General features: G+C 32.9%; 23 protein-coding genes and 1 long non-coding RNA gene across 42 annotated transcripts in view; 11 read left to right on the forward strand and 13 right to left on the reverse strand.

Annotated features, from left to right (window-relative positions):
* The window catches only part of LOC123197925 (chaperone protein ClpB3, chloroplastic), a 6,515-nt gene extending 4,917 nt beyond the window's left edge, over positions 1-1,598 (forward strand). The window contains exons 9-10 of the mRNA XM_044612443.1: positions 117-1,043; positions 1,117-1,598. Of these exons, the coding sequence (XP_044468378.1) occupies positions 117-1,043; positions 1,117-1,446 (1,257 nt within the window). The 3' untranslated portion in view covers positions 1,447-1,598. The remainder of the gene's footprint in view (positions 1-116; positions 1,044-1,116) is intronic.
* Positions 1,599-1,846: 248 nt separating this feature from the next.
* LOC123197926 (pentatricopeptide repeat-containing protein At3g29290) lies at positions 1,847-5,859 on the reverse strand. 6 transcript variants are annotated; one of them, XR_006497942.1, is made up of 5 exons: positions 5,352-5,519; positions 3,149-4,740; positions 2,494-2,611; positions 2,294-2,406; positions 1,847-2,151 (listed from the first exon to the last, which is right to left on the reverse strand). XR_006497942.1 is itself a non-coding variant. In XM_044612448.1 (4 exons), the coding sequence occupies exons 3-4, from the start codon at positions 4,733-4,735 to the stop codon at positions 2,450-2,452; spliced, it is 1,749 nt and encodes a 582-aa protein (XP_044468383.1). In that variant the 5' UTR covers positions 4,736-4,740; positions 5,527-5,633; positions 5,721-5,859; the 3' UTR covers positions 2,225-2,449. The 6 variants fall into 6 exon arrangements, 4 of the variants coding, with proteins under 4 accessions (XP_044468383.1, XP_044468380.1, XP_044468379.1 ...); XR_006497941.1 differs by having other exon boundaries at positions 2,294-2,611; XM_044612448.1 differs by lacking the exons at positions 1,847-2,151; positions 5,352-5,519 and adding exons at positions 5,527-5,633; positions 5,721-5,859 and having other exon boundaries at positions 2,225-2,611.
* LOC123197928 lies at positions 5,684-8,270 on the forward strand. The gene is made up of 6 exons (XM_044612452.1): positions 5,684-5,808; positions 5,907-6,050; positions 6,617-6,690; positions 6,845-6,924; positions 7,515-7,666; positions 8,017-8,270. The coding sequence occupies exons 1-6, from the start codon at positions 5,805-5,807 to the stop codon at positions 8,076-8,078; spliced, it is 516 nt and encodes a 171-aa protein (XP_044468387.1). The 5' UTR covers positions 5,684-5,804; the 3' UTR covers positions 8,079-8,270.
* A 1,463-nt stretch (positions 8,271-9,733) lies between these two features.
* Positions 9,734-12,477, reverse strand: LOC123197927 (EID1-like F-box protein 2). Of its 3 annotated transcripts, none has more exons than XM_044612450.1 (4): positions 12,319-12,477; positions 12,166-12,220; positions 10,285-11,066; positions 9,734-10,011 (listed from the first exon to the last, which is right to left on the reverse strand). In XM_044612450.1, the coding sequence occupies exon 3, from the start codon at positions 11,048-11,050 to the stop codon at positions 10,304-10,306; it is 747 nt and encodes a 248-aa protein (XP_044468385.1). In that variant the 5' UTR covers positions 11,051-11,066; positions 12,166-12,220; positions 12,319-12,477; the 3' UTR covers positions 9,734-10,011; positions 10,285-10,303. The 3 variants fall into 3 exon arrangements, with proteins under 3 accessions (XP_044468385.1, XP_044468386.1, XP_044468384.1); XM_044612451.1 differs by having other exon boundaries at positions 9,734-10,072; XM_044612449.1 differs by having other exon boundaries at positions 9,734-11,066.
* A 2,314-nt stretch (positions 12,478-14,791) lies between these two features.
* Positions 14,792-18,765, reverse strand: LOC123197918 (putative uncharacterized protein ENSP00000383309). Of its 2 annotated transcripts, XM_044612433.1 has the most exons (3): positions 18,495-18,764; positions 17,340-17,396; positions 14,792-17,179 (listed from the first exon to the last, which is right to left on the reverse strand). In XM_044612433.1, exon 3 carries the CDS (start codon positions 17,174-17,176, stop codon positions 15,113-15,115), a length of 2,064 nt encoding a protein of 687 aa, XP_044468368.1. In that variant the 5' UTR covers positions 17,177-17,179; positions 17,340-17,396; positions 18,495-18,764; the 3' UTR covers positions 14,792-15,112. The 2 variants fall into 2 exon arrangements, with proteins under 2 accessions (XP_044468368.1, XP_044468369.1); XM_044612434.1 differs by lacking the exon at positions 17,340-17,396 and having other exon boundaries at positions 18,495-18,765.
* Positions 18,766-24,132: 5,367 nt separating this feature from the next.
* On the reverse strand, positions 24,133-27,773 carry LOC123197219. The gene is made up of 6 exons (XM_044611405.1): positions 27,312-27,773; positions 26,013-26,162; positions 25,281-25,539; positions 24,974-25,192; positions 24,691-24,833; positions 24,133-24,625 (listed from the first exon to the last, which is right to left on the reverse strand). Exons 1-6 carry the CDS (start codon positions 27,591-27,593, stop codon positions 24,326-24,328), a joined length of 1,353 nt encoding a protein of 450 aa, XP_044467340.1. The 5' UTR covers positions 27,594-27,773; the 3' UTR covers positions 24,133-24,325.
* Positions 27,774-28,866: 1,093 nt separating this feature from the next.
* On the reverse strand, positions 28,867-31,497 carry LOC123198093. Its single transcript, XM_044612677.1, has 2 exons — positions 31,330-31,497; positions 28,867-30,233 (listed from the first exon to the last, which is right to left on the reverse strand). The coding sequence occupies exon 2, from the start codon at positions 30,078-30,080 to the stop codon at positions 29,274-29,276; it is 807 nt and encodes a 268-aa protein (XP_044468612.1). The 5' UTR covers positions 30,081-30,233; positions 31,330-31,497; the 3' UTR covers positions 28,867-29,273.
* A 2,692-nt stretch (positions 31,498-34,189) lies between these two features.
* LOC123197621 (cyclic nucleotide-gated ion channel 2-like) lies at positions 34,190-38,720 on the reverse strand. Its single transcript, XM_044611948.1, has 7 exons — positions 37,953-38,720; positions 36,575-36,790; positions 36,218-36,495; positions 35,500-35,611; positions 35,174-35,407; positions 34,816-34,902; positions 34,190-34,724 (listed from the first exon to the last, which is right to left on the reverse strand). The coding sequence occupies exons 1-7, from the start codon at positions 38,559-38,561 to the stop codon at positions 34,233-34,235; spliced, it is 2,028 nt and encodes a 675-aa protein (XP_044467883.1). The 5' UTR covers positions 38,562-38,720; the 3' UTR covers positions 34,190-34,232.
* A 7,535-nt stretch (positions 38,721-46,255) lies between these two features.
* Positions 46,256-47,410, forward strand: LOC123198160. Its single transcript, XR_006497979.1, has 2 exons — positions 46,256-46,586; positions 46,754-47,410. It is a non-coding gene; the product is annotated as an uncharacterized LOC123198160 (long non-coding RNA).
* Positions 47,411-48,791: 1,381 nt separating this feature from the next.
* Positions 48,792-52,499, forward strand: LOC123198156 (phosphatidylinositol 3,4,5-trisphosphate 3-phosphatase and protein-tyrosine-phosphatase PTEN1). The gene is made up of 8 exons (XM_044612790.1): positions 48,792-49,066; positions 49,153-49,494; positions 50,500-50,676; positions 50,748-50,861; positions 51,064-51,252; positions 51,333-51,569; positions 51,704-51,805; positions 51,912-52,499. Exons 2-8 carry the CDS (start codon positions 49,195-49,197, stop codon positions 52,077-52,079), a joined length of 1,287 nt encoding a protein of 428 aa, XP_044468725.1. The 5' UTR covers positions 48,792-49,066; positions 49,153-49,194; the 3' UTR covers positions 52,080-52,499.
* Positions 52,500-53,471: 972 nt separating this feature from the next.
* Positions 53,472-58,037, reverse strand: LOC123198157 (tRNA (guanosine(18)-2'-O)-methyltransferase). The gene is made up of 6 exons (XM_044612791.1): positions 57,875-58,037; positions 57,273-57,777; positions 55,453-55,591; positions 55,253-55,314; positions 54,624-54,762; positions 53,472-53,900 (listed from the first exon to the last, which is right to left on the reverse strand). The coding sequence occupies exons 1-6, from the start codon at positions 57,987-57,989 to the stop codon at positions 53,763-53,765; spliced, it is 1,098 nt and encodes a 365-aa protein (XP_044468726.1). The 5' UTR covers positions 57,990-58,037; the 3' UTR covers positions 53,472-53,762.
* A 1,716-nt stretch (positions 58,038-59,753) lies between these two features.
* On the reverse strand, positions 59,754-62,105 carry LOC123198418 (probable mitochondrial saccharopine dehydrogenase-like oxidoreductase At5g39410). Its single transcript, XM_044613124.1, has 3 exons — positions 61,652-62,105; positions 61,042-61,366; positions 59,754-60,687 (listed from the first exon to the last, which is right to left on the reverse strand). The coding sequence occupies exons 1-3, from the start codon at positions 61,990-61,992 to the stop codon at positions 59,998-60,000; spliced, it is 1,356 nt and encodes a 451-aa protein (XP_044469059.1). The 5' UTR covers positions 61,993-62,105; the 3' UTR covers positions 59,754-59,997.
* Positions 62,106-63,736: 1,631 nt separating this feature from the next.
* Positions 63,737-69,595, reverse strand: LOC123197978. Of its 3 annotated transcripts, XR_006497949.1 has the most exons (7): positions 69,128-69,595; positions 68,924-69,043; positions 68,382-68,435; positions 67,914-68,143; positions 66,959-67,781; positions 63,914-66,270; positions 63,737-63,822 (listed from the first exon to the last, which is right to left on the reverse strand). XR_006497949.1 is itself a non-coding variant. In XM_044612526.1 (6 exons), the coding sequence occupies exons 3-6, from the start codon at positions 68,383-68,385 to the stop codon at positions 64,052-64,054; spliced, it is 3,276 nt and encodes a 1,091-aa protein (XP_044468461.1). In that variant the 5' UTR covers positions 68,386-68,435; positions 68,924-69,043; positions 69,128-69,595; the 3' UTR covers positions 63,737-64,051. The 3 variants fall into 3 exon arrangements, 2 of the variants coding, with proteins under 2 accessions (XP_044468461.1, XP_044468463.1); XM_044612526.1 differs by having other exon boundaries at positions 63,737-66,270; XM_044612528.1 differs by lacking the exon at positions 68,382-68,435 and having other exon boundaries at positions 63,737-66,270; positions 69,128-69,594.
* Positions 69,596-75,711: 6,116 nt separating this feature from the next.
* On the reverse strand, positions 75,712-76,945 carry LOC123197272 (UPF0301 protein TC_0483). Its single transcript, XM_044611492.1, has 2 exons — positions 76,678-76,945; positions 75,712-76,573 (listed from the first exon to the last, which is right to left on the reverse strand). Exons 1-2 carry the CDS (start codon positions 76,820-76,822, stop codon positions 75,801-75,803), a joined length of 918 nt encoding a protein of 305 aa, XP_044467427.1. The 5' UTR covers positions 76,823-76,945; the 3' UTR covers positions 75,712-75,800.
* Positions 76,946-80,138: 3,193 nt separating this feature from the next.
* Positions 80,139-83,598, reverse strand: LOC123197332 (pentatricopeptide repeat-containing protein At3g29230). Its single transcript, XM_044611582.1, has one exon. The coding sequence runs from the start codon at positions 83,452-83,454 to the stop codon at positions 81,610-81,612; it is 1,845 nt and encodes a 614-aa protein (XP_044467517.1). The 5' UTR covers positions 83,455-83,598; the 3' UTR covers positions 80,139-81,609.
* Positions 83,599-86,724: 3,126 nt separating this feature from the next.
* LOC123198262 (chorismate mutase 1, chloroplastic) lies at positions 86,725-90,656 on the forward strand. The gene is made up of 6 exons (XM_044612939.1): positions 86,725-87,092; positions 88,272-88,497; positions 88,657-88,743; positions 88,880-89,023; positions 89,728-89,820; positions 89,947-90,656. Exons 1-6 carry the CDS (start codon positions 86,905-86,907, stop codon positions 90,181-90,183), a joined length of 975 nt encoding a protein of 324 aa, XP_044468874.1. The 5' UTR covers positions 86,725-86,904; the 3' UTR covers positions 90,184-90,656.
* Positions 90,657-93,203: 2,547 nt separating this feature from the next.
* On the forward strand, positions 93,204-94,961 carry LOC123197405 (lamin-like protein). The gene is made up of 2 exons (XM_044611702.1): positions 93,204-93,437; positions 94,426-94,961. Exons 1-2 carry the CDS (start codon positions 93,257-93,259, stop codon positions 94,755-94,757), a joined length of 513 nt encoding a protein of 170 aa, XP_044467637.1. The 5' UTR covers positions 93,204-93,256; the 3' UTR covers positions 94,758-94,961.
* Positions 94,962-96,462: 1,501 nt separating this feature from the next.
* Positions 96,463-98,100, forward strand: LOC123198230 (lamin-like protein). Its single transcript, XM_044612898.1, has 2 exons — positions 96,463-96,733; positions 97,655-98,100. Exons 1-2 carry the CDS (start codon positions 96,538-96,540, stop codon positions 97,966-97,968), a joined length of 510 nt encoding a protein of 169 aa, XP_044468833.1. The 5' UTR covers positions 96,463-96,537; the 3' UTR covers positions 97,969-98,100.
* Positions 98,101-101,980: 3,880 nt separating this feature from the next.
* LOC123197929 (probable WRKY transcription factor 4) lies at positions 101,981-106,249 on the forward strand. Its single transcript, XM_044612453.1, has 4 exons — positions 101,981-102,567; positions 103,832-104,526; positions 104,615-104,770; positions 105,502-106,249. The coding sequence occupies exons 1-4, from the start codon at positions 102,163-102,165 to the stop codon at positions 105,779-105,781; spliced, it is 1,536 nt and encodes a 511-aa protein (XP_044468388.1). The 5' UTR covers positions 101,981-102,162; the 3' UTR covers positions 105,782-106,249.
* A 2,342-nt stretch (positions 106,250-108,591) lies between these two features.
* Positions 108,592-112,413, forward strand: LOC123197439 (protein IMPAIRED IN BABA-INDUCED STERILITY 1). Of its 2 annotated transcripts, XM_044611752.1 has the most exons (9): positions 108,592-109,274; positions 109,544-109,825; positions 109,910-110,227; positions 110,321-110,548; positions 110,653-110,747; positions 110,926-111,034; positions 111,111-111,620; positions 111,723-111,843; positions 111,990-112,413. In XM_044611752.1, exons 1-9 carry the CDS (start codon positions 108,888-108,890, stop codon positions 111,995-111,997), a joined length of 2,058 nt encoding a protein of 685 aa, XP_044467687.1. In that variant the 5' UTR covers positions 108,592-108,887; the 3' UTR covers positions 111,998-112,413. The 2 variants fall into 2 exon arrangements, with proteins under 2 accessions (XP_044467687.1, XP_044467686.1); XM_044611751.1 differs by having other exon boundaries at positions 109,544-110,227.
* A 2,868-nt stretch (positions 112,414-115,281) lies between these two features.
* Positions 115,282-118,736, reverse strand: LOC123198203. The gene is made up of 10 exons (XM_044612863.1): positions 118,524-118,736; positions 117,571-117,875; positions 117,367-117,450; positions 116,818-117,231; positions 116,580-116,715; positions 116,323-116,485; positions 116,111-116,239; positions 115,814-116,008; positions 115,606-115,728; positions 115,282-115,525 (listed from the first exon to the last, which is right to left on the reverse strand). The coding sequence occupies exons 2-10, from the start codon at positions 117,851-117,853 to the stop codon at positions 115,406-115,408; spliced, it is 1,647 nt and encodes a 548-aa protein (XP_044468798.1). The 5' UTR covers positions 117,854-117,875; positions 118,524-118,736; the 3' UTR covers positions 115,282-115,405.
* A 6,099-nt stretch (positions 118,737-124,835) lies between these two features.
* On the reverse strand, positions 124,836-125,189 carry LOC123197533. The gene has a single exon (XM_044611851.1). The coding sequence runs from the start codon at positions 125,187-125,189 to the stop codon at positions 124,836-124,838; it is 354 nt and encodes a 117-aa protein (XP_044467786.1).
* A 4,892-nt stretch (positions 125,190-130,081) lies between these two features.
* LOC123198112 (transmembrane protein 230) lies at positions 130,082-133,153 on the forward strand. 2 transcript variants are annotated; one of them, XM_044612719.1, is made up of 4 exons: positions 130,082-130,169; positions 130,255-130,301; positions 132,226-132,564; positions 132,815-133,153. In XM_044612719.1, the coding sequence occupies exons 3-4, from the start codon at positions 132,285-132,287 to the stop codon at positions 132,892-132,894; spliced, it is 360 nt and encodes a 119-aa protein (XP_044468654.1). In that variant the 5' UTR covers positions 130,082-130,169; positions 130,255-130,301; positions 132,226-132,284; the 3' UTR covers positions 132,895-133,153. The 2 variants fall into 2 exon arrangements, with proteins under 2 accessions (XP_044468654.1, XP_044468653.1); XM_044612718.1 differs by having other exon boundaries at positions 130,085-130,301.
* A 3,633-nt stretch (positions 133,154-136,786) lies between these two features.
* Positions 136,787-137,411, forward strand: part of LOC123198113 (SNF1-related protein kinase catalytic subunit alpha KIN10) — a 5,237-nt gene continuing 4,612 nt past the window's right edge. For 4 of the 7 annotated variants that reach the window (XM_044612721.1, XM_044612723.1, XR_006497957.1 and 1 more), the window contains exon 1: positions 136,788-136,953. The gene's annotated coding sequence lies outside the window, so the exon portion shown is untranslated. Of the gene's footprint in view, positions 137,033-137,411 lie in introns of all 7 variants that reach the window. The other 3 variants (XM_044612720.1, XR_006497956.1, XM_044612722.1) reach the window with 2 other exon arrangements.

Here is a 137,411-nt window from a genome sequence, read left to right on the forward strand (position 1 = left end):
AAAGTTATTTATGGCCTTCAGGTTTAAATTAATTGGATTAGTTGGTTACTTGTGGAAAATTAGTGCCCATGAAGTTTAATTCAGAAATCAACTGATCTTTTAGTTATTTTATGCAGATTGACAGGGTAAATCTTGAGATTCAGCAAGCTGAACGGGAGTATGATCTTAATCGTGCAGCTGAATTGAAGTATGGAAGCCTGAACTCTTTGCAGCGCCAACTTGATGCTGCTGAAAAAGAGTTAAATGAGTATCTAAGTTCTGGAAAATCAATGTTGAGAGAAGAAGTTACAGGAAATGATATTGCTGAAATTGTCAGTAAATGGACGGGTATTCCTGTTTCTAAGCTTCAACAATCAGAGAGGGAGAAGCTTTTACATTTGGAAGAAGTGCTACATGAACGTGTTGTTGGTCAAGATCCTGCTGTGAAAGCAGTAGCTGAGGCTATTCAGCGATCTCGGGCAGGCCTCTCTGATCCTCACCGACCAATAGCTAGTTTCATGTTCATGGGTCCTACTGGTGTTGGAAAGACTGAATTGGCTAAGGCACTTGCTTCGTACCTATTCAACACAGAAGAGGCTCTTGTACGAATCGACATGAGTGAGTATATGGAGAAGCATGCGGTTTCAAGGTTGATTGGAGCTCCACCTGGTTATATTGGATACGAGGAAGGAGGACAGTTGACCGAGACCGTACGGCGCAGGCCATATGCAGTAATTCTATTCGATGAGATAGAGAAGGCCCATTCTGATGTATTTAATGTGTTCCTTCAAATTCTAGATGACGGAAGAGTGACCGATTCACAAGGCCGCACTGTGAGTTTCACCAATACTGTTATCATTATGACTTCAAATGTAGGGTCACAGTACATACTCAACACAGATGATGAAACCTTACCGAAGGAGGTAGCTTACGAAACTATCAAACAGCGGGTAATGGATGCTGCAAGATCTATATTCCGCCCGGAGTTTATGAACCGAGTAGATGAGTATATTGTCTTCCAGCCTCTGGACCGCGAACAGATAACCAGGATTGTGAAGTTACAGGTAAGTTTTTCCAGATTGACTCATGGTTTAGTCTGTTTCTTTAGGCATTCTAATTGTGAGGGAATTGTTTCAGTTGGAACGCGTGCAGAAGAGGATTGCAGATCGGAAGATGAAAATCAAGGTGACCGAGGCTGCTGTTCAACTCCTTGGAAGTCTTGGATATGACCCTAACTATGGTGCAAGGCCGGTCAAGCGAGTGATTCAGCAGAATGTTGAAAACGAGCTTGCAAAGGGTATCTTAAGAGGAGATTTCAAGGATGAGGACACTGTTTTGATTGACACAGAAGTTACAGCATTCTCCAATGGCCAACTTCCCCAGCAAAAGCTAGTCTTCAGGCGACTTGATATCAATTCAGATGCTTCAGCTGCAGAAAACCAAGAAGCTGTCTCACAGAGTTTCTAAATATCTGTATAAACCTAACTAGTTTTTATCGAACCACAAGTTTAAAAATTTTGCTTCAGTGAATTTTCTTTGCTTATACATGCTAGATGAACTTATCATCTTGTATAGGATATGTTTCTTATAGAAATTACAAGGCTTGATGTTTCTTACTAGATGCTTTCATGAGATTCTTACACTAATAATTTTATGATACATCACCTTAAGTGATGGCAGACATGATTCGAGGCAAACTGGTTCAGCCTGAATGAGCTCGAGCATTACATGTTTTTATCGAGTTTGAGCTCAAGATTGTCTTGAAAAATTAAAGAGCTTGAGCTTTGAGAAGGCAGAAACAAGCTGCTTACAAGTAGCTCATTTCTGCATAATAAATAGAAAAGAAGAAAACGGAAGAAGGAAGAACTAAACTGCAAGATCAAACTCGAGTCGTCTACTTATTAGCTGAGCTACATTTGAGTTTATCTCATTTCGAATTCAGCCCTAATGAGAGAACTAGTTGGTAACTCTTCAAACTATCAGGAACCTTTTGTGTTGATGGAACAATGATGAAAAACGATGCCCTCTTATCAATGTATTATTTTGGTCGAGTCTTTGGAGAATTGGCTCTTCCATGTGCATCAATATTTGAAGAATCAAATGCCACTTAACATAATTGGGATTTTGGGTGTAAAATCCCAAGCTTGCTTTGGAGGACAAAATCTGCTATTTCTGAAAACAGAATTTTATATCGTACATAAAAAAATTTCAGTTAAATTTTCTTCTAACTAATGGCAAACAAAAATGTAGTCTCCCCAGGAAATGGGAGAAGTCGTGTATTTATTTACTGTGTAGAACATGTTAATTTACAAACCTGTGGTATACAACAGTGTCGATACTCGATAAGTTGAAATCTGTAACTCCACCATCAGTGCACTCTTGTGTATGCATGCATTTAGGTCTTCTTTCTGTGTTGTTCTTCCTTCACTATTAGGACAAGAATGAGAAAAATATTACTTGCACGATAAGTTCACTGTTTCCCTAAGTTTTGCAGCATCAGCGCTCGTGTTTTACCATCAGGTTTAAGGCCACTCTTGCACATTCTCTCGTACATCTTCTTTGCTGAGTCAAACTTGCGTCGTAAGCACATACCCTGAATAGCAGCATTGTAGATAGAAACATCTGGGTTAACCTGCCATGGATGAAATGAAAATTGCCAGGTCAAATTTCATTATGTATGAGCTAAGCCACAGAGGCCAAAGCAAAGCTTATATACAACAATAGCAAAACTATCCAAAGATATATCCAGAATAAAACATGAAGTTCATTGTAATGATATGAATTATGTATCTAAACTGAATCCACGTGCTTCGATAGGAAAGGCTGTTGAGAAAGAGTTTGCCATCTGAAACCTTTAAAAATAGATCCTTGATTTAGTGGGTGATTTCAAAGATTCATTATGACATAATACATTGTGAAAGTAGTGCTTACTTTCTTCTCCAGAAAGGACTAAAATGCCATGTATTTGCTAAATTCCAACCAAGCTTTTTATTCACAAGAAATTTTGCTAAAGGAGGTCCATTCTTTGGGATTATTTTTCCTAACATCATATACACATCACACAAAATTTCAACAAATTTCGAGAGTCTGGATAACTAAGTTATTTTGAGAAAAACTACAAAGTCCTTTCATAACTTGATGGCATATAAAGTCAGAAAGGTAAACTTACATCTAGAATTTGTTCCACTTCAGTCCAAAGAGACCCCCAAATGCAACTTCTTATCAACGACAAGTATGTAAATGTGTCTGGAGTGCACTTTTGGTGAATCATGTGCTTGTAAACTTGCAATGCCACTTTTGGTTTCCTTGCACTCTCACAAGCCCCAATTACAAGATTATAGGAAGAAGTCGAAACTGAATCTCCAGAAGCCTCCATCTGCCATAGCAGTTGCAGAGCCTTTTCCCATAAACCCAACTTCTGGCATGACATTAAAGCAGTATTATATAAATGTTCATTCAATTCACAGCTCTGTTCTCTTTTCACGCTTTCAAAAAGTTGAAGAACATCAGCATGTTGATTTGCCTTATACAAAGCACTAAGCAGTGCTTTCCATGTGTACACATCTGGTGAATGACCCAAGAGTTTCATCATACCATGGACCTTAAATGCCAGCTTTACCTTTCCAGCTTTTGCAAGTGAGATAATCAATGCATTGCAAGTTATTAGATTTGGCTGCAGTCCACTATTCAACATATCTTGAAAGTGATTTAATGCCAAATCCCATTTTCCCTCCTTTGCGCATGAACCAATTACTGCCTGCATTACATCATCCCCTGGCGTGAATCTATGTAGGATCATCTCATTGTAAGCATCAAGAGCCAGATCATTCTGACCACAACGAACAAAAATGCAAACCAATAGAGAATAAGTAACTTGTGTTCCAATAAGGTCATTTTCCCTCATACTTATCCATAACTTCTCCGTCTCAATCCAATTATTCACTCTACCACATATTGATATCATTGTGTTATAAACAATTACATCAAAAACCTTCATCTCTCTAGTATACCCTCCAAATTCGATAAACATGTTAACGGCAAAATCAGAACCCCGTGCATTGGCAATTGCTTTAAGTATTAAACTATAACTATGACCTGTAGTAATCTCATTTATCCTCATGAACTCAAAGACTCTCAAGGCATTATCCAGCAGTTCATTCCTCAAGAGGCATGAAAGAAGAGAATTACAGGCATGTACACTTGGTCGTAAATCTGCCAATTTCATGGACTCAAACAGCTCCAATGCGCTTCTCACCTTGTTGGATCTACTAAGCATCAAAACCCTTCTTGACAACACCTCTTCATTTCTTTCCTCCAACATATACACCCTAATTTCACGTCCAATGACTGCTTTTTGTGGAGCTTTCAAAGCTTGTCCACAACTTTTACATTCCAAATCTGAAACTTGCTGAACCTCAACATTTCCCCAAGGAGGCAAATTCTGTCCTAAAGAAACCAAATCAAAATCTTCCTTTCCTTGTTCAGTCAATTGGTCATCTTCCTCATTCTCATAGTCCAACTCAGGTTCCATACTTTCAACCATGTTTGCTGCAATAATCGAACCGGTTTGCGGACTCTTAATTCGCATACAACCAAACCAAACATGCCCTCCTTTTGACCTTACAGCTGAACTTTGAAATATACAAAAGTCATAGTTTCTACTGCAGAATCCATAATCAAAAGAACTAGGTCTACCATCAAAGCTACTCAGGCAAGCAAACCCGTTTGATATCATCATAACAGAACCTGAATTCATCAACACTTCACCCATAGCCAAAAAAGACAGAACGAAAAATAATCAAATAACTTAGAGATTATGTAGCACGGAATCAGAAACGCTGAAATGGAAATACATTTTCTCAAAAATATGTAAAATGGAAACGTGGGAAACATATAAATATGAAAAATATAGTTTTTTTTTTCATATTTATCAAATTTTTATAACAAAAATACAGCAACCTGTATTTTGTTTTTCTTCCAAATCTTGAAGAGTTGCAGCAGCAGTAGCTTTCTATTAGGCATAAAGACAGATTAAAAGTAAGGGCTATTGAATAACATAGCCAATCATACTAAAAATAGTAGCGACAACAACTATAATAATATAAAAATAACTAATAAAAAAAGAATGGAGAGGAAGAACTTGATAAAATGGAATCATTGAACACTGCACATTTTTCTTGCATATGCAGATGTAGATATTAAAGAAGAAAGCAATAACACACGCCAATCTATATGACACGCCGGAGAGGAAATAAGTAACAAGCCGGAGAGCAGAGAAGAGAAGATGAATTCAGTCTAAAATTTAGCGACAGAGTTAGAAAACGTAAAAGCTATGTGAACAATAGAACCCCATGTACCATAAAGCTACTTACTCGTTACTGAACTGAAACAAAAGTACTTCCATGAAAGAACATAAGTTCTTGAATTCATAAAGTATCACAAGTGAATTTTGAGAATCATAAAACTGCATATGGATTCAGCCAATATCACAAATAAAACCCTTTTAACATCAGAGAAAGAAAACTCTAAAAGATGAGTCTTTGTTACCTGAAACCAGGATATTTGTTTTTTTACATGGAGACTAGAAAGGGCGACAAAACAGAGCGGTTTCGCAAAATACAGTCACGGTTCAGTAAATGCGGCGTCGTTTTGACCTTGAAAACCAACTAAAAATAAGTTTTTTTTTTAACAATATAGCCAAATTCAACATCTATGGACAATGATACCCTATAATAGTGTACCTTTTCCAAACGGTGTGTTGCCATCTTTCCCTTCCAAAACGGTGAAAGATTCTGCTCACAAGAGACGGAACAGCTTTCGAAGTAATGGGTAAGTTCTTTTTTTTCCAATTTAATTTAATTTTTGTTTTTTAGTCAATGAATAGTGAGAGTGTTTTGTAATAATTTTCATGTGAAAAATGGTGGCAGATGAAAGAACAGAAGTTGATGGAACAGAGAAAGTGGGAGAAGTGAAGGAAGGAGTAGCGTCAATAGCATTATTGCCAAGTGGGTCCATCTCTGGTCACTTCATTCATCTTCCTCAGTCCATCTGCTATGGCCTTCACGGCACTGGTACATTTTATTTTTTTGCCTCTCTATTAATACATGCTTCGTTTTTTTTTTTTTTTTTTAACATTTTGTTGGTTCTAGCTTGAAATTTTAATAATTGGGCTGAAAATTTTAGTTTATCGATTGGGCATGAACACTCTAGAGATTTCCTTGTTGACAGTAATAGAAATTTATGGAATGTTAATTTCTAGTTGTAAATTGCGTTCTCATATTGTTTCAGTCAAGTCATTGTAGGTATTTGACGGGCTCTCATTAAACTGAACCCAAGTTCGGCTTGACTTGAGGGGAGCCGAACTTGTGCTTGTACTTAGGCATATACATGCATCAAAATGGCTTGTTTTGGTCGCTTCAAATCAGGCTTCCCTAGGTTTGCGACCCAGACGAGTCAAACATCACTCAAGTTTGAACTCACCTAAGAGTAACTCATTTTGAATTTGATTAAGTTGAGCTAACAATCGAGCTCCTGAAAGATGGGCTCAAATCCAACCCTAATTGCAGGTAGCTTTCCTTAAATATGATTTTTTTTGTTCCATTTTTAATGTTGCTGTCATCCTCTTTCATGTTTTTAGAGTTATCTTGTGAAAGGGAATGCAGCAAGGGGGAGGATTATCGGTTGATCAAGCTCACAATCATAGATTACAATGTACAAGCTATTCCTCCTTTTCTTTTGTTTGCCTCATCATTTCTTAAATTTAAATTTTATTTTATGATTATGTTATGAGCTTCTCTGAGTATTAAATCGTACTTTCACCATTATTCTTTCTCTTTTTTCTAATGAGTTTTTTAATGCATAAAAGAGAAAGAAAGAACAAGCTGTTGTGGTGGAGTGCAGAGGCCATGATGCTGCCCGGTTCCACACTGTTGATCATGCTCATGGGTAAGCCATCTTGGATTGAATTTGCTAGTTCTCATGGCATGTGATGCTCTTTGGAAGTTCTGTTTAATGTCCTGTTGCCATCATTTACCTTTAGTTTTCAAAATTACCTATCCATTAAGTATCTGAGAGGATTTTGTAATCAGATCATTTTGTAAAGAAGTAGCAATTATAGCTTTTTATGGTACATTGATTGAACTAATCTGCATAATGTGATAAAATTTTATTTATTCAATAACTTCTGATTGATTTAAGTTAAATTGCATCTTATGGTTATGGTGAGACAGAGCTTTATTGGTGAAACTCATTTCAGCTTCTTCCATAATCATACATTGAGAATAAACATACCTATGAAACCCCTCTCATAATCTTACATAAAATTTTTAATTTATAAAATGCCTGATTCCATTAGTAAAAGAGAAAGAATTTATATGGGGAAACTTATTTGAGCTTTTTCCATGATCAATCTTGGACAATAAACATATATTTAATTGTCTAACGTTTGCTTCTGTTGAATTTATATGTTTATGGCAGAGCTATTCGCATGTAATCCATTTAAGTTTTTCCCCTACTGTTGATCCATTTGTTGACAGTTGGGAGAAGGATGTTGTAGGTATGGTTGAACAAAAGCATGGGAAGAACAAGATTCTGCTTTCTTTTGAATGTGAGACACTAAAAGCCGATAAAGCAGCTGAAGATCATATCAAACAGTTCATGCCCAAACTAGCTGGGATGGATGCAGTTGGTATGTGATCAGTCTTTCATTTTCCCCTTTTATAACTCAGATGATAAAGTTTTGTTGAATATCCAATTGGGTACACAGTTTTATTGGTGTAGCTTATTCTATAACATATGCTGTATTTGAATTTGTATTTTCTAAATACCCTTCTCACATGCTTTGCCATTTCCCCTTTATCTTGTTTCTTCAAGTTTAGCAAAGAACTGTAGCTTCAATAAAGTATAATATAATCCTATGCTGCGAGTGATCATGAAGCTTCACTGGAATAACCACCATTTTCTGGTTTTCTTTGCTCAGTCAATACACGCAGCTTGAAATGGTTGTTCACTGCCTGACCAAAGTTTTGAAATGTGCAGTTAATATTGGAAGGATGCGAATATCAGGATTGGACTTTGAAGCAGAGGAGGAGGACGTTTAGGCAGAGATGTGATTAAGTGAATATATAGTTGTTCTTATGGCATATATTGCACAGACCTGTTCTACAAGATGAAATGAACCCTTTTCATGCAGTTTATGGTACGACCCGGTGTGCTTTTTCTTATTTATTTATATGTAATTGTTCTCAAGTCACTTTACCACGACATAGGGATATATTCAATCTGAGTTTAACTATACTTGGAGTCGGTTTAAACTAGAATTAAATCTATAATATTTAATTCAAACTTGTTTGAACTATTGTATAATATCATCAAAGTGATATCGACAAGATAAACAATGTTATAGTAGAGAGACTTGTGTTGTTGAGTCGATCTTAAGCCAAACTATTTAACTGGAGCTTTAGATTAAGATCAACTCGTTCAAACTGAATCATAAATTTAAACCAAACTAGCTTGGCTCGGATCATGATTATTAAATTAGCAAGATTTTGCAAAGTGGCATAGTGACTCATTGTCAAATGATTCATTTGGAAATAACTGGAATTTTCAGGAGCAAAAGTGCGGCATGGGTTTAGGCTCCTTTTAAGAGAATTCTTTTGTGCTTCAAATATGTGATATGGCAGCTTTTTGGTTCTATATTTCAGTATAGATATCAGGGCACTAGCCTAGACAGCATATATGCCAAATTACCCTTATCACGCTCAGGTTTTAAAATCATATAAATTTCAACAGAACATGCTTAAAGGATTTTTTTATCTTTTTTCTTGTATAACTACAAATCCTATACATATTTATTCACCAAAGTCTGAGTTGGGGTCACTTCCTAAACTTTTTGCATTTTCCCATATATCAACTGGCAAAGGAGATTTGAATCCTGACCTATTGTTTCAATTCACGAACTTATTCCTTCACAGGTGTTGCAATAACCAGAAAAGACCGTGTTTAACAGCAGTACATTTACCTGAAGGTGTGGAGGTGATCTGAGCCGAATCAAGCTCAAATCACTGTTTGACTCAAATTTATCAAAGTTTGAGCTAAAGAAAATTCACCTCACTAGTGTCACCATACTGGAGCTCAACTTGCCAACAATTTTTCTGTATTTGAACAATTCTTTTTCAACTATTATTCATCTTCTTATGATTTTTCTTCTCCAATATTACTATTCACCATTTCTAGAGTCAATCCACTCTCAAGCTGGCCTGCAACTTGTATCACATTCACCCCTATATACCCGGTAAAACAAGGATAACTACAAGGAAAGCTCTAAAGAGAACCGTAAGGAAAACTGCCTGAAACTGCAGGGTACAAAATGGGAGGGCCTGCTCAACCACTCCATGCACAAGTATTTTGCAGGAAATGAATGGTCAGATATATGAAAAATGCAACCCTTTCTTAGCAGGATGTGGTTACTTCTGAGCCTATCGAAGTAGACTGGAGATGGAGATGGTTAGTGCCCAATGACATTTCCAAAAAAGAAAATTTTAGCAGGATATTGGCGGCAAGGATAATACATTTTAATGGAGTGGGCTCAAACTCTCAGTAACCAATATGAGGTTGATGTTCAAGCCCTCCTAGATATGTCTGTATTTTGTCAAGCAATTCAAAATGGAGACAAAAATTAAATAAGATTAAAACAGAAAGTGTCACTTAAATCTGCAGACTTATCTTCATGGCAACTTGAAGCATGGGTTGCAAATGAAATTCACAAGGCAACTGATTTATCATTAACAAGAAATCTATATGAATTATCGCAGTGGCCAAACTTTCATCCGTTTAATGACCATATATAAATAAAGAGTATTACATGAAAACCCTGTTGAGTAACGGATGTTTTGAAAAGTAATGGTTACCAATAGATTCTAACCCTTCACAATAAAACGATATTACTGGGGCAAGCAAGTCTCTTGAGCACCTGAATCAGGGGTGATTTGAGCTTCTAGAAAATGAGGTTGGCTGATATGGACGTCTCACTTTCTAAAATTCATGTAAGAATCCATTAGCAGACACTATATCCATGCCTACAACACTAAACAAACTGTCCAACAAAAAATAACCTTGCAGGTAAGATAACAAACAAACTACCTCAGTTATATTTTCCACTTTATGCATGATGGTTAAGGAAAAAAAGGCATGAGAGTCTCAGCAATTTATCAAATAAGGAAACAGAGATCCTCCAAAACTCGCATTGTGATGAGTATGATTATTTAAAGCATCCTGATTCCTCACAAACAAGATATAGATGAGTACCTGGAATCTATTCCAACTACTAATCCCGCTCAGATGCCTCTTCTGAATCAGACAAAGGTAAGAGGGTGCAAATCCCAAGCATATGGCCATTGAGGCACACATAATACTCGATGCAATCCTCGTAAGCACCCAACCGGCAGGTGGCACTCTGTGGTATCATTTTGGCTTGCAGCATGCTCCACAATTTTGCCTTGCAATAAGGGCATACTTCTGTTGGATGAAGCTGGGCCTCCTTTTGAATCAACATTTTCCTAACCTTTGAAATAGAGAACGACTTAAAAACTCCACGGAAAAACCCTATATCACCATCCTCTCCATGGTCAAGATGTTCACATGGATCAGACACGTACAAGATATCTGTTCTGCACTGTGGTAAAAGAAAACTCTTTCCTGATGTCCGAGAGAAACGGGTCCTGTAAACAAAGTGACCAGGGATCTGAATGCTATTGAACAAGCCACCCTTGCTACATCCTGAACAATAAATAAGAAGCTTCCCCAGTGCCCTCCAATTTCCATCGACACTGTGACTGCCACTAGATTGCAGATCAAGCATCATCTTTGGGGCCCTTGTTCGGCAAAACTCCTTCCATAATACTCGTTTTGCAAGATCATCAAACCATTTGCATACACAGGACAGAGTGGCGATAAGATTAGGGTTCCAGTTCATGTGTTGAAATACTAAGAAAATCGCATCTTCACTGAGATGTCCTTTTGTGCATTGACAGCTTGCTGAGTGTATGCATCGATACTGTTTTGTTATAATCATTGTTTCTAAAATCCACCTACAGAGAACAATGAAAGAAAATAACTAAATTAGATAACTCACTACAAGATGCTCTAGTCTCATTTGCTTGTTTGCCTCAGCAATTTATATGAACCTCGTACAGTCATGTACAAGTCAAGCTATTTTAAGGGATGAAAGTAGCTAGAATAATAATCAAGAATCAATACTCTATATGACCACGCTTCAGCTTTTTTAGGCACATGAATATACAATAATCCATTACTAGCCAAGCTAGTCTTTACTTATAATGTGCTCCATTTAAAAAGAAAAGATAATAATTTCCTACTTAATATATGATTCTGTGCTGAGGGAAGCCTCAAGCTACTCTTTGGAAAATCATTCTTCCATTATTGTTATGTCATTTCTTTCCAGCAACTTTTTCACAGGATCCAGAAAAAAAAAAAACCCAATACCAGTAGAGAAGAAAGAAATGGTGAAATTACAATCTGAACATACATAAAAACCAGACCACAAGAATCAAAGCACAACAACAGTGACCTACATTACTAAGGAATCGCCTTTAGAAGAACATCAAAAAGCACCTAACCAGATGAGCTAAAACAAGGCCTAACCAAGAGGAGCAAGTTAGAGTTTTGACACACAAGAACTGTAGAGACTAGAGCTATTGTACACTTTATCTCAAACACACACTACAATACAATATCACAGCTTAGAAGCTTCAATCAATCCACGTCAAACTTCATAACATTCATTTATTTCAGTCCATTATCCACCTTTTTGAGAGCCTACACAAATATAATGAAGTGGGTATTTAGGCATTTCCATAGAAAAATCATCTTCTTCAACAAGAGAAAGCTATAAATCAATGCATATTACTCAAAGCCAAAATCTCAGATCCAGAAAAAACACTTTCAAAAAAAAAATCTACATCATTTTCAAAGAACCCATAATAAACTCAAGCAATCAACCAATCCAAAGAGAACCCACTTCACATCTTTCACGTAATACTAAATCAACATTAAAAACTAAAAATTGGAAACAAATTAACCCACATCAAAACCAGCTCAAAAAGAAGCATACAAGCTGAAACTGAGCTTGGTCGTAAATGAAAATGAAATCAAGATCTGAATTTTCACCTCAGCTCATGAAGTCCCTTGCATGCACAGCCTCAAAACCCTGGAAAAACCATCTCTGCACAAAAGCAAAAATATTAGGGCTCTGCATGTGCTAAGATATCAAACCTTTAAAAAAAAAAAAAACACTTTACAAAGCAACAATTCCCAACTTACAAACAACGACAAGCAGGTAATTTCCCACTCCCCACAGAGGCAAATTGGTCAATAAAAATTTATATTCACAAAGGAAGAAGGAAAAATGTAGGGAAATTGCAGTGATAGAGAAGCGTGAGAGAAAGAGATGGCTTTGGGTTTCCATACGGAAGAGAAAATGTTAAATATTAGACAAGATAAACTGACAGGTCAGTTTTTTAATCAAAAAAGCAACAAATGACGGGACGTCACGTGGACTATTGAGCCTGAAAAAGATTACGTGGCCGGATCATAGGGAAAAGTGGGAGCCACTTTGTCTTATCTGTCAGCACTATGATTGGCGGTGACTTTTGGTAAAGTAACGGTGACCAGTTTGACTGTAGACTACAGTTGTTACTGTTGCCGTGTCGGGACATGGGGAGGGGAAAATGCTTCCATAATCGTGTCTCCAGAGAAAGATTCTTAAACCTAAGATTTTCCACGTGTCAGCTGCATGGATTTTGGATTTTTTTAATTTAACTTCTACGTGGCATCTTATGATTGGTTAGTTTGAATTTTTTAATATGTACGCGAACTTTACATATTTTAATAAACATTAATATTTTACCTACGTATAAATTCTCTAATATCTTGATTTTGATTATTTATTATAATATTTTAAGTAATATTAAAATATTGCAGCTGAAAATCCATTTTATTAATAATAATAATAATAATGTATAATTAATGTTATGTTATTTGTAGACGGTGGTTTGACACATAACTTTTATAGATCAAATTTGAACTGAACTGAAATTATAATTTTAAATTTAATAAAAAAGATAAAATAAGGGTTTTCTCTGATATCTTGACAATTAGTGTTTTCATTTTCCTCACATAACAATATTAGAGTTTTTTAATATAAATTTTTTGTGTTTAATTACTGTTTAAAATTTAAGTTTTTTTTTTTTTTAACTTCATTTGTTAATTAATTTGTATAAGTTGTTATTGTTGTTTCACCAAGTGTTTGATGAATTGCTCGATCAATATATAAAGACAACATTCTTCTTAACTTGTTTAACTTCGTTTGATATGGATGTTTTGTAAGTATCGTTGTATTAATTCTCGCTTTGTTGATGATCTTTTTTTTTTTTTTATGACTTTTATTTTCCGACAACTCTTCTTTTTTTCTAGCATCATTAAGTGACCAATTCGAATGAATAGAGTTTGAACTTGAACTGATCATTCTAGAATCAAATAAAACTCGAATTGACCTCGTATTTTATATATTCATTCAAAGTCTTCTTTACTCCAAGAGCAGACAAAGAGGTTCATAAAAACGAAAAAGTTATCATGAATTCTTGAGGAAGATCTAGGGTTTCTTCTGTTGTTTTGTTTCAATTATCTGTAGAAGAAGTAGGGCAGGAGAAGTGGAGTTATCAAGCGGGCATGGAATGGTTGAATTTAGATGGAAGATAATATGACTAGAAAAAATGGCTGCATCTGGCCAGCCGAATTGGTGCTTCAATCTTAACAAAGCTAGGAGTTTAAAGATGCAAAGCGAAAGGCAAACTAGGTTTGTTAGGTGAGGACTAATCGGTTGAATCAGGTCCTGGGGGCAAAGCCCTATCTGGGGATTGCTATCGAATCAAGGTAAACTATGATCGAACCATCAAAAAACTCTGAGGTTACTCAAGTCAAACCAATACTTTGACATCAATAGCTTAAAAAGTTGGGAAAAATTTTGATACTGGTTGAGATTTGAATCCAAACACGTTTGATCACCACACTAAATTTGGTTGATTGTAATTCAGATTAAATATTTAATGATTAAATAAGTAAAACTTGTTCAGAGCATTACCAGTCCATCTGTTAGTAGACCCAAACCAACCGATCTGAAAACATTCGTCAAGTGCTCTTAGTCTTGACTGTTTGCTACAGTTTGAAACTGCAGCTTCCATCAAATCCTATAGTTTTATTGTCTTTATATTTGCCCACTTTTAAGAATTATTTGGATAATCAAATAATATATCATTATATGATTAATTATTATTCTATTTTTAATTTAAAATCGCACAATCAAATTACTATATATCATTTAAATATCCAATTAGGTACTAAAAAAATTTGTACATAGTTTTATTATTTTGAACAACTGTGAGACAATGGCTAAAACCCAAGTTCTAAATAGGAGCCCCTGCTGAACTTATATTTGGGAAACAAGATATAATGTCCTTTGGGCATAGAAGTGTCCATCAGAGGGCTGAAAACTCAGACCTTGTGGGAACAAACCACAAACCTGAGTGTCAGACTAATTGCTAATGGGTGGCTATATGATATTTTAAGTATGCATAACAAAGAATTGTAAATAACAAAAAGTATTATTCAATCAGGTACAAAAGAATAGCCAACAACATTGAATGAGAGAAAAATGTAAGAGAAAAAAACAAACTAACAAAGCACACAAGCCGGGCAATTTTACAGTCAAGAAACTTCTCTTTCCACACACAAAAGGTACATAGAAGTCATGCATATGTTTGTTTTATTAACACTATTGAAACAATCTCATTTGGTTTGGAATTCATACAGGAAATCAAGCATACAGCATACCCAGGGAGAAACTGTATATGAAGCAAGTCAATGTCAGTACACAAAGGACTCGGATGTTCAGCCCAGTATTTGGGTTCGCTTAAGCCAACAGAAGGAATCTGCTTTTAACACTTCCACAACTCCGTAAGCTTTTGAACTTCACTTCTTCACACATTCGCTTAGGTTTATTCACTACCATACTTTGAAAAAGAACAAAGAACTGTTAATAAATGCGAAGTATTCCAACTCAGGCAGTGTTTGCGGAAGGTTTGGTCTCTTGGAGGGAGATAACTGTTTCGAAAGCACCCACCAAGGCCTTAACCTTACTTTTCCGGGTTTCAGCAAGTTTACTTGCTGTTTGTTCAATGACATTATTGAACAGGATTTGGGAATCTTTTTTTCCCTGAACATCTTGATGTCTCAAAACAACCTTTTGTGAACTAGATTTACTGTCAATCGCCACACCATCAATTTCTTTCTTCTTAAGGATTCTTCTGTTATCACCCTTGAGATTTGGGTTCTCTCCAAGCACTCTTCCTCTCCTGAACTTAAGCCTTCTTGGACTGTTGTTGTCAGACTGGACATCAACGACCTTTCCCCTCCTAAAATGTAATTTTATTGCTTCGGAACTCTTTTCCTCAGAGTAAACGATCCCATCCTTTCTAGACCTCCCTGGCTGTTCATCCTCCATGGTTTCTTCTTCTTCCGTGCTGAAGGTTTCATCAGATTCAGAGAGAGGGGCATCTTCTGTTCCAGTCTCTGTATACTCTGATATCTCTTGCTGTTCTTCAGTGGGCAATGAAGATGATGATGAAGAAGCTGGAAGGGATTCGGTTAACGAGCATGACGGAGGCAGAGCTGGCTCAACAACACAGCTTTCATTTTGATCAGATTCCAAAGATCTGTGCTTAGTTTCCATTTGGATAACGTACAGGGTTTTTTCCTGGACCAAATCATCATTAGTGTGCTTAAGATCAATCTTGGACTCCTTAGATTCATCTGTTCTAGTCTGGCCCTGATTCTTCACAGGAGATAAAACTTTCAAGCTCTTATGCTTTCTTGTATTTAGACTTGCAACTCTACTGAGAGCAGGTCTGGGAGAAAATGATGCCCTTGGGGAGGCCAAAGAAAATCTTGAGGAACCCAATACTTTCTTTGAAACTCTACTGATCGAAGGTTTAGTGTGGCCTTGATTCTTCATGGGAGACACAACTTTCAGGCTCTTAAGCTTTCTTGTATTTAGACTTGCAACTCTACTTAGAACAGGTCTGGGAGAAAATGATGCCCTTGGGGATGCCAGAGAAACTCTTGAGGAACCCAATACTTTCTTTGCAACTCTACTAATGGAAGGTTTAGGAGATAACGGTGCCCTTGGAGATGGCTGCGAAACTCTTGGGGAAGTCATTGCCTTCTTTGCAACTCTACTGATGGCAGGTTTAAGAGACAACGATGCCCTTGGAGATGGCTGCGAAACTATTGGGGAAGCCAATACTTTCTTTGCAACTCTACTCTTAGAAGATTTAGGAGACAATGATGCCCTTGGGGATGTGAATGAAAGTCTCGGGGAAGCTATCACTTTCTTAACAGATGCTTTAGGGGGGCCCGTCTTGATGTCACTGTTTCTTCCGCCACTTAAACCTCCTGAAAAATCTGGAGATGACAATGGCTTCTGCACCAGAGATTTCAGCTTCAAAGAAAAGGCATGCTTTGGAGACGCAATTTTTTCTTTCGAATTAGATTTAACTGGTTTAGAAGACGCCTCTGTCTTTGCTGAAGCCGATAGTTCCTGCGTATTGAATTTTTGGGATTCCGATAGACAGCTTTTAGAAGTGGGTGAAGGTCTGAGTTTGGATGCTGATATGTTCTTTATACCATGAAGAACTTCACCCTTAACTGGATTGTGGCTATCTGTCGATGTAGAAAGCAAATTCTGGCCAACCAGTGATCTTGTAGGTACTTCATGCTTGATGGTCTCGGGAGTGTCAGATGAATAGGATTTCAGAGTGGGAGACGATTTGGGCCTTGCCACCAATGTCTTTTTCTTCTCCAGAAAAATCATGCTTGCTGTGGGAATTTGGTTGTCAATTGATGGTTTTGTTATTCTTTTTGCCATGGGATGTCTTGCCTTAGCTTCAAATTCATGCTTCCTGCCATATTTACATAAGTCGTGACAAGAACCAGTAGAGGCTCTGAGATAACGAGAAAGGACTTTCTCTCCACTTTCAGAAGAACTTGCATTTCTCCTTGCAGCACCTCCATCAGATTGGGTCCCTTCTGGAGTTACTGGTAAATCAGCATTTTCCTCAGCCATCAACTACGTACAAGATAAAGAGAACAAAAAAATTCAGAATAGAAAACTTCAAAAATTAATTATAAATATCTATGATAGTGAAATTGACGGTAGATCGAGCAGACAACAATCTAGCAAGTATGAAAACTTAAATGTCAATGGCTGCAAAAGGAAGCCAACTCACCGCAAACTTAAAATAACCAAGAAAAAATTATAACCAGAATGAATTTAGAACTTCAACCTGAAACACAAAAACAATAAATAACATCACACATCCATCTTTAAATCAATAAAAACTGAATTCACAATCAACTTTCAGAAACAGCATATATCTTTAAAAAGCATTAACATTTAAAGAACAGAAACCTAAAATATAAATTAAAAGTATGTCTTAAACTCTTAGCTTCATCAAATTCGACACCGATGAGTGAGGAAACCAAATGAACTCCACAATAACAAATAGAGAAGCAGATATTTAACTAAAAGTAAAAAGGAAAAACATCCGAATCTATTTGATCAATTAATAACAGAATAAATTCTGCTCTTTTCTTATACAGGCTTGAAGCATTAACTCAACAAGGTAGACTGTTATGAACTCTACTTTTCCAGACAAGAAAAAACAGAACACACAACAAATCAATCTCTAAATCATAGAAAAAAAAAAAAAAACCCTTCATTAGTTATAACTTCTGAATCTATCATAAGCTTGAACTTCTGAAAACTTACCAGCTCCATGCATTCAGTAAAAAATATAATAGCGAAAATTTTTTGAAGTAAAAAAAATAATAATAATAAAAGAAGAAGAAGAAGAAACCAATTGCACCGATTGCCCCAATTGCAAGAAAGAAAGCAATAAAGAAGTGTGATCAGAACACAAGCAATCAAATCTTCAACTAACCAAACAGAAAACAAACCTAAAACCATTAGGAACAATCCAGAAACTAATGGAAATTAGTTAATAACAGACCTATAACGTCACAACTGTATTACACATCAAAATTATTGAAAGTACATATAATAAATGTCACAAGATATATTTATTAAAAAACATCTTGATTTCATCCAAACCAGACCATCTCCCAAAATTGCAAACAAATTATAAACAGGCGTGCAAGCTAAGCAACCCCGCGCTAAACAACAAACTTAAACTGGAAGAACCATAAATAAAGAACAGGTAGAGCTGAAAACACAAAAAAGGAAAAGATACACTGTCGTTCTTTAACCAAACCCAAAACAAAAAGTCCAAATTTGGAACCGACCCATTCGAGGAAACAAGGAGATAAACAAAACCCAAATAGCACTTGGAGGAAAAACGCAAAAGGGAATCAATAGAATATACCTTTGGTCGTAACTGCTGTGCTTAACCAGAAAGCCAAGGAAAAGAAAACGAATTGTTTCTTTTTTTTAATATTTTTGCGAATTTTAATACTGTTGGTGGTGTTGTTGATGTAATTTGGATTGATTTTGTTTGCTTGAGAGTTCGTGCAAGCAACTATTGGTGCTATTTGAAGTCTGGTTGTAGGGGACTTTTCTCTGCTCCACCGCGTTTCTTCAAGATTCCTCTGTGTTGAAAGAGAGAGAAGAAGAAGAAACGTTTCGGAAGGGGCACGTCGAGAGCTTTTATGGAAATTTATTTACTTGTTTTTAGAACAAATTCGGTAAATCTGACCCACTATTACAACTATATCAACTAAAAATATTACAGCGCGGTAATTTTGGGTGTAGTTAGGAACAAAGATAAATTCAAATCGAATCAATTTAAATTTATTTAGGTCAAATTTAAGTCGAGGTTAAGTTAAAGAGCTAACTTAGTTTTAAACCATGTTGAACTAAAATTAAAAAGAGTTTAATTTGGTCTGATTTGTGAGTTGAACGATGACTAGATTCAGTTTGAGTTTGGTTTACAATATGATTTGAATCATGTCAAGTAATTAACTAAAACAATGTTGTTTTATTCATGAGCTGCAAAATCAAACTATAAATTTAAATAATGAATTTGAATTGAGCTTTAAAAAAATTGAACTGAACTCAAATTGTACTATTTTTTATTTGAATAAAACTCAAACTAAAAAATGTTCAGACTTAGTTTGGTTCGTATCACCTCTAATACAATATTGAAACTTTTAAAATTTTAATTATATTATATCGATGTCATTAATTGACTTATAAATTAACTATTGAATCAAATCAATCTTTGATTCAACAAATCTAAAATGACTGGTTTGATAATGTTAAAATTTTGTCATATCTTAGGGTCATAACTATAGTTTTAAAAATCGAATTGGATCAATTTATCTAATTGGTTTGACTTAATAAAAACCGAATTTGATCCGATTAGCATTTTTAAATTTTGAACATAAAATCTTATCCACAACTTTTTCACATATTTATTATACCGAGTTTATTTTGATATTAAAATTAATTTTATTATATGGTTAATAATAATTTATATAAAATTAGTTTTAATATTATTTTTAAATAATTAATTTGTTCGACCGTTAAATTAAATTGTTTCTTTAATTGGGTTAATGTTCAATCCAATTTCAAAATATTGGCTTTAACAATTTAACAATGTAAAATTTATAAATCTTAATATATTCGATAATATTATGAAAAATAAGTTCTTTTGAGAAAATCAAATTTATAAATCATTTCGGTAATATTTATGAAAAATAATTTTAATAAAATTATTATAAATTTTGAGGAGAAATAAATATCAAAATTACAATATTTTATATTAATTTTGATATTTTATGTGAAAATATTGTTTTTAAAAAATAAGAATTTGTCATTATTTAGAAATAAGTAAAAAATTTTGCTAATTGTTGTTACAAACCTTATTAATATTGTATTTTGCCTAAAAACCCAAAACTAATTTGGGAAATAAAGAGGATTTTTTTTTATTATATTTTGAAAATGATTTTATTTATTGTCATTTTCATTGATTTATTTTAACAATTACATTAATTTTTATTTTAAAATAAATAATACTTGTCTTAGATGCCAAGGCAGCAAGTACAAGAGGAGGTATAATTTTTTTTAAAAATTAAATAACATAAAAAAAAAAAGTCAAAATCTGATTTTTATTTTTCTCATACAAATCTTGGAAAATGTGTATTCCAAAAAAAAAATTATTTTTTTGGGTTTTATTTTGGTAGGTATTTATTTATTAAATTTAAATAAATATTATAAAATATATATTTATTTGATCGAGATCTAGTAGTTATTTTGATTTGAGTCAATGTCTAACTGCATTTTAGCCACCTCGATTCAACTACAAGGGCAATTCGATCAAACATTATATCAATTATCAATATGATATCTTACAAAATTTTTCCAATTGTTCAAAGTTGAACCATTGGCACCATACTACATGGTAAAGTTTTGAAATTGTTAGGATTCAAATAGAGTATACATCACATACGAGGAGGCCATTGTTTCTATTTTTTATAAGTAATATCATATGTACGTATTTTTTAATACACAATTAATATATTATCAAGTAATTAAACGTTTTTTTTTAATTTAAAATCTCTTAATTACATAATAATATATTAAATATGTACTAAAAAATATATATACATAATTTTATTATTTATTTATTCAATCACTACTCTGATCATAAGTTGATTCGATTCGATCAAAACCCATACCAATCCTTTAAATAAGATAATGCTTGATCGAAATACGAATAGATAGATAGATATATATATATATATATCTCAATTTGTCAATTAGAATATGAGTGATAGCGCATGAAAAAATATATCTTGCACTCTAACTAGAGATTTTTACTCATTTACATCGTAATCTCTGTATAAACGTTATTAGTACGCTTCTTTTATAATTAAATAATATAACTATTTTATGTTTGTTTCCGAACAGTGAATTAAACTATATTAAAAAAAAAAAACCGTCATCTTTATGATTCTCCCTCGTTCTTATAAGATGGATGCAAGATTATTTAGCTATTTTTAATTGTTTATATTATAACTTATTTTGCGTAAAGTTCAAAATTATATATTTTCAATTAGTGATAAAAAATTACATCTATAGCTATCTATTTTTATTTATCATCGTTTACAATATGGAGTATTTGAATAGTTTAAATTATAGGATCCTGATTATACAACCCGACCCGACCCAATAAATGTAATCAACTCAAAAATGGTACAAGACATTGTTATTCTTTGTTGGTTGTGGTAAGTCAATGTAAAAGCACTTGCAGGCATGACATTGACACAAGGAACAAAGTGCTTTTCCAAGAAGCAAAAAAGCCTGAGCTTCCTTCTTGGCTTGTGCTTTTGAGGGAAAAGTTAAAACAAAAAAGAATTCAAAAAGGCAACACCTTGAAATAGAATCATTTCATTTAACAATAAAATTATATGTATATATTTTTAGTAAATAATTTAAATATATAAATGATATATTATTACGTGATTTAATTATTTTAATTAAAGATAAAGTAAAACTCAACTATATAATAATATATTATTTATGTATTCAAATTATATATTAAAAATGTATATATAATATTGCTCTTTATTTAATTTTTCAAAGAGTAATGCCACATGAGTTAATTGGATACTCAGATAACGTGTTATTAATTCAAAATTATTCAATCACATAATGATATATTATTTAAAACCGATTAAATATATAAAATCGGGAACATATACTTTTAATGATTTCTTAATCTAAAAAGTAAATAATGCCTACATTGTAAAAGCAAAACAATATTGCATTGGATTCTCTTTACTTCATGGTCCATCCATGCTTCAAGATCTAGTCCTTTTTTTTTTTTTAAATTGATGTAATATGACCACAAATAAATTAAAAAAAAATCAGTTAAATAAAATATAAAAAATGAATTTTACAAAGAAAGATTTTACTTTATTTTATTTTTTTGGTGTGTGAGAAAATGATAATTAGAACATGGTTGGTAGATTTGGTTGAGGAAGTTGACCAACCAGCTATAAAGCTTCCTTACCATTCTTAAATTAAAGAAAATTGCTTTTTTCCTTTTTATTTATTTATTTTTTATTATTTTCTATACCATTTGATTTTTTTGGTACAAAAGAATAGCCATCTTCGCTTTCGTCTCTGGACGAAGACGACTCATCTTTGTCAACGACGGTGCCCAAGACAACCGTCGAAAGGAGGCCGCGCCAGAGAGAAAGAAGCGTCGTTGGAGAGGAAGAAACGAGCCAGAAAACTAACCCCAAAAAATTGAAAACCCTAGGGGGGGAAATGTTGTTTTTAAAACTTGAGTTGGAGAAAATTGTTAGTTTTTAGAGTTTAAGAGAGAAAATAAAATAAAATTTATGTTTATTTTTAATAATACATACAAAATGACGATTTTACCTTTAAAACCGTTAATTTTAACTGATTATAGATGAGTAAATGAGATTTTTAAAGTTAACAAAAGAAAACTTGAGAAAACAACATACCTTGGATGGAAAATAGTCCTTTAGCCTAATTTAAACTTTAAACTTCCGAGTCACTTTTCTTTCAAATGGGTTATTTTAAAGGATAATGTTATAAACTCTTTTCACTTATACAAGTAGTGTTATAATTTAATTGAACCAAATATTATTTAACTTGATTGAATTTAATATAGACAAAGGTCACATTCGAGCTTAAGATAAAAATAGTTTACTTGTGCTTGACTAAGAAAAAAATTAGTTAAATTACGTAATCAATATATTTATCGATTATCTATCACATTTAAAGTTAAAGTGTAAGATTTTTTAAAGGATAAATACAAAATTTTAAAATAAACTTTTACGGGTTTATTAAATTTTACTCGAACTAAATTTTAAACTTATAAATTCAGTGAATGGATAAATAATATACTTGAACTTGATATAAAAATAATCTAATTAATCCCAAATCGTCAGGAGTCAAGCTTCGTGCAACTTGCCATTGATGATTAAGGTGCCATTGGAATCAAAGTTGTTTGATTGGTGATCAAGAAACCATTGATTGCCATTTCAAAATGATCATCACAGAAGACAAAACAAAAGTGAAAAAGAGAATTAAAGGGCTTTTCAGAGAGCTGTCTTGACTTTATAAAAGCAAATTTGAGACAGAAAAAGGCAAAAATTTGTGCAGAGATAGAAGGGATGCTCAATATTTTCAACTAAAGATCATCTTTTATGTGATTAATCATGATTAGGCTAATGACATTGAGTAACTAGGATGCATTTGAATAAAGATTAGGATAAAAATAAATAGTTCGAAATATTATCATGATTAGGCTAATAATAATGAGTAATTAGTAATTAAGATATATTTGATTCAGATAACCTTTTATTATAAAAAATAAATATTATAACTAAAATATATTACTTAAAAAATTATTAAATATAAATTATTAGTGTTTGATAAAATTGATATGTATAAATAATTATTGTTTGTTATTGATAATAATAAAAAAATACTCCAATATAATTTTATTGAATAAAAAAGTGGAAGCTAAATGAAAATTCCAATGTATGTGCGACAGTAGCTAGAATTGCTCCCTCACCCTCGATCTATGTTGTGGGGGCATAATTTGATAAGGGGTGGGTCGATCTCAACCCATCAATTTCGATCTTGTCTTATCTTGATTAGAAATGTTTAAATGGATTGATAGATGGTGGTGGATGATCGTTGGTGATGGTGTGGTTGAGTGGCTTATAATTTTTATTGAAAACACGGGTGTTTTTGTTCTCAAAATTAAATGATTATAGGTAAATTAGTTTCAATGGACTTATAGGTTTAGATGTTATTTTGATCGAACACAAACATTTTTGTTCTAAAAATTTAGTAAATAGTTGTCATGGGTTTATGGGTTTAGGTTTAATTGTTATAGGATAATCATTGATTATCTCGAACCAAACACTCCATATATAAACAAATGGTGGATATGATGACTCGAACTCATTTGCTAACCACATAATTTGTGACACTAAAAACTCAAAAAATGTAAATGCACTTTCTATTCCAAATGGTCTATGTTTTCATTTTCATTTGATTGAGATTTTAAGGCATGAAAACTAGTAGCATTACAACCATTTTTTTTCCTCTTCAAATGTAAATATACAGACCAAATTTGAAAGAGGCATCCTGCATCCACAGTAATCTGAAAATATAGAAGTGTTTGTAAAATTCTAAGGTGGTTTGCAGTCACCGTTTCCGGCCGGAGACGGTCTTCTTCACAACACCCACAGAGACTAAAAACTGATCAAGGGAAGATAAGGTTTTCATGTCATCTGGGGGGAAATAACTAGCAGCCTTTCCCATGAGTGATGAGAAGAGAAGAGCGAGTGAAGTTCGAGTAACATAACGCTCACCCAGAAGGTCATCAAGAAAGGCAAACGCAGCTAAGAAATCAGACCTGCTTGCGTTTATTGGAGCTGCAAAATGGGCAGGGATTATTCTCCTGAATCTCCAGTCCCGTGCAATACCATCAATCCAGTCCCGGACCTGAATGTTTAAGAAATTGAGGTTGTCATATTAAAACAATAAAGCAACAGAATGAATTCTTTTACCTTCTCTGGAACTTTGCTGAAAACGAGTGTCTTCACAATTGGTGAAACTATCAATTTCTGTGACATCTGAGCAAAGCTTGCATTTGGTTCCAACAGATTGGAAGGACCGAGGAACAGGATTTGGAGCACCATTCTTTCCCACCCTAAAGCAAGAAACTAGGCTCGTTCAGTTTCTATGTAAAATCAAAACATGTTCATCTTTAAGTCGCATCAATATCGAGGTCAAATCCAATCAGAAAATTAAAGTCGGAATTTTTGGATTGCAGTGGAATGTAGAACTAACCTTTCTGGCGATTCTTCTGGTTGTCAACTATGGGCTCCTGGGGGACTTCTTTGCCTTTACTAAGAAGTTTTACTGCCAAACCATTCTTTGCCGAGGCTAACAAGGAGTCTTTGCTGATACACTCCGGTGGCTTTCGTGGAACAAAAATCACAGCATCTGTAACCAGTAGCGTTCTGGAATGTTTATGATAAAAGGCAACCTCCACATATGGTCCGATCCCTGAAATAGTTCACAAGCGAATGAGCATGTACAATGTACTATGACATTTCTCATTGAAGTTTGAAGCAAGGATACTGCAGTTCATTACCAACTTCAGGTGAGCTTAAGACCTTTTGTTCAATCTCATCAGCCCATGGGGTCGACAAATCCTCGTCTTTCAAGGTTTTGGCGCGGAAAATCCCAAAAAATTCAAGAGGCAAATTCAAGGGCCAACTCCATTGCCTTGGTGCCACCCATATCTGAGCACGGGGAAACTTCCTTGAAAATGGACCAACAAAAATTTTATGCTCGTAAGCGAAAGTTGGCAGGACAATGTACTCGACTGGAGCTCCTAATTCCTTCACAAGCTGCCAAAATAGTGGGAAATTTTTAGTTAAATTAGACATCCGAAGCTTATTTAAGAACACAGCCAATTGAACTTGCCTAAGTCATGAGTTCAAATAATGTACAGCACATGACAAAAAAGAAGACTCCTCAAATGACAAAATATGGTGAATTTGGATATGTTTCTCCATGAAAAGCGTATAGCTTTGCTTCAGCAATTCAAATATATCTGGACATATAACAAGTTGTCACCATTATATCCCAAGTAAATGATACAGACAGATCCCAGATGAATGACTGTCTCACTTGTAGATGAAAGCACGATTGCTAAACCAATTTTTGTTTATCCCTTTGTATTGCTGTATTGACATAAACTAAAATCTAAAAAGCTGTCATCAACTAAACTCAGAAATGCCACGTGCCCTAAGCTTCCAATAGCAGCAAAATTGTGTGACTGGAATACTTATCTAAATAAGTAGTAGAAAAGAAGCAAAACCTGTATGCACTCCTTGGTTGGAGCAATCGGCGCATGGACCCATAATCCTCCGGATTTGAGCTTGATGACTGTCATCCGGATGTTTGTGGAAACACTGCTGAATCCTAGTGCTTGCTCTTGCTCAAATAACCATATGCAGCCTTTCACAGCCTAAATAGGAAAAATGAAAGAAGAGGAAAGTTGTAGAGCAGCAAAAGCAGAATTCTATACATGATTTATGATTAATTTCTGTCATAAAAAATTAAACAATTTTTGGGCACACTAAGATATACTTCTTTTATGCCATATAACATCTTCACTTTGCATTCAAACATATGCGGACATGAGTGAATGAAGAATTTTGATCACGCATTAATTCCTTTTAACATTCATTACTTTGGTACTTTGCACATTCATTCTGTGCATCTAAATCACAGATTCTCTACACTAACATTTCCATTTAGGAATGGATTCAAGTTGAGCATTCTGAGCATCTAAATTACAGATCCTCTACACTAACATTTCCATTTAGGGGAGGATTAAAGCCTAGCCAGCTCTGGCTAGAATTGATGTTCGGCTCATTTTCCCCTCCGAAAATACTGTTCATTCCGCCAGCAGCTGATGTTCTGGCTCAACTCGAATCCATCCCTATTTCCATTTAAAAAACTAGATTTTTGCAATACAAAAATGTATTTTTCTATCTGATGAATTGGTTTCTTTACTAGAGTCAACAATCCATGTTATTGAGCAATGAGCTGCCCTTGCTTCCTCATCAGAATAAGAAAACAGAAACGAAAAAGTCAAAAACCCATTAGAAACATACCTTTACCAACTATGGATCTCATTCTGGCATCATCTACCAAACAAACATTCATAAAAAAATTCAAGGTAAACGCCTAATAAACAAGCAATATTTTGAGTTAGAACAATGAAACAGCATCAAATTAAAGATCTACATCTGCAATTGGTCGTCTGAGTTCATGTGTAGGGCACCTCTCTTTGCTCCAAAAATCCTCAATTATTAAGAAAAATTTATAAACTCAAAGTAAGTCCAAATGAAGTGACATAATGAAAATTCTCAAATATCTTAATAAAGATTTGTATTGATACATCTCAAAAAACACAAACAAAATAGATATATCTGTCAAAGCTGGATACATGCAATCAACAAAAAACAAATTCTTTTTTAAGAACTTATTAGAGTGGATTTCTAAAGCTGAAAAGTTGAAAACTCTACCAAGAACATGAAATTTGACTTCAACTTATATAAATCACACATAAAAATTATTAAAAGATCACTAAAGTTTAAAAGAAGCTAACCTCGGTCCTGCTAGTGCGCCTATTGAGAAAAGGGCCAAGAGGAAATGGGAAGCCGGTAAAGTTTAGATAAAACCTGCCACTTTCACTGGTACTGCTTCTTGTTAAGCCACCAGCTGAAGCAACCACCAAAGTGGTGAAATTTCTAGTTTTGCTTCTGGGTTTCACTTGTAAAGACAGACCATTTAATGACCCACCAAAAAAACTGGAACTTGGGTCTCTAAGAGGAACTGGGTTGTGAAAAAGTTTCGATTTTGGAGAAGAAACAGCAATGGCTGCCACCATTGTTTGAAACTGAGAAAATTGTCTACAATTAACCAAAAAGAAGAGAGCTCAATAGTTGAAGAGCTGGGGACAGAATTTACAGGACCCAGAAATGGGAAATCCAGGCTATGTTTTGGCCACGTGGAGGCTTCTGTTAGATTTTCCTACATGGATTTTCTACGGAATTTCTAATAATTGTGGATGATGAGAATTGAGAAACAATAATAATTGAATCAATAAGTAAAAAACTTGAACCGATTTGCTCATCGTGATCTGCTATCCGAATTTACAATATTTACTTAGATATTTTAAATAATTTTATTATTATTTTATTTATAATTTAAAATTATTATATTTTATAATAATATATTATTGAAATATTTAATTAAATATTAAAAATTAAATACATATAATTTCATTTGTATAAATATTCTCTTCCTTTGATAGCTTGGGAACCGTCAATCCAATTGCATGCATAAGATTTGAATAAAACTATACAAATAAATTATACAAATTTATCTGTATAAATTGAATCGATAACTTGTTATTAGGTAATACGATTGTTTAAATAATAATATGAATACAAAATAATTATATAAATTTATTCATATAATTTGATGTAATAATATCTTATTGAATTATTTTAAAGTGAGAAAAAAATTAAACAATCACAAGTTGTCATATCAATTTCACAAATAAATTTTATTGTATGCATGAATTTATTTGTAATTGTTTACTTTTTTTGGTACTTCAAAATCACTCAACCATATACTATCACATTAATTTACGTAAATAAATTTAAATAAAGGTAATGCTATACGTACTTATTGTGGGTATACAAATGTATATATGTTTACATATGTTATTCTATAATTAAATGTTATTTCATCTTTAATCTAAAATTTATTATTAAATATATATATATGTTCAAAATAAATATACAATTTTATTGTTATTGAAAAAGGTTGAGTAACTTTTGGCTCCTCAATTCTTCAAATTTGTAAAATGGATTCTGTTGCGATCTCAACCTGCAGTAAAAGGATGAACAGAGAGGACTGAATCACCAGAAAACTTTTGACTGTTTTTGACATCAATGAGCATTTAAATGAAGAGACGTAGCACCAAAATAAAAAAAGAAGATTCATATTAAGCAATATTAATAATGAAAAAAATTAACACAAAGGGAGATCACCCAGCTCCAGAAGATATCAAACACTGCCTGCTGTCAGAGAACATACATTCCTATTTCAGTTAATCCATTCAAACTGACTTAGAAGAAAAGGAAAAGGAAACATAACAAGGACATAACCATTACAAAGCTTTAATTAACATCAATCTCATTACATAGGTTTTTTTTTGTTTTTGCCATACAACCATTTCAACTACATACTAGCAATAGCTTTGCAAATCCGCGGAGTAGACATTGCATTTTGTCAAAAGCTTTCATTACCAGCAACCTGCAGAATCCCTGGAACAAACCCCACAACTATCATACAATCCACATCCTAGTGGCACTGAAAAGGTTTTGATCATTACAGACTTTGAGAAACTAGCATCGAGTAGCTTTTGGTGGTGACAACTGGGGAAACCTTTACGAGATAAGAAGTCAACGAATTGCAGAGTTGAGGACACATGGATAAAGGAATATATATAGGTCCAAACTTCTATTCACAGTGCTTACAAATAAAATCCAGTAGCATCTCAAGTGAATATCTCCCTCACAAGCCAATCCAAACTAGGATAAGCGAAGCAAAGAATGAGAAATGATGGGAGAGCAAGCAAAATAGTGACAAGTATGTACAGGGCCAAGATGGCTGCACTGGCAGGTATTGCATACACGACAATCAGAAGAAATATGATAACCAGTGGGAACTTGGCTGTCAGATGAACAAAGAAAGCCAGAGACCTTCGGAGGGAGGATTGCATTCTCTCCACACTGAGGTAATTATTAACATGAAGAGGATCATGGTTTGATCCTACTGGCTCAGCATTATGATTATGTTGTGCCCTCCGGTAATTACCATGATTTACTTGATTTCCAAAACTTAAACTGTTGTTTGATGACCAGGATGGCAGATGATATTCACAAAAACCAGAATGAGGCTTTAATCTATCACCATTCATGCTTTCAACCATCCAAAGTAGAAAATAGTTCTTGCGAGGGAATTTGAGGTTTCCCTTGTAAACCAGACGGAAAGACAAGAGATTGCACCATGGACAGGAAATAAAAAGGGGAAGCTGGATCGGTAAAGTGGGAAATTTCACAACAGCCCACTTAAGTCCTAGGATGCAGTTTTTACAAAGAGTATGGCCACACCATAAAACATAGGGTACATTTTCCACAATATTGAAGGATTCCCAACAAATTGGGCACTCCAGACCCTCCTCTCTGCTAACGATGGAAGACACCTCATCATCTGAGCATTCTGAAGCAGCTTGAGTTAGCTTTTGAGAGTCCTTTTTCAACCCAACATTTCCAGCAATACAGTTGGATGCAAAGTTCCACATTTTGATAATTTGGACCAAATGACTATACCAGCAACATTATTTGCTACTATGGTAGAAATTGAAACTCACAATGGAAACCAGCATCCATCAACCAAAACCCTGAGAACATCCTTCAAGTTAAAACTGCATGCAATACCGCTCTTACAAGTGAACCTGGAAGGAAAAATGCACATAACTTGATGTACTTGAAGATAGGTGATATATCAAATCTTAAAATGTAAACAAATTAAAACCCAAGATCCTAAATTATTAAGATTCTTATTGAAAAGAATAAGTTTAATAAGGTGAATTCACCACAAGCTCCGTAACGGAAAAAACTCAAGATTCAACTATTTTAACTTTTTCATACTTTCAGTTTTCTCTCTCTATACCAGAACTTATAACAGTAGATCGTAAAAATTTTAGAGTTCAAGGTTCAAAGTCCCCACTTTCAACATGTTTCAAATCACTGCTTTAGGCTACAGCAATAAATAGTCCATATTCATTTCCTGCTTCATCAAATCTCAATCAATTAGAAGAACAAAAGCCTGAAAAGCCAACTTAATATTGCCTAACCATAGAAACGATTCAACCCAAATCAAATCATTTGTCGGTGCAAGTGTGCATCATTTTACATTTTATATACCCTAGATTAATGAAAATGATATCACAATCAATCAAACACCAAAACCAAAATAATTCAACTAAATTCAAGAACAAAAAAAAAAAAAAACCCCAAAAAGCTAAAAAATTGAAAAATAACTCCAACTCGATAAACCCAAATTATATCAGCATTAAAGAGATAAGACCCTGCGATCAGAGACGATCCCAGAAACAAAATCAATTAAAACCAAAAACCAATAAATCCTTTGTAGTAATTAACGTGGTGTTCGCATGGATTCAATCAATGAGAAGAACAAACAGCATAAAAAGCCAATTCAATATTGCCTAACTATTGGAAAGATTCAGCTTAAATCAAATTCATTTGTCGCTGCAAGTGTGCATCACAATCAACCAAACACCAAAACCAAAATCAAACAACTAAATAAAAAAAAAAACTCATATAAGCTAGAAATAAATTGAAAAAAAATACAACTCCAACTGATTAAATTACATAAGCATAAAAAAAAAAAAAAAGATCCAGCTATCGATTAAAGGCGATCCCAGAATCAAAATCCAGTAAAACCAACAACCCATAAATCTTTATCGTAAATAACGTGGGGTTCACGTGGGTCTCAAAAATTAATAGCCAATTAAGAGGCGATCTTACCGGTTGACAGATGAAGAGAGAGAAAAGAAGGAGAGGGTTTTGAGTGAAACCCTCGAGTTCGTCTCTCTCTCTCTCTCTCTCTCTCTCTCTCTGTATATATTGAAGAAGAAGAACTAAAATGAGAGTTTCGTATTTGTTTTTTCGTAGGGAATTTAGGATTTCATAGGCTGTGATGTGAATGAAGGAATTCTTCGGGTTCTTCAACAACCTGAGTGGCCATTAAAGAATTTGAAAACGACATCGTTTTTGTCGTTTTCTTCAAAACGGTGTGTTTTCTGAATATGATTGGCTTACCTTACTTTCCGGGTCACAAGGAAACAAAATAATTGGGGAGGGCATTTTCGTAAATCAATGTTGTAAAATTTGTAGTTAATTTATTAGATCTTACAAGATTTTGAAGGCAATTAAAATAGTAATTAAGTGTATAACCTAAAGTCCGTAACACGTTTAATTATTTTTCAAAATTAAAGCGTGATTTGCAATTTTGCACCCAAAAAATAATAATAATAATTCAAGAAGTTTGAATATTTCAACTCCTAATTCAAACAAAAAAAAAATGTAAGCTCACCAGAGTTCTTTTTTAACCGGCCGGAAGACTTATTCTCACTCAAGGTTTAATATATTTTCTAACTCTCATCTGTAAAATTTTATAAATTTAAAAATTTATCTATTTGTTATTAAAGTTAACAAAAATCATTAATTCTAAGAATAAAATTGTTATTTATTAGTGATACTAAAAAATAAAAAATTTATTCATTTTCTCCTTTAAATCCTAAAAATGAATAATTTTTTCTTAAAATTCGATTCAATCATGGTTTTTGAGGGTTAGTTTAATCACTGGGTTTTTAGGATTAAACTAACAATTCTCATCTTCATTGATTCGATTCAATTCGATCAATAAAAATGATTCTTGTCTTCGTTGATTCATCTTCATCTTCATCCAGATGAAAACTCATCTTCTTTAACGAAAACGAGTGCAAAAGAAAGGAGAGAGAGAGTTAGAGGGTGTCTACTATTAAAGAGGGAGAGGATTTGCCTTAATGTTGTAAGGGGTAAATGCAAATTTTCAAAATTTAATCTTGGGAAAAAATTATTACTTTCTAGGGTTTCGATAAAAAAATGAGATAAAATTTTATTTTTTTAATATTATTAGTAACATAATGATATTACATTTAGAACTAACGAATTTTGTTAACTTCAATAACCTATAGGTGGGTTTTTGGATTTTTAAAACTTTACGGATAGAAGTTTAAAAATACACTAAATCTTGAGCCTTTTTAATAATTTTTCATTTCTTTTAGTGGTTATTTTTCTCTTATAGTGTCATTGTTTATTTATCAATTGAGTCTTGAATTGGTATTTTTTTGAGTTTCATTCGATCGAATCCACCCTTATTATGACAATGCAAATTGATTTCCATGTTTGATTATAATATTTTTATAACTAAATTAAATTTTAAACCAATTAAAAATAAAAGCAATGCTATAGGTATATATTTTTTAGTATACAATTAGATACATAAATAATATATTATCATGTGATTAAGTGTTACTTCATATATATGTGTGTGTGTGCACGCACGCGTGTGTATACTTTTGCAGTAAGAATAAAAATATTTTGCAATAAGAATGAAAATAATAAAATTATATACACAAACAATGATATGTTACTATATAATTTAATGTTGTTTTATCTTTAATTTTCAACTAACTAATCACATAATGACACGTTATTATTTATACGCAAAAATTGTGTACATAACATTGCTCGAATGAAAATATTGATGTTAGACTAGAAAGAGACAAGAGGGTGAGATTGAGATATTGAGATTGCAACAATTTAGACTAAGGTTGAAAATGATTTAGGGTTAGTTTTATGCGCCTATGACATTTACATAAATTTTAAAATCTACCATCGGCGTTTTAGTTTTTTAAGGTTTAGGGTAACGAATATCTCTATCTTTGTCTTGCCCTTATTTGCGGAGATATTTTTCGTCTCTATTTATTTCAAATAACTCTCTCTTCGTATGAGGGTGGGGACGTGACATAGGGAAACAGATTGTCACCTCTAACTCAACATATCATTTTTGTTTTCTATTATCACGAAATCATATTCCATCTATATTAATTATTTTTATGGGATTACATAATTATATTATATTTCAACAAAATAATTTGATCAACAATTTTCATTTAGATGTCCAAATTCATTTTACTAAGATGTAAATAAATCCAAGACGTAGGGTTCCAAGTAGCAAACCACACTAATTTAAAAATATTTCGAATTACCCCTTAATTTTGTTGACTTCTTTTTGTAGTTTTTTTTTTTTTAATGAGAAATCTCATCCGAATTGAATCGGATCATTGGAACCGAACCAATCACACCAAATAGGATAAATTTAAACAAATTAATAGTTTGATCTTAATATGTCGCTAAAAAGATTTAAACTCATATTCTTTTATATATGAAGTTTACTCTTTTAACACTCAAACTAACTCATTTTTTGATAATTGAGAATCTTGCTCGTATTTATTATATGGATATATTCGAGACACAATAACCAGATCTACAGTCATTGTACTAAGTAAGTTAAGGTTTCATAAATATAATAGAGGCTTAAACCCAACTCTTTATTTTGAAAGTTTTAATATTTTATTAGGTTTGTTAACTCTGGAAGTCTAAACTCAAGCTAACTTTTGGGGGTCTCTTCGTAGAATTTTTGCCATAGACAAAAATACCAATAATTTTTTATAAATAAAACAGTGGTGTTGTGGTTTTTTTTTTTTTTTTTCTGAATCATATTTTTATTTTCTTTAGATTAAATTTTCCTTCTTCGTCGATGAACTTTGGAAATTGGAACTTGGAATTACAGAATCGGAAATATTTCTGCTCTGCAATTTTGTTTATTCAAGGTGGTCATGTGGTCTGACAGACATGAAAATGGCAGCATATTGTCTAAGCCTGCTCTCAGCATTGCCCCCAGTCGTGCCCCTTTCAGGATTCACAGGACCTCTCATCCTTATCCTGTATTTTCTCCATGCAAACTGAATCTTCACAGCTGCCCAGTTCCTCCAATTCGACGAGTAATATCTCGCCGTCCGCTTTAGCCTTTCGTTGGCGAACTTGTATCGAAAATGCTCTGTAATGTACCGAAGATGTTGCGAATCGATGGCGCATGCCTCTATCGATTCTGTAGTCGTAAATGTCGCTGAGGATGCCGGTAATCGCTCGGTAAAAGGACGACGAAGGCACCAGGACAGCAGCTCATCTCCTAAAAAGCCTCCGGGCTCTAGCACACTTGTGGCTACGGTGCCTTTGCTCAGGGTTTGGCTCCGTTTTATTCTGCCGCGGACGATGAACACCATCTTCGTCACAGGATCTCCTTCTCGGATTATCTGTTACAGCAGCATTTTATTTTCAGTCTAAGATGCATGCTCTTTCATACATGGCTTGGGACTGAAATGTAAAGTTGTAAAGCATTGGTACCGTTTCGTGTATAGAGTATATAACAGGCGTCACTTTGTCACATATATTGTCGAGGATAAGATCGTCCAAATCGTGGAATAATGGTACCTGCGATAGATGAATAATTCATATGATTGGTCAATTTTGACAAAATAATATATAAGTAATATTATATATATCAACGATAATTACTAATAAGATATAATCAAGTTAAGTTGCTAACGAGTTGCATGTGGTTTTGTTAATGTTGTGTTGGGCTCGACTCAATAATTATCAAGCCAAGCTCGAGTGACTTGAATTCAATTTTTCAATCAAACTCAATGGGCTCGTACTTTAAGCAGTATTAAAAATAGATTTTATTGAAACATTATCCAGTTACCTTTTTTATGAGGTCTAGGCAAAGATGACGTTTAATATCCCTCCGAAGGCCTTCAGGCAAGTCATCTATCCATTGCAATTCATCCTCTCCCATTGTTGCCCATCTCTGACGTTCAAAATGGCGCACTCGCCGTCTCAAACAAGACGGCAGCTGCCGCCTTCGCATCCACCATTCCATATCTCTACTTCTCAGTTGCATCTTCTTCTTTCTTACTGTAACCGCATTAAGAAACACCTTCAAGCAAATAAATAAATAAATCAGACTAGGAATATATATGTTCATTATCAGTCATAATGAGCGAAAAAAATAAAGCTTAATTGGATCACCTGGATATTCCCAACCAATAATGTGAAGAGGCATAGGCCACTGAGCACAATACATATACTGAACATCACTTCTAGCAGATCGCTTGTAGGCTCAAGTACATTGCCGAATGTACTGCAAATGTTGGCAGGATAAAAAAAAAAATCATAAACATGCTTATGTTTGGAGAATTCATAGCCTTATTATGAAAATTAGACCGGACTGACCAATCAGACTAGTTTAACCATGACTTGCTGGTCTGTCCAATCTAGTTGAGCAATGCTAGTCTTGTTGGAAAGGTTCAAACACGGTTGCAAATGAGTTGAATTCCTCACGAACAACTCATAACTCAGTTCATCTCAACCAAAGTCAAACTGAGTTCGAGTTCTAATTTGATATTGGATACCTTGATGAGTTCATGAGCTCTTGACTCTAGTAAAATATTAAAACTCTTAAAAGTTTCAAATTTTATACTTACACCCTTAAAATCATTTTTTTGCTTTCTTTTTAAGCGGTTAAAATATAATTATTCGAGTCAAGGGCAAATTTTAACTCAAATAAAGTATTACTCGATTTAACTCAACTCGTTTGCATCACTAATCATACTACAAATGTTACTAGTTTTGCTTCCCAATGTAAGTGTCGGGAGTCTAATCGCTGGATCAAACCTTTGATTAGGTTAAAACCCGATCTGATTATTGAAACATGGGAGAGCAATCTAATTTTTTGATAGGAAGTTACCTTAGGTTTAATAATCCCCAGAATATGGGATAAAGAATGGTATCGGCTAGAGAATTACTAGAAATGACAGGAAGGGCTGCAGCATAGATCCCATAATTGAACGGTCCATCGCTATCCAAGCACGGCGATTTCCTGATCGTCGTCGGCGACCGAGAAGCGACGCCGATTTTGGAGCAATACAGAGAAAGATCGCCGCAGTGTTTGCTCCTTTCACATTGTTGCTGGAGGCATGAAACTACGCGTTGTGTGGCTAAAGCGTACCAGCATCCGCCTGTAACCTGCAGAATCATTGAATCTGCTGCTCAATTCATGTTGCTGCTGCAAGATTCGAGGTTGACGGTGAGAATTTTCACTTACATGTGAGAAAATTAAGTAGGCGATTAGATTGATGGTGAAGCCCCACCAAATGGTGCCGAAAATGAAACCTGTAACTTTGGTCATTTTCCTCATGAGACGGAGGCTGTGGTAGACTTTTGGGAGAAATTGGAACATGATTATTAGCAGGAGAATCGACATTGTCAGCTTGATTTGTCCTTCTCGAATGAGCTTCGGAGCTAGTAACCATAACACAGCCTGCAAAACCAACAAACTTGAGATTAGCATTCCGATGGAGCTCAAGCTCACTGTAGGCTTTCAAGGGTTGGTTACTAATATTCCTGAATTCGAGTATTTTCTAACTCAAATGAAAATTGTATAATTTAATTCGATTTAAATTTATAATTTAAATTAGTAGTTCCAATTTACAATTTATAGACAAAACGATGTTATTTTATCTAATAATGAGTAAAATAACATCGTTTTACAAATGTATCACGAATTCGAATAACAAATTTAAGCTATAAATATGACTCATAAATTTAATCCATGAATTTGAGCTAAACTCAAGCCACAAATTTGAACTATAGATTTGAGTTCTGAATTTGAAGTGAATCGAGTTAAATATTTCTTGATTCAAGTTTGACTTAATTTAAAAAATAAACCAACTTTTTCAGCTCAAATTCAGTTTGAATTTAAACTAAACAAATTCAAATTGAATCGAACCTAATTGAGCAAACTTTTGAGACCTAACTAACTAAGTTTGAATCCAGTCCTAGTTCACTAAGTGAGCTCATGAACTCAAGGCTTGGCTAAATTAAAATATCAGTAAATCTCAAAAATCTAAAAAAGTTCTAAATCATTCACATAAAACCTTAATTTCTTATTTCTAAACTTCTAATATAAATAGTAATTGTTAAATATATATATATATAAATTATAAAGTTTAAATCTATTTTTAGAAAAATTAAATTATTAAAATATAATATTTTGAGCCGAGTTACTCATTTTTGTTTCGATCTCAACCTCTATATATATGTCATAACTCAGTTTAATTTGACAAATTTGTATCCCTAGTGATTCAATCAGGGAAATGGGTAAATGTTTGTAAAAATTCAGATTAAACTAAAAAATTAGATTATGTTATTTGAAAATAATAAAATTATATGTACCTATTTTAAATATATAAATAGATATATATTTATAAATATTATTAAATTATTAAATTATTTTAAATTAAAAATAAAATAATATTCAATCATATAATAATATATAAAAATTTATATTTATTTATAATTTTAAAATAAATATATATAAAATTATTCCAAAAATCCGACCAAATCATTAATAACCTTTATAAGAAATTTCGGAAACGTCGTTTTGTCCATTTTTTCAAATAAAAACGACTAAGCATGGGTACCTGTGGGATTGGTAGAATGACAAAGACATCAAGCCAGAAATCCGTGAGGGATCTAACATAATGATGAGCGATGGCACGTGCGTCCCACACGAGTTTCCCACATCCCACAACGAGTGACTCTCTTGACACGTAAGCCAACCTGAACTGAAGCCAAATATGAAACAAATGCACTGCATCTACGCTCGTGCGAACAACGCTCACGATCATCGCCAACTCAGCACCAAAGTGAACACACGGGGCCCCACTCTCGCCGATATTCAACGAGAACACGTAGAAAAACATAGGATCAACGGCCAATGCAATGCCACGTGCCACCAGAAAAATCCGATTCCACTTTCTCACAAACCCACTTCGTGGGTCCAAAACCGACCCAAACCGAAACAAGAAGCTCGTACCGGGATTCGACTCGACAAGAGAAGTAGACAGCAAGCCTGGTTGTTCTGGCTCTACCCGGATGGGGATAAGAGATGACCCGGCTAAAGCCTGCCATTTGGGGTGGTGGGCACTGTCGCAACTGGCAGTGGAGTGGAAAAAAGGGATGCCGAGATGAGTACTACAAGTGTAGCACTCAACAGAGAGAGAAATCTTGGCGGCTTCAGCTTCAACCATTGAAGCTTCCGCTTGAGCTTGAGAAAGTAGCAGTGAGTTTGGTTGTTAAGTTAGAAAACGAACACGGTGAAGGAGAGATGGTGAAGCTCATTGGAAGGAAAGGGGCATGGTGAAAGAAGAAGATAATGGAGAACTTACAAGGAAGAGAAAGATGATTTGGAAGTTTATTTGTAGTGAAAGTAGGAAGTGTCATGTAGTGCATGAAGCTGGTGTCTTGGCTGTAAAGAAGAGCCACCTTATGAGACTTGTGAAGCATGTGTTTCTGTGTGTTTTAGCATACCAACCCCACTTTTTTACTTTTTTTTGGCTCATTTCATTGACAAAGAAGATACTATAAATTTGACACTATTCTTCTCACCTGATAAGGTAAATTTAAAGGTCACGTAAAATATCACCCAATCATATAATAACATATTATTATTAATTAATATTTATAATATAATAAAATTATATATCTATTTTAAGTACATAAATAATTACATATTTGATATATGTTATTAAATGATTGAATAATGTTGAATTAAAAATAAAGTAATACTCAATTATATAATACCATATATAAATATATATTTATTTATATACTGGAAGTGGATACGCATAGTATTATTCTTTATCAATAAAACTATTTATTACTCAATAAAATATCTTTCGTTTATACTAAAAAATGTTAATCAAGGTAGTTCTGTAGTAGTAATAAGTATATAAATGAGTAGATAGATAATGTGTCAAATTGAGTAATTTTGAGTAAAAAATAACGTAAAATCTAATTACATAATAACATATTATTTATATATCAAATTATGCATACATAACATTGTTTTGACATTTTTAATATACTGTAAATGTAGCATGTGTCTTTTACAAAAATGCCCTTAATTTGGATTCATTCATTCTCCTTTTGTATCAAGGTTTCGAGACTCAAACCGAATATTAAACATGACGAAAGGTCAGTTTGCGGGTAGGTTGATCGATTGGAACAATAACATCAACATGAAAATATGATCAAAGTAGGTTTTTGGATTTTGTTTTGGTGATTTTAATTTGGAGAACAATTGAGAGACTATTTATTTTAAAGCTTTTGTTTTTTGGGTCCCTACGTCTTTGGAATGTTCTTCTTGAAAGTTTGCTTAAAATTTATAAATCAAGTCTTCTGCCCTAATAATTTAGGCAATAAATTAATTACAATATCTTCAATTATAAGTATGTGGTTGAATTTGATTTACAAGTTTCAAATTCGCTATCAAGTGCAATACCTACCTTTAGTCAGCTTCAATTTCAAATTTCTCAAGTGAAAAAAAAAAAAAACTTAAATGGTATTATTATATACAATAATTTTGGAATCGCACGAGACCTTGACCCAATTAGGGCTGGACTCGAGCTGAGCCAGCTCGAGTTCCGCTTGGTTCGAGCTCGAGCTCGGGCTCGGCTCGGCTCGGTTCGAGCCCGAAATGAGCCAGGCTCTGCTCGGCTCGATCGAACTTGAGTCGAGCTTGAGCTGGCTCAGGTTGACTCGGTAGATTTTTTTTTAAATTTTTTATATTAAATGATATCGTTTTGATCCATATATATACAAAATGATGTCGTTTTGATATGAAACCCGAGCTGGCTGCGAGCCGAGCTCGGCTCGGCTCGAATCCAACCCTAGACCCAATGAAGAGGGTGATCCGATCTAATTAATTATCAGACTATTTAACCGGTAGTCAAACCGGTCAATTATTAAAAAAAATATTCAAAATGATTTTATATAATTTATTTTAAATATACTACCTGAATTATTTTATTATCAAATTAAATTAAATTTAATAGTATACAAGCTCAAAATTGCTAGTTATAAATTTTCAAAATTTGATTTTTTACGCTAATAGGGTGAAATCTGATTTTTCCCCGATTCAATCTAATATAATCTAATTTATTTTTAAAAATAACTTTCAAATGAACCAAAACTATTTTTTATAGTGGGTAGTGGTTCAATTGGTTAGATCGATTCATCTGATCCGATTTTTAAAATCATCATTATATGAGGTCCAATTAGTAATGAGGATTTATGCACGGGCTTAAAATGAAGGTGCATATGTAACACATTATGCACATGTATATATAATTCAATACGCAATAAATTATGTACACGTCTACAAAATTCAACGCGTCTTGGCTGCCTTCGTTTATCTTAAATTTTACCAATTTAATTTGATATAAGTTTATATGCATCGTATCTCTTCATACACACGGAAGATTTACTCAGCCCTCTTTTGACTTAATTTATCTATAGGTTATATAATATTGGAGTAAAAATTTTAAGATTATAAAAAATATTTAGAATATTATATAATATAAATTCTTAATTAGAGCTCCTGAAATTAGGATTGGGTTTGAATCGAGCTGGCTTGGACTCAAAATCCAGCTTGGGTCGGTTTGAATTTTTTTAATTCAAATATGAATTGAGTTCGAGTTAAAAGTTTGATTCATTTTAAAATCGAATCAAACCCAAGTTATACAGAGTTCAACTCAGTTCGGCTCGTGACCTGAATAGATGACTCGATTTGATTCAAACTTAACCGTTACTCAATTCGAATTAAATTAAACAATTGTTAAATGATGTCGTTTTGTCAATGAATCACAAATTCAAATCACAAATCTAACCCACATATCTGAGCTAGGAATTTGAATAATAAATTCGAGTCAAACTTAAACAAAACCATTTTCATTCGAACTGAACTTAAACTCGGCTCGAACTTGAACCGAACTATTTTTCATTAGAGTCAAACTCAAACCAAATGGTGTTTAAGCTCAGTTCGATTCGTATCCACCCTTACCTGAAATTACATATATTGAAGTGATAAGTCTTTCTCTCTTGAAACTGTCCATGAATGAGAACTTTTAATAGGTAAAATTGTTCTATATAAGTTTCCAAAAAGAGAGTCTAACCAATATATAATAGGTTATAGGATATTATTACAGATCTAAAAAGTTAAAGATGTACACTAATATTGTTTACTCAGATCATAATGTTTAAGTGTCAAGTCTGATCACTTGATCAAATCAGTTGACCCGCGGATCAATTCTTTGACAGGATCAACGTCGGACATGGGTCTAAAAACCTTGCTTCACAAGAACAAATATGTACAATCGGTACAACTCCACTAGAGCCTCAAATTTTTGTCTACATGAATGAACAGGAATATATTCTTTCAATGGAGAAACCTTCTTCACTTTCTATATTTATATATAATAGTTTTCTTGCCAACATAGGAAAAAGATTTGGAATATTACAGAAGAAAGAACAAGTGAAAATTCTCAATGGAAAAAAAAAAAAATAGTACAAAAGATAAAACAAAATCTCAGTTATCATTTCTCATTTCTTCTCATTGCTTCAACCTCAATAAAAATCTTGAATCGCATTCATAAGTATGAAAGTGAAATATCATTTTCCAATGCTTATATTTCAAGAAAAATTGAAGAAACAGTTACAATGGATAGCTTGATCATGGTAAAGGTAAAGTAGGGCTGAACTCGAATCAAGCCTATTCGAGCTCGAGCTCAATTCGAATGAGCCAGCCCTATATGAGCTGGAGCTCGAGTTCGAGTTCGAGCTACTTGTCAAATTTTCTAATTAAAAATTTTAATATAAAACGACATCGTTTTGATTAATATGTTATTAAAACGTTGTTTTAATAACGAAAAACAAATCGAACTGAATTTGAGCTGAGTTCTAGCTTGACTTTCACGAGCTCAAACACAACTATATGTAAACCGAACCGAGCTCGAGCTCAACTTTGCTCGAATCCAGCCTGGAGGTAAAGACACCCAAACAACACAGAGAGCATAAGTTTAGAATTTGTTGGAAATATATATATTATGGTCAAACTTTTGACTAATATAGTGCGACACTAACCTTTGATTTTCCTATGCATGTAGGGGTAGATACGAATCGAATCAAGCGTGAACAACCCTACGCTTGAGTTTAGCTTGAATGAAAATTAATTCGGCTCAAATTCATCAAGCCAAAATTGAGGGTTGGTCTAGTTTGGCTCAAATGAAAATGGTTTAATTTGAGTTTATAGGTTAAATTTGTGAATCGGATTCATAGTTCAAATTCGTGACTCATAGACAAAACGATATTATTTTATATAATTATAGGCAAAATGATGTTATTTTAAAAATTGAGTCATCTACCAAGTTTGTGAGCCAAATTGAGTAAAACTGTCTCTAATTTAAGTTCAATTTATTTTAAAAAATATGTTGAACCTCTTGAATTAAACCCAGTTTGAATTCGAACTGAACGAACTTTTAAACTCAAGTTAACTTGTTTCAGGTTTGATCCTACCTATTTAATGTAGTCAGTTTAATCTTAATTAGATCGAAAAAAAAAAAATCCCAACTAGGTAGCAAAAAAGGTTGTCTCCGCTAAAAAAATTGACGAAACAGTAGGCATCGAAGTTTTTGAAAGCTTTGATGCATTGCATGGATGGTACCGTACGTCGTCGATGCTAGGAAAAAATTTAGCTCTAAGCCATATTATTATCATTGTTCAAAGTACACTTCTTTCTCTTTTAAATTTCTCTTCCTGGGATTCTGATCTCTGTCTTGTTGCTCATGAGTTTCCTTATTAGCATCATAGTTATTATTATGTCTCTATGATTACAGTATTTGTCCAAAACTTACAAAGAGCTTGCATTAAATCAGACCCACTTGAGTATCATACCTTTTGAGATGTGATTCTTTCAAAATTCATATGTTATATGATACGAGTATCATACCTTTTGCATTAATCCGAGCTTTGTTTAATGTTACAAATCCCTAACGTAAGGTATGAGATTTATGATGCAGGGTTTATACGATTTTGGGATTTCTAATCTTAACAGTTAATTTTTATGATGTAATTCTCATAATATTTGTTTCATTTAACATAAGAGCTATTATCATGTCTCCATGATTATAATATTCGTCTGAAACTAACATGGAGCTTGCGTTAAACTAGACACACATGAGCATTATACCTTTTACCTTTTGGGATGTGATTCTATCAAAGTTTGTATGTTATATGATTTGCTTTATTTGTTTTTTAATTAGAATATTGATATTGATTCTTCATAGGAAAACTCCTACCTCTAAATTAAATTCTCATGTTATCTCATAACTAAGGTTGCAAACGAGCATGAATCAGGCTTATGTCGATTGTTGTTGAGTTGAGCTCGAAATCGTTATTATAGGGCTCGATTTAAGTATAATATCAATAAACCCTTAAAAGTTTAGAATTTAACACTTATATCATTAAAATATAATCTCTTACTTTGAATATAGAAGATAAGTGATAAATATATAATTTATGAGATTTAATTGTAATTTCTCAAGCTCAAACTTAAACCTACAACTGTTGATCTCATTGATTTTGAATTGTGTATAAACCCAATCGAGTCGAGCTAGGGTCAAGCAATATGGATGGACTCGAATTGAATCAACTTGGTTCAAATTGATATTAGACTTGATTTGAACCGAATTCAAACTAAACTTTTAGTTCGATAGTTTGACTCGAGTTTAACTCATATCCTTCTTAAGAGATAATAATCATCTTGCCAACAATATTTATTTATTTTGTCAATTATACTGTTTGTCCTGCAAACGATTTTCCAATGATATCTATGGGCAGCTAAAATTCAGCTCAAATAAAACCCTACATGCAATACTCAGCTCGACTCGATTCTAACGTTAATCTTATCTCAGTTATTTATTAGATGATGAAACCAAGAAGTGAAAATTCCAAAATTACAAATCTTTCAATAGTAGTGTTTGTGCACAAATAATATACAGAACTTTATGTATAAACAATAATATATCATCATGTGATTGAGTAATTTTAAATTAGAGATAAAATAACATTCATTTACATAAAAATATATTATTATTTATACGTAAAATTATACATATAGTGTTATCGATCTTCCAAAACTAAAATCAAACCAACTTAGTCAAACTTAATACGACTTCCAGCCTTTCAAGAAATCCCCATCCTCTCAAATCAAATAAACAACTTCTCTCCGTCTCTTTTTCCTCTGCAGTACAAACCCTAAACATTTATAATTCTCAAAACCCTAATTTCATGCACAAAATTATATAAATCCGAGTACAAATCTAAATCAAATATATACAAGTTTTTTTTTTTTTTTCTTTCTTGCGTGCAAGTGGAAGGTTCCTAAATTGCATAAAAACATACCGTACTACAAATTTTCAGTCTCATGATGAACTAGAAGCCAAATTACAGTAACTTGTAGCCTTGGCCTTTAGACTGTATAAGAAAACTAAAATGAAAAAGAAAGAGACAAGCGGGGACCAACCATTTCATTCATGAAATCTCATCTTTGATTCTTGCTGTTCAATTTTTATAAAGAATATACATATATACACACACACACACACACCTGTTCTTGGTTAGCCTCTCGTGAATTTCAGAGATTTTGTTGGCTTCTTCCAGATCTTGACGTCCATATGAGCTTTAGATTCCTTTCTTTTTGGCTTGAATAAGGTTCTCACGGTATTTATACTACTGGAAACTGACAACGTTTGAAATTAGGTTTCATTTGTTCGGATAAGGTATTCATAATTTGACTCAAACTGTAAAATTAAATTAGACCGTTTAAAAATTATGGTTTAATTTGAGTTAGTTTGTATAATAATTTGATTTAAGTTGATAAATTTTTAAGAAATGGTTTTCAGTTTGGGTTATAATTTGGGTGATTTTTAAATCAAACCGTAAATTATATTTTTTTAAAATAAGCATATATATATATATATATATATATATATATATATATATATATATATATATATATATATATATAATAGAATTTTTTCATATTTATTTTGTTATTTTTTTAATATGTATATTATAAATATATTTCATATTTATTTTATATGTTTATATTTTATACTAAAAAATTATAATTTAATTAATTTTATTTAATAATATATATTTAAAAGTAAATATTTTTAATTATTTTAAACTATAATCAAAATTGAATCAAACTATATTTTTTAGTTTGGTTTGAAATTTAAAATATTTTGATTTCATTTAAACATTTTTTAAACTGTTTTTTTAGTCTGATCTAAAAAAACTCTTAACTGCATTAAACTAGACTGTACACGCCTCTACATTTGAAAGTTTTAGGATGGGTGGATTCGAGTTAGGATCATTATTGGGCTTGAAAACTGAACTTGAGTTGAGCCAATTTTAGCTCATCGAGCTTGGCTTACGATCAATGTCAAAGTTATAACTCTTGTTAGCGATTTTTTTCTCCTCGTGTTATTCTATTTTTGGTTGATTATTCTCCATCTCTAATGTCATTTTTCAGCTTTCTAGTGTTAATGTTTACCCGTTCTTGCTCACTGTTTTGGATTCAAATCGAAATCAAACTAGTCTTTATTTATATTTGACTCAAACTCACAACTAGTTTTAAGGTATGAATATTTTGAAATAGGATAAGATTTATTTAATTGAATTTAGGTTGGGCTTTGGGAAAGATTTGGGTTTTTGTGGGGTGAGTTTAAATTTTGGGTTTTGAGATTGTGTTTTATTTGAAATGGGTTTGGGTTGGAACTATGTAATTTGGGTCCTAAATCGGGTTGGGTTCTGTGTTGGGTGGAAATCGGATCGGTCTATTATTATCCATTTTTCTTCGCGTCTTCGTCTTCTTCTTCCTTGAAATAGTTAGCCTCCCACGCCATCACCGATTGTACCAGTCCACCAAAACCAATGGATTCCGACAATTGGATCTTGCTTGATTCTCCCAATTGACTACGAGAAGTTGACGATCTCTCCTTTTGGTCGTCTGAATTGGTTGTTTTCTAGTCGAAAATTCTCAACTCACCCGAATCAACTCTTTTACTCTCTGGTTTCTTGTCGCATACATTTCGGATGGTGTCCTTATCCGAATTGTCTTCCTCTACCATAAGAACCGCCCGGAACTGATGCAAATTCAACCACCCAAATGCTGGTGTTTCTTATTTTCTTATTGCCCTTTTGGCTGTCAGGTACCTTTGTTCCATAACTTGGATGATCTCCTTCTTGACGACATATGTGACAGGGTGAAGCCTCTAGCATTCTCCAGAGATGAAAAGGCGAAAATTTTCACAAACTTTATAACCATTTCAACTCACAATCTATGTGCTGAAATTCTCTATGTTAAATCGGTACACAGATAATTACAGAAGGAGATCCTGCGCCAGGGATGCTGTTCATGGTTCGCGGCCGCATCAAACGAAGCAAAGCATGAGAAAAGCCATGGTAGCCACAAGTGTGCTAGAACCAGGAGGGTTTCTGGGCAATGAGCTACTCTCCTGGCGCCTTCGCCGCCCTTTTATCTAACACCTTCCAGCCTCATCTGCAACATTTGTGTGTATGGAGACAAGAGAAGCATTTGATCTCGATGCAGACAGTCTCAAATACATCTCAGATAATTTTCGCTAAAAATTTGAGAGTGAGAAGCTCAGAAGAACGGCAAGATACTCCTCATCGTATTGAAGAACTTGGGCAGCGGTGAACATCCAATTTCGCTTGGCAAAAATACAGGATGAGGACTAGGAATCCTGTGATTCCTGTAATTGAAAATGGCAGAAGCAATGAGAACATGCTCCTCAAATATGCTGCTATGTTCATGTCGTTTAGACCACATGATCATCTCATCTTTAACTAAGAGCTAGTTAGCCTTGTATTTTTCAGTTCTTCATTCTCTGGTGGTCATCTTCATTGCTCAATAAAGCTCTGTCTCTCTAGGTTGGAAATTGGTCATGGAACTCTCAGAACTTTTGTATTAATTTTAGATGAAAGAATGAACAAAACAAAATTTTTGATTCTCTGGAAATTCTCATGATGAAGCGCAAGGCAATACTTTTAAGCAGTGTTTTTAAAATCGGATTGCATGGACTGATTTGATCAATTAAATTGTAAATTAGTTTATAATCTGATCTGATTTCACTATCTAATCTATTTTATATATAAATATTAATTTATTTAAAATTTGATCAAACTCAATAAATCTGTTAAATTAAAAAAATTATTTAAAATTAATGATTTATGATTGATTTTTTTATCTATATAATAAAATATCAATTATTTAATCAGCATATTTAAAATTATATTTTATATATTTCATATGTTTTAATTTAAAAAATACGATAAATGTTTGATACTATTTAAGAAATACATAATAATTTAATAATAAATTGAATTAATTGGTTATTCAATTAAACCAGTCGAACCGTAAATCAATAAGACGACCTCTTTGATCATCGGTCCGATTTTAAAAACAATATTTTTAAGAGTTTGTTTAAAAGGCTCTAGCTAGTAAAGAATAACCTTGAAAAAAAAGAGTTATTGATAATAAAGAGACTCAAGAGAGTGAAGAATATGGATTGTCGGAAAATAAAAAGAATCACTTGGAGGAAAAAAAAAAATGCTAGCAAGACGAGCTTCAACTCCTTTGAGTCAAATATCAAACTAAATTGATTCAATCTGAATCCATCTCTAATTCAAGTAAACGATACCAAACAAAGCCAAAGATTATCGTAAATGCACGCAAATTCAAAGCACTTCCAACTAGTAGCTAAACAAAAATTCCATCATTTGAAAAGCACTTGATAGTTATTATTTGTAATTTCAAAAGAATGTTCGGTAATGCATTTAACAATAAAACTATACGTACTGAACATTGGATAATTTATTGAGAATCAAGTTTTAAATAACTAATTGAGAACGTAAGTAATATGTTATTATATAATTAAATGATTTTAATTTTAAAATAAAATATATAATAATAGATCATCAAGGTATTTAATTAAACGTTTAAAATTAGGTGCAGATGGCACTGCTCTCCCCTTGAACTTGAATATGAGATTAAGAAAAACATTTGAAATATATGTTACAGAAAAATATTTGCGAAAAGGGTTTTTTTTTTCTTTATTGTTAATAAAGGATAATATTATGTATATAATTTTATGTAAAAATAATAATGTATTATTATGTGATTGAATAGTTAAAAATTAAAAATAAAATAATATTCGATCGCATTATAATACCGTATTAGTTATAAAACCTATAATAAATAGAAAGCGCTTTCAAATAAGCACTTCTCCAGAAAGCACTTTGTATGTATAAACAAACACAAACCTACATGACAAACTTGGGAAAAATCAGACACTCTTGCATCTTGTCATATCCAAACTGTAATTTGATTGACTTTTGTTTCAAGTCAGTCAATGACTCTCCTTATTTTCCTCTGCATTTGGGGTGGAGAAACAGCCCCAAAACTCCCCCCACAAATAGCAAAACCTGCCAACTCTAACAACAAATTTTCTCTTGAAACCCAATGGAGATCTCACCAGCATCGTCATCATCATCATCATCATCATCAGCTTCGCCTGCCCTCCTTGAAGCACTTTCCAGGGCCTCCAATTCTCTATTTTACCCTCCTGCATTTGCTCTCATATCTTTATGCTCAACTTCAGCCCTGCAGGTAGGTACATTCATCACATACCCACATCAACATCAAAAGTTTTTTACAATGGTGGATAATGATTTTGTTCATTTTCTTCATTGCAGGTTCCTTGTTGCTGGTTGATAGTTTATTTGTTCATCAGCTAAATGGGGTCCAAGTCTTCAAAGCATTCAACAGAAACCACCGGAGGAGGAGATACTAGCACAATTCTAACTCATTTCCATTTCCAAGTAATCTCCTTTCTCACTGGAAGTTCTTATATTCGGAACTTGGTCTCGAAGCAACGCAGGAGGATGCTGGTAGAAGGTTATGATCTTGACATGTCTTATATCACAGACCGTTTGTTAGCCATGTCTTTTCCTGCTGAACGAATGAGAGCTGTTTACAGAAACCCTCTTTGGCAAGTCAAATCTGTGCTAGACATGAGACACAATCAACATTATAAGGTGCACTAATCAAATCAACCTTTAGGTTTATGATTAAGTAGGATTAGTCTTTTTGGTTGATGTTTTAGACCAGAAGATAGATGGTATGGTGCTTCTCCACCAGTCATGGATTTCAAATCCGGATCGGACTAGTTGATTTGATCAGAATCTGTGGCCTTACCGACTTGAGTAAGGTCAATTTTTGTCCATGTGGTTGGACCGCTTCGACCTGCAGTCGAACCATATGATGATGCCATCATGATGTTAGTTTGAGTCCCAAGTAGGATAGATCATATTGCCGGATAGATTAGTCTTTTAGGGTGATGTTTTAGACAAGATAAATGGTATCGATGGTATGGTGCCCGTCCACCTGTAATGGATTTCAAACCCGGATTGGATGTGTGGCCTTACCTGATTTGAGAAAGGTTTCTGTACATGTGGTTGGATCTTTTAACCCGCAATCAAACCATATGATGATGTTAGCATATGACATCAGTTTGAGTCCAAAACAGGATAGATCATTTTGCTTGATAGATAAGTCTTTTAGGGTGATGTTTTAGACAAGAAGAAAGATGGTCTCATTGGTATGGTGCTTGTCCACCAAGCATGGATTTCAAGCCCACACTGGATCTGTAGTCTTACCCAATTTGAGTAAGGTCAACTTTTGTATATATGGTTAGACCATTTTGACTTGCAATCAAACCATACAATAATGTCATCATGACATCAGTTTGAGTCCCAAGTAGGGTAGATCATTTTGCCTGATAGATTAGTCTTTTAGGGTGGTGTTTTAGACAAGAAGATAGATGGTATCATTGGTATGGTGCTCATCCACCAGGCATGGATTTCAAACCTGGATGAGACTGGCTGGTTTGACCAGAACCCGTGGCCTTAACCAATCTAAACTAGCCTCTTCACTGGGTCCGAAAACATTGCCACCAGGGTTGGCGTTAACAATAAATAGGTCAGCTTTTAACTGTTAGGATATGTGCTGTCTAATGTGTTATTTCTAATGTTGTTTTGCAGGTATATAATTTATGTATAGAAGAATGTTATGATCCAGAACATTTTTATGGGCGTGTAGAGAGATACCCTTTTGATGACAACCATGTTCCACCTCTCGAAATGATCAAACTTTTCTGTGAGAGTGTGGATTCATGGCTGTCAACTGACCCTAAAAATATTGCAGTCATTCATTGCATGGTAAGAATGGCAGTGTTTTCTGCACTTGATTTTCAATTAATTTCATTATGATTCACTCACTTGATTTGCAGGCAGGCAAAGGTCGAACTGGGTTAATGGTATGCGCATATCTTGTTTACAGTGGCATGTCAGTTGAGGAGGCTCTGCAATTATATGCTCATAAACGAACTACTAACAATGAAGGAGTAAGCAAATAATATCTTAAAAGTGCATAACTGCAGACAGAACGTTCAATAATTCAATCAATTAGGCCTTAGGGAGGCCAGCATTATCCTATAAAACCTGTCCATAAATTGTCTTGGATTTGTTCTTGTTGCAAATTCCTGATATCTCTTTAATCAATTAGGCTGCAGCCCTTTTATACATTAGTTTGCTTGGGTTGAACAGGTCACTATACCAAGCCAGAGGCGTTATGTGGGATACTGGGGTAGCACACTTTCTTTTCCAAGGGGGCTTCATAATGGACCTCCAGATGTGAACTTGCCACAGAAATGTACCAGAGAGTTGCTGCGAGTTCGACTTTATGACACAGTCAACACCGACACAGTCTTCTTTGTGGTCTTACAGTTGCAGGAGGTGAGTCCATACCAATGAAACAAATTCTGTGTTAAACTTAAAATGAATATGTTGTCAATTTTAGTATCCGAATTCCACAGACTCCAGGTGAGCTCTACTGCCCTGCGATGGAAGTTTCCAGGAGTATTTGCAGAGAAGTAAGAAAAGGGTATGAGAGAAATACTGATCCGCAATATTTTGTCTCTTTTATTGATGATGAAGATGGAGAGGGAAACAAATCAGAATCAGAAGAACGGGTCGTTGTCCAAATGGATACAGAATCCCCCATAATCTACCAAAAGACTTGTCTCGATCATTATTTTGACAAACCTTTACAAGTAAGCTCAAGCAACACTTTCAGAATTCACTTTGCAGCACTTAGAGAAACTTAAGATTCCAGGAAATTTCCTGGTAAGTTTGTGCACATCTTCTTCCTGGTTTATAAGTTCTGATACAACATCTGATTGGATAGGTAACTGGTGATGTTCGCGTCATATTCTACCAGAAAATGATTGGATCACGCCTCTTCTACGCTTGTTTCAACACAGCATTCATCAAAAACAGCTTGCTTCAGGTACTTTCATGACTACTTCATGATTCTCCGAACTTCTATCATTTTTCTTGTGCAGGAAGTTTCACTTCTGTGCCCTTTGTTTTGCTGGTTTTTCTCAACTCTGCAGTTCACTATAAGGGATTTGGACAAAGTTGGGAGCAGAGGTCGATCAATTTGCGGCCCTGCATTTTGCCTGGAGTTGCTATTTGGACCTGCAAATCCAACGTCTTCAATGTCACAAACAACTGACGAAGACGATGAAAACGATGGTGATCTTAACACAAATTCATCCTGAAATCAATATCCAAACGAGGAGGGATGATGATGGTGATTATTTTAGTGTGAATTTGTTCTAAAATCTTTTACTGTAGATAATCTTTCAACAGGTACAAGTGTGTCAGACAGATCCAATGGCATGAAAATGGCTTGGCCCCTGGTTTTTACATGGAGGGGTTGAAGCACTAGGAACAGTAAGAGCAAAGAGCAAAGTCTGTACATTAGAATTTTGAGAGGAGCATTTGGTGGATGATGTTTCTGCCATTTGTCTCTGGTTTGTGAATGAAATTGAGTCAAAATGTCATCTTCATCACCATTATACATGGGACATTATTATTTCTCCTGTGTATTCATGCCCACATGTTGTTTTGCAGTACATTTTTGGGGTGTATTTGCAAACCTTGAGAATTGAGTACAAACATGAAAAAAAAATTTATAATATTTACCGGAGCAATTCTGTGTGCACTTAGTTTTATTGTATTTACTATAAACAATATTGGATTCTTATCGACCGGATTTCCAGTAGCTTCCCCGCCGACTTGTCTGATTGACCGACGCCACCAACTCAACCGCTGATTAACGATTCATCTACCTCAGATTGACTGCCGCCGAAATCCTCAGTAAAGGTAAAGACCTAAAGGTGTCTCGTGATTTAATGGAGAGGATTCTTATCGACCGGATTTCCGGTAGCTTCCCCGCTGCCGAACCGGCATTTACTTATTTGTTCAACTTGTATCGGCGCGCTCATGAGCAAGGTAAGAAGATAGCGAATATGAAGGATAAGAATGTACGGAGTGAGTTGGAGTCGGTGACTTATGTTATCGGTTTCTGGATTTTGTCCAATTCACATTGATTGCTGAAACAATTTTGATTCTTTTGCTTCTGCAGTATACTTTGATGAAGGATCACAGTAGACAGGCCGGTTATTCAAAGGCATCTTCTCAGTGACAGTGTATGCTTGCTTACCTCACTTCTTATCGTTGTGGAGTCTATAATTGAAAAAAAGGAGGAAATTATTCTTCGTTGTGGTAATTTGAATTAATTTGCAGACGGATCCATTCAATTGCTCCCATCTTACAGCAGACATGTTGATAGCAGACGAAGAATTGAAGGCAAGAATCGGAGAGTTCGTGAGATCCCAAGAAGTAAAACGGCATGGAGAAGGCTACAACATTCAGAGCATAGAGGACACAATACAGACAACCAATGGTGAGATGTTAATTGATTAGAACAAAAATTCTTTTATTTATGGATTTTGCGATGAATTGCATTCACAAAAGCAAAAAAAATTCAGGAGGATCATGTTAAATGTGCATTTGTAGGATTCTGATCCTGTAAATCTATACAACATTACATGCACCGTACAGATTTATTTCCCTCAATCATACATGTATGCATTATTGAAACAATCTTGACACCAGCAGAAATGCAATTTTTATTTAAGATTAGCCAGTAAAATAGAAGTTTTAGAATGTTTCTGAAAATAGAAAATTCAGGCTGAAGATCATAATTCCTTGTACAACGGCCATGGAAGCCGATTTGAGCTCGAGAATTGGGCTCTTTCTTTAGCTTTACTGAAACAGATTATATAACTCTCAATCTTGATCAAATGCTTCCATGGTTGTTTTGGCTTTCTTGGTTTATGCATTGTTGCAGTCATTTTCCAGAGGAATTTTGAGTCAAAATTTAGGAATGTTCCATGTCACATTCTTGGGAGGTGTAGATTTGCCGCCTTCTTGGCAAACTCATGCGCTATGCTTACAGAGCTCTTACTGTGACGCAGTAAGAACTCTGCCAGCAAGATTTGTTTTTCTTCCGATGTCAGATCGCCATGACAACCCTGTAAATGAAACAAACACCACAATGAGTAGAAAAGCTTCTGGCAAGCAACAATTTTGTTGTTTGTTTGTAACACCATATCCAATAACATGATGTGTTGTAGAGATCTTATCCATTTTAGATATACAACCTATCATCGTTTTGTTTTGAAATTTTACAATCTAAAATGCGTTTTCATGGCTTAGGAGCTATTTAACTAATCTTCAGTTACTATTTTCAAGCAATGTCGAATGTCTATACATATCAAACATTTCTTCTATTCTTGGATTTGCCTAAAAGTGGTTTTGATACCATTTATTTCATGATGTAACACTTGTAAGTAAATCTCATATCGAGGAAACATGAAAAAAATATTTGGTATATATAGATATCCTCATCATTTTAGAATTATAACAAAAGAGCACGTGAATTCCTAAACTGCCAAGATGTGTTTTGAGTTATAAAGTTCAAAAGTAAAATTGTGATAGACTGTATTCAAAATAGACAATATCTTTACAGTGGGTCGAACAATTGAACCAAAATGTTACCTTCTATGTTAAAAAGTTTAACCAACATCATTACAACCTGGATGAACATATATTATCTATTATCTAGTTCAAACAAATGGATAAATAACCTAATTAGAACCAATCAATACCTAATCATAGCTATTTCATGAAGGCTTCCCAGGAAAATTACAGTCTAATTTCTCTCACAGCCAGAGAATGGAAGAGCAAGTCATTACCAGGCGAGAAGCTCTGTCACAAACAGCATGATGCATGAGGATGCCTGCAGCAACTGACACGTTAAAAGAGTCCACCATGCCTTTCATTGGAATACTGCAGTGCAAATCTGACAGCTCCAGGGCCTCATCACTTATTCCCCTGCGTATCAGAATTCACCAACATTTTAAATTCCAGGAAAATTGTGAACATCACTATGGCTCCCAAGAACTCAAGCTACGGTTGTATTCGAATCAAGCCGGCTCAGTGTTTGGCTAAATTCAAGTTGAATTCAAATTGGAGCTTCAATTCAATAGTTTAGGTCAAATCTCCCTCTGATAATACTATTTATTCTATTGGTAATACCATTTATCTTGTCAATAACCCTACAACAACATCTCTAACTAACTCGAACAAGCTCGAACTTAAGTTGACTATTATGAATTTTAGTCAAACTTGAGCCAACCCATGTTTAGACTTAGATAGACTCAAATCCAACTCTAGCTCAAGCACATTAAATAATTGGCATTGTATATATCATAGTCTTGAAAATATGAGAAAGTAGTTGAATACTAACAGAAAAATGAGTCGAGACAAGAAGCTTCAGATCTTAGGAGTTAAAGGTAAAAGCCGAAAAAAAAAAGTCTATTACCTACTTTCGTTCCCCACTACTATTGCAGTCGGGTACGACCAATCCATGTCATGAATGGAAACCTGAGCATATCAGCAAGAAGAGAGTCATGCAGATTTCCAGATCGACAATGTATGGACACAAAATTACCAATGTGATATTACAGACTAAAATAGAAGGTGTAATTGTATTAAGAACAAGGTTGCACGTTTGACACATACCGCATCCATTCCAACATGCGTTGTGGCAATTCGATAACCACGAGATCTTAAGACTTCAAAACACTCTTTAGGAGAGTCCCAAAGTTCAATGTCCAACCATTTCTCTGCGCCCATACTAACATGGCGATTTTCTCTATATCTGCAAGAACGTGTTATTTTTTGAAAAGCAAAAAATTAGTTAAGGCTAAGAAGCAAAAAACTAATTTTTCTTTTTTCTCCATGAATAGCCCATAATCAAACATCACAACTGTTAAAGATGTCATTCATGGTAATGAATATAAAAATGCCCTCCTAAAAAAATTGTTGTTAGAGGTGGATTTGAACCAAGTTAAGGCTAATCAAGGGTCAACTCAAACTCAGCTCGAATCCATAATACCCTCAGGTCGCTCAAGCTGGCAATGAGTTCAGCCAGTTTGAGCTCAAGTCTGAGCCAAAATCTGTGTAAAAGGCTATGACATAAATAATAGTCTAGTTCTTATTACATGCCTAAATATGGAAATTAAATCCTTCATCGGAAATTAAATAATTATGTCAGGCTACACAAAATCATAAGTCATAACAAAACTAGAAACCAAACAGGGTGGAAATCTTATTTCCCTTTAAATCCCAAGCAAATTAAAAAGGTAGTCAAATAGCCCACACTCTATAAACAACAATCAATTAGAAAAACATACCAAAACAACCCAAAACAACCAGTAATCATTGAAGCTCTCTTCTCAAAAAAATCATATCACACAAAATATTTTACACACATGTAAAAGACAAAACATAGATAACAAAAGCTTCACTAAATTATAATATGAAATTAGATTTGATTAAAGTAACTTTCTCCCAATTATAATATGAGATTAGATTTGAAGATGTTATCAGTCACCTTAGTGGAACCAAATTGTTAAAAATATGAACAAGCTATAAAAATATCTAGAAACCGTAACCATTTAAACTCATTCATAAACCAAACATTTCCTATCCACACTTAGGGCTGGATTCGAGCCGAGCCAGCTCGAGCTCGGGCTCGGCTCGGCTCGGCTCGATCGAGCTCGAGCTGGCTCGGCTTGGCAGGACAGATTTTTTTAAAAATTTTTATACAAAACGACGTCGTTTTGATTCATATATATACACAAAACGATATCGTTTTGATATGAAAAACGAGCCGAGCCGAGCCAAAAACGAGCCGAACTCGAGCCGCCCCTAAATAAAGCGAGCCGAGCCCGAGCTCGGCTCGGCTCGAATCCAGCCCTATCCACACTCATAAAAAAAAACTCCACTTCACCTAAAACTTCCTTTCATCTTTACAAGTTGACACACAATACAACATGAACAGATTGCATTCCCAGAGAATAAGCTGACCAAAACGCATGCTAAAGTCATCTCAAATTATATACACTAGATTCCCCCCAATTATGTTCCCCCCAATCATGATAAGACTGGAATTACATGTCAATATGCTATCAATTAACTTAGTAGGAACTAAAAACCACAACAATGAATAGTTCAAACAATTACAGTCCAAATCCTTCAAAGAAACACCATTTGACCTCAAACTTCCTGGCACCTTTTCCAGCTATCACATGACACGACATGAACAGACTGCATCCCCAGAGAATCAGCTGACCAAAACGCATATAAAAGTCAAGCCATCTCAAATTATAACACACTAGATTTCGCCCAATTATGTTCCCCTCAATCATGATGAGGCTGGAATTACATATGTTATCAATTAGCTTAGCAGGAAGCAAAAACCAGAGCAATCAATAGTTCAAACAATTATAATCCAAATTCTTCAAAGAAACACCATGTCACCTCAAACTTCCTGGCACCTTTTCGAGCTGTCACATGACACGACATGAACAGACTGCACTCCCAGAGCATCAGCTGACCGAAACGCAGCCGAAACATTCCCAAAATCACTGAGCCCTTCTACCACCAAACACACAGAATAACTCCTATTCTTCACCACATTCACAAACCTGTCCTTCCTCTCCGCCATCAAGTACGGCCCCACAGCCTCCACAACCTCACTGCTATTCAACCACACCTCTCCACACTTAAACTTATCCAAGTACGGGAACCACCGCCTAGTCCCACCACCTCTTCCGCTCAAGGCCATCGGCCGCCGTTCCATTTTCATCAACTGTGTCAGGTCATCTTTGTTCGTAAGTAACTTCTCCACGGTGTCCTTAGATGATGACGAGTCAGTCTCGTCGTCATTGTGTTGTTCGGTCAGCGAAAAAGTGTTGGTAGTATTACTATCACTGGTTTCTACTGAAATCGCGGCTTGAACAGTACCATAATTTCTCGTACGCACGAACGGGTAACTGAGTCCTGCCAAATTATGAATAAAATAAGAATAATTGAACTTGATGGTGTTAAATGAAGTATTATAAATTAAAATAGAGAGCTTAAATGAGTGTATGTGTACCTTGTTTTGTGGGACGAAGCGAGAGGGAAGGTAAGAACTGAATTGCGGAAAATGAGTTGACTTTCGAGTCGACGGAGGAGAGGGATGTTCGGATTAGGGTTTTGCAGGAGCTCATTTCTGTGGTTTGGCGCCAAACTAGAGCGGATAGGGTTTTGGTTTGGGGTTTTTGTTTTGGAAGATGAAAATCGTTGAAACGACCACGTTTACTCAAATTTCCAAACGACGTCGTTGCATCCGTCCCTTCAGCTTCACGTGAACTTTTTTATTTTTTTCACAAATATTTTACTACAAATAGCTTCTCCACTTAATTTAAGGTCCTCTTGTGAGTAGTAAAGAGACATGCTAAATATATTAAATGATAAAATTAAATTTTTTTAAATTATCTTTAAAAAATATTTTTGACAAAAAATAGAGTAATTCTTACTCATGATATTTGTATAATGGGTTGATTTTTATAATTTCAAATCTTTTAAGTACGAGATAATACATTAGTTTGTATACTAGATTTTATATTCGATAAACATAATAATATTACTCGAGAGAATAGCTTCTATAGTTTGCCATATCTAATTTTGAAGGTTCCTAGTATATTGTCGCAAGCTTAGAGGTTGGCACAATCGCATGTCGTTTACACCCACACCCTCAAGGTTAGCCTTACATAAGGTCATTGGTTTTATTCCATCATGGAGTTATCGGAAAAAAAGTTTCAGGTCTTAACCAATTTGTATAAGCATGGTCTTATCCATCTTCAATGTCGCACCTAGCTCCATTGTCGCATGCCCTTTCCTGAAGCAACCCCCCACTCATGAACTCACCCATCAATAAATTTTGTAGCCAACCAATTTACAACTATGAAAATGGCAGATATACCTGTGAACTCCTCCTTCCTCACACATTGCTTTCCTTTCAGGCTCTGGAATGGGGCATCTCACACCCTTCTTTCGACTTGCTCATTCACTCACATCGAGCAACATAGTCAGGGAAAACTTCATCTTCCTGCACTTGACAATCTTTCTGCAAGCTCAGAAGATGACCCTTTTACCACCGTATGGACTTCTCTCCTCTTCTCAGTTCATTGTGTCCACCTCTCTCTGCACTTGTGTCTTTCCACACACAAGACGGTGCAAAGGCTAATGCAAACTCAAATGAGATGAATGGTATCAAAATTTCAACTCTAGAACCAATACCCAGACCACGGACGACCACCACTTTTACAGAAAACAAATAATATCTTGAAGACTTACAATATAGAGAATGGTAAAGCATGAAAAAGTCAAATGGATTAACAGAACAACTCAGAGATCTGGGAAATGAATTGGTGGGAAGTAACTATAGTCTTTTTTCGGTGGTTAAAGATAAGAAAGCCAATAGAATTGGTAGATGTCATGGGACATGAACTATTGGAGAGCATATTGCAACACCCATCAGTAGGTGGATTTTTGTCTCACTGCGGCTGGAATTCAGTGACTGGTGCTATGTCGCATCGTGTTAGCATATTAGCACGGCCGCAACATCGAAACCAGAAAATTAATGCAGATCTGCTGGAGAAGATTTAACAGAGGATATGGGAGAAAAGTTGGTGATGGGGATGTAGTGACGAGATAGCAGATTACCAAAAAAAATAGGGAGATGATGGGGAATGAGTTACTGAGATCACAAGCAATGCACATTAGAGAAGAAGCTAGGAAAGGAACAGAACCAGGTAGGAGTTCTAAGAAGGGCTTGACTGAACTATTCGAGATGTGGATGAGAGAGTGGAATTGCTGATGTTCTAATGAATATTTATTAACTTTGCAATTTATATGAAAGGGATCAAATCAAAGTTATTTTGGTGGAAAAGACAGCGTAGTACAACATTTTATAAGTAGGTGTAACAATATACACAAAAAAGGAACTCTTCGTCTACATCCAAAGTATGAAATTTAAATATGAAAACAGAACAAGATGCAAAGATGCGGTTACTTGACAAAAGCATATCCCTATATAAACTAATCAAAGCTATACCCGCTCTTAGCATGACAGAGAGTCAAAAGCAGGAAATTTACAAACTTGTCTATTATTCGCTGGAGTTCTATGACAAAAGTTCCAAGTTCTCTGTTTTCTCAAAAAGAAAAGCATACCAGTTAAGCCTTCAGTGCACTCTTTGAAACAACATCGAAAGATATTCCATTTTCCTGCAGTCGTTGTTGAAGATCTGTTGACCCAAAGACAATTCCAGGAGGAAAGACTCCTCCCTTGGGTAGATTATTACGTTGGCTCAAAAGAATAAGAGCACACTGTACTAATATTATAGGAGTGGTCACATAGCCAATTTCAGGTCCCATTACTCTAGTTATGATTTCCATGTCAGGTTTTACGTTCCCCTGTGAAGCAAGACTGCCATCACCGAAACCATGTCCAACAAACCACATCTTAAATGAAGCACTTTTCACCTCATCTTCAGTTGGGCCCTTCTTCTTGAACCATCCAAGGCTGAAAATTGAAGGAAATTTTAAGAGAAGCCACCTCCCAAAAGAAAAGCCACTGAAGAGGCCCATGAATATCCCAACTGTGATGATACGAAAGATACCAACCAAAGATTTAGTTCCTATCCTTACCCCAAAATGAGCCGGCTTCACGGTTGACCAAAATGCCTCCCTCTTTTCAATCTGTTCAGGACTCTCATTAACCCCAGGAAGACCATGGGGGTTCTCTGCCAAGATTGAAAGTGTTCTTCGGACAACTACAGAATCTGCCGAAGGTAACTTCACAGCCCAAAGACCAATCTTCTTCTGGTGTTGTAAGGTTGGCCCTTTTGGGGGTGGACCAGGAATCTGCAACCAATATAGGTTAATTTAGCATCAATGTTCAGCTTATTACCCAGATAGTGAGAACCAATTATTATAAGAGTTAATTAATAGTTACACGCACATTACAGATATGATTGTGTGACCACAGTTCCACATCAAAGCAAAGAGATAGTTGGAAAAATCATATGGTGATTCCTAATATGTAATGGAAATTCGACATAACAGGTGCTATTAAACTACAATTGATTCAGCATAATTTGACAAATTATAGGTGGGATAAGAAGACTGAGTAAGATTAGACAGAACAAACTAAGACAAAGAAAGGCCAAAAATAGTACTTAACCTATTCTATGAAAAAATAAAATAATGAGTTCTTACCATAGGCCTTGCTCTTTTTGGTCTTGATCGCCTAAGCTCCAGCAACTTTTTTGCATTGGCCACACCCAGAACAGCTGACTCATAAGTTCCAAAATTTCCAATAATTCTTTTCTCTGACTCCAAGCTCAAATAGGCCTCAACTTGGTTTGGCACAGCTGGAGCAATCCATTGCCTGGAATTGAACAGAAGTCCCAACTCAGCAGGAACTGAATCAAAACCACATGCAGAAATCACCAAAGAATCAGTCTCCTTCGCCTTTTCATGGTACTTCGCCTCCATTCTCTCCATGAACTCAGGCTCCCCACATATATCCAAGTAATCACACCTACAAAAATAAGTAAAACAAAAAAAGAATCACCAGATGAAACATCTTAATGTAAACTGAAATCCATACAATACAAAAGCAATTCGCTATCATAGCACTACTTATTTTCATCTCTAAACTCCATTAATAAACAATCTAAAACAGTCCCAAATGGCCAAAAACTTGAACAAACTATTCACACGCTTAAAAAGTTTACAACCAGCAAAAAGTTCGATCACATAAAAACCCATTCACGAAAAATCAAAATTTTGCTAATATCTATAACACGAAGTAGCAATTTCGAACCCTGAGTCGGCGCAAGCAGCAACCACAGGCTCCCCGAAGAGGCGAAATGGGCCGACACAGTTGAGAATGACCTTGGCTTGACCACAGAGGCGGTGCAGGGACGGCGGGTCAGTGGTGTCGGCGGTGATAATAGCAATGGAAGAAGGAGGAGAGCTGGGGTGGGCGGCCCATTGGAGGGTCTGGTTCAGCTTGGTGCGATTGCGGCCGGCTAAAGCTAGAGTCTTGAAAGGAGAAGAAGGAGAATTTAGAAACTTTAAGGCCTCTTTGACTACATATTTGCCTGTGAACCCGGAGGCTCCAAGGATTACTATGTCGAATTCAGAATTCTGGGTATCCTCCATTTTCGGTGCCTTTGTCTGGGTTGAAAGTGAAAATTCTTGAAGTTTAAGAGTAGGAAGTTCGTTGTAATTTCTTCTGGTTTCGTCTAGTGGCCTGTGCCAATTGCCAACTGCCAACTGTTTTTAATTCATGCTAAATTAATGTGTAGGTAGCGTTGCTGGTGTGCTACAGTGGATTGACATGACCTACAAAATTTAGACACAGCCCAAAGTTCGGTATGATCCAAAAGTTTACGAATCGGGTCAAAGCCCTCAAACAAAATGCGTTATATCAAAACCTCAAACAAAAACGTTATAAAAGTTCATATTTTTGTAAACTCACTTGCAAAAGGTATGTAAAAACACAATCATCTTGTAGGCTATGACATTTGGTGGTTCGATATAGCTCATTGTAGATCTTGGCTAGATAAACTAAATGACACTTCTAGCCTTGTCATTTTCGATCGTATATGACATAAGTTAACCTATGGACACCTTTACTTCATACCAAACTAACTTGTCAAATTTGATTATGCCCAATGGTTACTTTAAACAACATGTAAATTTTGTATGTATCCTAGTTATTGAAAGACTAAACCACAATTCTGTTTAATTTTATATTATTATAATTTTTATTTAATTTGTCGTAAAATTAATCAATCATTAAGTCATCATTCTCTTTTTAGAAAAAAAAATTATAGCTAGTAAACAAATCTATCTAATAAAAAATATAAACAACATATTATCAGATCATAATTTTATTTGATCTGTTAAAATCCAAACCAACTTTTTGATTAGGTCAATGTGTAGATACAATCATAAATCATATCATGTCAAATTCGATACAACCCATCATATCAACTTACAGCATGACAATATCATCTATAATAGTGGTTTTAATATCAAATTATATAAATTGTGTAAAAATTATATTTTAAAAATTAAATATTAAGATTAAAATGTTCAAAGTTATATAACAAACCCTACATCACAAACTCGTATTTTTCTATATAAAACCAAAGCTCTCAACAAATTTTCATACCTTGAGCCATATTAAGCTCTCTCTCTCTCTCTCTCTCTCTCTCTCTCTCTCTCTTTCATAATGGCTCTTACTTTGGCAACTTCATCCAGGTTCCCCTTCTACAAATAAATTTGACACCAAAGTATAAGCACTAGGATTCTCAGGGTCTAAATCCTAAGACCTATGATCTCTCTTATTTATAATAATTGAATTATGTATTATATCATATATTAAAAATCTATTTTTTTATATTGTATATCACATATTATATTGTATTACAGTATAAACTTTTTTTAAAAAATAATAATAATAATTATAATTATCGTATCATTATCTTAGAAAATATCATAAATATCCTATAAAAATTTTCAAATACACCTCTATCACATCATAACTTTTTTAAAAAAATATATCAATTTATATCAATAATATGTATTATATTGTATGATATATTCACTGTTTTGATAATTTTCAATACATCTTATGATATGTATTACTTTTTATCTATATAATATCGTATGATACATATCATATATCATAAAATACTGATAACTGTGCGTCCATCTCCCTACCTTGATGGCATACATTTAATCATGTTGAATGCTTCTTCAATCCTTCCTGTTCGGCTAAATAAATCTACAACAGCCGTAATTAAATTTGTTTTGGTATAAATTTTCGGTCCATCTTTTGGGATTTAAGGAGTCAATAAAATGGTGAATATACATAGTAGGTTGTTAAGATGGCCAGTAAACAAGCTAACAAAGCATATTAATGAAAATATTATGGGCAACTCCAGAATCGAAAGCTTGCTATATGCCAAACTTTCAGCACTCCTGCAATTATATTACATGAAGCCTGATAAGTTTTCTGTTTAAGCTCAGAGAAGAACAATGGAATTTATTTATGATGAAACACACAACTCACTCAAGGTACTGAGAAACCAAATTGAGGCTGAGGAAAACATGTACAAAGTGAATCTCCCTGGAAAGGAAAACCCACGGTCGGCACCATAGGTAAGAAAATTCTAATTCTCTGAAATCGAACATTTCTTTATCTTTCAAGTTATTTTATAGAGACGGGAGGACTACCAATTGGGTATCGTTGTCTTGGTGGACGTCTTGTCCTCTTCCCCCATCCTAATAGGCTTGCCTCCTCAAATGCTGCTTCTCTACATTTAGGTGGCTCAATCTGAAGTGGGCAGAGGGCAGGAACATTTGGAGGAGAACTGGGATCCCCTGATCGCCGCCTTCTCTTTCCCCCACCATTCTTAGCAGCATTTTTCAGTGCCAAACTTGACTGCCAGGTGCCACCAGTGGCTTTTACCAGCCCTTCGATTGTCAGAAGATCCTCAGTCACCTCATTCTTTAACAGTGAAGCAAGAGTGGGAAGTACATCCCTTTGAAAGTCCTTCCTTTGCCTCCCTCTCCTTGCCTGCCCTCTTCGTGGTCGCTTAGGCATTATGTTTTCAGTTTTTGGGTTTTCAAAAACCCGTGGCTCATAACAGCATTCTTCTACTTTAGTTTCTGTCAGTTTTAATGTCATAAGCTCAAAGTAATCCATCCCATTCAGAAAAGTACGTTCAGGATTAACACTTTCCTGATCAACTGATACTGATCCAACCTCATTGTGAACATCACCATTGTAAGTAGAAACAATATCTGCAAACCAATGAAGGGGGTCACTGGGAGAATCATCTGATTCGAGAGAACAGCCATCAAGCTGATGAGGCACACAAGATGATGAAATGGCTACTAAAGCCTCAGCTGCAACCTGTTTTAGTCCTTCATGCAGCTCTTTAGATACATCCTGAGGAAAGTTAGCAGGTTCTTTAACTTTGTTGTCAAACTGATCAAACCCAGGAGGTTTGCCATCAAGAACTTCAAAACCAGGAGGTTTGATGCTGTCAATATGTACTTTGCTGCTTTTATAATTTTCAAACCCTGGAGGTAAATCCATTTCTGTTTCAACTCCTGGTGCCTCCAAATCTATGTCAAGAGCAATCTTTTGACTGCTTCTTGAGGAAGAGAGGGTTGGTTGAGGCAGTTCTTCAACTTCTTCTTCAACAACACATAAATTCAAGTCAATATGGTGTTTTGAATCATCACTGTGATTAACTGATCCTTTCTCCATCAGACCCTCCACTTCATGCTGCTTTCCAAATTCGGGTGATGCTGGATCATTGGATGTGGTAGCATCAACAGTAGCAAGATAGTTTGGTTTTGAGGGGGGACTAGGAGTAGCAAGATCCTTAGATTTATAAGGCTTTTCAAATATAGAGAACCCAGGAATCTTCCTGTTGCTTGAACACTCACCAACTTCAGTTTTCCAGTGCTCAGCATCAAAGGCACATGTAGCCGACAAAGAATCCTGAACAAAGGTTTGTAAGGTGCTCTTTCGCATCATTTCAGTTTTATCAACAAATTGCTGAGAATAGTTTTGCAATGAATCTGCATTCATCTGAGAAGAGCCTTGCCTTTCTTCAGAAGAGTTTCCATTACATGAAGGAACTGCTTTAAGCCAAGGCAATCCTCCATGAAGGTTATGCTTCTTTGTCCCATTGATAGAAAAATGAGTAATTGACTCATTCTGATAACTATTTGGAGATGCTGCATCAGCTTTCTTCTCTTCTGTAAACTTTGCATCCATAATGGAGCCCAAATCCCTAAAATTGTTCCTAGGGCCACGTTGAGCATATTGTTCAGAAGCAGAACTACTGTCACTGATGCCATTCGGGTGACCAAAACCATTTGATGAGTGGCAAACCCACGACTCCTTGGATTCCAACTGAGAACCAAAGCACAATTCATTTTGGTATGATGCTTCAGCTCTAGTATTTGGGACAGATCTTGAACTGCTACTAAAAACCAATTTATCTCCAACAACATCAGGTCTGTGCATCAATGTCACTGAACTCTTATTTGATTGAGCAATGGTGCTAACTGAAGGGTGTCCTTGAATTGTTATCACATTATTGCTTGAGCCAGGATAAAACTTCTTCCAGGAAGAAGTGGAGGATATCTCAGAATTGGCTGCATTAGATTGAGGAACATGTGGGTGCTGAATAGGAGTACGAAAGGTCTCAATGGATGCGCCATTGTTATTTTCACATATTTCAACACCAAAAATTTTCTTCTTCTGATGTGATTCCATCTTTTGTTCAGACAAGATGGATTTTGAAAAGCCAGAGTTCCTAGGTTCAACTTGCTGTGACTTAAAAGTTGCAGGTAAATCGTCATGACAAAAGCTTGCATGATGTGGACCTCCATTGCTTCCAGTTTGGCCTATAGGGAGACAAATCAAACTATCAGTTTACAGTAACCAACTCTTAGATACTACTTAAACTGTATTTAAATAAAGCTAAATTAAAATATGAATAAAAGAGGCAAGCACAATGGCAGCTTTCAACATAGAACAAATAAAGCCATATGTGGATCATACTTGCACACAAAGAACACTTCATCGACTTTCAGTCAGGTAAAAAAATTGCAGAAACGAGAGTTTGGTTTTTACTTGAATCCAAAAGATCAATAATTGAATTTCCTTGAAACAGACAAGCCTTTCTCGGAGCCCTGGCAGATACATCATTAATTTCTATATGATAACTCTTTATCTTTATGAAAATATTCACTTCAGTCTGGAAGTAGATTTCCCTTAAAAGGTAAATGCATGTTGTAGAAATGGCATTCCGAAAATCATTCTCCTACTTCATTAGAATAGAGGTTGACATTTTTTAGGTTCAAGTATTGTACACTATGCCTCAGGTTGCCTTTTCTCAGCACTTCCATTAATATATAATTTCATTTAGATATAAATGGAAATGGAAAACCAATTGGTTCTTTGTCAGCCAATTTGTTATTTTAAAAGTGCTGCACTTGTGATTGAAACTTATAAAAAAAGCACTTATTTTTATGAACTCAAGTAAATTTAAAAGGCAATAAATTTAAACCAACTGTAAAATTACAGCCGTACCAGATTCAAGGCTATACCCTGACCACCCATTTTGTTGCCTTTCAGTGTCTAAATGCGAATTGCTAAAGCTGACTCCTCTTTCCTTTACTTTTTGGGGATATTGAGAAAATTTATTATCCGAGCAGTGAAAGAGAGAATGTGAATACAAAGACGGAAAGTGTCTTTCCATCTCCTCTTTGGGGCTGATAATATTTCCCAAAATATTGGAGGAAGTTAAGACAGATGCTTCTTTAACCTTCAAATGTTCATTTAAATTAATCAGTCCATGGGGTTTCCCCGTATACGAACTGGGAGTCAGCCCATCATTTTTGCAGCCAGAGAAGACGACACCAGGGGGAAAAGATGAACTTCCAACTCTCTCACGAGTCATCTCATGGTCCCTGCTAAGAAAATAACTGCCCACTGACACTCCAGAAACCCCTTGACCTTCTTTTTCATCATTAATGTATTCTTCAGCAGGAAGTTCAAGATCAATTAACCTTCTTTGCTGCTTCTTGCTTTCAGATTCAGCAGTCTCATGGTCCTTCGATCTTAATCCATTATGGTTAGGACAATAACTGGACTGCATGGCATTCTCCGTCCTGGATCCAAACTGACATTGGAAGCTGTCAGCACCAGACATAGACAGTCTACCATTATTTAAATCCACTGTGGACAAACTGGAAATATGCTGCCTTCCCTTGTCATCTGTGAATGAAATTCCAGATGAATAAAGACTTGACTGCAATAGTCCTTCCGGTATCAGATGTTTGTTCAATTCTTTGCTTCTCATTTGATTCATCATGTCCCTCTGTATGTTGTAAAGTCGATGAAGTTCATGGAGCTGAAAAAAAAACCACACACCAAAAAATTCAGCAGGCAACTTCAGCGCCTCAAGTACTAAGCTTTCGTGACAACGAGAGCCTTTAGGGGTTTATTGTACCATATTACAAAACTTCAGTCTTAATAAGCATACCTGATGCCTGAACATAGATTCGTGCTTCACTATCGTTTGCCTCAATTGTTGCTTGTCAGGTTCCTCATTAATATCTATTGCTTGCCTCGACATGAAGAAATCATGGTACTGACCAGCCATATTGCTTTGCTGACATACAGACCAGCTATCGCTACCAGTACTGCCATTTTTATCTCTCAAGGAATAGTAACCCGGTAGATACATATTAGACTGTACTTCAGTTCCCATTCCTGCAAATGACTCAAAACAAGCTCTAAATTAACCTAATGAGAAACATAGTCAATAACACTCCATGGAAATTAAAAGAACAAATTCTCAGCTCCGTGAACTTGACGCAGCTTTAAATATAAGAAAAGACCATAAAGCTGGACAAATATCTGCTAACTGATCAAAACTAGTCTCTAGAATCACTCAGAAGGAAACCTTTTAATGGACTCAGAAATATAACTAGAGACAGAGATGTGTTACTCATTTTGATGGAGAGATTCAAGATGACAAAAACGCTTAACCCAACATTTGCTTCTGCAAGTTAAACAATTAACAGAAAGGCGCAAATACAAACTGAAGCGTTAGTAATTCCCATTATGATCTCCACATCTTACAGTAGATCTTTCAAAATGGAACATATAATCAAGAATGAGAATGAGCTCAATATCCCTTAAGGATCAAATTTGGGAATCTTAAGCAATGCAATAAATGAAGTAGAAGATCACAGAGAAAATCTAGCTGCAAGTTAGCTAGGAGAAACGAAATGGGTATCGGCGAAATCACAATTTAACTTAATTCTCAAACCACATTGAGGTTCAAAATAAGAAATGAAAAATCTAGCTAAAAACTACTAATAGACACAAAAAAAACCCAACAAAAGAAACAATTAAACAAACACCATGGAACCCTTATTAACAACAAAATGCATAACACAAAATTACCGACATCATATTTTAGAGTAACACACCCATTGAACTATCATCAAACACAAAACGATAGACCCAAAAAAAATAAAATTTCACCTCATAACTATATTCTCCACCGCTCCTTTTCTTTTTTAATCAAAGCTCCCTCATAAACTCACCAAATCATCCTCTATGACAAATCATCATGGTCATGATGATGACCATGAACTATAACACCTGAAAAAGCCAAAGAAGAAGCTTAGATCATCAACACAATCATCGTCAACATCATCACCAAACTAAGATCTTCTGGGCCAGTACCTGATAACATGATAGAGAGATCCCACATACCCAGATGATAAAAATGAGATCTTTCTTCTCCACAAAAACAAAAAAGCAAAAGGAAAAAGAACCCCCCCTCAGCAAGAACCAAAACAAATCAGTTGAATGACTTAAATTTTGTCAACTTGCAGTCTCCCTCTCTCCCTTTCTATTATTCTATATACTTTGCTTCAGCTTTGGCTCAAGTTCAATGATATATTCAACAAAATAAAATGGATTGAACAATGAAGGGGGTGATTGAGGTTGTGGAAAATATGGGCAATTTTTTTCACATTTTCTAGATTCTCTCTACCTTCCATGCTTTTTGGGTACACATATTTTATGTACTTAAGAAATATGCAGACGCCAGAGTCTACTCTCAGACAACAACCCAACAGTTTCCTAAAGAAGCTGACCTCTCTTCAATGGGATGTTTCTAAGATTGCTTTTCCCACGCGCATCAACAGAGTTTGGATTCTCTTCTCTCTGTAACAACACAAGTACACTTCGACAGAATCTATTACCAGTGTTGTTGTTTATTGACTTCATCATAATACTCCATCTACCATCTTAGTCAGACTCCATGACTGTCTCTCAATTATTCAATTATGTCATTTGAGTGTTTTTTTTTCTTTTAAAATAATTTCTTTATCAACTAACATTGAACCAGAGATGGATACTAATTGAATCAGATACTAATATTTTCTTATTTGAGTTTAATTTAAATAAAAATAATTTAATCTAAATTTACACTAAGTAAATTCAATTTGAGTCAAATCAAGATAGATTAACTTCCAAAATCAAATCAGTTTGATTTGAATATAATATCTAATTTTATTTAATTAAATATTATTTTAATATTTATTAAATAGTCCGTCAATTCAATCACCAATCTAATTAATTAAAACCTAAACCAATCCTTTGACCAAATCAATATCCGAATAAGATATTAAAACATTGAGATCAATAGAGTTATTTTATTCTGAATTTTGAAACATAGTAATACGATTATATTTCACATAAAACAATCTTAATTATTTACTGCCATAAGTTTCTCAAAAATATTATTAACAAATCTTTATTACAAATTAGTCATTAGATTAAACTTATCTGTAATTAAATTAGATAAATTATATTAAATTGTAATCTAACTATTAAATTAATTCTATCGTACTGCTATATTAATGTTATATTAATTTAAATTTCAATTATATTATATTTTAATTATATTATATTGACGTCATCGATCCGTTTGATCAATTAACTCATACACTACCCGTTTGATCGTATCAATACCTTGTATATAATCATTGATATGAACAAACCCAGATGATCAAAACTAAAAAATATCATATATTATATGATATATTTTTGATGGGCATCCATGGTTGAACAGAAGTAGTGGGATTTGTGAAACACGAAACTCAAGGAGAGTGAGAGATATGACTTATGAGAAATTTGTATATTTTACTAAAAAATAAATAAATTAATGCAAGTAACAAGGGCTAGGTTAAGTTATTATTGTATTTTTATTTATTTATAGAAGGAGAATTGATAAATGGATTATTGTGTTTTTTGTATGTTTGTGTATGCCCCATTCCTTCTTTATTCCTCAATTTCTATTTATGGCGTTCAATTTCTTTTGTTATATATTTAAAGCCAATAATATCAACTTTCGAGAAAGCATCCGATAATGTTTTGTTTGAAAAATATTTTATTATCAAAATTAAAAATTATTATAATAATAAATTATTTCAAAAATTATTATATATAAATTATAATATATTAGATAAATTAATTTGTATAAATAATTATTATATTTAATATCTTTAATATGTTTAATTTAATATTTTTAAAATCAGATCGATGGTTAAACTAGTTATCTCACTATTTACGATTTAATCAATTTAATCGAGTAACTAACTGATTTAATCTATTATCAAATTATCATATATTTTTTAAATAATATCAAATATTTATCATATTTTTAAAATATAAAACATTTGAAATATATAAAATATAATTTTAAATATGTTAATTTCAATTTTATATTATATCAATCTAGTTTTATTGGTTTTAAATAGTTTTTTCCGTTCAAAGAATTAATCGAGTTTAATATAATTTTAAACAAGTCAATATTTTTATATAAACCAAATCAAATAGTGAAATTAGACGGGATTATAGACTGATTCACGGTTTAACTAATTGAACTAACTAGTCTGATCTGATTTTAAAATCATTGGTTACACTAAATTTATTAAATATATTTAATAATAATTTTTTAATATATAAAAAAAATGTGATAATCATATTAGAACTATTACTTTAGTTTAATAATAAAATATTATGATAATATTTTATCTAATATATCAAATAAAATAATATAAATAATAAAAAATAAATTATTAATATAACCTTTTATTCCTCCTAACCGAATGCAACCAAGGTGTCATATTAGGTTGATAGAGATTTTTTCTATTTTCCAAGTTTTTTAAATATTAAGTATTAATTTTATTTTTTATTTTTGGGCTTTGGAACTCAGACCAGACTTAGTCCAGAGAAGGGCAAATTAGTTTTTGTGGTTGACTTGCTATGACCCATGGGCAAACCAGCAGTTCAACAATAACACCACTAGATTCAAACCTATCAACCTACAATTGAAAATGGACATTTGAAATCATCCTATTAAATTTAATTTTTATTAAATATAATTTAAATTTTATATTTAATAATTAAATAAATAAAATTTTATTTAAAATTTTATTTATATAGTTAATTAGTTTAATAGTCAATTTTATCAGTTAAATTGAAAAAAACTTGGATCAATCAATCATTGGATCGATGTTCGATCTGAATTTAAAATCATTGTTTATAATGTGACAATATTTGGTGGGTAAAGAGCACTTCACATGTAATGTTTTAACACACATTTTATTTTTTATTTTTGAAAGTAATTTAATATAATATAATCTAACAAATTATTTTAGAATACTTTTAACAAATTCTCTTTCTTATAAAATAAAAAAAAATTGTGTATTTAAATTCTAAATTATATGGGAAGTCCATGTACCAACCCATCTTCCTTGGTAGGAATTTTTTTTGTCCTACCCAATCATCTTATCTAAGCTTACTCAATTTGAATTTGTAGTTCGTTTATCTATCTAATGACTTAATTCATCTTATTAATAATATTATTCATTCTTTTGACGATATCGTTCATCTCGTTTTGACAATTCTCAAATGATATTATACACTAATTAGAGTGAGTTTACATTTAATCTAAACTTAAATTGACTTCAAACTCAGTTCATATTGAATCTATCCTTATATATTATCATTCATTGGGTTTATCTGTAGGTGTTACAATTATATAATTATCTTCCGATCATAATACAATTAGTATTATATCTTACTTGTCATTAGATCATCCTATACATACATACATCTTTGTGTGTGTGTGTGTGTGTGTATATATATATATATATATATATATATATATATATATATATATATCTTTTTTAGAAATATTTTTTGAAATTCAAACTTTCACATATATTTACCCTAAGCTTTTTAAAATTCAAACATTCAATGATAACACCAAGATTAAGAAAAAGTAATTCTTATTATTAGACGTTAAAAATGTTCGTTGCTCTCTTTGACGATATCCAAGGGTTTGAGTTTGTGTTGAAAGCCATCCAAGTTTAGCTTTGAAACTTTGTTAAATCAATCAAAAATTAAGAAAAGTAGAAAAGCAAATAGCAAGCAAGGTAGCCAAAAGTGAAAAGAAACATTGGAATCAAATCCTCTTTTAGTTAAATCTAGTAATTAAGATCTCCCAATTCACTTTCTTTTTGGTTGAAGGGAGTGGGGGCAAGGGGGGGCCAATGAACTCTTGTTACTTCAATATAAATTAGAAAGATTTTGAATGCAATTAATGTAATGGCAAAAGCTGCTTTCAAAAGCCTGCCCAATTGAAGAAAATTGAATGACCTAAAACCCTAAAAGCTTTGCAAAGAATCCATTCAAATAAGTAGATTAGCTGTCACCATCATAAACCGATTTTAAATTAGAAATAAGATAACATTCAATCACTTAATAATATATTATTGTAAATATATATATCACAAATGGGTATTCATTCTTATTATACGTATTTCTCTTGTTTTATAACCAATATATAAAATCACGTAATTAAGACTAAGTCAATTAAACTTTAAGAAAGTTTAGGTTCGGAAAAATTCTCTTGTATTTTTTTTTTTTGAAAATATGAAACTATGATGGGTAATTAATAATAAAAAATAAAAACAAAATGTGCGATAACATTTATTGAACCTAGAAGAAAATTAAGATAAGGAGAAGTTCTTATGTTATTAAATTCGAATTAGCATAAAAAAATTCTGATTCAATAACACACAATATCTATTAGTATACGTGTGAGTTTAGATCAACAAAACCTCAAAAAAGTTAGTATTGAAAGAAGATTTCAAAGATGAATTGATACATTTTGATAGTATCATCGAACTCGTTAGTTAAAGTATAAAGATCATTTCTAAAATGGTATCACAAGTCTTTTTCGTCAATTTCAATTTTTTTCTCTTGTTAATATTTATTGAAATATTAGCGAAATAATAATATTTTATATACTAATAATGAGTATAAACACAATAACAAATGTGTTATTGTATGATTAAATAATTTTTAAATTATAAATAAAATAATATTTTATATTTATCGTTAATTTATATAATATTACTCTATGCCAAAATATAAATTTAATTTAAACAAACAAATGGAGAGAGATTGCTTGAGCTAGACCATAATAATAGAAATGACTTGTTAAAGTTAAGGTTTGGTGAGCAATCAAGAGCCTTAGCTATTTCAATTATGGTTGTAATAAATTATGTGAGAAGTCAATGTGATTTATAATTTTTTATTGTGATTATTCCATTTTTATTTTGTTTTTACAGAAAAAAGATATAAAATAAATTATACAATACAGTGATTTTAAATTAACGATAAAATAATATTTAATCACATAATAACGTATTATTGTAAGTACACAAAATATTTTTCTTTGTTGTTACACATAATATTATTTATTTTATTGAAATTGTTTTTTGAAACACCAAAATCTGAATAATATTATGCATACCCACTTTGTGTATATAAATAGGTACGTATTTATATGTGTTATAATATAATTATGTATTATTTTTATCTTTAATTTAAAATCATTCAATCATATAATGACACATATTATATACGTATTCAAAGTGTGTACGCATAGTTTTATTGTTAAAATATATAGACAACTTAATAATGAGAATAAAAGTAATACAAATCTTATTAAACTATTTATACAAGCTGATATGATAATATATGATTCAATAATTTTAAAATGAAAGAAAAAATAAATAATCAATTTACCAAATTACATATTATCACATCAATTTGTATAGATAAATTTACAAAATTTGTTTATATCTGTAATTTTTTTTATGTGAGAAGAATACTATTTATCAAGAAAGGTTTGTTCGGACAAGTTAAAAAGAAATATTTGTATATATAGTTTTATTTTTATTTATAAAAACATTTTACCTTGGAGTAAAACTGCGTATACAAACATTTGTTACTAAGTTATTCATATAAACTAGCATGAAATTGGTTAATTTTGAAATGAAAGAAAATAAATAATCATATATTATCATTTCAATTTGTATAAAAAAGTTAGTAATAATTATTTGTATACATAGTTTTATTATTTACTTTTTTACATCTTAGAATTCTCTGATTAAGTAATAATTGAGTAATATGTCATATGTAAAATTGTCGATACAAACGAGTAATAATTAATTGGCAATGATATGTCATTTTACGGTTAAATGATTTAAAATAAAAATAAAATAAATAATTAAATTATTTAATCGTACGATGACACATTATTCTATTAATATGTATGATTGATTTTACATTATTAACATAACATGAGTGATGACATTTTCAAATTTGGAAAGTAACAAGCATGACCCAAGTGCCCCACATTCAAGAATATTGCATCATTCTAAACCTTATTATACCAATTTATCTCATGATCCAATACTAGCAATTCCCCATGTTTATGAGCAACCTAACATAGGATCCTTGCAAGCTAATGTAGAGGGACTTTAAATAATATTACTTTGTATAATACAAGATAAACAAGATTTGAGTGATCATTTATAAATTGTCTTAAATGTTTAAAACAGGGTCATGTTTTGGTCCAATCTAACATATATTATATCATGATAATCTTCAGTTATATAGATATAAATAATTATAAATTTTATATAGGATAACGAAACATTTTACGGATTAATTGATAGATTAAACACTTATATGGGTTCATATTGTTTTTTGTTTTTTTGTCGTGAAGAGGAATGATTGTTTCTATAAATTGATGTTATATGATAACATTTTAAAGCGTTACATCACTCTAATAGTCAGCATGAGATTGGACGAGATCCCTAGAAAGAATGGATTGTGCATTCCCTGATTCAATTTAAGCTTTCAAGTGAGTTGATTTATATCATTTCAAGAGGTGCTGATGGGTTAAAAGTGAAATATCAAACATTAATCACTTGAGCCACAAAAGCAGAGACATTAACAATGGTAGAATATCATAATGTACATAACTTCACCAAACTTTTCTTGGGCCCATAAGCCCAAGGATCTCTTCCCAAAGCCCAACACTCCCTACACTATCTAGCCCAATTACACTTCGGCTGCAAGCGGCAACGGTCCAATAACCAACCCGAATTTCGTTGTTCAATTGCTCTTTCTCCCACCCACAACAGCCATCAAAAAACCTAAAATCTTCAGGCCCAAGTACATTTCTCTTCACCATTTCAGCTGCGCATCCCACACTCGCTTTAGTCCCAAAATACAATCCTTTCATTACCTCTTCAAAGACCCCACTCTTCCCCACCTCATCATCACCACCACCCACTTTTGGGCTCACCAAAAATAACCCTTCCTCCAAAGGCCCACCAAAGAACAACGGCCTATCTGAGCATGTGCCTGCTACGTCTAGGGTTGTCGATCTCATCTCCTTGATCGACATAAGTGACGGTCGGTTTAGTATGATCCCAGATGGGCCTATGGGCTCAGTCGATAAGAGTAGGATCACCGTCCGTTCAAAAATATGGACTCCATTGAGCTTTTCCGTGGCAATAAGCAGGCAACCTTTTTCGGGCTCATGAATTTTATGGGCCCATCTGTCTCCAATATGGATTTGTGGTGGTGGAGAACCCACAACAGTATCAGGATCAACAATTGTAGAAGGCTCTTGAACCTGGGTTCTTGATGCTTGCTCTGCAGCTACTAATCTTGCTCTAAATGATCTCCAATCACCATCAACAAAGCCTTTCTTTTCATCATCAGACGGCGAAGATGACTTCAAGTGGCAACCTAACAACAGTAGCTCAAATTAAATAACCCTAATCACAGTCAATCAAAAACCAAAATGAATGCACATTCTGAATCAAACCCAGATGAAAAAATTCACTGCTTACATGAAATAGATAAAGGGGCAGCAACCCTTTTGAGAACAAATTGATTAACAGATCTCTTGGGGTTGAAGAGAGTTCTGGCTTTGATTGATGGAGCAAATTCTGGGATTTTGGTAAAGGAATTTGATGTGAGACAGCAAGCTTCCATGCCTAATTCTGAAGTTTGAACTTCTTCTTCTGTCTAGCTGTGTAAATGAAATTGTGCAGGACAGGAGGCTTGCTAATAACTACAATACAAAAACTTACAAGAAACAAATGTGTGGCTAAATATGCACCACAAAGCAAGCATTTGGTTTCAATCCCATCCCATCATCCAAGTTGAGAGTTTTCTTCAGGCCAACTAACGAGGTCCCACCCAAGGTTTGATGAAACGACCTGCGAACCATTTAAGCTTGAAAAATATACTTTTTCATCCATTTGTTAAATTTATTAAAAAATGTGTTAAATTTTGTATAAAATTATGGAAAAGATTAAAAAACCTTCAAGTTTATAACATTTTCCCTCAAAATTTTATTAAACATATTTTTATTCTTAATTTATATTGATTTCAATTAAAAATTACAAAAAAATTAAGTTTTTGATTAAAATCTCACCAAATTGGGGTGATTCTTAATTAGAAAAGAAATTGTAAGGGTGAAATAAAAATGGGAAGGAAAATAAAAAAATAAAAGTATTTAAAATTAGAAAATAATTTATTTATATTAATAAAGATGTAAGCGATATTAACTCTATTATAATATTAGATAAAATGATATAAATACTTTCTAAAAAACTTATAAAAATAACTATTAATTTGATAATCGGACAAAAAAGTAGTTTTTTTTAACTTAAAGGGTTAAATGGTAAATGTATTTCATCAAACTTTGGGTGGGAAATAGTGATTTGGCGTTTTGTCAACTTTTTCAAAGTATGGGTGGGGGCAAGGGATAGTGGATAGGAATGACAGGTGGCACAAGAGTAGAAGGCTGGTGTGGCCATGTCGGTTTTAGATAAAGTGAACCTCTTTTCAGCCCTTTTTGGTGATATGGCATATTTCTGACCAGTTATTGGCTGTCTTTTTAGCACCACTTAATGTGGAAGGAAATGAAATTGGGGAAAGACCCGAAAATTTAATAGATAATTTTAATAATATATTATTATATGATTAAATTTATTTAAAAATTATATACGTTATTGAAAATATTTGAGATAGACAAATATAATTTTTATATACCGAAATATATTTATTTAATGAAAATCGACTTAATAATCTATCACTTAAAAAGGGAAAAATTTTAGATAAGTTTTTATAATAATATATTATTATAAAGCAAAGAATTATCTCTTTGTAAAGTTTGTCTGTGTTTAAGTTTCTCACGACAATTAAAAAAGAAAAAATCAAATCACATAATGCTATTGAGTTAAAATTACATTTGAAATGATCTGATATTATATTTGACATGGTATAATTTAGGTTAAAAGACTTGTTCTCACCCAAGGTTTAATGTAATCTCGAAGTTCCATATATCAACTTTTAAAAACTCAAATACCTATTTATAAATTAATTTATGTTAAAAATCTTAATTAGAATTATGAGTAAAATCATTATTTAATAAAAAATTTTATAAAATTAAAGTTTTATCACATTTTCTCTCATAGATTTAAAAATTTATCATTTTCCCTCTAGGGTTTGTAGTTTTGCTTGGTTGCTGCTCCTATAGTGACTAAAGCTAGCCAATCTCTATACTGACGCTCCTGCCTCTCTCGGAAGATGATGAATCCTTGGCCAACTGGAGGTGGGTTGACAATTCATCAATTGAAAGATAAAACAAATTTGTACATCGCACATATCTACTTCTTTCAAATGACCTATGCATAGATTGATCAAAACAATAAATAAAGTCTTCTTCTGATCAATTTGTGTATTGATCGTCTCACAGATCAGTCAAAAGAAATAAATTTATATGACACACAAATCTATTTCGTCATCATTTGGGGGAGGAAGAAGTGCTAGTATAGAGGTTGGCCAGTTTTGGTCATCGGAGGAGTAACAACAAGGCAAAACTACAAACCTTAGGGGGAAATGTTTTTTTTTTTTTCAAACCTTAGGTGAGGGGAAATGATAGATTTTTAAACTTAGGAGGGAAAATGTGATAAAACTTTAATTTTATAAAAATTTTTATTAAATGATAATTTTACTTTTAATTCTAACTGAGATTTTTAATAGAAATCAGTTCATAATTGAGTGTTTGGATTTTTTAAAGTTGGAGGGTGGAACTTTAGGATTACATCAAACCTTGGGTGAGAACAAGTCTTTTGGCCTACAATTTAATTATAATCACATATAAGATAATGTCATTTAATCGAAATCGCACTTTGATAGTGTGGTTTGACCTAAATTGCATCATCTCAAGTGATATTCCAATCAAATGATACCGTCATGTAGATAATGTAATCGAGATCACGCATAGCTAACAATATTCTAACTATTTGTAATAATATCGGAATTGAATTCATATTTTTTCAAGATAGAGGTCTAAGTGATTAATTCTTTAGTTAGTAGAAGAAACAATCTAATTATACTTCTAGGGTGTAAGTGCTATTAATCTTATAACAGATATACCCGATACTTTAATAACTTCTCTTGAATATCAATTTGAATAATAATGATGATATGTAATTATCTGATAAGATATCATTTTAATATTAATTCGAAATAACTCATATTACATAAAAATATATATACATTATTAATATTTAAATTGATATTTATTATAACTGTTCTTAGTTTTATTGCTAATAAAGGTACACTTTATCAAAATAATCCTTGGATGGAAAAATATCATTCTCATATTAAAAGTACTAAGTGTAAAAATGTATCAAAGGATTAGATAAATGTATAATAAGTAATACTATTCATACTCACTTTAAGGATACAAATAAGTATATACTTATGTGTGTCAATACGTAATTAGTGTTATTTTATCATTAATTTAAAATTACCCAATTGCATAATGACGTCCATAAATATGTGTCTATTTGTATATTCAAAATATATACACATAATTTTATTGATGTATAAATAAGTCATCAAATAGAAAGCTTTATGATCGTCAGTAATTTTTTTTTTAAAGTTGTATAAGATTATATTAATCATTACTCATTCATCATCAAACGAATCTATATTTTGCATAATCTTTTAATTTTAATAATAAAAAATTATCTAAACCAAATACGAAATATGCAAACCCATTCATATTTACTTTGAGTATACAAATAAATATATATTTATATGTATCATTACATGATTGATGTTATTTTATCATCAATTCAAAATCATCCAATCACATGATAACACGCATAAATAAATACCTATTTACATATTTAAAATAAATATGCATAATTTTATTATTGTATAAATGAGTCTTCTAATAAAAAGCTTTATGAGAATTAGAAATTTTTTTTTAAAGTTGTATAAGATTATATTAATAAATACTCATTTATTATCAAATAAATATATTTTTTATATAATTTTTAATTTTAATAATAAAATATTATCCAAGCTAGAGTACACAGACCCATATTACAAGTTTGCTGGAGAAAAGAAATAAGTGACAAACTAAAAAATAAATGTTCCACAAAAGAGTGGAATCCTCATAAGGAACAAAAAACACTTGAAATAAACATTGCCCAGAAACTCAAAATCTAAGACTACAACTGGGGGTTTTAATTCATCTTTGGTTAGAATGAATTAAACTCGAACCGATGCTTTGACTGTTTAAGGACTCATTAGCATCACTATACTAAAACTTTTCTTCTCAAACAACTCACTGGAGCTCTTATTCTCTTGCGACTCTTTCTTTTCCCCAACATTATTGTTTACCATTAAAGCTGGCTGTTTTATATTTGAGTTAGAGTCCAAGCTGGCCCTTATTCGGGCTCGGTTTGGCTTGAATCCAACTCTGCAGATAATAACACATATGCTTATGCCACTCAACTGAATAAGATGCATGCCATTGCTGTAGATGTTCCCTGATCAGTGGTCATCAACTTATCCTATCAGACAATTTTATCCCAAGCAGGAAAACGCATATTCAGCAGAGAGAAGCATTAGTAGCTACAGCCTAAAGGTCCTTGATTGTTAGATGTAATGAGGTGAAGAACCTCCTATTTTAGCTCCTAACGGCTCCACTGATTGGAACTTAGCTGTAAGGTATACGGCTGGATGGGCGTGAAAAACTCAATGATGAAGAACTTTCTTCATTTCAACATCAAATCTTTTTCTGTTGTATACTTCTCCTCATCCTCCGCACAAGACAACCATTAAAACGATCAGGGGTACTTGTATTGCACATATTATCATGCTCTGATGCTTCTCTCAATCACTTCTTTTAGAACCAAAAATATATTTCAAACTTTTCTGGGCTGAGTTTATGCCATATCTACCTGCTTCTGAGCCTTTCATTGTAATAGCTGTTGACAACGCTCTAATTCTGGCTTGGGCATGCCATGTATGCTTGCAACCAAACTCAATTCAAGCACCCAGAGATGTACAGATATTGCCTAGGACCATAAACTGAACCAACCACTAGCAAAAACTCCCATCAAAATGGTTCAAAAAGTTGCCTTAAACAAACTGCTATAAATATATTGGTATACAAAAAGAAAATTACGTCAGCTGTTCAGGGGCAATCCAAATCAGGGTAAAATCGCGAGGAACAACTTGCATACATTAACAACTGACTACTTTCCTTGGTTCTTTAAATAATTATGATAAACCATATGCCTTCCTTCAATAGTATTGTCAGTTAACAACTATACGTACAGCACAGATAAGCAATTCCTAGAAACTTCTTCCCCGGAGAATACCTTAGTACAAGGTTCTATATTCTTTGCCTTCCACTGCAAACAAGTACAAGCTAGCATCATAAGGAACAATTGAACCGCCCGTTCTATTTAAAAGGCCTGTTCACCAACATCTACTGGTACCTTTGGGACATACCTGGCCTCGTTAAGATCTTGACCCAATGTATCAATCATCTCGTATATCTTTTCCGATTTAGGGTGCAATCTATCATATACTGTAAATTCATGGACTTCGTTATCCACTTCAATAGAACTAGCCCCCGATGGCTTTTGAATTCCAGTACTTCTCATTCGTAGCCTTACATTGGCAACGTTGTCCCAGTCTCCTGCTGCAGCAAAAATATTTGACAACACAGAGTAATTCCCAGGATCAGATGGTTCCAATTTAACCAGGCGATCAAGTACCTCCTCAGCAAGTTCTACTGCATTATGTGTTCGACATGCTCCCAAAAGGGAACCCCAAATAATAGCATTCGGTTCAAATGGCATGCTGTGCACAAGTCTAAAAGCTTCCTTAAGATGTCCACCTCGACCCAACAGGTCAATCATGCAACCATAATGCTCAACTTGAGGAAGAATCCCATATTCTCTTTCCATTGAATAGAAATATTGTACACCCTCGTCATGGAAGCCTGCATGTGTGCAAGCACATAAGACACCAATGAAAGTAATCTTGTCCGGCTCAAACCCTTCTTGCTTCATCCTTGAGAAAAGCTCTAGTGCTTTCTTACCATGTCCATGCATTGCAAGTCCTTGTAGCATAGCATTCCAAGACACCACATCTTTCTTTGGCATCCAGTTAAAGACACTCATAGCCTTGTCCAAGCTACCACATTTTGCATACATATCAATTAATGCATTGGACACATTCGTACTATATTTAAACCTATTCCTCTCAATAGAAGCATGAACTTTCATCCCCAAACTAAGTAACCCAGACTCAGCACAAGCAGCCAATATACTAATAACAGCCCCCTCATCCTGCTTCAATCCAACCTCCTCCATTTCATCATACAATCTCATTGCCTCCTTCGCCATCCCCTTTTCAGCAAACCCAGATATTATTATAGTCCAAGGAACCAAATTCTTAACTGGCATCCTATCGAATAACAATTTTGCCATCTCCAAATCTCCATCTTTACTATACCCCCAAATCATTGTCGACCACGAAACGATATTCCTTTCTGGCATTTTTTCAAACAATTCAAACGCCAAGTTCATTTCTCCAGCCTTCGTGTACCCGTCTAATATTGTATTCCAACTAACCGTATCTCTATCAGGCATTTCATCAAATAGTCTTCGAGCTTCACTCAACTCTCCACGTTTCACCAACCCAGAAATCATTATATTCCATGTCACAGTATCTCTCTCACCCAGCAACATAAACAACTTCTTAGCTGCACTAACACCAACCACACCACACTTTAAGTAACTCTCAATTAACGCATTGGGCACAAAAATATCACCCAAAAACCCGCATTTCTGTATCTGGGTATGTATCATTTGTACAACTTTTAACCATCTTTGCCCACTACAACCCTTTAAAAGAAACGGGTACGTAAAATTATCAGCAAAAAGACCATCTTTTTGCATTTCAAAGAAAACCCCGAAAGCTTCAACATTCATGTTGTTCTGCACACAAGCCCTTATCAAAGTATTGTACAAATGAACACCAGGGTCTTGAATATAACTAAAAACCTTAATAGCCAACCCCATTTGACGGCAAAGGGACAACGAAGAAACGAGTTTCGGTGCTATATACAAATCATTGTGGAGGTCCTGTTTGATGATTTGAGCGTGAAGTTGTTTAATATGGTTAAGGTTAGCGCATTTGTGAAGGTTTTGAAGCTTTTCTTCCACGAGTCTTCGTGTAGAGACCCAGGTCGGAGCTCGAATTGGAACTGACATTTGAGGCTTAGCGGTGTATGGTGGCATTGAAGAAGCAGTTTTGCATTGTGCAATGAAAAATCGGAGATGGGTTTGAAGGAGTTTTGGCTCAAAGATTCAGAAGTTTCAACCTTCGGTGCCGGTTTAAGCTATTTAGATAAGGTATTCGATCTTGCTCTTCCAATTTCCTTATTAATAGTTTCAAAACTAAAATTACATCAATATTTAATAATTCTCTGACATCAGAAATTTTGGTCCTAAATTTATCAGAATTTCGGGCAAAGAATGAAATGAAATCCAATTAGACATCTCACTGGGGCCTAATCCATCCCACCACCCAATTCCTTCAATTTTGGCATAGCCGGTTAGTAGGGTTAAATTCAAATCGAATCTATTTAAATTCGATTCAAATAAACTCAATACGAGCCAATTCTATACAAGCTCGGTTGGGCTCAAGTTACTCACTAAATTTTTCAATTAAAAATTTTGATACAAAACGACGTTGTTTTAACCAATATATATTAAAATGACGTTGTTTTAATAACGAAAAACGAGTTAAGTGTAATTCGAATTGAGTTCAAACTTGACTTTCACGAGCTCAAACTCAAATTCGAGCTCAGCTATATGTAAACCGAACTGAGCTCGACTTAGCTCGAATCCAACCCTACCTATGAGGATACATCACAAAATTACAAATCATGTCAGACCTTGGGCTTTCCAAATTATGTCAAAAATCTTAAACATGTGTTTATTACCAAAATAAATAGATTATCCTAAAAATAAATTATTTAAAAATTTATTAGATATAGATTATTATTAAATTTGATAAAATTTAGTAAGTATAAATAATTATTGTGTTTGGTTAAAAATAATAAAATAATATTAATAAATCATTTTACTTAAATACCCTTGAATATAATTATTTTTAAATATTTTGTATATTATTTGTTATATTGATTAAAAATAAATTTATTTTTATCTCAAAAAATTAATAAATAATAATATAATTATAATAAAATCAAGATTATCTTGGTAATCTTTTAATTTCTAAGGTGAAGATAATAATCAGATTACTACCTATATTACCTCTCATGTTAATATTTGTAATATAAAATTACTGTAATCTTTTATGATTAATAAACAAAATAAGATAATGTAAGTAATAAAAAATAAATTACTAAATTAATTTTTAAATCCTTGAAAATAAACGAGCCCTAAGGGGATGTTCAGTTTGAGAAGTATTTTATTATCAAAATTAAATAATTATTTTTAAAATAGATTATCTTGAAGATTATTGAATATTAATTATTATTATACTTGCTAAAATTTAATAAAACTGGAAATGTATAAATAATTATTATGTTTAGTTAAAAGTAATAAAAGAATATTAATATATTATTTTACTTAAATAACTATAGGTATAATTATTTTAACATTTTTTTATATTATTTATTATATTAATTGAAAATGAGATTATTTTTACACTAAAAAAATTAATAAATAAATATATAGATATAATAAAATGAAGATCATCTTAGTAATTTTTAATATTTAAAATAAAGATAATAATCATATTACCTTTTATATTATCTGTCATATTATCATTGATAATAAAATATTACTAAAATTTTTTATTATTTATAAATCAAACAAAGTAATGTAAGTAATAAAAAATAAATTATCAGAGTAATTTTTAATGTCTACTAACTAAACACCCCCTAAGTTCTTGCATGTAGGGAAATAGCAAAAGAATAATAAAAAATAAAAATTTATATGATGGCAAGTCAATCTATTAAAGCATGTGGCTATGGGTTGTGCCCTAAACCTTGTCATGCCACAAATTGACGCAACTCACAAGGCCTATCATTTGGCATACCATAGCTCGACACGATCTATGGGAATTATAGGGTATGCCAAATATAGTTCGGCATGACCCACTATCAAGTCTCTTTTCAATTGTTAAAAAGAGGATTTTAATTTTATAAGTAATACTATACGTAAAATGATGAGTATTAATATATACAAACAAATTTATATATCATTACATAATTAATTGATCTAATTTTTTATAACAGTAAACTAGTTTCCGATGTATAATTAGAACGTTTCATGAATCTAAAACACATACAATCATCCAATAAAGAAGTGTGTATAACATACAATGATACGATACACTCTTAACTTCATTATATGATTATAAAATGAGAGTTTTAAGAGTCATTTCCTATATAAAAATACAGTTGAATTTGATCCAAATCGAACCCAAACAAAGTCCAATCTAATATTGATTCAAATTTAAAAGTGTTAGTTTGAGATTGATTCAAAATCGATGAATTAATGTTTAAACTAGACTAAAAAACAATTTAATTTTGGATTCATTGGAAATCTATTCAAACTCAATTCGTTTTATAAAATATGAGTCTAATATTTAACTTAAATTCGATACCCTCAATTTGAAGTCAAAGTTGAGTTTGAATTGGTCAAATCGAATTATTTAAATCCAACCCTAATTTATTTATTAGGCATATGCCAATGATAAGTTGATATAATATAAAGGGAGATTCCAAGGTTATTTTCTAGTATCTTTCAAAACCTACCTCAATTTAAAAAATAAATTGAGGGAGATGCCCTCAATTTGAACACGCCATTGGGCTTTTTGTTATGTTATCAACTACCCACCTTCCCTTGACTTTTATGTTGCTCACTTCCAAGAAGGGTAACGCTAAGATGACAATGACATGAATGAGAAATGACATATATTTTATAATGTATTAAAAATTAGGTTTTCGTTGCATGAATTCACTCCATGTGTCTAATCTTAGTATTACCTAAATATATTAATGAGTAAATTACTATGATCAGATATGAGAATTATAAGTTCACATCCTTTTAATGATTGAATTAAAAACTTAAGAAAGGAGGAAAAAATTTTATTGTACGGGCTTTTAAGAAGATCGGTTGAATGATTATGATTGTAAGGGTGGATAGAGAAAGTTGTCAGTGATGGAGGGTTGACCAGAGAGGACAGAAAAAAAAAATCTAGATATGAAAAAAAATAATCGTTTTTGAAAACTAAAAATATTTATATAAAAGTGAAGTTGTTGGTTTTTAAAATATAGGAAAAAAAATGAGATAAAAATTATAATTATTTTAATATTATTAATAAAATAATAATTTTATTTTTAACTCTAATAAAAAATTTAAAATTTTGGATTATAGGTGAGTGCTTATCTTTTTGAAAGTTTGGGGAGTATGAAGTGGTTTTTCACTATACCTTGGTGGGAATAAACTTTTGGCCTTGTTTATATTTATTTTCAACACGCTACCTACCACCATGTCTCCACCTTAACCTACCCTCTGCGTGGCCCTTCAACACCTCTACGCCACCTAACCCTCTCTCTTTTTCTATTCTTTACCGCCAATTAAGTTCTTCCAGCCCTTCTTTCTATCTCTGCTTTCTTTCTTGTTTGCTCTGTTTTTTATTTTTCCATTCCAACAATGGAGGCCAAGCTTCTTACAGCTTCCTCCTCTTCTTCAGTCATTCCTTCTCTTAATGTCCCCAAGCGCTCCCAACCCACCTGCCTTTTTTCTGTCAAGACCAGAAAAACCTCTACTTTAACGGTTTTCTGTTCCAGTTTGCAGGAGAAACGTGTGCCTCCTCTCAATGCTTCCTCCAGCTTAATTGGGTATGATTAAAGATACCCTTTTGGTTAATTTGATTGTTGTTTCAGTTTGGCTTTAATTTGTCCTGCTTTTTGGAGTTGGCTTTGTTGATTTTGATTTATTGTGTAAGTCTTTCAAAGTTATGATCTTTACTGTATTTCTACATGTAATGGATGGTTCAATTTAATTGGGCGTGCATAATCTTCAATGTTAAGATACCTTAGAGTTAAAATTCGATTATTGTTTCAGTTTGGCTTCAATTTGTCTTTGTTAATTTGGATTGATATATTGAGCAAGTCTTTCAAAGTTGTGATCTTTAGCATATTTTTTTTCAAGCAGTGGATGGTTCAATACAATTATCGGATGCATAATATTTAATTTTGATTGTTTCATTTGTTGATCCAAGGTGGGAGATATGAATAGATCCGTTCTAATATTATGTCATGATTTATTTCCTGTATTTATTTTGTGGGTGTGTATGGTTATGGCCAGGGGCTTGTTTGATTCTTTATGTCTTTTCAGGATGGTTTTTTTTTTTTTTTTTGGCTTAGTCTAGGCTCCATCCATGTACTTGGATCTTATAATTCATATGAATGTTTATGTGTCTTTGTGTTCTTGCATCTCTTAAGCACAAATTTCTGTGCTAGGTCATTTGCTGTGTTGTATTAACACATCTGTTTGGCCCGTTCAGCCAATTTTATGTGTAGAGTACATTGCCTTTGAAGAAAGGAAGCACGTGTTTAAATTGCTTGCCTTGGCACCACCCATATGCTTGGTTGTGAGAACACGTGTGAATATTTATGTGTCTTTGAGTTCTTGTATTATTTAAGTATCAATTTTGTGTAGGGTTATTTGCTTTGATGTGTTAATAGAACTGTTTTGCCACTGTGCCTAATATGTAGAGTACATTGCCCTTGAGAAAAAGGAATGCTTAACAGAGCATGTGTTTTCACATTATGAAGAATCACACTATGATAATGGTTACATACATAAGAATCCACGTAATTACTCACTTCATTTTCCTGTGCAAGAAATCCAAAATCATAGAATGGAATCAGATGTCTATAATTGGTCAATTTTCTTGAGGCTTACATGTTTCTTCCTCGTGAAAATCACATCTATAAGGCTGTTGGATGATTTTGAACACTGTAGCATTGAATGGCAGTAAACATGGTTTATAATCTGTCTTCCTTCCTGTGCAGGTCATCACGAAGACATAAAAGGGTTGATGAGAGTGAGAACTTGACACTAGAGGGCATAAGAAGTTTTTTAATCCGACAAGAGGACAGCATTATATTTAGTCTTTTAGAGAGAGCTCAATATTGTTATAATGCAGACACATATGACCCTAATTTTTTCAACATGGATGGTTTCGAAGGCTCTTTGGTGGAGTATATTCTCAAAGAAACTGAAAAGCTTCATGCCAAGGTTGATTAACTCTTTTCCAATTTACCTTATTTTTCTTCACTTGTCAGCGAATTAACGGTTTACTGAAGTGAAAAACAATGATTTAGAGGGAGGTGTAAATGGAAAGAGCGAATGAAAATTTATGTCATTACAGTTCTGAACAATTTGATTACATGTCAGTTGGGCAGATACAAGAGTCCAGATGAGCATCCTTTCTTTCCAGATGAACTGCCCGCCCCAGTCTTGCCACCTCTGCAATACCCTAAGGTAGGATGTAAGATATATTGGAAATATCATTTTATTGTTTTCGCGCAAACATTTTAGTGCTCTTATTTCCATCTTATTGATGTGGGTTTTTGTTTCTGATCTGGGTTTAACCTCTTCCGTTTTTGCAATATAACAGGTACTACATCCCATCGCCGATTTAATCAATATAAATGATAAAGTGTGGGGCATGTACTTTAGAGATATCATCCCTAGGTTAGTGAAGGAAGGAGATGATGGCAATTGTGGATCAACTGCTGTTTGCGATACAATGTGCTTGCAGGTAAGCATATAAACTAATTCATTTATGTTTAAAGTGGTTTTTTATTAGTTTGAATGAGTGGACCTTGGAAATAAATTTTAACTGAGACATTTACACTTATCTCAAAGATAAAATGTCAACAAATTTGATTTTGAGGTGCTCAGTGGCATGGACAGGAAAGCAACTATTTTCCTGAAAATCAAATGTTCTGAACTTTTTTTTTCCACCCTTTGTGTTTTCTTGTGCCTGTACACTTCGAATGCTACACAATTCATGAATTTCTCAAAAGACTTGTCTTTCTTCCACCGTTTGTGGATCTTGGTTTTCCACATCTTCAACTTCAAATGCTACACGATTCATGAATTACTCAAAAGACTTGCCTTTCTTCCCATTCATTTACATTGCTTCCTTCTTTCCTTAGGCTTCAGGCCGAAAGTGTTTTATGCATCATGCATCAGTGATCTGTTGTGTTCATAGAATCCATGGCCACTTCTGTTGAAATCTTGATTCCATCCAATGAATAGACTCATTGTGTACACCCAGTGACACAAAGCACTGTAGTAAACATAGTTGTGGTTGATAAATAACTTGTGAGGCCACTACATCATTTTATTCACAACACCATGCACTTGCATATTAGTTTTGTATTCTAAAAACAGTGGTCATTCCTTGGCAAGTTTTCTTATTCTTGAATGCCGACTACTTGTATTCCTTTGTAAATGCAGGCATTGTCAAAGAGAATTCATTACGGTAAATTTGTCGCAGAGGCAAAATTTTCAGCAGATCCAGAAACTTACAAGGCTTCAATAATAGCACAGGTTTAGTACTTTCTTAAACTCTTTCTTACTACACTTCTCCACCACTACTCTTTTGGTAATATTCTTGATTATCTGTGGATATTGGCTTTCTGCAGACTAATATTTCCTTTTCTGTGAATTTTGCAGGATCGAGATAAACTGATGAGTATGCTGACATACCCAAAAGTTGAAGAGGCAGTCAAAAGGAGAGTAGAAATGAAAGCCAGAGCATATGCACAAGAAGTCACCGGGGATTTTGAAGTAAATGGAGTAGAGCTGATGTTTAAAATAACTCCAAGCTTGGTTGCAGATCTCTATGATGACTGGATCATGCCCCTCACAAAGGAAGTCCAAGTAGAGTACTTACTGAGAAGGTTGGACTAAATAGCTATGGAGTTTCAATAGTTTTCAGTTATAAAATACAGATCTGCAAACCCTTTTGGGGATAATGGTGTCACTGATTCTTGCATTTTGTAAATTAAAGATGCATGTAAAAAAAACCTGAGATGCACTTTATAGTGTATAATAATACATTGTATGCACAGTGTTTGCATTTAAGGGGTGGATTTGAGCCAGCTCCACTTGAACAAGCTCAAAACAAGTTTCGTTTATACGAGCTTGAGCTTGAGCTTGAGAGTGTTCGGTTAGCAAGGTTGTGAGCCTAGCAAAAATCAAGTTGAGTAAGTTAAAACAATGTCATTTTGATTAATACATATCAAAATGACATTGTTTGGATGATTTTGGCTCAGCTATAGTACTGAGCTGAGCTCAATTCGAACCCACTCTTAATTCTTCCTATGTAGATGACGTTGATTTTATGAAATAAGTGCATTACATTTTGTGTGTTGGATTTGATATATTGCTTGTTTGCTGTTGGAGTTTGAAGGAGAATTACACAATGAGCTCAAAGGAAATATGTAAAACATTGATGTAAACTAGCTAAATCCATGTGAAAAATATTTACTCTTGAAAATCTTAGTGAAAAATGTAAACAAAACCTCCATTTTACAAGCCACATATTAAATCTTGGGTCTAAAAAGCAGAATTTGTATAAATCTAATTTCTAAAAAGTAAAATTTGTATAAATCTAATTTGAAAGTGTTAGTATGGTCAAATTCTTCCTTAGTTAAACTTATTTCACCAATAAAAACCTTTATGGAGAAAGATATGAAGGTCATGTTTCCCAAACCCTTTAACTTCTAACAAAAACCATTGACTATTCTTGGTCTTTTTTTTTTTTTTTTTCTCTTTTTGTTTCTTTCACCTCCTTTTCTCAAAACCACACTATCTTTAACAAAAATTCACAACAGATGAATAAATGCACTTTTTATTCAATTATTAGTCTTTTATTTATTTTTTTCTTCTTGTTAAATTTATAGATAATATATTTATAATAAAATTATGTGTAGTTATTTATAAATATATAAATAATATGTCATATCATTTATAAACTTAATTATATACTAAAAAATATGTGTATATTGTACAAATATTTATACATTAGTGGTTTATGATAATTTTACCAGGACACCAATACTCATACACAAGAAAATGGGTTATTGATTGTGGGCTTTTGTTTTTTTTTTATCAGGCAATTGCTTCACCAGACAAAACCTAACCACACAACTACCAAATCCATCTTTATTTTGGAAACAAAGATAATTATTTTGCATTGTTCTAGAGAAATCAAGATGCTTATTGCTGTGTCACATTCATGTGCCTCACATTAGATATGATTGTGACCCAAATTCAGCCTGGCCCTCATTCCTGTTTTTGTCAAAAGAGGTTCATTTGTCCCACAAGGTTTCTGCACCCTCTGTCTGTCACACTACCATCCAAAAAAAAAAAACCCATCTGAAAACACAAAAACTAACTCATTTTAAAAATAAAAAACATGAGAAAATGCCCATAAAGGTAATTTGATTGACAAAGACAGAGGTATTCAAATAAAAAATTATGACATGAAAACTCACATAAGACATATCAAGATTAAATTTTTTATTAAATTAACTTATATAATACTGTAGTTATAAGTGATAGTTTAATTTAAGTAAAAAAATTTTATCAATAGAAAAGATTGTAAACAATCCGGATACAAATATAATAAGTTGATGGTATCAGATGTTTGGATGGTTCTACAAAAAAGGCAAATTTGAGTCGAGCTCAAACAATAGCCACTCAAGCTCCACTTGATTTCAGAATAATCAACTCAAATTCAAACTCAAATTGACTTGGATGATGAATAATGCGTTGGTAAAGAAGAATAGCTGTGTAAAAAGAACTATCGAGAAGAAAAAAAAATTGTCAAAGGATAAAAAGAATCACCAATGAAGAAAAAGAAAAGCTTTTATATAAACCGATGAATCCTTTGACTCAAACCAAACTGAAGCTTTAGCTCACGTTCACTTGTTTAAGTCAAATATTGATTCAAATTATAAAATCTTCCTAACATAACCTTTATTTTATTTTACTCTTTGTTTTTTCTTTCTAGTCCTTTCCCCATATAATTTGCAGTGAAGATTCTACAGTTATAAAAAAACTAAAGTACTGTGAAAGTTGCAGAGATAGCACAGCAGGGGAAGTTCGAATAAAACACACAAGAAAAATGTCAGTTAATAAACAGACATCAAAGGTTCGTGGGTTAGACCTCCATTTGGTCGATCATCCATAAATATGCTTTTGATTTTAAAACTCCTGCAAAATGTATCAAGATTAAACTCTAACATAGACTCAAAGTTCTGCTGTCATTGGACTCAAGATATTCCTACTTAGCACAATATTACTAACGGTTTGAAAAAGTAAAAAAGTGAAAAGAATACCCACAAAAGAATTGAAAGGTTTGTCTAGAGTTAATGTAGCTAATGCTTGTCATCTTTGGCTTCGAGAAGAAAGTACTAATTTATTAAAACTTGCTGCACAAAGTTAAACATTATTTGAGCCTAAGATTATAGGTTAGAAAATGAGGTGACTTTCTATTATTCAATTGCATTTTGAGAATAAGAAAAGCAAGCAAGATGAATATGGTTACGTTTTCTTTCAATATCATGCATTGTTGTGAAAATTGGATTGTTTGTCGAATTCATTTGTTTTGATTAAGACTTAATAACTAGATTAGTCCAAGTTAACCTCAATTTTCCTTCAAATCATTATGTCAATGTCAAAGTAAAATTTAGAATTCCGACCATAAACCACAAGAACGTGAGATTATAAGTTAAAATGACATATCATTAGATGATATAAGTGAGATTCTTCTACTCACCTCGTAACCGTTAGTGCCATAAATAAATTAACAAAAATATTTTTTACATTTATCATTCCTGTTAACAGTTTGACTACAACAGAAAAAGCCACCAGCTTTGTGTGTTGTCTTGACCATTTTGATAACCCCATAAAACCCTTCAAACACTCGAACTTGCATAAACTGAAAGAGAGAGAGAGAGAGAGAGAGAGAGGGAAAATGACTGTGGCACTAAAAATGGTGATGGGGGTTGCACTAGTGTTGGTATGGGACATGGTGGTGATGGTTCCTGAGGTGGCTGCAACCAGGTGGACTGTGGGAGCTAACCACGGCTGGACTACTGGTGTGAACTACACAAGTTGGGCTCAAGACAAGCACTTTATCAATGGAGATTGGCTCTGTATGCTTCCTCTTTCTTTATCTCTTTGCAGCTTTTAGTTTTAGTTCTTTGCATGGATTTAGCTTTAGATCTGTTGGTTTTTTTTTTTTTTTCATGTGAAAGTGGTTTGAACCTTACACTGTTTGGCTTTAGATTTTCTTTTAATGGAATCTAAAAGATCTGTTATTTTTTTCCTTCCATTGTAGCTTTTTCACTTTCTCCTTTGCCATAGGTGTTTTTGTGGAGCTGGATTGCTTATGTTCTTGATTAATTCTAGTCCAAATCTTGCTGCAAAAGAGTTAGATCCAGAAATGGGTTGTGCTGAAACTAAGCTTTTAGTTTAAGATTATGTGCTTCTTCTTTGTTCTGTGTTAGTCATTTGCAGCTCTTTAAGTTTCATTGCGCAGCCCTGTTTAGTTGCTGAGAGAAGGAATTTTTGCTGAAGATGAGCTCCATATTTAAGGTTGATTTCTCCAGTAATTTGTAGCATTTATTCTGCTGGATTACCCAGATCTGAAATTTTTTTCCTTATACCTTCTTTGTAGATGAGCTCTCCTTTACTTTACTGAACTTTCTTGAGTTTACTATTCTGGCAAGTAAAAAAAAGGTCACTTATTAGCATTTTAGTTGAAAAGGTTTCTTCTTCACTCTTTTTAGTTCCTTTCTTGTTAGTTACACTCTGCTGACTTTCAAATAGGGTTGAATTCAAGCTGAACCCTTTGTTCTCAGTGTTAACCAACTCAGTTGATAGCAGAACTGCAATTTAGGCAAGCAAAGATTCATTTTATGGCCTCATTGGCCTTAAATTTGCCAACATTTTTTACTATTTAACCAAATGCAGTAATTTCAAAGGTTCACAGATCATATTTGTCGAGCGTTTGTCATTGGAAACATTTGAATTATGCTTGAATATGGCAAGGTTGCTTTCTTTGCTATGACTGATTTAGATTTGAAACTTGTTCTGCTTTTGAACCGTTTCTTGCTGATTGGTCATGCTTGTTTTCCCCAGTTTTTGTATATGACAGGAATCAGATGAACGTGCTCGAGGTGAACAAGACAGACTATGAATCATGCAACTCCGATCACCCACTTCACAGCTGGACTACCGGAGCTGGGAGAGACGTGGTTCCGCTTAATGTGACCAGAGATTACTACTTCATTAGTGGCAAGGGCTTCTGCTATGGCGGTATGAAACTAGCTGTCCATGTCGAAAACCCACCTCCTCCTCCTGTAGCCTCCCCGGTTGAAAGTGGCTCTCCATCAATCTACCAAGACAAGCTTGTTTTACCAGCTCTTTTTGCCCTTGGTGCCCTGTGGAACGCCCTCATCCGTTTCCCGTGACCATACTAAGCTAGCAACATTTATCAGGATACCGCATTCTGCACAAGCATTCCTTAACCAAATTGTGAAAGGAATTGAGTTGTCTTCCTCTTCATTTTTCACAAATTTTCTTAATGACCAGAGATGTTTGAATTGAACAATGTTATGGTTGATGTTGAGAAAAGACACTTGAAGATTTGATTTTATTTATTGGGGATTTCAATCTGTCTTTCGCCTGCATAAGTTATGGAACATTACATGCATCATGTTCTAATGCTGTAAAATATAACGATTGATTGAGGAAGTTATCATTGCCTATTTTATACATAATAGGTTGTCTTTCTTTTTTCAAGGTGTAAATGTCAAATGGGCGGGGCCACGGGAGTGCAGGATTTTAGCTGGTCCACTACTTTAGTGGGCTCTACTAGGGCTGGGCCCAGTAATTTGCATAAAATTATTTAAAAAATTAATAAATACATACAATAATAATTAGAATATAATAAACTTATTTTTTTAAATTAACGGTCGGTCTAACCTTATATACATAAGGTCGAACCATAAGCTTTATGTATTTTGTGAGCCCCCGGCTCAACCCTACGTCCGTAGCATTGACATCGAGATAAAATATTACGTGGGACCATGTTATTAATTTTTTTTTAAATAGAAAATTTGGTAGAATAATAATATGAAAATATAATTTTTTGTCTTTTTTTTTCTATATAAGCTAGTATTTTAATATAATAAAAGTAAATGATAATGCAAATATATAATTAAATATATTTAGATCATCATACATAAAATTTATAATCTAATAAACTTCGTTTATAAGGAAACCGAATGATGTGTCCTCTAAAATCTAACGAACTTTTGTAAGGAAATTAGATGATTGTGGGATCTCGAAAAAGTAGGAGGTAATTACTATCCCATAATGACATAAAATAAACGTGGAAGATGATATTGTAGTAATAGCACACAAAAGTGGCATGTTAAAGAGATCATTCGAAACGATTAAAACTAACAAGAGTCTCCCCTCTCAATATTTTTGGATAAAACATTTTCTATTCATGATTTTAAATATAGATTGAACCGATCAGTTTGATCAATTAGACTATCACTTATCAGTAAAAAAATAGTTCTGATTTTCTTGAAAACCGTTATTGGAGTTATAATGGAATAGATCAAATTAAATTAGACAGTTCAAAAGGTTTAACTAAGTAAAAAGAGGTGATCCAAAACCTTATTTATCAATTTAAAGTATATGAATCGTTAAACCAAATTTATTTTAATAATAAAATAAAATAAATTATATATTTAATAATAAATTATATAAAATCATTTTAAATATGATTTTTAAATAGTTAATTAATTCAAATATCGATCAAATGGTTCAATTATTGATTGGATCCAATCACCTCTTTCATTAGGTCAATGTCCAATCTAATACTTTCAGATTAACATGTATAATCGTTAATTATATAACTAATCGCTTGTTCAACACAATTCTCATAGATCCGAGTAAGGCGAATCCTACTGCACAGCAGAAATTTTTAAAAATTAGATTTAAAAAAATAAAATTATATAAAAATAATAAAACAAAGACAGTGTTAAAAGCGTGACAGCCCTAAAGCCGTTTGTTATTACAAAACAATGACACGTGTCAAAAGCCAACTCATGAACAACTTTAATTACCAAATATGCAACAGCCGAATACTAAATCAAACCACTGACAAAAAAATTCGCAGAGATTTGTATTGTATGAATTTTATCAAGAGAGTGAAACTGACTGAAAGACGGTGAAGCAATGGAGGGGGGTTTCTGTAAAAAAATAAAGTTGAGGCTCTGGATTCTCAGAACTCTCGTGGTTATGGCGGTTACGTTGCGATGTGTTGTGGGCAGTAGCAATCTTCATCGTGTTGGCGACAAGATGGGTTGGGCTCCGAATGTCAATTTCTCTGAATGGTCTAGCCGTGAGCGTTTCTTTACCGGAGATTGGCTCCGTAATCTCTTTCTCCTTCTCGTTTTCAATTTCTTGTTAATGTTGCTTCTTTGTTTGTGTTCTTGATGTTTGTGGTATGTAGAGGTGTCAATAGGGTTGGGGTTCGGAAAGGGGTCCAACCCGCACTAGAGGATGCCAAACCCGGGCCATAGGCCTTTTAGGTCAGGCTATCCATCTTATGCATCTCTTGGGTTTACCTGATCCAAAAGCCTATTACTGTAGTAAGCTTTAGGCTCGGCCCAACCTATAGACACCTCCACTAGTATGATATCCCTTTTGAAATTTTGATGGTAGAGTAAGTAATCAAATTTTATGAGTAATGTGATAGACAGTTTAGATAATGTATTTTTATCACTAACTTCGTTTTATTTTGGACTCATTAGTGGATAGTTTTAGCTTTCGATATGATAAAAATTTATTAATTGACGATAATTATGATTTTCTGCTGTTTTTGTAGTTTTAATAGATTTTGTAGACAAAATTCTTTTACCCCTTTAAACATCTTAATGGTTGAGCTAGTAATCGGATTTTAAGATTGTTATAAGAATGAAATATAAATAAATGTTGGTAATACATGGATAGGATAATTTTACTTTTTGGTTTTATGTTTTCAGTGAATCTAATATGGTATCCTTTTTGGAATTCTGACGATTGAGTCAATAATCAAATTTTATGAGTAATGTGAGGATAAAATTTAGATGGTTTAAATAGTATTTTTCCCTGATGATTTTTTCTTATAACTGTAGTTTTAGTAGACAAAATTAATTTACCCATCTAGAAATTCAATAGATTGCATTTTATAGATTTCTTCAATGTATAAAATCATGAACAATTAAAGAATTGACTCAAACCCTAAAATTCGAAGAAACTTTTCGGAACATACCCATGTATTTGTGACACCATTTTTATTTTTTTTTAATAGTTTTCAACTTTGACAAGAACATGTATAATGTTCTCGAGGTGAACAAGACAAGCTACAATGGTTGCAATGATCAAAACTTCATCACAAACATTACCAAAGGTGGGAGAGATGTGTATCAACTTCAAGAGCCAAGACCTTACTACTTTCTCAGTGGCAGAGGCTTTTGTTGGGGTGGCATGAAACTTGCTGTGATGGTCCAAAACCCTACACCGGTCTCGGCACCTGAACCTACCCAAAGTCTCTCATCGGCGAAGAATTCCAACTATCGGATCGGGTTGTTTTTTGCAGTGGTACTTGTCATTGCCTTAGTATAGGAAAATTGGAACTAATGGCCAAACACAATTTTTTAGTTTCCATATGAAAAATTGTTGTGGGTTTTTCATAGAAAGATAAAATTTTTTATGATTTGAGAGATCTGAAATACTGTGTTGAGTTATTATTGTCCATTTGATCGAAATCGAATAGTTAAAACCAAACAAAGGGCCAATCTGGGGCCTTTTGTTGTACTGCTTGTGGGCTGTCACTTTTAGAGGACTGGGAAGCGTCTAATCTTGACACAAGCAAGGGCGAAACATAAATAACTGGTTGGAAGATGAGGAGATTGGTGGGGCTCTTTTGTTTGATGCATTTAAACAAATTGATTTAAGGGCAGGCAGCAATGGGCTCGGATTAGAGCCAAGTAAACTGAGTTTAAGTTTAATTCGAATCGAATTTAATTTAATATATAATATACTTAAAAGGTTATTAGTTAAAGATTATAATTCGATTTATAAAATCAGATTTTAGACTCCCCTTCTTGGATCAAAGAGAGGACTTTTCGATAAAGACAAAAATAAAGATAACTAAAATCATTATAGTTGAGAACAAAGATAAATATATCTCTAATCTATATTTTTCTGATTCGTCTCTTCTCTTATATATTTTTTAAATTTTTATATATTAAATTACTTTAAAAAATTTTAAATTATTAAACGCATGTTCTAATATTTAATAAATATTTTATTATCTTTTTAATGGAAATAAGGAGACAAACATGTGGAAAACTTTTCTTGTAAGGATAGGAAAGGAAAAGGAAGAAATTTTGTTCCTTCAACGAGGAATCAAGGCTTCCTTGTCATTTTTGTATCAAGGACAAAAACGAGGAATAAAATATTTAACTACTATCTATTTTATTGCTATATTTATTGTTGACGAAATGAACGTTGTTATGGGTAACGTCAACAATATTATCAGAGAGACAAATGAGCTGATTCTAAATTAAATTATTGAATTAAAATTTTAATTTTAATTTAATTTATTTACTTTGAATAATAAATTTAAATTAAATCGGTTCAAATTAGATAGGGTGACGTAACCACCCAACCTAGGAAAATTAAAATATCTCAAGTGGCAACGGTTGGGCAGCTGGCCTGCAGCTTTCATGTTGACAACTTCTATACAAGTTCATTGAAACCACGTTTATTTATACTAAATGCAGCGACAAATTGTGACATGCACTCGTGTGAGGATGTGCCACTAAGAATACATATGAATTGAATTAAATTTAAGTATTTTTATTTCAAATTTAGTTTAAATAAAAAATAATTTTACTTAAATTTAATTCAAATTTATTAAATTAAATTTAAGAATGACTCAAATTTAGTTTAAATAAAAAATAATTTGATTTGATTTTTACTCAAAATTATAATTCAAATTCATAATTTGAATTTATAATATATTGACAAAATAATATTATTTTATTTAATAATAAAAAAACGATTTTGTTTTATAAATAAATCATGAATTCAAATAAAAAATAAGTTACTCAAATTTGAAATTTAAACTAAACGAATTAAATCAACTCTTAAAATCAAAATGATTCAGTTTAACCAATGATTTGAAAATCAAACGGACCAATCGGTTCAATCGATTGAACCGAAAATAGATACCAAATTTGATCCGATTAATAAAAAAAATCAATTTTATTATTGATTCGATCAAAAATTAGATTTGATTGGATGCACCAATTAAAATTGGATTTGACTAAGTTTGACTTTTAAATTTTTTAAATTTTAATTATTTTTTATTATTTTTAAATTAAATTAATTAAATTATAAATCAATAAAATAATTTTTTTAATTATCGGTTCAATTTTAAAAACATTGGGTGACGGGTCAGACCCTCAAACGTAAAATGGGTTCTACGGTGAAGAATTGCCGAAGGTGCAATAATGATAGATAGAAACTCCTGAACAGTAGATTCCATGAACCGGAACGCCCTCTCTCCCAGTCCACTTCACCATTCAATCCTTTGAATCCGTTCACAAAACTTCATTCAAGCTTCCAAATTCATCTTCTTGCCTCTGACTTGCACTCAAAGGGCTCTATTTTTTTAGTCTTACAAACAAATTTATTTGAGACATCATTTGAGTAAGACATCGTATGCTAATAACCCTTATCATAAAAATTTTTAGACATAACCCTTAAATATTTATTTGACTTCTTTTAAATATATGATCGATTTTTTTTTAATTTGAAAAATTTGCAAATACGGTGCCCAAAATTTTTTTAACCCCATTTAAATTTTATTATTTTTTATTTACTTTCTTATATTTTATTTTTATTCAATTTTAATTCTCCTAAATTTCATTTTTAGGTCTTGTCCTGGATTCGTGTAAGGTCAAGGGGGTAACTTGAGTCTTCTTGACCATGAAATTTTTTTTTGATATAATCCTAAAATATTTATTTGACTTTTTAAAAATTTTTAGTTGACGTCACTTGTTTTTTTAAAATTTTTGAATATAACCCTAAAAAATTTTTAACCCCTTTTAAATTTTATTATTTCTTCATTTATTTTTATATATTTCATTTTTATTCAATTTTGACTCTTCTAAATTTCTTTTTTTTGGTTCCATCACAGATTCATATAAGGTCAAGAGGGTAAATTGACTCTCCTTGACCATGCAAAATTTTCTAATATTCCTTAAAAATTTATTAAATCTCTTTCAAATTTTTAATTAACCTCTATTGACTTTAAAAAATTTTTGAATGTAACTCTCAAAGATTTTTAACTGTCTTTAAAATTTATTATTTATTTTTATATATTTTACTTTTGTTTAATTATAATATTTTTAAATTTTATTTTTAAATTAATTTATAATTTATAATTAATATTAATTAATATATTATAGAACGATTAGACGATATTTCACATCTAACTCAAAATCAACAATGAAAAACACGTTTGGGGACGAGGGGGGTGGCGCCGTGGCTGTCTTTGTCAAGACTAATTGCCGGTCTTGAAGGGCAAGCAAAAGTGATAAAGAAAATAAGAAATTTGAGATCCCCTTTTGGCCCCATTTGTCAACTCCACATTTTTGTTTGGTAAGAAAAAAAAATTATCTTTTTATTTTTTTAATTATATTTTTAAACCAAATAAAATAAAGTCATGCTTGCTTCCCTCTTCGTATCTTTAAATTAAAAATTTAATAATATTTTATACACAAATTGCTATTAATATAAAAATTACATAACTTAATTTTATATTATATCATTTTATTTATAAATCACGGTTGAAAATATAATTATTTATATAATATACAACAAAAAAGGTTATATAATAATTTTTTTTAAAATGATTAACAAAACTAATATAATATTAGAATTTAAAAAAAAAAAAATTTAGATTCGAATCTCTATTGAAATCTCTAATTATCGAAAATAAATAAAATAAAACTCTTGAAGGCTAAATTCACAAAACAACATCTTATCAAACGAAGAACTATCGAAACAATAATATCCCACATTTTTGTGAGAATGCCTTGACTTTTACTTATACGGAATAATCGTTTTATATAAAATGAGATATCTTCTTCGAAATAAATATAACAACTATGGACATAGGCTCCGAACAACAATATAATCACGTTAAATTTTTTTTAGCATATAATTCTTTTATCGTAATCTCGTTTTTCTACATTAACAATTAATAAAAGTTTGTGTACAAAAAATAGAATCAATAATAAAAGTTATTAACGTTAAAAATTAATAAAATTAGTAAAATATTAGAATTTTAAAAACAAATTTAAATTCAAATATTTATCATATTTGTAAAATCCTAAATCAATATAAATATAAAGAACATTTTTAATTTTTATTATCAAATTTGTTTGATTAGTTTACTTTATCATAAAAACATAATAGATACTTGTACAAATTGGATTATAATTTGTAAGTAAGAGCCGTACAAGAAAGTAATTATTTTTTTTAAATTTAATTATTTGTAAATTAATAATAAATAAAAAAATTAGGCAAGTCATTTTCAACTTCATGGACTTTTGCTTTCCACTGAGAGAGAGAGAGACTTTAAACTTTCAGGATGAGCATGAGCCGAAGCTACCTTCAACAACCCACAGATAAAGAACTAAACTAAGCGGCACCCATATCCAAACCTGCCTTTAACTGCTTCATACTACTTTCAAAAAGAAAAATCTTCCATTTGAACCTTCAAGGTTGGATTGTTGTCCAAGAATGGCTACTGGGAAAGAAGATTCGAGGAAGAAGAAGCCAACAATCACACTGCCACCTCGTCCATCCATGGAGAGCTTGTATGGAGTCACCGGGTTCAGCCCTGGACCCATGACTTTGGTCTCAAGTTTCTTTGCTGAGGAGTCAAATTACCAATCTTTCTCTCAGCTTCTTGCAGGGGCCATGGCTTCACCATTGGCGAGACCAAGTCCAATTCAAACACCGAGCTTTTGGGTTGATAATGGTCGAAATGGAGATGATAAGGATGGCGATGAAAAGGGTAGTTTTAGTTTTAAAGATAACAGGCCGAGGAGTTTGGTGGTGGCTGATAATTCCCCCTTTTTTACTGTTCCTACTGGGTTAAGCCCTTCCGGGTTGCTTAATTCACCTGGTTTCTTTCCACCTCAGGTAATTACGATGGGTTTTGTGTTTGTTTTAGTGGGTTGAGTTTGTTTTTGACATTTGCTGTGTTTTGAATATTGGTTGTTTTTGTGATGAAATGATGCGTCTTTTGATTGCTGTATAGGGTTGAGCATGAAAGTTGAGATTTTTATGATTTGGGTGATGGTGGATTTTGTATTTGAGGAAATTGTTTTGGGTTGGCTTTAATGGGTTAAAGTTTGTTTCTGCCATTTGGTTTGTTTGAGTATTGTTGTAGTCGTGATAAAATGATACTTGTTTTGAATGCTACATAAGGTTGAGCTTGAAGTTGAAAGATATATGAGTTGGCTAATTGTGAATTTTGTGATTGAGGATGCAGTTTTGTGCTGATTATAATGGGTTAAGTTTGTTTTTGCCATGTGGTGTGTTTCTGATCGGGGTTTGTGTATTGGTTGTTGCGGTGATCAAACGATGCTTGTTTTGGTTTCTTTATTGGGCTTGAAGTAGAGATTTATAAGATCGGTGTTTGTGTATCTTCTTCTCTGGGGTTGAAACAAGATTGGAAAATGTTTTGTTTTTGGATTAGGTTATTATAATTTGATGGTTGGGAAGTTTTGAAATTGAAAGGAACTGTAATTGATCGAATTGCAACCCTCCTCATGTCACTATGCCTTAGTGTTATAAGTCCTTTTGCTGTGTATTCCTACACGTTGAACATAATTTCATATTGTTATGTTCAGTATACTTAATCTGGTTTTAGGTGGGTTTAGCCCTTAAAGTCGGATGTATTCTCATGGTGAGTCTCCATGAAAACTCACCATTTAGCATGAAATATTGAAGATTTGGTTCTGGTGAATTTTGTGAGATGTAAAAATTTGTTAACAAGAATAGTTGCTTGCCACTGAATTTGTTGTTACCATTTTGAAAGATTGACATTTATGTTGAGAACTGTGTAGATTTTATTGTACCCAAAGAGATTAGGTAGGTAGTTAGATATTGCAATGAAGCAAGAACTCTATGTATCAATCTTGGGGAAGTGAACAGGGAATGCAGCCTAGTCTCTGTTTGTTCTTAAGAAGGGACGGGAAGGATGCATGGTAAGAGAAAAAAATAGAATTAGAAACTGTTCCGATTTGTTAGCCATGCCTACTTAAGAATGTATTGTGCTACTGCAATGGTGCTAGCATTGTACTACCAAGCTGTATTTTCTCTCTAGTGCCGACACTAGTAGACATCAATGTATTGTGTTTCTATCAGAAATTCATCCCTTTATTCCTTAAAATTCTTGCAGAGTCCCTTTGGAATGTCCCACCAGCAGGCATTGGCACAGGTTACGGCTCAAGCTGTACTAGCCCAATCCAATATGCAAACGCGAGCTGAATATCAACCTGCACAAGTACCAGCTCCTGCAGAGTCATTGGCACATCATCAATCTTTAACTCTAGATGAAGCTTCACAAAAGCAGACGCAACCTGCAAACTCGGACCCTCAAAGTTCTTTGATGGAAACATCAGAGGTCTCTCAGTCTGATGGAAAGCACCTGAATCCTTCTCTTGCTGTGGATAAACCTGCTGATGATGGCTACAACTGGCGTAAATATGGACAGAAGCCAATTAAGGGCAGTGAATTTCCGAGAAGCTACTACAAATGTACACACCTGAATTGCCCTGTCAAAAAGAAGGTCGAGCGTTCCTCTGAGGGCCAAATAGCTCAGATTATTTACAAAAATGAGCACAACCATGAAAAGCCTCAACCCAGTAGACGTGCAAAAGATGGTAGTGATGTAAATGAAAACATAAATTCTCAGGCTAAGCCTGACCTTGTTTTGCAAGGTCAAAATGTTCCTGCTCATTCAGTTCCAGGAAATAATCAGGTGTCTATTCAAGCAGCTCCCATAAAGATTTCAGAGTCAAGTGACAGTGAGGAACTAGGCGATGCAGATAATAGAAAAGAGCGGGATGATGATGAGCCAAATCCAAAGAGAAGGTAAGTTTAAAAATCATATTTTGACTAATGATACTGAATTTTCCCTGCATTTTTCCAAATTTTGAGTTTTCTGTGCCTTGGAGACCAGGAACATTGCTGGGGAACCAGAGATAACCGTGTCACATAAGACAGTCACAGAACCAAAGATCATTGTGCAAACAAGAAGTGAAGTTGATCTTTTAGATGATGGGTACAGATGGCGCAAGTATGGGCAGAAAGTGGTCAAAGGGAATCCTCATCCAAGGTAGTCTTTTTGCCTACATATCTATCATTTGTTTTTTTCTGCAGTTAATATCATTGTGGTTCTGCTGAACACTCATCTGGATTATTGACCAGTAAAGCATCACCCAACTTAAACTGTAGAATTCTTTGTGTCAAAAATTGGAAGTTAATTGTTCTTGGGGTTCTCATTTCTATATGAAATTTCCAATTCTACAGTTCTGAATTCTAAAGCTATTGCAAGCTAGATGTAAGTTACATAAGACAAAGTTTTAGGATTGCAATGATTTTCAGTTTGCTGAAATGAATAAGGCCATTGATTGAGAAGAAAATGATTGTCCAAACAGTTCATTGTCCTGAGGAGCAACCTGATATTATTCAGTCTTGATGCTATTCTTGAGCGTGCCTTTCAAGGTTTCTAATGCTTTAATGTTATATGATTGATTTGTTCTCAAATTCATCGTGCTTTATATGATGAAATGAGGCTATTCCCCTTTTACTATCTTTCCATAAGTTGTGCCTACCAGTGTCACAACTGATGTGCTTAGAGAACTTGCTTCATTAATCATAAAACTTCGGAAAGCAGTTGCTAGTAACTTGATATGCTTACCCAATATAGTTGTTTCTGTTGCTTTGCATATTTGGTTGTTTCCATATTTTTGTTTTTGTTTTTAGCTCTCAAGCTATTGTTGCTTTCACAATCAATTTTGTCTTTTTATTCAGTATCTTTTCTAATGTGTTACCATCCATCCTCAGGAGCTATTACAAATGCACCAGTGCGGGATGTAATGTCCGTAAACATGTTGAGAGAGCTCCAAATGACCCCAAAGCTGTCATAACTACATACGAGGGGAAGCATAATCATGATGTCCCAGCTTCAAGAAATAGCAGCCAGACTGCAGCCAACAATGCACCACAGTTAAAAGCACAAAACACGGTGACACAGAAGCACCCATTACTTAAAGACATGGAGTTCGGAAACCATGACCAAAGACCAGTGCTTCTGCGGTTAAAAGAAGAGCAAGTCATCGTGTAAACTTCTCTTCCAAAACCCTTTTAGAATCACCACAAGACCGTTCAGCGATGCTTCCATCAATGGGCTACGATGTGAAGAGGCATTGCAAAGTACAAATTATATGGAAGAGCATGACCTGTTCATTACACCAGCTTCTTACATCTGTATACGAGCCATGCTGCCCAGATCACCTGTACATTTGAATCCATAAGTACTATCATTGTATATGATCTTTCACACGTAAGGGCAGATGTTCACTTAAATGTAGTTAGACTTGTCTGGTTTGCTTTAGCCCTTGTTCCTTTCTGCTAGCATTAGCTGTTTCACAACTCTGGGTGCAAAAAGGAACAGAACCGTATGTTTCTCGTTCCTTTTCCAGAAAAAAATTGCAGCCATTTGTAGATTGCTTCCATTTTGTGGAGAACTATATGTATGAATCCACTTTCATGTATCTAAGTCATTATTTAAAACGCCTTGAGTGTTTCATCAGTTTGTTGTTGCATTGAAATAGATGCATGTGCTTTAGAGTGTCATTGCATTGGAATCCATGGAGCGTTGGCTGATGAATTATTGGTTTATATGCATCTACATAGTTAAGATGATCTAAGTCGTATAAACCGATTCGGATTCTCATCCACAAACGATGTGGAGTGATGACTATATGGCTCCAAATTCTGTGTAACAGCTTGTGGAATCTGAATATGCTTTGCAAATAGTAAAAGTTGCTGTAGTGTCTGTGTCTCACTTTATAGGAGGCTGCTGGCCACATTCTCATTTTGACCAGAAACTTTTCTTTACCAATAATTTATCTTTGAGAAAGCAATAAACAATTATGGATATTGTCACTGAGAAATGAAATTTATTGTTGGATTATGGTTGGATTCGAATTGAATCAAAACTCGAATAAGTGTTAATTTGAGTTTGGTTAGTTAATTCAAGATTAATTTGGACTGATTTGAATCTTGAGAGAAGAAAAATAATTATTGGTAAGATGAGCTCTGATTTGAGTTGAGCAGAGCAAAGGCTAAGCTCGAGCAATTGGGATCAAACCCACCCCTAAATTTAGATCTAAGCGTTCAAACCTGCAATATCCAAATTTGGTTGGGTAGATTGTGCCACATGCCCACCCAAATCAGTGTTCATTAAAAGCCCTTTATTAATTTTTCATTACCTCATCAATTAGACATTTTCAAAAATATAATAGGCCAAAGGACTATTTCCACCCAAGGTATGCCGCAGCCCCAAGTTTTTCCCTTTTAATTTTAAAAATTTTAAATACTCACTTATAAACAGTTAAAATTAACAGTAGTATCTATAATATTAAAAATAAACTAAAATATAATCTCTTTTTGCCTCATAAACTTTAAAAATTAAAAATTTCCCTTAACCTAAGTTTTAAAAAGTAACAGTTTCCCCCTAGAGTTTCATTTACAGATCTCCGGTGCCATCTTCGGCTCCATTACCGGTGACCTCTCCCTCCCAGAGCCTCCTCTCCCTCCGACGGTCTCTCTTCTCCCATTTGGATGCTCGATTGACTTTGAAGGAGCTATGAAAGATAAAGAGCTTCGTTAGAGAAGACGAAACCCAAACGAAGATGAAGCTGTCGTCTTCCTAGACAAAGACAACACCTTCATCTTCGGCTGGAAGGACGAAGAGCTTCGTCTTCCTCGATGAAGTTTTTCGTCTTTCACGGTTCCTTCGACGTCGATTAAGTGTTCAAATGGATAGAAAGAGATCGTCGGAGGGAGAGAAAACTTCGAGAGGGAGAGGCCATCGACAATAGAGTTGGAGATGGTGTCGAAGATCTGGAAACGAAACCCTAGGAGCAAACTGTTGTTTTTTAAAACTTGGACTGGGGGAAATTTTTAGTTTTTAAAGTTTAGAAGGGTAAAAAGAGATAAAATTTTAAAAGGTTTGAGTTTCGTTAATTTTAACTACTCATAGGTGAGTATTTGAGATTTTCAAAATTAAATAAGGGAAACTTGAGAATTCAGTATACCTTGAGTGGGAAATAGTCCTTTGGCAAATATAATATCATAATGTTGGGTATTAACTACACAAATAAATGACATATTATTATATAATTTGATGATCTAATTTAATTTTTTATTTTATTTTAAATTTAAAATCATTCAATAATTTAATAACATACAAGTTTATTTATACCTATCAATACCAACAGTTTATAGGGTTAACTTTGAACTAAGATGAGTCGATCTCAAAAGTCAATTTAACTCAAATTCGAATTGAGTTTGAGCTAAAGAGTTAATTTATATTTGAAACCAAATCTAGGTTGAGTTAGAGGAAGTTCGACTCACTTTAGCTTGCTAGCTAGGAATTGTTTGATTTTGTTCAAATTTAGCTAGTAGCTCAATTTGGACTATATCAAACAATTGTTAAAAAGACGTCATTTTATCAATGAGTTATGATTTTCAGCCGTAAATCTAAACCATGAACTCAAATCGGACTGAGATAACCTCAAATTATCCTTAATTTTGGCTTAATGAAATGAAATGAATAATTTTTTATTCGATGCGAACTTAAGCTATGGGTATTTAAACTCGATTTGGTTTATATCTAATTGTATTATTATGGTTAAAATCTTTTAAGTTTTTTATCAAAAAGATTGTATGAATGTCATAAAATGATAGGATAATAAAAATAAGAAAAGTACTTGTGGAGGCAAATTAAGATTCAAATTTGGCAATTAGGTTTAATACGGTGAAGTGGAAGCTGTTGGACAGTTAGGCTTCAACAAACAGAGGACCCTTTTCCCTCTCTTTATCAACTAACCAATGATATTCAAGACAAAAGAAAATCTGAAACGCAAACTAACTAAACATGTCCAAATTCAGACCCACAAGACTCTCTCTGTTTCCCTCTCTTATCGGACCTTTCACTGTTCTCTTACCATCATTCTCCGTGAATCTCGCTGCTTGAACCTCAAAAAAAGAAGCAGAACTACTCTGTTTTGTTCCTGTAGCTCTGTTTTTATCAGGATTTATCCATTTTTTTCTTTCTCTTTCTTCTCCAAAGGACAACCAATGAGCCTAATGTAAGGAGTTGAATAACATATTGAGTCCATTTCCCGATCTGGGTGATTCTCAGCTTTGGGGATTGGAGTTCTATGGGTTGCGTAAGCTCGAAAAAGTCGGTTGCAGGGTCCCCTGTTGTGGACGACTCTGCCGCAAAAGCTTCGACTAATGACAATGCAACCTTAAATTGTGTTATTCCGTTAAAAAATCCTTGTGGGGCTCTTGAGATTGATGGAAAGGAGGAGGAGGAGAGGCAGGAGGATCATCATGATAAGGGAAGCCGCGAGTTGAAGAAGTCGAAGAAGGGAAACTCTCAGAGGAAGACTGCTACTTTTGGTATTAAATTGGGTTTATCTCATAGACATGTTGATGTAGAACAGATTGCAGCCGGTTGGCCAGCATGGCTCACCGCTGCTGCCCCTGAAGCTGTCCATGGGTTGGTGCCTATACGTGCAGATGCTTTCGAGAAATTAGATAAGGTGAGAATGGTTTTGAAAGATTTTGATGTTGTTTTGTGGGTATTGATTGAAAGAAATTTGAAATAATCTTAACATAACGTTCTGGTCCAATAGCCCGGCCATGAAGAATGACAAATGCACAAGAACATGCATGACTTGTAAATTGGAAATTTTCTAAATGCCAAATGCTCTTAAATTGTTTGATGAAATGGTATTGTTTGTTCATTTTAGTCTCATTTGGCTCAGAACTTTTTTCCACAATTATCTTCAATCTTTCTTGTGCGATGTAGATTGGACAAGGTACATACAGCAGTGTATTTAGAGCACGTGAAGTTGCAACTGGGAAGATAGTTGCGTTGAAGAAGGTTCGGTTTGACAATTTTCAACCTGAGAGCATTAGGTTTATGGCACGAGAGATAATGATTCTTCGTAGGCTTGACCATCCGAACATCCTTAAATTGGAGGGGGTGATCACATCAAGGTTGTCAAGTACTATATACCTTGTATTTGAATACATGGAGCATGATTTTGCAGGATTATTAAATGGTGGTATAAAGTTCACTGAACCTCAGGTACATTTCAAAGCATATGGTAGGCCTTTCTTTTGGTTCTTTTTGCAGAAGCATAGAGACATTAAGGTCAACTTTCCTCTGCAGATTAAATGTTACATGAAGCAACTGCTGCATGCCGTTGAGCATTGCCATCTGCGAGGTATAATGCATCGTGACATCAAAACGTCAAACATTTTGGTAAACAATCAAGGGACATTAAAATTGGCAGATTTTGGATTGGCAAATATGCTTTTGATGAGGAACAAGCAAAAACTAACTAGCCGGGTAGTTACTTTATGGTATCGCCCACCTGAACTTCTGATGGGGTCAACAAATTATAATGTATCCGTGGATCTATGGAGTGTTGGCTGCGTTTTCGCAGAACTCATCGTTGGAAAGCCTATTCTTAAAGGGAGAACTGAGGTAATTTTGCCATTAGAACTCACTACCTTCTGGTGCAAATGTGTTTATTAAGATGCATTTGCATTCTGTAATATATTCTCTTCATATTTGCAGGTTGAACAATTGCACAAAATCTTTAGGCTTTGTGGTTCTCCACCAGAAGACTACTGGGGAAAAGTTAAGCTTCCTCATGCGAACATGTTTAAGCCCCAAAACAACTATGAAGGTTGTCTTCGAGTACGGTGTAAAGATTTTCCTGCATCTGCAGTGAACTTGATGGAAACTTTTCTTTCCATAGATCCCAGCATGCGCGGGACTGCCTCATCTGCATTGATGTCTGAGGTAACACTTAACAAAAAGTTTCAAACAATTCTAAATTATAAGGTTTCATAAGTTCAACATTCTAAGAAAAATCATCTGATTTCTAATTGTATGTTACCTTTCAGTACTTCTTTACTACACCTTATGCATGCGATCCATCTGAATTGCCAATTTATCCGTCTAAAAAAGAACTCGATGGTAAACACTGGGATGAACGAAGGTGAAACTTTTAGATCTTCTTTTCCTTTGGCAAAGAATCAAATTTTAGATTTTCAGTTTTGTTTCTGATTGAACTTGACTGCTTGATTAGTTTTTAGGTCAATGAATCATTAAGGCCTTATGCATCTATGTTTTCAATACATCAAACATATTTCATTGAATTATCATAGTACCTACAGGAAAAAGGCACGTGCTCGATTGCGAGAGTCTGCTGCACTGAAAAGACCGAGAAGAGTTCGTCCAGGCTTGCAAGAACCCATCAGTTACAATAAATTGGCAACAAAAGAGGTCTCTCAATCTACCTATGTATCTGGTTGTTATGGAACAAGGCATGAAGCTAATGTTTTGTTTGTTCTTAATGTAGGATCTGCAGAATGATACTCATGTTAGTAACAGAAATACTGCTAATAATGCACCATTGTTTAAAGGAAGAGGAAGTTCTGCGCACAGAGATTCGCTGAATCCATCGACTGATATAGCATCGGTGACATCCGCGGGAGAAGCTGCATCCCTAGGGGACTCAGTCTTCACAGCTCCACCACCAGTCTCTGCCTCAAGCGGCTTTGCTTGGGCAAAAAGGCGAAAAGACAATGCTAAAACCATACTTTCATCTACAAGTCAATTAAGCGCAATAGATTCTTCAAATCTCGGCTTTGTAGACAGCGCCTTCGGTAACTCAATAAAAGAAGCGAATCAAAATCAAACAGAACCTAAGAAGAGCAAACTGTATCAGAATTCCTCAGTTTCAATGCCGTTACAGCCAAAGCAGCATCGTAGTACAGTTTCTTTCGATGCATCTGATGTGTTTCATTCACAAGATTATGAATTGTCAGTTTCCAGCAAGGAGGACCGAGCTGATCATAGAAAGAATCTGGTAAGGAATACTAAAATGCCACCATTTTTTTTTAAGAACTGAGCTTTAGGTCTTCTAATTCAGAGACATTCATTTTCCCATCTCACATGTTGCGGTTGCCAGTTGAAAGGAAACGTCAAATTTTCAGAACCTCAGTTAACCAGGTCGCAAAGAATTGATGAACTTCTGCAAAGAAATGAAAGCAACATCCTTCTAGCGAATCGAAGATCGAGATTCTACAGAGGTACACAAAACCCCACCTCAATTTTCCCTGCTTGCTGTCATTGCACTCTATTGCTTGCTTTGCAAGGCATAATATTGAAAGCATGAATGAAAAACCTGAGACTAAATTTACCAACTTAACAATATCACATCCTTTTTCTTCTGCAGAGAGATGATACTGGGTTCTGGGATTTGAAAATCCTCCGCTGTCACTCGAATTTCGATGCCGTTCAAGCTCAGGCTCTTGTGAAGAAACATATACAGATAAAAACACAATGAAAAGCGCAGATTGTGCCATTGTTTTGTACTGCAACAAACCAGAGAATGTTTCCCTTGTTTATACTTGAAAATTCTCCATTAGAAGAATAGGAGTAGAGCAAACCTCTTGCTGTAAACAAGATGACCCTTTACAGCTCTTCCCATCTTTTTTGTCTTTTGAAGAGAAAAATGAGAAATTTTTTTTTCAAAACTGCTTGTTTCCACCTCTCTTCTACCAGTTTTTATCAATTTGTTGCCTTATCAAAATCCCTCCCATGAACTCATGATAATGTAAATAAATAACAAAATTTACATCCTTTCTATATTTTACTTCTGTCATCTTATCCCTTGCATTCCATCGACAATTCCTTCTGATATTTTTCTTTGTTTCTAAGATTCATAAAATATACAGTGAGCACCGCCGGATTACTCATATCGAACAAATCAAAATTGAAATTCACTCATTAACCCTTCGACCACAACATTGATATTTTAATAAGGTCTAACACCCATTGCTCTCTCTCTCTCACAAGGGCTCTGCTGCACCCTAGATTTTAAAGGCATGATTTTAAAATTCGATTCGATCTACTTTCGATTTGTTTGAAAATCATATTTGAGATTAATCTAAATAAACTAAGATGATTAGAACGAAATAAAATAATGAATTTAACACAAAAAATTAATTTTTTAAAAATATATTCCATCAAATTTTATGTCAAAATAAATCAAAATCTATATTTAATTATACGGCCAGACCACCCTCCTGACCCGATCAATCTCAAGTCAAATTTTGCAAAGATTGTTTCAAAGGTGAATGCAAACCAATTCAAACTTGAATCAACATTCGACTCGTAAAAGTTTAGCTCAAATTCATCAAGTTTATCTATGCAATTCAACAACTCAAATGGCCCGGGATTGATTTTTATAGATTCGAGCCAAACTCGAGCTTCCTTATCAAACCCCCACCTTAATTTGTGTGGTGGATTACTGCACTTCCGCAACAAGGTTTTGATTCAGTCTTCTTTGTTAAAATAAAGAAATACAAATACCTTTACCAATATTCAAAACTCCAAACCCTAAAACAACAAAATAAAAACAGGAAAAAAAAAATGTAGGGCAATCCCTCGCTTAAGCTACAAGAACTAGAGCAGCTAAGCGGCCATGGCGAACCCAGAAGCTAATGTGCGCCTATCACACGTTATCGTGCGCCACGAATTTGAATACCCTTTCTCGTGGAATACCACGCCACCCCTATCTCGAGAGGTAAGCGCTCGGCCTAAGGCGCTTCTTTCGGTCATAGGGTTTCTTCTTCTTCTCTATTTATATCTCTCATTTCCCTTTTTGTCCTTCAGTTGTTCTTGTTTTTACATATTTGTCCCAGTCGATTCTTAAGCTTGTTCCCTTAGTTTGGTCCAAACCTTGGGGGTAATATCGGTATCTCATACCGTAGAGTTATTTTTTTTAATTGATGTTAATAATTTATGCCCTTATAGATTTACCGAAATTATAATTATAATTTTTTAAGTTTAAAAAAATTATTTATTAAAAAATCGATTAAATATTTTATAAGAAAAACAAAAATTTTTTAAATTAAATAATATTTTATTAAATAATTTTTCTACCCCTAATTTATATAAATTTTAACTAAACATATTTTAAAAATTATTATACAGATATTAATTTTTATGATGTATATAAAAGATTGTTTATGATGTAAATCATATATTTGAAGACAAATTTAATTTTTTGAAAATGTTGGGGTGTTAGGAAAATGTTTTGAAGGGTTTTTTAGAATTTCAAAAAAAATTTAAAATCTTTTTAAAATTTTTAATTCCAATATATCTTTTAATAGTTTCAAGAATGAGTAAATGATGGTTACATTTGTAAAAAACAAAATACTAACAATAAATTAAAGATATAAATATTATATTATAAACTATAAAAATTATAATATATTTTTAAAATAAATAAGGATGAATAGGATGGTTTTCAAAAACAAAGTAGAGAAAAATATCCAATTTCCTAGTAAGTTTTAAAAAATGCATTTACACCCAAATAATATTTTTCACAATTCAATTTGATAAGAATATTATTACGATGTTTTAAATTTTAACAACAAAATGACAGTTATGGATAAAATAGTATATATATATATATATATACACACATACACTACTATTAATGTTGACATATTTTACCGTTTTATCAAACCTTTGATGGAAAATAATCATTTTGTCATAATTTATTTTCAAAATTTGGATACTGGGTTACAATTTAATTGTCAAACCCGTTTTTGGATTGAATAAAACAAAATTAATTTAATTTTCTTGCGTATTATTTTGACATAATATTTTCATTATAGTAAGGAAAATAATTATTTGAGTATAAAATTTATATACAAACTTTTATGTATAAATCGACAATGTTTTCAAACCCATTGAACATTGACCTTATAAATGAATCGATTTGAATTAATTGATAATTGAATCTATTAACCCAATGGTTGAACCGATATAATGTTTAAATAAATATTAAAAATAATATTTCAAACAATTTTTTCCACTTTATTAGTAAGTAATAAATTTTGATCAAAATTAACCAAATTTGAATTTGGTCTACTTTTCAAATGTCTTGCAAAATGGTTTAAGCATTAGCAGTCGTAAAATTTTACATTCAAAATATTGTAAATAAAGAATAACTCAAGCATAAAAATAACAAAATATCATTCATAATAAATAAGAAAAAGAGCAATAATGCATCATATTTTTTTATCTTAGAAAATACATTGAGATTCCCATATGCTTGTATGTGAATGTAATGGTTATCTATGCCTACTTTCACTCTTTTGATTTCAGAAACTAATAATATCAACCCTATTTTCAAGTTCGACGTTAAAGTTACAAATGAGTGAAAAAGATGACATTGTCAATTTCCGAAACCAAAAGGGGGAGAGTGAGATTATCCTAAAGCATAGTGAGGGAGGGAAGCACCGATTTTGTACAAATACAAAGATATAAAAGTCATATATGTTAAAGTGGAATGCTTCAAATGATGTGTCATCATATGATTAAGTATTATTTTATCCTTAATTTAAAATCATCCAATCATATGATGATACATCATCTAAGTACCCAATTGAATACTTAAAGTTAGGTGACATAATTTTATCATGTATCTTGTTGCATCAACATAAGAATTCAAGAGCATCTTAACTTATTTTAGCTTAATTCAAAAGCTTGAATTGGAAGAAGTTTGAACTGGCAATGGATGAACAAATATATATTAATTACAAGAAATGTCTGTGTGGCCATTTTCGTCACTGCAATTTAGCTATCATTTTCAATGGCTGTCATTAGAGTGGGAATTTGGCCATGATCAACAAAATCAATCTTGTTAAGTCTCAAACAGCACAGAACTTGCTCTGGCAGCTCTTCTGGCTTCTGCGCCTGTTAAACGGCAACTGGGGTGTTAGTCAAGAATGAGTTTAGCTTATTGATGGAATCTGAAATGAAGACTGATTTTTTACCTGGATGGTTAAACCCATGTCAAGGACTCCATTTTTCAAACGGTCTCTAAACGAGTCAAGCCCCTTTCTTGATATGTAGCTGAAGCGATGAACATCAAGATCAATCTCGAAGTAATTTGAGCCCTGCATCAGAACAAGAAATCTGAGTCTCATAGTGACTGATGTGTAACATTTGCAGGCATTAGAGAACAAGAAACTTGTGCTGTACCCTGTAAAAGTTGTGCTGCGGACGAGAAAGAACTGGTTTTTCATTATAAGAATTGACGAGCTTCCTTTCCGTGGAGCTCAAGTTGAGATCATCTGGATTAACCAATCCAGCCAGAATCTTTAGTCTTTCTCTGAAAGGAACAAGAGATTCTCTTGAAAATCCTTTAACTGTTTCCATTTCATCCTCGACCAATTTCTGCCGCAATCCATAAGCGAGGAGCAACGGATTATATTTCAAGCTTGATGCATTTATGCAAAGTAACAAACAGCAGTAGCTGGATGATTCAAATGAGCTTACCTGGATGCTCTCTTGACATTGGAGAGAGATTTCATTCTCGAAATTTTCAGAAAGTTCGAAATACAGAACAAGGCTCATCCCTTCACCATCACTATCTCCAAGGAACATTGCAGCAGGATAAGTAGGGATCTGCCAATGGACATAAGAAATGATAAGATATATGATACCAATCAGCAAAGAAAAAACTATTGAATGATCATATCAGCAAGTACCTGAATATTTACAATCAGAAGTGGAGGGACTTTCCCATCTGCTTTCACATTCGGAAGCTCGAGATGCTGGGCAATGTGATTTACCTTTCTTGGGCAGACAAATAGATCAACACCAATTGGTACATACGGACTGTGATCCGGAGCTGGAGACTTTCGCTTATCTCTGTGAAGCATAACAAAGAAACACAAAACAGAAATCCAGTGATTGCATGTCTCAAAATCCATTCAGGGGTGATCAAAATATGTCAATTGCATACCTGAAATATGACTCGCCACGAAGTTTAAAAGTTGATGGTGGGATTTTGGACCAACAATCTGACATTGTCTTCTCTTCTATGCGACGTGGAATTGTGAATCCAACCCTCGGTCGATACAAGAATCTTTTTGAAGCACCTGCATGTATACCAAAGAAGATTCAAACCAGGATCACCTGATTTGTTTTAAGGGTCCTAATCTAAAATTTCACAATATTTGCTGTGTAACTTGACTACTTACATAGTTCAGTAGTCTCTTCTCCCTCACATGATCTCCTCTTGAAGGAAAGCCTGAAAACTGCTGATTTCCTTCTTTGAGGCTGCGTATCTGAAATTGTTGAGCTTAAAGTCTTGTCATTGAAACTTACAGTAGGAACCACCCGAGCCAAGCTTGGTTTCAAGTTGTTTTCTTCAGAGTCACGTCTCTCATCGATTAGGCCTTTAAAGCTTCCGTAGGAAGGATCTAATACTCTCTTCCTCTTGCTATCAGTCTTGCCCAAATATTTGTCTGCTTTACCTCTATCTATTTCTACATAACTCTCATGGTACTCTTCAACTTGACCATCGTTGTCCATGATGCATGCAGAGCTTTTGTACTGAACCATTTGGCCACCTGCAATGTTCCCGATCGTATTGCCAACTATCGGAAAACAATCTATCGTGGAAAAATGAAAAGAAAAAATCACCAGAAACAACTCAGATTCATTAAGTAGTTCACCTTTTATGATGTTAATAGAACAACACTTCAATAAGTTCATGAAAGAAAGGGGAAAAGGCTGATTTTCATTACCTCCATGTACACTACTGTACTCATCATCTGAGTCAGATTCCAGAATACTGACGGAGTCGAACCAAGCATCCTCTTGGCAAATTACTGCAAACACAAACGTTATAATCAAATTTCATCAATGAATAAACTATGAACCAGTGCCACCAATTGTGAAATAAAAATGTAAAAATCATACTTTACATTATCAATAGAATAAGTACATACCATTTGCATCAAATTCTTTACTAAGGCGCCATTGCAGCTGCCTTACATGGAATGTAGCATTGGGAAGCTCAGATCTTTTGCCAGCACCTGCTGAACCATTCTCAAAATCCATATCCAAGTAACTTATTGGAAAATCAGCTACACAGGGTCTTAGATCCTGATTCTTTCTCTTGGTGGCATCAAAGAAAGAATTCGAGACTTTCCGGTGCCATTTTGAAAACCGGTAACTCCTCCGCCTCCTCACTTTAATACTGTGTACTGGTGTTGATGCACAAGTGCCCATTATGACTATTGAATACAGAGTCCTGCAAACAAAATGACATCCTCCATTAGAGATGCCAGAACCAACCTCAGAAATCTACCATGCTGTACTACAACAACCAATATGAAAACACACACAATGTTTCCTTTTCTCAAAAGGGTTTCGAAAATCATTTTTGCCTAATTTGCCTTTTCGAAAATCATCATCCTCATCTTAACTTTTTGCCTGAGATCAACCAATCAATTATCATAAAGAACGTAATATGCATTTGCAAGCGACAATGAAAACAGAAGCAAGTAAATTAGGATTCAAACTTACAATAATCTTCAACTACAACATCATTTTCATCAACGAAATTGAACCAATCAGGCGACTATAAACATTATCATAACAAATAATTATTTTTTCCAATCAGAATTCTATACCCAGAAAAGATTCAAACTTTGTCTCCTAAAAATTACAGTATTGAAGTCAAAAACAGAAGCGTCTGTTTTCACATTTTTATATAAGAACTCAAAATGGGGAATGTTTCAAAACGGGTCCGCCTTCAATGAACAATAAAGAAGAAGACAAATCAACGGTCCACATCAAAAGTACAAAATAAAAATTAAATTACATTTAACAAGCACTTCAAGAAAATCCCAGAAACATAATCAAGAAAGGACACATTTTTAAAACAAACCACATGTACCTGAAGCTTTGGCTCTTTTTTTCCAAAAAACAAACAATAAAAAATCAATTTCTCTCTGTCTCTCCCTCTCCCACGACCCCCCAGGGAGAGAAGAGACAAAATTGGGCTCAGGTCGGACTCCGACGATGACAATATGGGCGAGGTCGGATCCGGGTCGAAAAATACAAAGCTAAGAACCGACAGACAAGGCTATTATTTTTTAATCTCCTTCTTCTTCTTCGTTCTCCTTTTTCTGTAAAAATTCTAACAGAAGAGAGATTTATAATGTTACAGGAACGTGATGTCTGATTATTTATTTATTTTAAAAATATTTATGTAATAATTAGAAATTATCCGTGTGTTGTTTTTGTCTCCATGAATTCCGATAACTTGTCTGAAATTTCGCAGTCAAAGTCATTAGTTTGATCGCAGTTTATTGAGGGGTTGCCAAATCATCTGTCAGTTAATCTGATAGGGATTTCGGTTTTTTCGGTTTTTTTCAGTTTTTTTATCTTACCCTGATTCCGATTTTACCCTCGATGAATGAACCATGCTTTTTTACGGTTTTACCCTTTTTTTCGCTCCGACTTTTTTGTGATCCGAAAACAAATAGTCAGCTCGTGGTGGTGACTTAATATGTCATTATTATATTTGTTTGGCCAAAGGACTATTTCTCACCCAAAGTATGTTGATTTCACAAAGTTCCCCCCGTTAACTTTAAAAATACCATTTACCACCCATAGTAGGTTAAATTTAACGGAACCCTAACCCTTGAAATTTTAATCTTATTTTCTCTCCTAAAAGTTTAAAAACTAACATTTTATTCCCCTAAAACAAGTTTGAAAATATTACATTTCCATCCCTAGGGTTTAGTTTTAAAATCTGTTCATTTTCTCCGACGTCATCACCGACCATCTCTTCCTCCCAACGATTTCCCTTCCTCCGACGACCTGCCTCAACCCCACCCCAACCCATCCAACGCCGAGAGACATTGTTTGGGAAGAGAAATCGTCTTCCCAGACTATAAAGATGAGATCGATCGATCTCGTCTTCGTCATCTAGGAAGACGATTTCTCTTCCCAGACAATCTCTCTCAACGTCGGATGAGTTGGAGTGGAGTGGAGTTGAGACGAGCTGTCGGAGGAAGGGAAACTGTCGGGAGGGAGAGATGACAAGTGATGGGGCCGGAGAAAGTGAACGGATTTTGAAACTAAACCCTAGGGGGGTAATGTGATTTTTTCAAACTTGGTTTAGGGGAGAAAAATTAGTTTTTTAAATTTAGGGGGGATAATGAAATCATATTTAAGTTTATTTTTAATATTAAATATAAAATGACGATTTTACCCTTAAAATTAACAGATTTAAACGGTCATGAATAGGTAAATGAGATTTTCAAAGTTAACAGGGAAAACTTTAAGAATTCAGCATAGTTTGGGTGGAAAATAGCCCTTTGGCCTATCTGTTTTACATGTGAATTCGTTTGGCTCCTGAAGTTAGTTTTTCTATTTCTGACACTTAGTAAAATCTAAAAGTAACATGGAGGCCCTTGTTAATTAAAAACCCAAATTATCCTTGGTATTATCATATAGAAATTATATAGAAATTAACTAAAATTATAAAAATAATGATTGCTAATAGGGGTATGTTTGAATTGAGCCTAAACAAAGTTTAGTTCATGTTCAATTTAAATTTTGAGTTTGACTAGCTCAATTGGTGGATAATATTATCGAAGAAAAAGAAAAAAAAGTCATTAAAAAAAAAACAAGATAAATTGTAAATAAGACAAGATGGTTTAAGTCAACAGTATGATAAGAAAAAGTCAATAAGTTCGACGGTATAAGATCTACGGTTTTGGTACAATTGAATGGAAGTTGAAGATTTCAGCCTTATTAATTATAATTCCTTTTACAAAGTCAAATTGAGTACATGTGACATATTTAATGAATTAAGTAAATGATATTTTTAATAAATAAATTATTAAGAAAGTATTTATAATTTTTACGTTGCATGTTATAAATTTACCATTTATTTCAAACATAATTAATAATTTAAATCAATCAAATAATTATTATTCATACGTATAAAATTATCGAGCCAACATCTTGTCAAGGCAAATGTAATAGGTTCAAGTCAAAAACAACGTTTTTGGACTTAAATTGAGTATTGACTAATCGATTTAATTGATTGACTAGATTGGTAATGTTAAAATAAAATTTTAATACAAGATTTAGTTATATGATGTCAACATGACAACCGAACTATGCACATTTTAGTTTAAACTTGACTCAAATCTAAGGCAATCGGCTTAACGTCAAGTAAGTGAACATTAATGCTAGAGAAGGAGAACAATCGTTAGAGAAGAAGGAGAAGAATCACCAATGAAGAGATCTTAAGCTTGACAAATTAATTTTTCTTTAGTTTGAACTCGATTCAAATTCATCATTAATTAAGGTATATATCAAGAGTTAATTTTTCGTCACAAATTTATGTTAACAAAGACATGAACCATATAGAGACACATGCAAAGAAATTGTCCAAACAGAAAACATGCTATAAAGTTGTGCATTTTTGGCACGTGTAGCATGTTTTTTAATAGATATTGGACTATAAAATTAGATAGGAAATTTGACTTGAACCTAAACCCTAAACTCGCATGTATAATCACGACTACGACTATTGTCACATACTCATGTGTCCCATTCGATTGAATCTCTTGAGTTGGCACAAGGCTTGTGACCATTGTCACATGGTCGTATGTCTCATTAGACGAAGTTCGATTTTAATTAAATATGATTCAAATTTTATATTTAATAATTAAATAGACTAAATTGTTTTGAAAAATTTTACAAAGACTCAAATTGAGTCCATCTGATAAGGAATATGCATAATATATAACAAACTATAATTTTATTTGATTGGATATTGTTTTAATATATATTTAAATAGTCCACTGATTTAATTGTCAATTAAACTGATCAAACTAGTTAAGACTCGAATTAACTTCTCGATCAGATTAACATTCGGTCCAAGTTTAAAAACATTGATTAAGACTCATGGTAGACTGCACTACAATAAAATAATAAAATTATATACAAAAATATGTATACATAATATTGTTCACATAACATGTAATGTTATTTTTGTTTTTCAAAGTTTTGGATGATGGGAATGAACAATTAGGCTAACTTTTCACTGTATGTAGTGGAAACTTTTAACTTGTGCAATGTCATTTCATGGTACATCCTTATAAGAACATTTTGAATCTTTTCCTGCTTCGTTTGTCACCTTATTCTTCTTGGAGCTTGATTTTTATGTTGATAAGGGGAACCCGATTTGTTGAAGGGCAATAACTAAGTTGGTAAATTTTAGAGAGATTAGTCTAATAACTAATTATTATTGTCTCCCACTTCAATACATATATAAGAAGATATTAGCCATATGAACTCAAATTCATTTGTGAGAGTGGATTTGAACTTAAGTTTTCTGACTCCACACTTGTGACTTCATACCTTAATTAGACTTTAAGTTATCAAACTTGAAAGAGTTATCTTATGAAAAATTTGCGTAAAAAATTTGTTTTCATGTAAACATCCTTTACTACTCTTTTCTTTTAAAACTTGGATTAAACCAGTCGATCTACTCAAAAATCGATGCTCGATCTGGACCTATACTAGATTGACTTAGGTGAATTATGTTAGGTCACAGTTCAAATATTAAAACAATTCAATTCGACAATTATGATCATGTCAATATAGCTAAAACAATGGTTATTAAGGATTAAATTACTCAAATAGGGTGCATCATGTATCAATAGTGATTTTGTGTCACTAGATTGTTAGCGTTGTTTGAATATTATAATCAATTTAGATTTAATTGATTATTTAAAAGACCTCGTTTCTTATATTGACTCAAATCTAGACTTTGGTTTTAGAAACTAATTGACTGGAAACATGTATGATTAAATGTTGTTCGATAAATATATTTAGCATATATATCATTTTAATTATGTCATGTTAATGTTATTGATTTAGTCAAACTGATTAACTTACAGATCAATTCTTAAACCAAATCAACTCTCAATCTAGATTTAAAAGATATTGGCTAGAATTGATTTAAGTGGGCAAACAGAAGATTATATATGTGCTATGTGCACCAATAATGTCATAAAATAAGTTACCAAACTAACAAAATAGAATAGGAATGTTTGTATTAAGTGGATGAGCCCTTCAAAATGGGATAATGGAATGCTGAGTAAGTCAGAGAAAGTGCTTTTTCTATGGCAAAAGTGCTTTTGGACGCTTTTCTAAGAATTGAGGATTAATCTTGACCCCCTTAGATTTAAAAAATATGAAAGACCCCCTTTGGGTATAAAAAATATGTATTTAATATCTTAAAGTTTGAAAAATTACCAATTTAATATATTTAAAGTCTCAAAATAATCATTAAAATTTTATACTGATTTTTTTTAGATTTTATGATTTTTAATTAACTTTTTATATTTTTATTTCTATTCGATTTTTATCACTTTATATTATATCTTTGAGTTTGTCATTATCTGAAACTATTGTTGTCGATGGCTCTTGTCCGACTTATTAAACTGACCAATCCAACTTAGGTTTTAAAGGATTATTGTTTTGATACCGAATGTTGCCCAATTGAGGCACCTTCCTCCCCCTGACAGTGAAAGATGCAGTGATCGATTCTTCCAATGACTGCGAGCATATTGGAAAGAGAAGAATTTTGCTCTTGTGAATCAAAAGAAACTTCATAAAAGGACTAGAGTTGCAGGGCCAAAATGGGCAAGGCTAGAGGCAATGAGAGCTTCAACTGATATTAACAAGTGAGCCCAAAGAACCCAATGCTAGTCAGACGATACGCATCCAATGAGAGAGCCCAGCCCAACATATGGCTGCATATGCGTACCACGAGACCAGAGGCAATATATAAGTATATATTTATTATTATACGATTAATTGATTTTGAATTAAAGATAAAATAATATTAAATTATGTGATAATATATATAAATATATACATATTTATATATTCAAAATAGATACGCATAATATTGCTCTTTGATGATATATTATTTTATGATTAGATGATTTTAAATCAAATATAAAATAATATTTAATTATATGATAATATATTATTTAAATATCTAATTAAATATTCAAAATTAAATATACATAATATTACGCTGGTTAGATTGCATCCTCTTAATATGGGCTTCCATTCGGATCAAACCCTGAAGAAGTAGTTAGCGATGCATTTAACATTGTATTATCTTATGTATGTTGAGTTGGTAGAAAGCAACAAAGTCATTTAATGAGGGGTCAGTGGAATAATTAGTTAGACTTATGGTTTTCTCCCACAATGTTTAGGGTTTCATCTTTTGCATATTTACATTTCACATGGTCAAAGGTTATTCCAAGAGGGCGGATTTGAATCAAATCGAAGTGAGTATTACAAATGGGCTAATTCAATTTCGACTTAAATCTGGAACATCAAATTTGAGTTTAAATTTGATTGATTCGAATGATAAATAGTGATATTAAAAGAAATAATGAGTCACTAAATAAGAAAAAGAATAATCATTGAAGAATAATAACTCAGGTGAAAGATCATTAATAAATCTTTAAACTTGAGTTGGTTCAAATGGTAAATAGTGATATCGAAGAAAATGATAAATCGCTTAATGGGGAGTAGAAGGATCGTCGAAGAAGAATAACTCTAATCAATAATTGTTAACAAACTCTCAAAATTAAGTTAACTCAAATGGCGAGCAATGACATAAAATAAAGTTGATGAGTAGTCAAATGTGAAATAGTAAAGAAGAACTTCGATGAAGAATCGTCAATGAACCATCAAACTCGAACCAAGTTATCAAACTGAAGTTTTAATTTGAATACAATTCATCCAAACAAATTATGAATTTAAGTTTTAAATAACCCGATTTGAATTTACTTTTAAGACATTCTGATTGACTTTTTAAAGAGAGTATGATTAAATTAAGACACGACCCACAATGTGTAGTATTCTCTTGGGGATCACAATTATATCATGTTGAATCTAAGGACTGGGGAGGTTGTTTGTTTGCCATCCAAGCTCAGGATTTATATAAGAAAGCGCCAAACAAACCAATTACTCTTCTTCTCAATTCATCAAAAGAGAAATAATTTTTCGTTTATCAGAAAACAAAAGGAAAAATAATCATAAAAAATGTAACATTCTATAAAAGCTCAATTCATACAAGTGAAAGAAGCACTTTCTTCATTTGTCTATACACTTCCAAGATTGATATCACTGATTTATAGCTTCTCCAGAAAGCCATTCATGGAAGCACTTCTAGATTCTCTTTCTTTTCAACATCATCACTTTGATCATCCTCCAAACAACTCTTGTAAAAGAGGCAACAAACAATTGTGTCAAGAACGAGAAGAAGAGAATACAAATAAGCAACCAAAATCCCCTCAAAAGCAACAGAAGCACTTATTTTTCCAACAGAATTATGGTAAACCCTTATCACCCTGTATCCAAACAAGGCCTCAATGGCTCCAAGCCCTAAATTTGCAGGCAGAGCAAGCACTAAGACAATTGAAAATTTCCCCCTTTCCATCAACATCCAACAAGCCTGGTAAATTGCTGCAAACCCTTTTGAATTAGCCTGCATCACTGCCACCACCATAGCCAAATTTCCAATTCCCACCAGGTTTGTTAACAAGCCACTGAAAAAAATACTTGCTAGTGACAAAAGGAAAGTGCTTTTGTATGATAAAGCTAAGAAGAATGTTAAAAAAGCAACCATTTTTATGGTAATGATAAGGGCTAAATTGCAAAGTTGCGTTAGGAGTAGAGGCCAATAGAGAGATGAGAAAAGTTTGTGGGGATTTAGAGCTTGAATTGTTGAGGCTTTGGAGATTATAAGTGAAGGGAGAGAGAAAAGGTGGATCAAAATGGTTGGATGAGAAAGGTGACAGCTCAAGGCATGCAGATTGATGAAGATAAAAGTGCTTTCGGGACAAGCAGATTTGAGAAGTGATTGTGAGAGAAGAGCTGAGGCTGAGAAAGGAAGCAAAACAAGAAGTGGTTTTGTGGTAAAGAAGTGAAAGTGTTTGAGGAAGATGAAGATTGAGCTTCTGATGATTTTACCTGCTGTATTCTCCATGACAAAAAATGGAGTTGCTTCCAAATCTTGGTGGTGGTTACCATATATCACATGCCTTCTTGCAAATGGTTAAATCATAAAAATATATGAAGTATAAATCGGGTCGTATTAGGATTAACCCGTTATAATCCAAACACGACTCAAATATTTTATTAAATATATTTTTTCATTATCTCTAATATACTTATATGTTTGCATAATATAATATAAGTTCGTTCATTTGAGTTAGAACACCACTAACAAAATAAATTAACAATGAAATTGTAATAGAATAATTTCATTTATTTCATGTCAAAACAAATCAAGCGGGTGTCGTGTTTTTTATTTAAATGGAATTTTTTTATACAATTCCAATTCAAATCAAATTTAGATAAAGTATTTTATAAACTGAAATATGAAAAGACATGAATTTGTCACGTTAACACAAACAACCAATTACATAAATTAATTAGATTTTTCATTAATAAATAAAAATACTAAATATTACAATTAAATTTATAATAAATAAATAAAAAAACATTTTAAATAATTATTTATTACACTAAAAGTCAAAATAGAGAACAGGAGATAAGAGGGAGACATTGATATTTTGTTCATTATTTATTTTTCAACCACCAACAATTAACATTAAACAACCAAGATAACCCACAAGTCCATTTTCTTAGTTGAAATTATTCATGCTCTTCTCAGATGGTCTTCTCCTTAATAGTACAATTTGGAAAGCTTTAAGAATTATATTTGGAATCATTTTGAGACATATGAGATTTTTTTTATTAAGATTTACAATCCTGATTACCGATAATCATGTGATTAAATTTTTTTAAATTTAAAATTACTTAATTATATATTAATATATAATTTAAGCACCCAATTATGTATTTAAAATTAAATACATATAAATTATTCAAAAACTCTAATATGTGTAACCTAATATGTGCTTGTCATTATGCAATCTGTCGATCAATCGTGATGGTGTAAAACCCTAATATATGTTGATGATTAGATAGAGATTACTTATATTTTTTTATTGTCAATTAATAATTGATTTGTATGGTATAAAACCTTAAGAGACTGTTTGATTGGAGTGTTTTAAAGATTACCTTAGTAATATATCTTTTATTACTTACATTAATTTGTTTGATTTGTCAGTAATAAAAAATTATAATAATCTTCTATTACTAATGCTGACGTGACAGATAATATGAGTGGTAATTTGATTACCACATTTACTTTAATTATTAAAAAATTACCAAGGTAATCTTGATTTTATTATAATTATATTATAATTTATTAATTTTTAAGACAAAATTAAATTTATTTTTAATTAATATAATAAATAATATAAAAATATTTAAAAATAATTATATTCAAGGGCATTTAAGTAAAATAATTTACTATTATTTTTTTATTACCGTTAACCAAACATGTTAATTATTTATACCATCAATTTTTACCAAATTTTATCAAACGCGGTAATCATTTATATCCAGTAATTTATCTTCAAGGTAATCTTCATATTTTGATAATAAAATATTACTCAAATCAAACGTCCTCTAATAGGTGTTGATCATTAGGCAAAGAGGAATTATATTTCTTCGATTAATATCAAATGGTCCTCTCCTATATGGTATAACGTGGAAAGCCATAAATATTAAATTTGGAATTGTTTTGAGACAGAAGAGATTTCTTCATTGAGTTCTACTTCTACCATCGTGATTGTTGATTATTAATTTATTTAGACAATATAAAACTTTAATATGTGACAATTATTAGACAAAAATCACTTATATTTCTTCTATAGTTATTGGCAATTAATAATTTATTTGGACAATATAAAACCTTAATATATGCCTGTCATCAAGCAAAGATGACTTTTTTTTTTCGATCATGATTGTTGATTGATAATTTATTTAGATAGTATAAAACCCTAATATGTATCAAAGACTTATTCCCATTTAGGGCAAGAGGGAGGGAGAGAGAAAGAACATGGTTAAAGACGACGAAATTTGCCAAAAAAGTGGTAATGGTAAAAAATCTTATGGGTAAAATGGTCACTTTTCAAATATTAGATGAGAAAAAATTATTAGGTTTTTAAATTAAAGGGAAAATGTGATAAATTTTTAGTTTTTTAAATATTTTTAACTAAATAATAATTTTATCTTTAACTTCAAAAATGAATTTTAATAAAAATATGGGTATTTAAATTTTTTAAAATTAATAGGTAGGAGTTTAAGATTTTATCAAACCTTGGATGGGAATAAGTCGTTTGGCCTAAATTATTTGGATGGCATAAAACCTCAATAAGCGTTGATGAATAGACATATTTCCTCGATTACTCAATTTGAAAAGCTATAAATATAAAGATGGATTTAAGGGGTTATTTGGTTCAAAAGATTAAAAAATTATTCTCATAATTTATTTTTTATTATTTATATTATATTATATTATTTATAAATAATAAAATATTTTGATAATATTTTATCAGCAAATGTAATATGATAGGTAATATATGAGATAATCTGATTATCATATTTACTTTAGATATTAAAAAATTACCGAAGTAATTTTAATTTTATTATAACTATATCATTATTTATTAATTTTTTAAGATAAAAATAATTTTATTTTCAATTAATATAATAAATAACATAAAAATATTTTAGAATAATTATACTCAAAAGTATTTAAGTAAAATAATATACTAATATTTTTTTATTATCTTTAATCTAATACAATAATTATTTATACTTATATATTTTTGTCAAACTTTATTAAATATAGTAATAATTTATATTTAATTATTTTTAAAATAATTTTTTAATTTTAATAATAAAATATTACTAAATCCACACCTTTCCTAATTATAAACCGACTCAGCTCCTATCACCGTTGATTTTTCTAGTAAGCAAACAGCTACAGCCGTTGAATTGTCGAATCCTATGATCAACAGCCCAGAAAAACGCTTTGACCGTGAACTCAAAGAGGCCGTGAAGCTGATGGCAGAATTTGTTGACCATTGCAATTTCAGGTATGCTTGCCAACTTTGACAGTTTCCAAGTCAGTCAACTTGACCCACGGCTCACCCACGCCTTTGAAGTGAAACGATCAACGGTCCAGAATAATGCCAACACTGTCAGGGTTCAAGGATAGCTATAGTTAGTTGGGCCTTCACTTTGAAATGGTCCACTGCTTTTTTGACTTAATCAAGCATCAATGAGGGCTGGGCCGGCCCGTGGCCCGACCCCTCTAAAATTGATTTCCCGGCTTGCCCCTCTAAAATTGATTTTCTGACTCTGTCCCTTCTCTCGATGACTGTATTATATGTATTTTTAATTAATAAATATTTATATTATACATATTTCTATATTATTTATTTATTAAATATATTTTTAAAAAATTTTAATTTAAAATATATTAAACACATATTTTATATTTTTTTATTAAACATAAATTATAAATAATATTTTATATATATATATCATACTTTTTAATTTTTGATTAAATTTAAAATATAAAATTATCATTTTTATGTTTAATTATTTATAAAAATACTGCTGTTATTTAAAAAAATCCAATAACATTTTTTTTAATTATTAATATTAATATTAATTTTATGTTCCCTGATAGCCTATATAAAGAGTTACTCTGATTTAAATTTTAAAATTTAAACTAATTAATTAATTAATTTTTTTAACTGACTAGTACATTACTTATTATATAAAAAATTTTGATTATATATTATATTATATTATATTAGACTTAATAATTAATTAAACACTTTATATTGGAATTGTTATATTAATTTTTAATAAAAGATTTGTGAAAAGTATTAAAAGTATTTTTAGAAATATATTATTGATAATATATCATATTAAATTTATATATATATATATATATATAATATATATATATATATATATATATATATATATATATTCTATATATTTTTTATACAAATTCTAAAAAAATTTTTATAAATATTTTTTTATTATTTAACGTATTATATTTGTACAATTAACGTACCCTTTTTTTCTTCTTGTATTTACTACCTGAGCATGTAACTCGGTATATTGACAATCAATAAAACTATGTATATCTATTTTTGGTACATAATTTATATACACAGATAAGATGTTATCATGTGATTGAATGTTTCTTTATCATATGATGACACATATTTTAAAATCACCTAATTACATAATGATATATCACTGTATATATAAATTATGTACTAAAAATAGATACACATAACATTACTCATTAACAATTCCGGGGATTGTCTGTTTGAACTTTGAAATTGAATCGAACGGTTGGGTCATTTTATTTTATTGTTAAGGAAGGGCATTTATGGTCACGCGAAATATTGGTCATTTTTCAAAATAGTGGTACAAAAACAATGGCCTGGCTTGGTCTCAGAAAATTCTTACTTGAAATTTTGGTAAACTCTCCGTCCGTCACTCTTCGCTCTCTCATTCTTCTCCTTCAATTTCTTCGTCTAGGGTTAGCAAATCCATCTCATTTTTACCTTGTTTTTGCTGAACAAACCTATCTTGACATAATTTAATTTTAATTTTTCTTTTTTAAGCTTCAATTTGAAGTTTAGAAGCTCGATTTCGCTCGGATTCGCGCTCTGTAAGTTATTTTAATCTTTTATTTAATTTGAATGATTTTAAGTTTGTCGTTTTGACTTGGTATTGAGATCTGTTGTTTCAGCTAGAGTTTTGTTGAATATCTTGTTTTCATTTTTTTGTTTGTTTGGGTTTTGATGAAATTTAGTTTGTGTTGTTGCAATTGAAGGTTCGTTTGACTAGATGTGTGGCGAAAGGTGTTTACCTTCGTGGGGTTTGTGGGGTTGATGAATCTGGGATTGGGTATATTTTAGGGTTTAATATAGTCGTACGGGAAATTGTGTTTTTATGATGAAGTACCTGGTAATGTTGTCCAGCGAGTGGCTGAGTGAAAACAGGATTTTTGTGTTTTGCATTAGTGAAGTTTGTTATATGTGGTTCATTATTTATAGTATCTCCTTAATGGAGTTGTGGGTTAAAGAAATCTGTTGGTCCAACGTAATGGGTTAGTGAAATGGGACGATCTGATGTTTAAGTTTAGTTGAACTTGTTGATTCTAGTAATGGTATTGAGGTTTTGAATAATTAGTTAGATTTTGGTGGTAGAATAACGTGTTTGAATATTTAGCTGAGCTATCTGGTTATAGGAGGTGAAATTGGGTTGTTTTTTGGGAAAATATGAAGCTTTTCTATGGCGTATTGTGAGTACATCAGCTTAGAGGTTATTATTTCTGTAACTGAAAATTGAACCGGGTTATGAAAATGTCTTTGGCTTCTTTGGTTTTGCTCAACACAAATGTTTGTGAAAAACTCTAGTTATTGCCGTGTGTATGATTGGAAGTCGTACATCAACTCAGATGTTATTAGGCTCAGTTGTGACTGAAAATTAATTGGGGTTTTGAAAAAATGTGTTTCATTTCCTTGCTTTGTTAATGCAAACATTGCGAGGAAATCTAATTCTGGTCATGTATGTATTCTCATTTCTCAATCTTGTTTTCCAATTAAGAACATGGATGGATCTCATCAAGGTGGCAGTGGTTTCCAAACCATTTTTTCGGTTTGCTTATATCCAATGGAAATTATATACTAGTTTATATGCAATGGAGTTGTCTATAGCAGGGGGCTGGGGGCAGAGCCAGAATATACTTTATTTTTAATTCAAAATCATTCAATCACATGTGTCATCATGGAAACTGTATAAACTTTAGAATTAGGAAATCTTATGAATTCTAAGCAAGAGTGCCATTGTGGCAGCAACGTCTGCTTGCATAACTCTGATAATTTAATTTCTTAATTTCGTAGTTGATTGCATATAGTGCTGGATTTTATCTGAGCTTCTTGAGATTGAATTTGAGCTCAAATTAATCGAGCTGAGTTTGGGCTTGGGCTTGTTCTTAGAGTTGAGTCGAGTTTGAGTAGATTCAAATATTCGAGTTTGAGCCGGCTCAAATAGAATTCAAGGTTAAATTGATTTCAAGCTGAGTTCGAGTATCAGCTCATTGATTTCGAGCTGATTTTTTTTGGATTCGAACCGATTTCTTATTGGGATCGAATCCAACCATAGTTGCATATTTGATTTTTCACAGCAAGGGATATGTAATTATATTTGAATACTGTTGTTGTAAACTTTAAAACAAGATGTCAAGAATATGAAAATGCATTGATTCAAATGCTTTGCAATGGAAGCTAAGCAACTTGAATGATTATGTTTTGAAGAGAAATTATTACATGTTTTTCTATATTTAGTTTGGTAAATTAAATGAAGAATGGCCGATCAATCTTTGATCTTAACATCTCTCTGTACCATATACACTTCTTTTGACATAAAACAAGTGTAGATATATACTTTCACACCAATTATGCCTCAGATGAACTCTAGTTTACCCCAAATTCTGTGACTTATTATGTTTGTTTGTATTTTGCTTTTGTGATTTTCCTAATTTGATTTGAGCTCTGAAGAAATTCTGTTTGAATGATTTTGAAATGTAGGCTTCAGGTATTTGATTTGCTTACTTGAGGATAATTGTTAAGAGTTGGGTTTAGGTGATATGGCATCTAAGCGCAATGTTCGTTATGAAAAAGTTGCTACCGATGATTATGATGATGTTTATGATAGTGATAGGAGGCAGCGTTATGATCCTAGATTTGATTATTCACCAAAAGCCTTTGATAAGATCCCATGGAAGTCAATTGCACTTGCATTTTTCTTGCTTTGTCTTGGATCACTACTGTTATTTCTTTCTGTGTTCATATTCACTGGTCACATGGAAGGAGACAGGGCCCAAGCTTATGGCCTCTTAGTCCTTGGAGTTCTTACATTCCTCCCAGGTAAACATGCCTAATTATTTAATTTTAATTCTTGTTTGGATCTCTTCAAATTGCACAAGACCTTTCTTAGTTAGAACTGTTTTGTATGCTTCCCTTGATGTCTTGAATTCTAACTGGTTTTGAAGGTAGCTCAGTGGTAAATCAGAAATGCTGTTTTAATTATCTGTTGATTTCTTGTTCTATTCAGTACTCTTGTAAATGCTATGAATTCGATAAACTGATCAGCATTATCAATCTTCTCTGGCTGTAGGATTTTATGAGACCCGGATAGCATATTATTCATGGAGGGGTGTTCAAGGATATCGGTTTGCCGCCATCCCTGATTACTGAAGCTCATGCCTTCTTATTCGTGGTTAAATGAGTCACAAGCTACCACTTTCAAATTGAGTACATTATTTCACAAGATAGAGTGTATGCCTTTTTCACTAAATGAAACACTTTGTATAGTAGAACATCAAGCATCTGTAATTTGTTTTTATCGAACACAAATTGAACATGGGTCCTACCAACTTTACCCAATTTGTGCACATGAGCTACATGTATGAAAACCTAGGGATAAATATGTAATCTCCTTATGTTTAACACTCTACTAGGACTAATACTATTACATACAGGGGGCGTTTGGTTTGGGTAATGTTTGATTACTAAAATAGAAATATTACCTTGAAGATAGATTACTTAGAAGATTACTGGGTATAAATGATTACTATGTTTGATAAAATTTGATAGGTATAAATAATTATTGTGTTTGGTTAAAGGTAATAAAAGATTACTAGTAAAATATTTTACTTAAATGCTCTTAAATATAATTATTTTTAAATATTTTTTATATTATTTGTTATATTAATTAAAAATAAATTTATTTTTATCTCAAAAAATTAATAAATAATAATTTTTCTATAATAAATTCAAGATTACCCTAGTAATCTTTAAATACCTAAGGTGAAGGTGGTAATCAGATTATCACCTATATTACCTGTCACATCAGCATTGATAATAGAATATTACTGTAATATTTTATTACTGACAAATCAAACAAGGGAATAAAAGATAGATTACCAAGGTAATCTTAAAAATCTTTAACCAAACGCACCCATAGGGGTATAGGGATCGGTTTACTGATTGACTCAAATAAGCCAAACTTGAGTTAGGATAGTTCTACCTAAAGTTTGAGTTGAGCTAACTTGATTAAATAGAGTCGAAAGCAAATTCGGTAATTTTTTATTTTTCCAATGAATAGTCTTTTTTTTTTAATTTTTGGTAACTCTTTTTCTTCTTTTACAGCATTTTTTGTGGCTTTTCCAACAAACTTAGGGTTTGCCCAAGGTGGACCTTTTGGATTCAAATTTAGCTTGAGTTTGTCTTTGTTTAGACTTTGGTTAATTCCATCCTTGATTATTATCATAACTAGGAGCCTTTATTGGAGCTATCACTCTGTCGGTGTCTAGTTGAAAGTTAATTTTTTGATTTAGCTAAATTATAATCGATCATATTAAGTAGGTGAAAATCTTGAGTATAATGATTGTTTTCATAATTATTATATCAAATAAATTAAAACTTTTATTGGGGTATATAATTAATAAGTATTGAATCTATGGGTGTAAATTGAAAGTTTTGCCGCAACTTTAGCTACTTAAGCTATCTTTTCGAGATTCATTTTTATTGATATGTAAAGAGGCAGCCAAAATTGTGGCACACTGGGTAAGAAGAGATAGGGTGTGAGAGGTCAATTGCTACAGACGTCGGCATATAACTATCATACGGTACCAGTCCTCTTAACCAGAAGTGGGGGGAGGGATAGGATCTCAATTTCCATTCTCGTCTTTATAGGAGATATCAATTCTCATTCTTGATCTATCACTGTTATTAGAATAAAAAAAGATTTTTTGCCTCCTCCCTACAAAAAAAATTTCCTCTTTATTTTCTCTTTGTCCTATCTTCATCACCGATCCCATAGGGAGAATTTTTCTCTCTATATTTTTTAAATACAACATAAATATATTAAATAACAAAATTAATAAAAATTAAAATTAATTCACTATTTTAAATATCACAAATATCATATATTAACAACCTTAATATCTACAATAAAAATATAAATAAATTTCAAAAATATAAATAATTTAAAACTATAAAAATATATTAATATTTTAAGTAACAATATTAATATAAAAAAGGGGAGGGGGATGGGAACATGACAAGAAGATGATATATGTATCTCTGTTCCTCATTATGGAGATATTGTTTATCCTCGTTTCTGTCTCATTCTCTGTTTCCATTGAGGAATTTCCTTTTCGTTAGAATTGAGAGCCTTAAATTTAGATCGAAATTATTATATCTAATCATAAGGTTTAGTTTTGATCGTAGATAGATTTTGAGCTCATGCCCTTTCTGTTAATTGGGTGTTTCTACTTTTATGGTCATAGCAAAATGGTTGGGTTATCTACAGATATTTCCAAACACTTGTTTAAAAAACGGATATAGATTTTAGATTATTTTTATTTGTACATATTTATATCTACACTTATGGGTAATAGATTTTTACAAACGAGTTAGATATGCGTGTAAGTATCCACGGAGAATTCGTGATTTCTTCCTTAATCATTTTCTTTTTCATTTTTAACATCAAATCTACAACATTTTCAATACAAATTTCATATATTCTCCCGTCTCTTAATATAAAATGCATTCAAACTCATCCTAAAATTAGGTAAACAAAACAAATCCATTAAAAAAAATGTATAGTTTCAATCACTTCAACTTCATGACAACATTTAGAACAAATGTCAATCTTCAATCTTCACTAGTGAGACTAATTAATTATTCTTTAAACTAAGCTATTAATATTGTAGAATGAAAAAACTTACCACCCACCTTGGCCCCACAAAAAAAAAATTAAAAAAAAAAAACTTTTTGTATCAATATAAAGTTGCATTTCATTGGAAATTTATTCACAATCACATGCTCATAGACAATCATCTCTTTTCATTTATTGAGTTTTAGAAGCACTTGATGATGGACTTTGTTATATTAAAAACAAATTTGAAGAATTTGGAAATTAGACACTTTGTTATAAATCTTTATTTTGTGTTCAATTTTAAAATTCTTCAAATTTATATAAGAGATTTTTATAGTTTACGGTAAATTTTCATTTCTTTGTAGAATACTCACCCTCTCTATGGGTTACTTGAATAGAAAAAAATTGAAAAATTATGAAATAAATACATTAAAATAATAAAAACAAAAGAGAATTAGTGAAAAAATAATATAAGTGAGTATGAGTTTTAAAAATCATTACTCGTATAAATTAGTCGTACCCATTTTACAGACACCCATTTTTACTCGACCTAATCACTCGTTTGTCAAGCCTACATTTTTGTTACTCAAGCTACATTTTAAAAACATTTTTTGTGTTAATTATCTTAGAAGCATATTGTTGATATTGCTTCGATCTTCATGTAATAGAGCACCTTAAGTCTCAAAGCATTATTCATTTCGACATTTACTGGTCTCATAGTTTTGTTCTTGAAAAACACATTGTGAGGAAAAAGGGAAATAATAGGTTTAAATTGATTCAAGGCTTTCGATTCTTATTTGATATGAGATTTTTAGTATTAACATATACTTATATATCATCATTAGATTTGATCTCTAAAATAGTATTTCAATTGAATAATGATAAAATATTAATATTTAAGTATAACTTTTAACTAGGGTTGAATTAGATTCAATTTGTTTGAGTATGGGTAGAACGAATCGAGCTTGAGTTAAAAATTAAACTCATTTTCATCAATGAGCAGAGTTTGAGTGAATTTGAACATTCAGGTTTTTAGCCAAGTTGGAGCCTGAATTGTCAATGTCAAATTGATTTCGAATCAGATCTTGTTCAGATATAATTCAAATCGAATTCAATCATAGGGATTGAAAAATTATCAAAAATTATCTACCTCAGATTAATGAATATTTATACATCTTATACCTGGCATTTGACAACCAAATTTGTACCTAACAAATTAAATTTAAGTACTTTTGTTGTTACAAATGCTCCCAATTCCGAAAAAATTAAAAAAGCAGTTTTTCACACTTATCCCAAACCTGCCCCTCCAAATAATTGAAAAACAAAAGGCGACACAAGGACAGCAGGCCTGTCAATAAATTAAAAGAGAAGGGTAAATAAGTCAAAAAGATAAAATTTCGTTCGTTTTAATTCGTAGTCTCTGTAACTCCCGCGTGGAAGAGAGAGAATACCTTTATAAATTCAGTCGAAATCGAAAAGTTTTTTGCGATTTATTAATTATTATTATGATGATAATTAATAATCGCGTAATTTAATTCATACTGGATCAATTGCCCTGGAAGAATTTTCCGATTACGATGTTCTGTAATTGGGTAATGTTAATTTTATTTAAATTTTTTTAAAGCTTTAATTTGAAGTTTAGAAGCGCGATTTCGCTCGGATTCCTGCTCTGTAAGTTATTTCTCTGTTTGATTTAATGTGAATGGCTGTGGGTTTTTCGTTTTGTACGTTTGATCCGATGTTGTTTTGGCTTGGTATTGAGATCTCTTGTTTTAGCTAGGGTTTTGTTGATTTTTTTTTTGTTTGTTTGGGTTTTGATGAAATTGAGTTTGTGTTGTTGCAATTGAAGCTTCATTTGACTAGATTTGTGGCGAAAACTTTCGTGGTCTTTGTGGGGTTGATGAAGTTGGGCTTAGGTGTTTTTTAGAGTTTAATATAGTCGTATCGTATGGGAAATTTTTTGGTTTAAAGTATGGGTTTTTATGATGAAGTACTGTGGTACTGACCTGGCAATGTTATCAAGCTAGTCGCATAGTGAAAACAGGATTTT

This window comes from Mangifera indica, chromosome 15 (assembly GCF_011075055.1).
Source record: "Mangifera indica cultivar Alphonso chromosome 15, CATAS_Mindica_2.1, whole genome shotgun sequence".
Lineage (NCBI taxonomy): Eukaryota > Viridiplantae > Streptophyta > Magnoliopsida > Sapindales > Anacardiaceae > Mangifera > Mangifera indica.

What these genes read in the sequence shown, in the direction of transcription:
- LOC123198418 (XM_044613124.1), bottom strand. Translation starts at nt 61,992, where the DNA reads ATGGAGGATACCCAGAATTCTGAATTCGACATAGTAATCCTTGGAGCC. An exon ending in GCTGCTTGCGCCGACTCAGG is followed by an intron (nt 61,367 to 61,651) that starts GTTCGAAATTGC and finishes TTATTTTTGTAG; the next exon opens with GTGTGATTACTTGGATATAT. An exon ending in CAAAAAGAGCAAGGCCTATG is followed by an intron (nt 60,688 to 61,041) that starts GTAAGAACTCAT and finishes TATTGGTTGCAG; the next exon opens with ATTCCTGGTCCACCCCCAAA.
- LOC123197533 (XM_044611851.1), bottom strand. Translation starts at nt 125,189, where the DNA reads ATGGTGGTGGCAGTGATGCAGGCTAATTCAAAAGGGTTTGCAGCAATT.
- LOC123198156 (XM_044612790.1), top strand. Translation starts at nt 49,195, where the DNA reads ATGGGGTCCAAGTCTTCAAAGCATTCAACAGAAACCACCGGAGGAGGA. An exon ending in GACACAATCAACATTATAAG is followed by an intron (nt 49,495 to 50,499) that starts GTGCACTAATCA and finishes GTTGTTTTGCAG; the next exon opens with GTATATAATTTATGTATAGA. An exon ending in GAACTACTAACAATGAAGGA is followed by an intron (nt 50,862 to 51,063) that starts GTAAGCAAATAA and finishes TGGGTTGAACAG; the next exon opens with GTCACTATACCAAGCCAGAG.
- LOC123197272 (XM_044611492.1), bottom strand. Translation starts at nt 76,822, where the DNA reads ATGGAAGCTTGCTGTCTCACATCAAATTCCTTTACCAAAATCCCAGAA. An exon ending in TGCCCCTTTATCTATTTCAT is followed by an intron (nt 76,574 to 76,677) that starts GTAAGCAGTGAA and finishes TACTGTTGTTAG; the next exon opens with GTTGCCACTTGAAGTCATCT.
- LOC123198262 (XM_044612939.1), top strand. Translation starts at nt 86,905, where the DNA reads ATGGAGGCCAAGCTTCTTACAGCTTCCTCCTCTTCTTCAGTCATTCCT. An exon ending in GCTTCCTCCAGCTTAATTGG is followed by an intron (nt 87,093 to 88,271) that starts GTATGATTAAAG and finishes CTTCCTGTGCAG; the next exon opens with GTCATCACGAAGACATAAAA. An exon ending in AGGCTTCAATAATAGCACAG is followed by an intron (nt 89,821 to 89,946) that starts GTTTAGTACTTT and finishes TGAATTTTGCAG; the next exon opens with GATCGAGATAAACTGATGAG.
- LOC123198157 (XM_044612791.1), bottom strand. Translation starts at nt 57,989, where the DNA reads ATGAGCTCCTGCAAAACCCTAATCCGAACATCCCTCTCCTCCGTCGAC. An exon ending in CGCATGTTGGAATGGATGCG is followed by an intron (nt 55,315 to 55,452) that starts GTATGTGTCAAA and finishes TGATATGCTCAG; the next exon opens with GTTTCCATTCATGACATGGA. An exon ending in GTAGTGGGGAACGAAAGTAG is followed by an intron (nt 54,763 to 55,252) that starts GTAATAGACTTT and finishes TCTGATACGCAG; the next exon opens with GGGAATAAGTGATGAGGCCC.
- LOC123197978 (XM_044612526.1), bottom strand. An exon ending in AATCTATGTTCAGGCATCAG is followed by an intron (nt 67,782 to 67,913) that starts GTATGCTTATTA and finishes TTTTTTTTTCAG; the next exon opens with CTCCATGAACTTCATCGACT. An exon ending in AGGGTATAGCCTTGAATCTG is followed by an intron (nt 66,271 to 66,958) that starts GTACGGCTGTAA and finishes GTCTCCCTATAG; the next exon opens with GCCAAACTGGAAGCAATGGA.
- LOC123197332 (XM_044611582.1), bottom strand. Translation starts at nt 83,454, where the DNA reads ATGCCACCATACACCGCTAAGCCTCAAATGTCAGTTCCAATTCGAGCT.
- LOC123197621 (XM_044611948.1), bottom strand. Translation starts at nt 38,561, where the DNA reads ATGGTTGAAGCTGAAGCCGCCAAGATTTCTCTCTCTGTTGAGTGCTAC. An exon ending in TCATTCTACCAATCCCACAG is followed by an intron (nt 36,791 to 37,952) that starts GTACCCATGCTT and finishes TTGGTTTTGCAG; the next exon opens with GCTGTGTTATGGTTACTAGC. An exon ending in TATTGGTTGGGAATATCCAG is followed by an intron (nt 35,408 to 35,499) that starts GTGATCCAATTA and finishes ATTTGCTTGAAG; the next exon opens with GTGTTTCTTAATGCGGTTAC.
- LOC123197439 (XM_044611751.1), top strand. Translation starts at nt 108,888, where the DNA reads ATGGGTTGCGTAAGCTCGAAAAAGTCGGTTGCAGGGTCCCCTGTTGTG. An exon ending in CTTTCGAGAAATTAGATAAG is followed by an intron (nt 109,275 to 109,543) that starts GTGAGAATGGTT and finishes TGTGCGATGTAG; the next exon opens with ATTGGACAAGGTACATACAG. An exon ending in ATAAATTGGCAACAAAAGAG is followed by an intron (nt 111,035 to 111,110) that starts GTCTCTCAATCT and finishes TTCTTAATGTAG; the next exon opens with GATCTGCAGAATGATACTCA.
- LOC123198112 (XM_044612719.1), top strand. Translation starts at nt 132,285, where the DNA reads ATGGCATCTAAGCGCAATGTTCGTTATGAAAAAGTTGCTACCGATGAT. An exon ending in AGTTCTTACATTCCTCCCAG is followed by an intron (nt 132,565 to 132,814) that starts GTAAACATGCCT and finishes CTCTGGCTGTAG; the next exon opens with GATTTTATGAGACCCGGATA.
- LOC123197405 (XM_044611702.1), top strand. Translation starts at nt 93,257, where the DNA reads ATGACTGTGGCACTAAAAATGGTGATGGGGGTTGCACTAGTGTTGGTA. An exon ending in TATCAATGGAGATTGGCTCT is followed by an intron (nt 93,438 to 94,425) that starts GTATGCTTCCTC and finishes TGTTTTCCCCAG; the next exon opens with TTTTTGTATATGACAGGAAT.
- LOC123198093 (XM_044612677.1), bottom strand. Translation starts at nt 30,080, where the DNA reads ATGTGGAACTTTGCATCCAACTGTATTGCTGGAAATGTTGGGTTGAAA.
- LOC123198230 (XM_044612898.1), top strand. Translation starts at nt 96,538, where the DNA reads ATGGAGGGGGGTTTCTGTAAAAAAATAAAGTTGAGGCTCTGGATTCTC. An exon ending in CTTTACCGGAGATTGGCTCC is followed by an intron (nt 96,734 to 97,654) that starts GTAATCTCTTTC and finishes TTTTTTTAATAG; the next exon opens with TTTTCAACTTTGACAAGAAC.
- LOC123197918 (XM_044612434.1), bottom strand. Translation starts at nt 17,176, where the DNA reads ATGGCTGAGGAAAATGCTGATTTACCAGTAACTCCAGAAGGGACCCAA.
- LOC123197927 (XM_044612450.1), bottom strand. Translation starts at nt 11,050, where the DNA reads ATGATTATAACAAAACAGTATCGATGCATACACTCAGCAAGCTGTCAA.
- LOC123197929 (XM_044612453.1), top strand. Translation starts at nt 102,163, where the DNA reads ATGGCTACTGGGAAAGAAGATTCGAGGAAGAAGAAGCCAACAATCACA. An exon ending in CTGGTTTCTTTCCACCTCAG is followed by an intron (nt 102,568 to 103,831) that starts GTAATTACGATG and finishes AAATTCTTGCAG; the next exon opens with AGTCCCTTTGGAATGTCCCA. An exon ending in GAGCCAAATCCAAAGAGAAG is followed by an intron (nt 104,527 to 104,614) that starts GTAAGTTTAAAA and finishes CTTGGAGACCAG; the next exon opens with GAACATTGCTGGGGAACCAG.
- LOC123197928 (XM_044612452.1), top strand. An exon ending in CTATGGCCTTCACGGCACTG is followed by an intron (nt 6,051 to 6,616) that starts GTACATTTTATT and finishes TCATGTTTTTAG; the next exon opens with AGTTATCTTGTGAAAGGGAA. An exon ending in ACTGTTGATCATGCTCATGG is followed by an intron (nt 6,925 to 7,514) that starts GTAAGCCATCTT and finishes ATTTGTTGACAG; the next exon opens with TTGGGAGAAGGATGTTGTAG.
- LOC123197926 (XM_044612444.1), bottom strand. Translation starts at nt 5,409, where the DNA reads ATGAATTCAAGAACTTATGTTCTTTCATGGAAGTACTTTTGTTTCAGT. An exon ending in TTGTTTCAGTTCAGTAACGA is followed by an intron (nt 4,741 to 5,351) that starts GTAAGTAGCTTT and finishes CTATGGGTGAAG; the next exon opens with TGTTGATGAATTCAGGTTCT. An exon ending in AAGTGGAACAAATTCTAGAT is followed by an intron (nt 2,612 to 3,148) that starts GTAAGTTTACCT and finishes CATCCATGGCAG; the next exon opens with GTTAACCCAGATGTTTCTAT.
- LOC123198203 (XM_044612863.1), bottom strand. Translation starts at nt 117,853, where the DNA reads ATGGGCACTTGTGCATCAACACCAGTACACAGTATTAAAGTGAGGAGG. An exon ending in TTCTGATTGTAAATATTCAG is followed by an intron (nt 116,240 to 116,322) that starts GTACTTGCTGAT and finishes GTCCATTGGCAG; the next exon opens with ATCCCTACTTATCCTGCTGC. An exon ending in AATGTCAAGAGAGCATCCAG is followed by an intron (nt 116,009 to 116,110) that starts GTAAGCTCATTT and finishes GGATTGCGGCAG; the next exon opens with AAATTGGTCGAGGATGAAAT.
- LOC123197219 (XM_044611405.1), bottom strand. Translation starts at nt 27,593, where the DNA reads ATGGTGGCAGCCATTGCTGTTTCTTCTCCAAAATCGAAACTTTTTCAC. An exon ending in GGCGCACTAGCAGGACCGAG is followed by an intron (nt 26,163 to 27,311) that starts GTTAGCTTCTTT and finishes TTTCCTATTTAG; the next exon opens with GCTGTGAAAGGCTGCATATG. An exon ending in CTTAAGCTCACCTGAAGTTG is followed by an intron (nt 25,193 to 25,280) that starts GTAATGAACTGC and finishes GAACTATTTCAG; the next exon opens with GGATCGGACCATATGTGGAG.